The sequence below is a fragment of the Sorex fumeus genome, unplaced genomic scaffold (genome assembly GCF_029834395.1).
Source record: "Sorex fumeus unplaced genomic scaffold, SorFum_2.1 ptg000063l, whole genome shotgun sequence".
In the NCBI taxonomy this organism is placed as follows: Eukaryota; Metazoa; Chordata; class Mammalia; order Eulipotyphla; family Soricidae; genus Sorex; species Sorex fumeus.
Genome location: NW_026606120.1, coordinates 42,731,978 through 42,853,873, shown reverse-complemented (window position 1 = coordinate 42,853,873; position 121,896 = coordinate 42,731,978). Strand labels below are relative to the sequence as shown.

Genomic DNA, 121,896 nt, shown 5'->3' with positions numbered 1-121,896 from the left:
CAGCTGACTGGTCCAATCCCCAGCATCATATATAGGCCTTGACTGTTGCCAGGAGTGATCCCTAAGCACAGGGGATAGGCCAGTTGTTTTACACAGGGGCTGCAGTCAGAGCTGAAGAAAATGCCCTGACATCATCTTTCTGTGCCAGCCCCTGTCCATTTTTTCTGTGATTGGAGCGTGCTATTGATCCTGAAGGGTATCACAATGCTCACAGATGCGAATTTATTTGTTTTGGGTCCACATTTGGTGGTGCTTAGGGCTTAATCCTGGTTCTGCCTTTAGGAATCACACCTGGTGGTGCTCAAGGGACCATATAGAGAGCCAGGGATCGAACCCCAAAGATGCCACTTTGGTATAAAGATTATTTTGAACTAATAGTAATTGATAACATATATATAGAAAAAACACAGTATCCTTCCTTATCTACCTAAATCAGGGTAGACTTTTCATTAGGGAAGATGATCCCCTGTACCAGAGATGAGTCCCATTGAGGTGAGTCTGCAGAAACAGATCTACTAAAAATAACCCACATCTCCCACTAACTCTTCCATACATTCCCTGGTTTATTTCCCACAATCCATCACCCAAGAAATCCAAATCCCCTTTCCTCTGTTCAGTCATATCTCCACCATTAAAATAGCATAATAAGCCCCATAGGTCTAGCTTCTGTTTTGAGTTTTCATCTTTCTGGGCGGGGGGTGTGTGTGTTGAAAATCCCATGTGCATAAAATTATTAACCTCAATAAAAATGAATTGTCTTTTCTTCTGCTAATCTGTCTTTGTCACTTAATTAGTAGTTTCCTTTTTACTGAATCTCAAAGGGCAGAGGATGGACTTTTCCTCCCCTTTGGTCCTAGATGGGGAATTAATCATGACATGGGCAGGAGGCGGCTTAGCAGCATTTGCTGCATCTTCCAGGGGAGCATCTTGCAGCTGGTTTTTCTCTAGAGTGTTACTACCTCATCCACTTCAGCTGCCTCAGCTGCCATGTCTGACAAGCGGCCAAAGACAAGAACCCAACTACATAAAGAGCTCAGGGCATAAAACTTTGCCCGGTCTCATCTTGACTTTCAAGTGGCTTTATGTGCTCTATGAAATGTTAATCCTACAGGGTGAAATCCAAGCTGGTTAATCCTCCAGTGGCGACCAGGGCCAGTGGTGATGGTGAGCAACCAGACACTAAATTTCTTTTCCTCAAATACAAGAGGTCTATTCAACAAATTCACTGTCGCAGCACAAAAAGCTATTCGAGTATCAGATTGACAAAGGGAACTGGTCCAAGTGCACAGACAATTTACAATTTATGTTCGGCTTCCTGTGGAAAAGTGAAACCCAAAGGGAGATCAGTGGTGGGCTGCAGCCAGCACCCCTGAAGGGGCAGCATTTTTCTAACTTCAGTTCTGATTCAGCAGGTATGTAGTTGGGTCCGGAAATCCACAGTTATAGAAGCAGTCTGGGACCTGAGAGATAATACAGGAGTTAAAGCACTTTCCTGGCATGCATCAAATCCTGGTTTGACCCCCAGTACAACATAGGGTCCCTGAGCACAGCCAGGTCTTAACTTACTCCTGAACACAGCTCCCAAGTACAGCTGGGTATGTCCTCCCTGAAAGCAGGGATCCGGGGGTTTCTGATGCAGATTTTGGTGGGGGGTCACCCACATTCTGAGGGATGCCTTAAGGTTCCTGCCAACGTTCAATAGCAGATGCCACAAAAAGCTTCAGGAGCACGAAGCCATGACAAAATGGTGGAAGGAGAATAAATAAGCTTACATTTTCAAGGCTTGTCCCAATTAGACTTTGCTTGGCTCACATAAGTGTTCTTAATGGTCATTTATAGACAATCAAGCATATGTTTAACATCTTGAACTATACTTCTAAATACAACATTAAGAAATAATTGTGAGATATGCAATTAGCAAGACTGCAATTAACATCGAACACAATTAACAATGAATAATTAACACATAATTTTTCTCTACTAATTTAAAAATGTAAATTATAAATAATGCAGTTCAAACTTTGTAGAAAGCCTGATTAATGCCTATATCCATTACTGTGAGTTCAAAAAGTATGGGGGGTGCGACGATGTATTCGGTGACCAAGAGTCAACTTCCCCACTTCCTCAGCAAAGAGACAAAGAGACAGGGACTCATGGATAGATGGTAAAAATGGTCCATTTAATGCAGATCTGCTAGCCTACTTATAGAACATCTGAAGGGGTTCAAGGTATAGGACAGCACGTAGGTGTGACTGATCATTTACAGAGGTAAAGCGTTTTGGCAGAGGCAATTCTTTTAGGGGGATTAACTCAGGGAGACGCTCTGTCTCCCAGGGACATCTGTATTGCTTTTATTGCTTTTGACCCTTGTCATCAGACATCTTTCTGAAGGTATGTACACACTGATAAGCTTTCTAGCTACCTACCTACCTACCTACCTAATGTTTGTTTGGGAAAAGTGCATTCTTAGTTTCCCCTTTGTTCTCGCAGTGTCACAATACTTCGACTATGTGTTTGGGTTTTTTCCTCACCAGCCTTTTCAGTGACTTTATCTGGGCGCCTACAGTTGAACACAAACTGACAGTTTCCCTGGAGGCAGGGCCAGATCTCACAGGCAAATGGCTTGATCCTGCAGGTTGGCCCACACACCACTTTAGATGCCAATTATAAGTAGTGGTTCCCAGGTTATCCTCAACTTCTGCTGACTTGGCAATAGATTGGATGTTCCTATGTTCCATATGTTCTTACGGATATTCCTTGGATTCAGTTACTTGCAAGAATGGCCACAAAACTCAGGAAAGTGCTAAGATTGTTTATGAGTTATTAAGGGATATAATAAGGAATCCAGGTGAAAGCCAGATGAAGAGAGGCACAGGACGAGTCTGAGTTGGTCCCAAGTACTGGACTTTCTGTCCCCATTTTTTGGGGGTGCCTTACCCTCTGGGTATGTTCCCCAATCTGCAAGCTCCTCAGTCCCCATGCTATTTTATGTAGGGGGATACCCCTCAATGTAGGCATCATCCATTACTAATTCCATTTCTAGTCCCTTTCCTTTCTCTAGAGAAATGGGACAACTAGGGTACTCTAGGGGACACAGAGATGGTACAACAGGTAAGGAAATTACCTTGTACATAGCCGACTCAGGTTCAATCCCTGGCACTGCAGATGGTCCCTGAGCATAGAGGCAGAAGCAAGCCCTGTGAACCAACGAGTGTAGCTAAGAATCACCCCCACCCCCCGGCCAAGTACTGGCTTAGCTAAAAATTTCCCAAGAAAATTGGTCTGTCTAGTGACCAAACCAAATCTAGGAACCCATGTAGCACCGTCTCATTAGAACAAAAGGTACGAGTAGTTTTTCAGAATAGACCAGTGTCGTAGAGCTTTGAGTGAGGAATGGGAAAGAGGACCTAACAGTCTTATTAGGTCTTATTACCAATCACAGTTGAAGTTCCCCCCTCCCTTCTTTATTGCACAAGCAATAGCTTATGGGATCAATCTTCCTGCACACCGGTTTTTAGTGCTATTGTTTTTCATTTAGCATCAGCTTCTTCTTCTTCTTCTTCTGCTTCTGCTTCTGCTTCTTCTTCTTCTTCTTCTTCTTCTTCTTCTTCTTCTTCTTCTTCTTCTTCTTCTTCTTCTTCTTCTTCTTCTTCTTCTTCTTCTTCTTCTCCTCCTCCTCCTTCTTCTCCTTCTCCTTCTTCTCCTTCTCCTTCTCTTCCTCCTCCTCCTCTTCTTCTTCTTCTTCTTCTTCTTCTTCTTCTTCTTCTTCTTCTTCTTCTTCTTCTTCTTCTGCTTCTGCTTCCGCTTCCGCTTCCGCTTCCGCTTCTTCTTCTTCTTCTTCTCCTTCTTCTTCTTCTTCTTCTTCTTCTTCTTCTTCTTCTTCTTCTTCTTCTTCTTCTCCTCCTCCTCCTCCTCCTCCTCCTCCTCCTCCTTCTTCTCCTTCTCCTTCTTCTCCTTCTCCTTCTCCTCCTCCTCCTCCTCCTCCTCCTCCTCCTCCTCTTCTTCTTCTTCTTCTTCTTCTTCTTTCCTCCTCCTCCTTCTCCTCCTCATCCTCCTCCTTCTTCTTCTTCATCATCTTCTTCTTCTTCTGTCTTTCTCCTCCTCCTCCTTCTCCTCCTCCTTTTCCTCCACCTCCTCCTCCTCCACCTCCTCCTCCTCCTCCTCATCATCATCCTTCTCCTCCTCATGGAACTCTATTTGTCTGCATGTAAGGCAAGTGCCCTACCCACCGCACTGTCTCCAGCCCCTCATAGTTTATAGTTTTAAAGATAAATAAGCCCCTTTATTTCACAAGCCCCTTGGACGGACATTCATTGTCATGTCTAGTCTTTCAGTGCTATCATAGGTGGTTCTCAAATGAGTGACTGTGCATGCTGGCACAGTTTTAAAGCTATCTCATAGAATGAGTTCTAGCTTACTCTTGCTTATGTTTTTCCTATTTCTGAAATATCTGGTAGACCTCAGAAGAGTTTAACACGTTCAACATTTGCTCTGGTTGCCTAGACAGCAGCCAGAGGCAAGTGTTCAAGTTTGATTCAATACATAGATACTCCCTGAGTGTCTCCAAAGCAAAAAGCTGAAAGACTTGAAACAAAAGTTATTTCAGAAAAATTACTCCAGCTGTCACAAGAGACTGTTTGCAATTCTCCAAGTTAAATTTTCAAAATGCTGCCAAGATTCTATTGTAAGCCAGGAGTGCAGCCTTGTGGAGTTAAGTCAGCTTCTGACCACATTGAGGGCTCTGTGATGCAGCTTCCAGGAGAACCCGTCCGCCACTCCATGTACAGGTTCACTGGGAGTCGGCTGTTCCTTACGGATAGATGTACAGCATGTTGAGGCAGGCATAATGAGACTGTTTTGCTCAGACTCCAGAAGGGCGAATGGAATGGACTTTTTTTTTTATAACTTAGAAAAAATTCTGGAGGGCAAGAACAATGGGTAGGTTTCAGCTGACCAGGGTTTGAACCCAGCACCCCATATGGTTCCCTGTGCCCCACAGGAATGAACCTGAGCACAGAGCCAAGAGTAGGCTCTGAGCTTCTCTGGCTGTGATCCAAAAATCAAAAAAAGGAAAGAAAGAAAGAAAGAAAGAAAGAAAGAAAGAAAGAAAGAAAGAAAGAAAGGAGAAAAAAGAAAAGGTCCCGAAGAGACCTCTGGCATCACTCAGAGAATGATCATTTGGACTACCTTGAAAACAGGTCTGTTGTTTGAGAGCACGTGAGTGAGTGCAGGTAACGGGCACGGGGCTTCAGAGGCCAGGACCCAGGGTGACCTAGGGTCATCCTGGTTCACTTAGCAGCTGTGTGGCAGAGCAAGTGAAGTTCTGTTTCTCTTCTCCTGTACACTGGAGTCAACATTAACAGCAAGCTCAAAGGATTATCGTGCAGAGGAAATGGAGAAATGGCTCCAAAGCACTTAGCAGTGTGCTTGGCACAGCCACGTGCTCCAGGAGGTGCAGCCACTCATTCTTTATGGGGATATGGGAAGGCTCTTACAACCTAGCTCTCTCCTGTTAGCACTGATCCAAGTCAGTCCTGAACAAAGCTGGATGCGGCCCCCAAACAGAACAAACAGAAATGTAGTGCAGGGAATGGGAGGTAGGTTACAGAGTTTGATTTCAGGAACTGTGTCTTTCCCCACATCCTACCCCTAGGGTAACTCTGGTGACCTCCAGCACTTTTTTTTTTTCTTTTTGGGTCACGCCTGGCGATGCACAGGGGTTACTCCTGTCTCTGCACTCAGGAATTACTCCTGGTGGTGCTAAAGGGACCATATGGGATGCTGGGAATCAAACCCAGGTCAGCTGTGTGCAAGGCAAATGCCCTACCCGCTGTGCTATCGCTCCAGCCCTGACCTCCAGCACTTTGAACAAGTGCTGCTGGGCCCCTGAACACAGCTTAGGAGACCCCTTACAGAAATAAGGGAGCAAATAAAAAATAAACAAACAAAATGTTAGAACTGGCAGAAAAATAATACATTTTGTGTTTACTCTTGACTCTATTTCTAGATTCAGGGCTTTGATTTATTTTATACTATGATGTGGGTTGTGGAAGGAGATAGCCCCAGAAATGAGAAAGGATGACCCAAATGTTTCCTGGCTTGGGAACTGTAGCTGAGCAGCCCGGCCGAGTGTCACCTGAAATCCATTTCTCTGGAATTGTCTTTATTCATGGCTTTATTGGCAGTGGAATTTAGGCTTAAGAAAGAGCCGCTCCAGAGAGTTCTGAAGAAACATGGGTAGTATTATCACTTTAAAACATCAGAATTCAAGGCTGAAGTAATAGCACAGTGGGTAGGGGGTTTGCCTTGCACGTGGCCGACCCGGGTTTGATTCCCAGCATCCCATATGGTCCCCTGAGCACCGCCAGGAGTGATTCCTGAGTTCATGAGCCAGGAGTAACCCCTGTGTACTGCTGGGTGTGACCCAAAAAGCAAAAATATAAAAAAATTAAAAATTAAAACATCAGAACTTATCATGAAACGGAGTGACGGAAAAGCCCTTTTCTGAGATTTAAAACAATTAATTAGTTAATTAATTTCTGGGGTTTATACTCAGCCCATAGGGTGCTGGAAATTGAACCCAGGATCTCGCATACGCAAGGTAAAGGCTTTATCACTCGAGCCGCATCCCTGACCCATTTCCTGAGTTTTTTTTTAGAGGAAAGCGAACAAAGCCTTTTTGGTAGGGCTGAGGATCACAATTATGTGCATGCAGATTCGTGGACAAAGTTACTTTTTTTTTGCCAAAAAAAAAAAGGTTGGGGGGTACACCCAGCACAGGGGTTATTCTTGGTTCTGCACTCAGGTCTTACTTCTGGTGGTAATCAGGGGACCATATGGGATGCCGGGATGGATTGAACCCAGCTTGGCTGCATCCAAGGCAAATGCCAGATCTACTGTTTTATCACTCCAGCCCTCACAGGGTGACTGTCTCCCTCTGGTTCTGTGAAGAGGAATGAATGGAAAGAGAAGAACATTTAAATGTCTCTTAAATTCCTGGGCAATTAAAAATAAGCTTTAACAAAATAGATAGAGAGTTAAATAGAAATCATCTGCCTCACAGGCATTGGGAGGGGTGGGAGGGGGGTATACTGGGGTTCTTGGTGGTGAAAAATAAGTACTGGTGAAGGGAGAGGTGTTTGATCATTGTATGGCCAAGACTTAAACCTGAAAGCTTTGTAACTTTTCTCTCAGTGATTCAATAAATAAATATAACCAAAAAATAAGCTTTAATGTTCTTTTTGCTTGTTTGCTTGCTTATTGGGGGGCCACACCCAGCAGTGCTCAGAACTTATTCCTGGCTTTGTGCTTAAGGAACAGTAGTGGTGCTGGGGATTACACCTGGGTCAGCTGCATGCAGGTAAGTGCCCTACTTGTGGCAGTGTTGCTCCAGCCTTTTCAATGTCATTTTGATTACCTGCAATAATCAGATATCAGTATTAAACAAGGAAGTATGAATGTGTGGTGAACTGTGATGTGGGATCTTGCGCCTGTAAATCCTGAGCTCTGGACTGCTTTCCTACTGCCAAGCAGAGCCTGGGAAGTGTGGGGTGGGGTGGGTCTTGGAGGGCTGATCATGGATACACTGGGATTACAGAAAGAATTTTGTTTTGGGTTGTCAAAAATGCTCTCCTCTTGGAAATATTTGGAAGTGGTTCAAAGAAACTTTACTGGTGAGCTATAAAGATTCAACTTAATTTCAAAATTGATTTTCTAGTCTTGCTAGGGCCTCACCCAAGACTGGGCAGCCAGGAAATCAGGGGACAGTTTTACTCTGCTAGTGGAAATAGAAGCGCGGGCTGGAGAGAAGGAATAGGTGTAAGAAATGCCTTGCACACAGCTACCCCCTGTTTGATCCCTGGTACCAGATACAGTCCCCGAGCATCACCAAGAATGGCCCCTGAGCACAGAATCAGGAGTTAGGCCACTACTGGGTGTGACCCCAAAACCAATAAAAGTAGAGAAAGAAACAGAAGAGGAACAACTTGAAGATGTAGGTTAGGACCTTCGGTGGCACTTCCCCTTTTGATCTTCCACTTTTCTGAACTTGTAGGGGCGAGTTGAAGTGATGGTTTTGTGGTTTGTTTGGGCTCAGCAGCCCTCAGGGCTTACTCCTGGCTCTGTGCCCGGGAATCAAACCAGGGTCGGTTGTGGCAAGGCCAGTGTTCACCCTCTGTTCTATATCTCCACCCTGTTCAGTTCTGGGGACAAGTGCGTACTTCCTGGACACACGGGCAACACAACTGAGGTCCCACATGTTGAGTTTTAGGTCGAATGAATATGGTTTTACTTTCTTTTAAAACAAGGACAAAGTCTCCTACTGACTCACCCCGAGTTGTGGGCCTGGCAGTCCAATGACCAGAACCAGTGATGACAGTGCTGAGGGCCACAGGGTTTATGGGCCACACAGTTGCAGTTGCAGACTGAATTCTCATCTGTGCATGCAAGTCACATGCCCCTGAGCTCTCAGCTATCTCCCTGTCCCTGGGGAGGCTTTTAATTTCCTGTTTTAATTTTCTTGCTTGTAATTGGTTTGTCAGGTTTTTTGTTTTTCTCGTGATTTAGTCCAGGGTGGTTGTAAGATTTTTAACAGTTTATCCATTTGCTCTGTATTTTCCAACTTAGTGGCAGAATGCTGTTTGTTACAGACTCTTATGATCATCTGTAATTCTACGGTTCTGTTAGACTTTTCCCCTTTCCTGTTTTATGTTTTATCCACCGTTTTCCTGCTCCTACTCTGTTGCTGTCAATGTCTCTCTCTTATCAGGGTTTTTATCTCTCTGTCTTTGGTGAGCCTTGCTAAAAGAATGTTCATTTTTTTGTTGCTGTTGTTGTTTGTTTGAAGAACCAGTTCTTAGTTTCATTGATCTTTTGGAGTTTTAATTCACTTAATTCTGCGCTAACTTTTGTTAGTGCCGTCCTCCTACTGACTTCAGGTTCCGTTTGTTCTTATTTTCTAGTTCCTTTAGGTGTGACTTCAGAGCTTCTGCTGTTGTTACGTTTTCTCATATAAACATATATGAACTTGACTCTGTGTACTGCTTTTGCTGGCTCACCTGCTCTAATTGTTCCATTGTAAATGTCTCTGCAGGTCTATCAATAGTTGCCTGATTGATATGTGTTGATTATTCTTTGTTTAGTGCTTGCATGTTAATGCGTGTTGTCCTCATACACTGATCTTGTAAAAAATGTATAAAATGTCTGTCCTTGTCTCTTTTAAGTCTGAAGTATGTCTTATCTGATATAGATAAGATTATCTCCAATCTTTTAGATTTACCATTTGCCTAAATGGTTTTACAGCATTTTACTTTCAGCCTGTGTTTATCATTGAAGAGCAAAATGAGTACCCTATACATAGAAGAAGGCTGGATTTTGGCTTTTGTTTCATTCTGCTACACTGCACCTTGAATTGGTAAGTTCAAGCCATTGACCTTTAGTAAAATTATTGTTATAAGAGAATGCATTGTCATTTCTTTTTGGTTTTTAGGGATGGTCATGCCCAATGATGCTCAGGGATTACTATTGCCTCTGCACACTAGGATCACTCCTGGTGGTGCTCAGAAGACCCTATGGTATGCCAGGGATCAAACACAGGCCAGCTATGAGAAAGGTAGGCACCTTATTCGCTGTACTTTCTGGCCCCTGGATTGCCATATTTTATGTGGATTCAGAGTGCTATTGCAATTTATTGTTTTGGATTTCTCTTATTCTCTTCCTTTACTTTATTATCTGTATTTTGTGTAGTAACCAGGTGATACTTGCCTTCTCTAAGTATTTTTTGTTTTGAAGTTAATAGGTTTATATCTAGGGTTCTAAGCTTATAGTCTATTTTAAATTGAAGTCAAATAAATCCTTCCATTTAACTGCTAGTTCAAAATACTCCTGCAAATTATTCCTGCAAGTCTGAGTGATATCCAAATGGGTAGAATATTCTTGGTTGGAGATCTTTTCCATTCAGTACTTTGTATTCCTCTTGCCATTACTTCTTGGCCTGTAGAATTCTTCCAATAGTCTGCTGATGATTTTGTGGAGTTCCTTTATATATGAGTCTTTGCATTTCTCTTGCTTCCTGTGTGATTCTCTTTTTAGCACTGATTTAAACATTTTAATTATAATGTGTCTTGGTGTGAGTCTGTTTGAATTTACATTGTTTGGAATCTTAGAGTTTTCTTTTTTAAAGAATTATTTTTATTCTAATAAAAAAGTTGTTCATGATGATTTGTTACAGTCAATATTCCAGCACCAATCCTGCCACCATTGCACCTTCCCACCATCATTATTTTGAATTTTCCCAACCACCCCTTAAGCCTACCCCCATAACAGTCCCTCAATAATTTTTTATATTGCTTGTTATGAATGGGCTGGAGCAATAGCACAGCGGTAGGGCGTTTGCCTTGCACGCAGCCAACATGGCCAACCTGAGTTCGATTCCTCCGCCCCTCTCGGAGAGCCCGGCAAGCTACCGAGAGTATCTCGCCCACACGACAGAGCCTGGCAAGCTTCCTGTGACGTATTCGATATGCCAAACACAGTAACAACAAAGTCTCCAATGGAGACGTTACTGGGCCCGCTCGAGCAAATCGATGAACAATGGGAGGACAGTGACAGTGACAGCTTGTTATGAATAATTTGCTGAAAGAATGATAAAAAATGTTCCCTTAAAAGAAAGTTAGTGATGATTGCTGCACCTCCCCATGGAGCCATTAAGCCCTTATTTAAGAGATTACTAAAATGTTGTTACAGGTTAAGCCTTCTGTTTTTATATTTTGTTAATCGAGATTGGTTGCCTTTTATATTATATCTCATCCAATCTGGTGTGCTACTCCTGGTTTATCAGTGTTGTTAAGCTTGAGATGTTGCTTCAGAAGTCCAAAATTTTTCACGAGATGATACAGCTGAAGTTAAAATTTTAACTGATGATACAGCTGAGAGGCAGCTTTCGGGCATGTGCGTGACTGCTGGGACTTCTGGAAGTACAGGGAGATAGGAGGAGGTAGCTCATTCCTGACTCCATGAAGGCCTGTAGATTTCAGTCACAAACCCTGCACACCTGAGGTTTCCAACAGATTGGTTTCAGAATGAGGTTTGTCCAGAGCAGTGGAGTCTGGCCAGGAGCATGGCAGCGATTGTGAAGTGTAGAGGTTTTCGGCTGCCAGTGCTCTGTTTAGATGAGTGCTGGCCTCAACCCCCACCCCCCCCAGGGTTCCCTGGACAACTTAGCCTTACACAAGGTCCAGAAGAAGCTCTGTAACTTATTGATCTCTTTTGAGATTTATTTATGAGTCTCTGTATCATGGCCAGTGAATGAAACTTTCTGGATATGTGTGTATAATGTGTATAAATTCATTCTAGTTTGAGGGATGTTCTCAGATTTTTTTTCCTAATCAAGAATTGTTACTCTCTTGTAGGCTTACAAATTTCTGTGCGCTTACAACTGTACCTCATGGTGTTTCACTAATAAAAATTAAAAAAAAAAAGAATTGTTTCTCTCTCTCTCTTTCTCTCTCCACCTTCAACCTTGTGGAACCCCCATGTTGTTCCTCTTAATGCTGCCTTATCAAGTTGATTTATTATCTTTATTTTAATTTTTTGGACTGTGGGAGATTGAACCCAGATCCTCATCCTAGTAAGGTAAGTGCTCTGTCTCTGAATCATATATCTTGCCATATTATCTTTATTGTATTTAATTATTTCTTTTTGTTGATCTTTTTTCATGGTTTCTACTCCTAAACTTTGAGCTCACATACTGATCTTCAACTTACTCTATTCTTCTGTTGAATCTTCCTTTTTTATTTTCCTTAGTTCAATTTCTGTATTCTTCTAAAAGAATTTTTGAAAAAAAATTTTGGCCACACCCAGCTGTGTTCAGAGCTCACTCCTGACTCTGAGCTCAGGGATCTCTCCTGGAGGTGCATGGGAGACTGTAGAGACTGTATGGAATACTGGGGGTCCAACCCAGACCAGTCACCTGTAAGGCAGACACCCTATCTGCTATACTATAGGTCTGGCTCTCTGCATTCTTTTTTTTTCTTTTTGGGTCACACCTGGTGATGCACAGGGGTTACTCCTGGTGGTGCTCAGGGGAACATATGGGGTGCTGGGAATTGAACCTGGGTCTGCTGCATGCAAGGCAAACGCCCTACCCGCTGTGCTATCTCTCCAGCCCTCTCTGCATTCTTTTTAAGAAAAATCATTTCAGCAAGGAATGAGAGAGGAGAGAGAAGGCAGAAACCCCAGAAAGTAAAGAAATTTACACATCTAAAATTTTATTTTTCATTCTTTTTTTTTTTTTTGTGAAGGGCTGGAGCGATAGCACAGCGGTAGGGCGTTTGCCTTGCACGCAGCCAACATGGCCGACCCGAGTTCGATTCCTCCGCCCCTCTCGGAGAGCCCGGCAAGCTACCGAGAGTATCTCGCCCGCACGGCAGGGCCTGGCAAGCTCCCCGTGACGTATTCGATATGCCAGACACAGTAACAACAAAGTCTCCAATGGAGATGTTACTGGGCCCGCTCGAGCAAATCGATGATCAACGGGAGGGCCTTTACTTTACTTTTACTTTTTTTTTGTGAAGGTCACACCCAGCAGAGCTCAGGGGTTACTCCTGACTCTGAACTCAGGTATTACTCCTGACAGTTATTAGGAAACCATATGGGATGCTGGGGGGTGGACCCAGGTCAGCCGCTTGCAAGGCAAGAGCCCTACCTGCTGTACTATCTCTTCAGCCTCTCTTTTTGGGGGGAGAGGTCACACTCGACTGTGCTCAGGGCCAGTTCCCGGTGCTAAACTCAGGGATTACTCATAGTGGGCTCAGGGGACCGTATGGAGTGCTGGAGATCAAACCCAGGTAGGTTGGTTTCAGGGCAAGTGAATATGTTACATTATTACCTGGCTCTGCACTCAGCAATAGTGACTATGTTACACTATTGCTCTGGCCCCTGCACGTCTAAATTTCTCATATGGGTTACTTCAGTTGGATTGTTGCTTCTGTTTTCTTTAATTCTGTGATTTCTCTTTGCACATTTCTCATACTTTATCTTACACATTATTGTTTTTCAAGTCTCTTACATAGATCTCATTTCAGCGAACATCATTAGGACTTTGCTTTCAGATATTCTTCAGATAGCTTTCTCTTTTTCTTTTTTTTACTTTTGAAGCATAACATTTTGTTTGGAAGATTTGAGGAAGGGGTGGAGGAACGGTGGGGGAGAGAAAGAGGGAGAGGGAGGAGGAGAGGGAAAGGGAAAGGGAAAGGGAGGGAGAGAGTAACATGCTCAAGAGAGAACAAGGTCTTATCTAGAGTGGAGAGGGAGCCCCAGTACACACCCCAGCATTAAAGTATGAAGGTACAGAAGTGCACATCTCAAGAGGGGTGATGTGGGTGATGCATGTACTCAGGTAATACATGCACTTTGCAGCAACACATGGGCACAGACAGCACATGGGCTTGGAAAGCAGGTTTGCATGTTTTTTTTTTCTTTTTGGGTCACACCTGGCAATGCACAGGGATTACTCCTGGCTCTGCACTCAGGAATTATTCCCGGCAGTGTTCAGGGTCCATATAGGATGCTGGGAATCGAACCCGGGTCGGCCGCCTGCAAGGCAAATGCCCTACCCGCTGTGCTATCGCTCCAGCCCCTCGGTAGCTTTCTTAACTCTGTTGTTTTAGGTGGGTGTTCTCCTAGGCTTTTTTTAAATATTAATCCACCCATGTAGATGAATTCCTCTATCTTCAATATGTCTGGTGCTCCACAAGGGCTTGATTGATGAATAGGTCTGAGCCAGGGTTTTGCAATGTGAATGCCTGGCACCAACTGTGCCATCCAAGTTGAATGGTTCTGTGTGGCAACTGGGTGGGGGCGGGGGTCCACTCCAAGGCTTGATTGTCTAGTACTGTCTGTGGCGTTGAATTTGAGTGAGCCTGTGTAGCAACTGGGGAATTTGTGGGTTATCTCTGGGAACCCATGCTAGAGTGAGTCTACAAGGTCAATGCTTCATATTCAGCTGTTAATGGAACACACACTCGAGGATTAACAGAGAACTGAGTCTGACTGGCTGTGAACCAGTAATGGGGTATCACAGACAGTGGGGCTCTCTTGAAGGCTAGTTATGTTCTGGGAGTACTGTGTCTTTACTAGATGCCTGAGAAATGCCTTGTTTCCTAGCAGTCAAGTGGGGACTGGTAGTTCTGTATAAGTGTCAGAACTAAACTCTCTCTTGATAATTGTCTCTTTACTCCCAGCCAACCCAGTTATTTTTTAGGGGTGGGTTGAGCTCTTCTCAAGAATTTTCTCTCAGAATTTAATTAGTAAGTAAACTCTGGATTCCAATATGATGTTTGCTAGTGCTGCTATCAGCAAAATTGTGAGAAGCTACCAAGACAGTGCCTGAGAGAAACTCTGAGCCCAGTTTATACCCTATTATAAGTAAGTATAGGATCATAGAATTGTGGTAGCAGATGTTTAGCCAAACCACTCCTTTTTACTCTCCAGGTGAAGGTCTGTATCTTAGAACTATTTTCCATATTTTATCACATTGTCCTATGGTGGTTTCTTTCTTTATGAGAATGCCTCTTGGTCTGCTCTCTTCTCTTGGAAACTCTGTTTGGGTCTCCCATTGGCTTCTGTATAGATGACATCAAATTTTGGTGTAGATTTTTTTGTGATAATGAGTGTAATAAATGTAAGCTTTCCCTATGGCCATCTCAGCCCCACCTAAACTTTAATTTATTACTTTTATTATTCTGCTTTACTGATAAAGAAATTGAGCAGAGGTGGAGAGAGTATCACGGGTAGAGTGACCTGGGTTCAATCCTCGGCATTATGGTCCTCGAACCCTGCCAGGAGTGATCCAGGAGACAGAACTAGGAGTAAGTCCTGAGCACAGGAGGTGTGGCCCCCAAACAAAACAAAACAAAAATGGAAAGAAAGAGATTGAGGTAAAGGGCTGCAACGACAACTCAAAAGAGCTTTGCATGTAGAAAGCCTGGATTTAACCCCTTGCACCACGTGGTCTTGGATACTTCCAGGAATGGTTCCTGGGCTCTGCTGGTTGTGATTCAAAAATTTAAAAAAGAGAGAGTCTCGAGAGCAGTGCATCTTTCCTGGACCTGCTGTGTCTGTCGGCCACTGTGCTTACCCAGAAGAAAAGATGCTGGAACTGCAGGAGAATGACTTGATTGAAGTGCCAGATAATGAACAGATAGAAGATGAGAAGATGAGACTTTTCCTCTTTTCTTCAGCCTCTACAGAGCGTGATGGTGAAGGAGCCAAACCTGATAAAGGTTGGTTGCTGAGAGAGGGATTCCAGCATTAAGACATGAATATGAAAAGGCAAAATTCAGAGGGAAAGGTCTTGAGGGCCCTGATTAAACACATTGAGCACTGGGAACATCAGCTGTTCCCTAACTCCTATTTGAGGATTTTATTGACAGAGTTGAATATCTGGGAAGTAAAAAGGAAGTTTAGACATATTTGAAATGAATTAAACTTGATCTGCCTAATGTACATAAAGATTTCATTAGCAATAATGAGGTAGAAGGAGAAAATGAAAATAATGTCAATGAGGAGTAACTGAACTGCAAGGCAATGCAGGACATCAGCGAGGGACAGGGACAGCAAAGCTGATGACTACTGAATTGGATCCCTGTTTTACAAACTCATCTGAAAGTGAGAAGTTTTCTACAGAGTTAAGTGGAAGTCTAACAGATGAGTAGCAATGAAGAACTGAGAGAAATAAGCAACTGGCTTTGGAACAAAAGCAGGCAATGCTACTGGGTAATAGTCCCTCGGAAATGACTCACTCCCGGCCACACCCTCAGTCCAGTCTGCTGAAGAGACAGGAGAGGGGCAGCAGGAGCTGAAGTCAAGTGGACTTCACAGAAATGGTCTGGACAGTCCCACTGCTGCCAGATAGTGACAACTGCAAATGGTGCAGGGGGGTCACTGTGGGAACAGCACCCCAGGGACAGTGCAGTCCAGACCCTACGGAGATCATGGGCATTCCTTAAGCTTTGCAGGGCTCTGTATTTTGCTTTTTTTTTGGTGAAAATCCTTATGTAGCGGAATTTTTGTTGATTATCATTTAATATATATGCATATAGGGGCCAGAAGAGTAGTATAGCGGGTAGGGCGCTTGCTTTGCACACAGCTGGTCGGGGTTCAGTCTGTGGCAGGAATGATTCTGAGTGCAGAGCACAGTGAGTTTAGCCCATAAACAATAAAATATAGTCTATAAAACAGTTAATTTATTCACTTTAGAGAAGTCTGGTCTATTTATTATTTGTCAATACTTATAAAAATGATTAGTAGTGAGGTTGGCAGCTTCCAGCATGCCATTGATTACCTAATTTGCATTAACTTGGGTAGAGTTTTAAGATGTAATTTATAGAGTATTAAAGTCAATTAAAAAATCTTTTAAAAAATTAAAAAAAGAGGTGGAAAGCGGGTTTGAGCCGGGCTCGGGGGAGCGGCGGGGACCTCATGGGAAGGGGGGCTTTGTGGGCCGTCCCCCACGCCCCACCGAGGTCGCCAGCTGCCCCCCACGAGCGGCTCTCCGGCACGGCCACGACTCCAGGGCACAGAAACCAATCTCTTAACTAGCTAACTTTTAATAGAAATTCTTCCAGGGTCAATAAGTAAAATAGCAGAAATTCAAAACCGCGCGGCCGCTATTGCGGCCGCGCGATATCATTTTATTCTTAAACCAAGTTGTAGAAAGCAAATCATTTCACAACGCTGTTTCAGCATGTCTGATTGGGGGGGGGGGGGTGGGTCGTAAACTCTAAACAATAATTGTGCATCTTCTATCGAAATAATCTATCTAGTCAAAGTAGATAGAGTATTAACTAGAACTCATCTGCCTCACAAAGAATTGGGAGGGGTGGGAGGTGGGGGGTCTATTGGGGTTCGGGGTTAAAAATGAGTATTGGTAAAGGGAAATGTGTTTGGTATCTACATGACTGAGACCTAAACCCGAAAGCTCTGTAACTTTTCCCACAGTGATTCAATAAATAAATAAATTATAAAAAAAAAATTAAAAAAAGAAATTGAGGAACAGTTTAATATTAATGCCTAAGTAATTGCCCAATATGACTGAGCTAATAAGAGGTAGAGCTTAGATTTGTTTGTACTGTAATAACTTTAGTATATATTACTTTAAATAAATAAAAATATAAAAATATTTATTAAATAATGCCAAAATCCTGCAGATAGTGACAAATGGACATCCCACAGCCACCGCCATGTAAACTCATTGGCTCAGTTTCACAGATTCACCACTTAGAAGAGACGCAAGCCAAGCCGCTAAAATTCACGGGTACACGGGTCATCTGAAAACTCTGGGGCACCCTTCGGGGAGGTGGGGGTGGGCCAAATCTCTGCCCTGCCAAAGCGCAAGCAGCCACACCCACACCCCAGACTGCCTCCATGCCAACAGCCCAACAACACTGCTTCACGACTAATCTCTGCAGAGATTCCAAATCGACAAAAATTCAAGGTGCATAGTTTTGGGGGCTGAAAACTCTGGGGTCTTCTCAGATTCAGGGCAGGCAGCCTCCCCTACCCCACTTTCAGAAGCACCAGTAAGCACACTCACATCCCACATTGCTGCCATGCAAACTCATCGGCCCAGTTCTACAGATCCTGGAGTTCCTGCTACACAACACCCCCAAATTCCACAATACTAACAGCTCAGCAGGAGCCCACTAAAGTAGATTAGGAAAGTAGCATAGAAGCCAACTAGGTCCAATAAACAGAAATAGTAGCAGAAGGCTCAATTAGCAGCAGACAGCTTAGTGAGCCCTCAGACAGTGACTTGATGACCCCACTGTGAGATATAGCAGTTTTCACAAACTTTCTTTTACAAAGCAGAGCCACTTAGTGGTAATAAGCAATACGAAACAGATCACTTTGTGCCTGCAGAGAGGCAGGCTTGGGCATGAGTAGGAAATTGGGGACAATGGTGGAGGGAAGGTCATAGCGGTGGTGGGATTCGTGTTGGAACATTGAATGCCCCACACAACTGTATTATGAACAACTTTGTGAACCATGGTATTTAAATAAAGCAATAAAAAGAAACAACTACGTGGGAAAGAATAGTGACAAATGATATTTACTCATTTACAAGACTTGTAAACTCAGTGTATTCTTGAGTCAAAATGAATCCTAAAGCTTATAAGAGAAGTTAGTGAGGACTTTTATTAAAAAATTAATTTTTAAAAATTGGAAGTTGCTCATGATTGGGTTTCAGTCATACAATATTCCAACACTCATCCCTTCAGCAGTGTGCATTTTCCACCACGAATGTAAAGTTTCTCTCCCGCACCCCTCCCCCACCTCTATGGCAGGCACCTCTCTCTCTCTCTCTCTCTCTCTCTCTCTCTCTCTCTCTCTTTCCCACTCCCTCTCCCCCTCTCCTTTTGGGAATTATGGTTTGTAATACATATACTGAAAGGGTATCATATATATCCCTTTGCCTACTTTCAGTACTCATTTCTTGTCCAGAGTGATCATTTCCAACTATTATTGTCATAGTAGAGTAAGAACTTTTTTGTTTGTTTTAAAATAGATGTAAGTACAAGATCTAACAGTAGCTCTCATTCCTTGTCATAATTATAAATGTGATATAACACCCTAAACTTAATAAGCACTAAAGTTGGTGTCAGCATTCTTGTGATCACACTAAGTACTGCTTTATGACAAGAGAATGTTTTCTAGCAGGTGGCCTGAGCTGACATAGCTTTGATGAAAGATGGTATATATGTCCTCACCAGGGCAATTTTATATGAATAGGCTTAAAGTTTTGAAAAGATTTACTAAATAAACTTTCTTAATTAAGGACAATTTTAGATGCTGTTCAAAATACAAAAATAGGATAAAGTTGGTTTTCGTTTGAGTTCTACAAAATGTTGGTTGACTCCAGGAGCTAAATAGGCACATAACATTTATTATGTATGACGGATTTGATTTTCATATTTTAATTTAATTTATTTTTTGTTTGGAGGCTACACCCTGCTGTGCTTTGGGCTTACTCCTGGCTCTGTGCTTTTGGATCATTGCTGTGGGACCCAGAACCATCTGGGGTACTGGAGATCAAACCTAGATCAGCTGCATGCGAGACAAGCTCCCTACCCAATACACGATTTCCTTGATCCCTGATTGTACATATTCTTATTACAGCTTTAAAAATAAAGAGCTTAGGGACCTAAGTGATAGTACAGAGGATAGGGCATTTGCCTAGCATACAGCCATCCTGGGTTAGGTCCCTGGCATAGCATATAATCCCCTGAGCTCCGCCAGGAGTGATTCCTGAGTGCAGAGCCAGAATTAACACCTGAACGTCGCCAGTGTGACCCAAAAAGCTAAAAAAAGCGCTTCAAATTAAAACCAAATATTTATGAAATATTAAAAACTGAAACATCTACGCAGAATCCTTGATTCTGGGATTTTGTGGCATCCTCCTCATTTTAGAATTAGGAAAACAGGTCCAGAGATAAGTCCCTCACTTAAATATAAAAGAGGACTAGAAATCCAACCTCCACCTTCCTAATCCTGTCACTCTCCTAAACTGTTCATTGCTGGCTCTGCAAAGGGTCATGGTTAATCTATTGCACTATAACATTCGTTGTGCTTTAATTCAACGCTTTTGTTCTGGCAATTTTTATGCTAAAAAGTCCTATTATGAAACTCACTCTATTCAAATAACCACTCTTCTGCACTGTAGTGCCACAATTTTGTATTATCTGTAAACTGAAACAAAGTAAGAGGAGTAGGGGAACACTGTCATATGAAGGGTAGAAGGAACTTGAACTTAAGCCTGGAGATGAGAATTATTGGAGGATAAAGCTCAGCTAATTTAAAGTACCTAAAGAAGGTTCATGCAGAGAAAAAGGAAGACTTATTCTATAAGATCCAAGATGTAACTTGTACCTGTCACTGTTCTCTCGTTGTTCATTGATTTAATCTAGCGGGCCCAGTAATGTCTGCATTGTGAGACTTGTTACTGTGTTTGGCATATCAAATATGTCACAGGTAGCTTGCCAGGCTTTGCCATGTAGGCGAGATACTCTCGGTAGCTTGCCCGGCTTTCTGAGGGGGGCGGAGGAATCGAACCCAGGTCGGCCTGGTCGGCTGCGTGCAAGGCAAACGCCCTACCCACTGTGCTATCGCTCCAGCCCAAACTTGTACATATGTATAGAAATTTCAGGAAGATTTCTAGCCCAGCAGCCCCAAGGTGTTTTTGGAAGTGATGAGTTTCCCAACCCTTGGTATGTTCAAACACTGAACAAGCATTTAGCAGGAATGCTCTAGTGGGGATTTCACCATTAGATTAGACCAGAATAATTACATTCAAGTAGACGTTGGGAAAATGCTACAGGATCGTTCATTTGCTCTGACCACATGAAAGATGGTTGAGAGGATCTCTTAGTCCTTATTGGCAGTAGGAACATGGTGTTTCAAAGGAGAAACATATGATTTACATCCTCTTTATCTCCTAAGGGCTTCTTAAAAACACATAACAGTTATTTGGCAGATTAGTAGAAGGTTAAAATCCCAGTGAAAAGCTCTTACGTTATCATGTTTCTTAGCTATTGTTATTTTTAATAGAGCCATACAACAGTGAAATAAGTCCCTGGTACAGACTCAGGACTTTGGGGGGCTGAATAGTCATCTTCACGTAATGATCTTGAGATAGTATAACGAACATAGAGCATAAAGCTTGCTGGTTTCTTGCCAGTGCTGTTTCACAATGAAACCTAAGATTAGAAACAGTTTACATCTTACTAGTACCCCTACATGGAGAAAGCCTCCACCCCTGTACTCTAGGTGTGGTTGGGTAGGGAAGCTGATACAGATCCCGTTCCACTGGCAATGCTGCTGGAACAGTTCAAGGCTCATGGTGGTAATGTATGAAAGTTAAAGATGGAATTAATATTACCTGATGTTGTGAAAATATTTTGGCATTCATAAAACACTTCACGACTTTCATATATTCAATTACATTTTTAAAAAGAAATTTAAAAAAGTTATTGTACATCTCACCATGGCAGAAAATATTCAGTAAAATCCCCTTTCAGTTGTTTGGATCTCTTTTCATAGGCCACCATTATGGCCAGCTTTAAAAACATATCTTCCTAAAGATAATCCATGTGTACACCCTTACATTTTCCCCTATAATAGCAGTGATAAGGTGTAATACTCTTCTGAATCTCATTGGCTTTCATTTAAAAATTCTTGGTGGCTAGTACATATCAAAGATTCATAAGATTCCTGATTCCTAATGATATATATTTCAGTTGAAACATGTCCAACTTTATGAGTACTTCATAATTTATTTTAATACTGCCTGCTTGAATAACATTTAGGTTCACTGTATCACTGTCTGCCCGTTGTTCATCGATTTGCTCGAGCGGGCCCAGTAACATTATGAGACTTGTTACTGTGTTTGGCTTATCGAATACGTCACAGGGAGCTTGCCAGGCTCTGCCGTGCAGGCGCGATACTCTCAGTAGCTGGCCAGGCTCTCCAAGAGGGCGGAGGAATCGAACTCCGGTCGGCCGTGTTGGCTGCATGCAAGGCAAACGCCCTACCTGCTGTTCTATTGCTCCAGCCCTCAACATTTAGGTTATTAGGAATATTGTTTTCTTCAGCTGGGGGGGACGGGGAGGAAAAGGCCGGCTCCACCCCCATCCCATGAGGCCCCACGTGTCTCGTCACTGAGGGCCCAAACCTGACTGTCCAGTGGCCTTGGGAGGATGGTGGCCACTGAGCCACCTAGGGGGAGCAGGCAGAGGGACAGCACCCTTCCCCCCCGGAATGGCCCAGCGACAGTAACCTACTGCGGGTCTGGACGTATTTCTGCTAAAAGCCACTGGGTTTCAAGATTTGTTTCTGAATCTCTTGGATCATGGCTGTTAAGCAGCTTGATCAGGAGCCAGAGAGGCCGTTCATGGGCGATGACTTGGGGTCTCATTGGGGTGGGGGGGAAAGGACCGGCTCCACCCCCATCCTGTGAGGCCCTGTGTGTCTCGTCACTGCGGGTCCAAACCTGACTGTTCAGTGGCCTCTGGAGGATGGTGGCCACCGAGCCACCATGGGGGAGCAGGCAGAGGAACAACACCCTTTCCCCCCTAGGGTGGCCTGGTGACAGTAACCTACTGCGGGGTCCAGACGCTTTTCTGCCAAAAGCCACTGGGTTCTGAGATTTGTTTCTGAGTCTCTTGGATCATGGCCGTTAAGCAGCTTGATCAGGAGCCAGAGAGGCCATTCGTGGACTATGACTTGGGGTCTCGTTGGGGTGGGGAGGAAAGGACTGGCTCCACCCCCATCCTGTGAGGCCCTGTGTGTCTCGTCACTGCGGGTCCCAACCTGACTGTCCAGTGACCTCTGGAGGATGGGAATAGGTCAAGGCACAAAACCTATTCCCCCGGTGTGTGTGTGGGGGGGGGGGGCAGCGACAGTAACCTATCTGTGGGGTCTGGACGCATTTCTGCCAAAAGCCGTTGGGTTTCGAGATTTGTTTCTGAGTCTCTGGGATGATGGCCATTAAGTAATTCAATCAGGAACCAGAGAGGCCATGCCTCCAATTATATAGCTGAACCGGAGGTGTTTTGTAGGTGTATCTCCCACGTACCTATCTTTTGGCCGTTTACTTTCTTGGTAAACTTTGCCTCAAGTTTTGGGGGTCTGGGCAAAGGCACAGCAGCAATTTTGGGTATCTGGAAGTCTGAAGGCGCCATCAGGCTGCTGATGCACTTGCCTCACAGGTACAGACTGACCTGCAGGCGGCACCATACCCACATCGCAGGGGATTCTTTTTTTTTTTTAATTAGTGAAACACCATGAGGTACAGATGTAGATTTACAAATTTTTGTGCTTGGGTTTCGATTATACAATGATCAAATACCCATCCCTCCACCAGTGCCCATTTTCCACCACCATGGATCCCAGTATCCCTCCCACACCCATCTCCCCCATCTCCCCCTGCCTCTGTGGCAGGGCATTCCCTTTTGTTCTCTCTGGCAATCATGTTTGGTCCATAGTCTACTTTCAACATGCATCTCCCATCCTGGGAGGATCCTCCAAACACCCTTTATTTGGTGCTCTCAGGGGATTCTTGACATTGGCACTCATCTCTTTTATTTCATGTATTAATCCATATATTCCACGGAAAAAACATTTTACAATTTAATTTTATTCATAATTGTAATTTTTTGTTACAATTTTTTTTATTTTACAGGATTTCTATTTTCTTTTTGATCAGAAGTGATATGTAAGTGTTAGACAAGGATTACTGTCCTTGACCAAAAAAACTTAAAGATAAGAACAGTTTATCCTTAGCTTATCCTACCCCTCAAAGTCTAACCCTTACTTTGCTTTGATTTGCAGATAAGATGGAATATGTCTCATGGTACCAGTTCACGAGAGGGTTTATTGTTCATTCTGGGGCTCACAGCTCTGTGACTCACCTTTCTTCCGTAGTCTTCTCTTTCTTGTGGCTGTTTATACAAACTGGTTGTTCTGAGGACATGAATTTGCCATGTTCTAACCTGCCAGTGAGTTGCTACTAAATATTTTTCTTGATCCATCATTATGTTTCTGATTTGACTGGCCCTCGAGTGGTGGTGGAGTTAAATCACCAGGAACATACAGTTATGTTTCTGGGTTATGAGTTACATGGTTTTTATAATGCTTCTTAGATATATTTTTCAAGAACTCTATTTACTGCTTTTCAGGTATGCAGTAAATGATATTGATATTATGTTATAACACTGTCACTGTCACTGTCCTCCCATTGTTCATCGATTTGCTCGAGCGGGCCCAGTAACATCTCCATTGTGAAACTTCCTGTTACTGTGTTTGGCATATTGAATACTCTCAGTAGCTTGCCAGGCTCTCCAAGAGGGGCGGAGGAATCGAACCTGGTATAATGAGAATATTTCTCCCTTTCTGGAAGTTCTACTTGGCAAGTACTAAATCTCCTGGATCTGTACTCTGTTCCTTAACTCCTGAATTTTCCATCTCCAAGTGAATGCAGTAACTTGAGAATGAGTTGTTTGCAAGAGGCCTCTTCCCCACAGACAGCTGTGGAAACAAACCTATATAGCACGATAAAAGAAACTCAGGAAGCTAGTTTAACTCAACTTGGTTTCCTAATTAAAAGGGTGAAAGTGTTAGGTGAGACCAGATTAAGGAAGGACTTAGAGATCTAAAGATCTCTGGATTCTCTCTTTTTCCTGGGACAGAAAAGCATTTTATTTACTAATGTGTTGAGATTCCTGGTTTTGAACAAAAACTAAAAAAATAAGGGGTTTAAACTAACAACAAACCAAGTATCTATCTGTTCATTCTTTTGAGAAAAATGATTTCATATGTAATGGTCTAAAAAAAGTTAGGGTTATTATTATATCATTTTTAGGTAAAGGTAAAGGTAAAGGCCCTCCCATTGATCGTCGATTTGCTCGAGCGGGCCCAGTAACGTCTCCATTGGAGACTTTGTTGTTACTGTGTCTGGCATATCGAATACGTCACGGGGAGCTTGCCAGGCTCTGCCGTGCGTGCGAGATACTCTCGGTAGCTTGCCGGGCTCTCCGAGAGGGGCGGAGGAATCGAACTCGGGTCGGCCATGTTGGCCGCTTGTAAGGCAAACGCCCTACCCGCTGTGCTATCGCTCCAGCCCATCATTTTTAGTGAGTATTAAATTTTATTAATTGCTTTATTTATTCTTGCTATTTTTTCTGTCACCACACCTGGCAATATTCAGGGGCTATTCCTGGCCCTGTACTCAGGAGTGATCCCTGGCAACGCTAGGGAAACCAGATGTGGTGCTGGATATTTGAACCACGGTTATGGGAGCTGCAGCCACATGCAAGGCAAGGACCTTACCTCTTACACTGTATCTCTAGCCCTATTTTATTTATTTTTATGGTTACTCTTCAACAGACAATTTATGCTTGTTTCATTTTTAAGTCGTGATATTGTTTCTTTTAAAATCTTACATATAAAATGAACATGTAAAATATTTGAAGAAAAACCAAATAATTTCACCTGGATATGTCAAAATTAAGAAGTCTGGAAACACTAAAGCTTGGGAAGTAGAACTTTATTTTTGTTTTTGTGCCACATGGTTGGTGCCAGGGCTCCTCTTGGCTCTGTGCTGAGGAAATCAGTGTTGGCAGTGGCCAGGATCAAACCTCGCCAGTCATGGAGTGTCTTACCCTCAGTACTATCTCTCTGGCTCAGGAAATAAAACTATTCTAATCCTAAAGAATCTCAAAATCACTAAACTATAAATGTATAATGCTTGGAAATCTCCACTTTGGAGCCTTGATACAAGCTTAACTTAGCAAATTCTAAGTCTTGTGCTGGAGATCTGCTTTTCATTCCACCATTCCTTTATATATATATATATATATATATATATATATATATATATATACACAAACTTCTGCCAGATATCACTCACTGCCCTCCCCTTGTTCATCGATTTTCTCAAGCAGGCCCAGTAACATCTCCATTGTGAGACTTTGTAGTTACTGTGTTTGGCATATCGAATACGTCACAGGTAGCTTGCCGAGCTCTCCGAGAGGGGTGGAGGAATCAAACTTGGGTCGGCGTGTTGGCTGCGCGCAAGGCAAATGCCCTACCCACTGTGCTATCGCTCCAGCCCTCTGCCAGATATAAACTGAGTAACTGTGTGTAATGATCCATGATTCTTCTATTGGCGTCATTCCTTTGCTGGCTTTGTGAGTGACCCAGGCTTTACTTTTGAAAAGATTTTCAAATATTTACAACTACATTTAAAGCTTATCAAAAAATACAGAAACATCCAAGTTTAAGTCTTGTGGATAGCACACCACCAGCAGAAGAGTGGCACTTTGACTCAACCAGCATTACTTGTTCATTGAGAGTTTCTTTTTCTCCCCACTCTGTATTATATTGTCTATACTGATACAAAATGCAATGGTCGATTTATGATCATAATCCATCAGCTCACTTCTTGTACCTTGATCAAGTCTATCATATTTCCGATAATTCCAAAGTAGGAATTTTCGGTAAATTGGGTAGTTGACCCCAGGGTCTGGTCTCTAAAGTAAGGCTTTCCCAGGAAACTGCAGAGTCACTCCTTTGAGCAGAATGCTATCCTCCTATGAAGGTGACTCTACTGACCACCCAGGAGGCGGGTCACCTTGTTCTGGTGTCCGTGTCCTTACGAGGCCCCTTCTCACAGGCTCCACACCTTGCACTACTACCGGAAAGGTGGGGACTCTCCTTAGCTTAAGGCCATGTGGGTGGGTAAACACACTCCTTTGGATCCACCGCTTAGAAGCTGGTCTCACATGCTGGTGGAAAAGGCAGCTGAGATAGAGAAGGGACCAGGAAGCAAAGGATATTTGGAAGGCTCGCTCTGGATGGCAGATGCATGCAGAAAGTAGACTACAGACTGAAAATGATGGCCACTTACTACCTGCATTGCAATGCAAACCATAACACCCAAAAGGAGAGAGAGAGAGTAAACGGGAATGTGCCTTCCACAGAGTGGGGGGTGGGGGTGGGGTGGCCAGAGCAACGCTGGGAACATTGGTGGTGAATGAACACTGCTGGAGGGATGGGTACTCCACTGTATGACTTAGACGTAATCATAAAAGTGTGTACGTCTGTAATTGTCTCTCACGGTATTTCATTTAAAAATTTAAAAAAACCAAAAACACACTCTTTCAAGGATCCACTTCTGAGAGAGATGAATATGCAACAAGGCTCCTCGCACGGTATCGATGTTCATGACCGCGTTGTGGCCCGAGACTCCCAGCATCTCGCGAGAAACTTGAGGCCCGCTTCGGGAAGGGAAGCGACCTGCTCTTGAGGGCTGTTTTCCGAGATGGTTTTATGCGCGATTCATCCGCTTAATACGTGGACGGGAGACCTGAGCATTCTTGTTTTAACTTCCTGCAAACTCAGTCTTTACCTTTCTTCCCCACTGGGTATGATTCTTTTATTTCTCACATGTTAGCGCTGTCCGGGACGACGACCATGAAGAACAGGTCCAAGCGGCGGAGACCTCCCGAGCTCCGACCTTCTGGAGGACAAGGTGCTCCTGGCTCCGGGGTGAGCCACCACCAGGGCCGAAGCGCCCGGGGGGCCGCCCGGGACCGCCCTCCCCTCCCCTCCTGCTCACAGCCACCTCAGGAACCCTCTCCCCTGGCCCCGAGCCCGGCCGCCGCCGCGGCGAGCAGCTCGAAACGCCCCCCATCCGGGGGTCCCCCCAGGGAGAGCATCACTGCCCGAGGTCAGGGCTCGGCCCGCGGCGCTCGCCCGCCCCCCAGCCGGTGAGCTGCGTCCCCGCCTCCGAGGCGCGGGGCGTCCGTCCTTCCGGTTTCTCCAGCGCGCGCGACCGTACGTCGCGCGTGCGCCGCTCAGGGGAGGAGCCGCCCCCTGGCCCGGGCGGGCGAGGCGCGGGTTGCCATGGAGACCGCGTCGTTTACCTCCCGGGGTATCGCGCTCGGGATGTGAGTTAGGAAGCTTCCAGCCCTAGCTTATACTGCGCTTTCTTTGGGCGCCGCGGTGAGTAAACGCCATCGCCAGCCCGCTCGTTCTTTGCTTTCTGACTGAGGCGGAGTTTGCAGCTCTGTCAAGTCACCGTCTTACCCTGGACGTGTGTTACTTAGGCCAGAGCCTCCACCCGCGCGTCTGCACCTTCACCGTGGACCCGCGGCTCCTTCCCCCTCTCGCTCCAGTTACCTCCTCAGTTCCCAGTTCTGTTCATCGTTTCTCAGGGTTTGCAGCATTCTTTTTTTGTTTGTTTTTTTTTTGGTTTTAATTAACTATTTATTAATTTGCCCGTACCCAGCAATGCTTGGGAATATTCCTGGCTTGGTGCTGTGGACCCATGCAGTGTCAGGGAACAGATTGTGAGGCTCCCACAAGTGACATATATACTTCAGTCCTTTGAGGTGTTTCCCCAGTCTGGCAGTCCTTTTTTTTAAATTAATTTACTTTTTTATTTTAATTTTTATTAGTGAGACACCGATATGCCAAACACAGTAACAACAAAAGTCTCCAATGGAGACGTTACTGGGCCCACTCAAGCAAATCGATGATCAACGGGAGGGCCTTTATTAGTGAGACACCATGAGGTACAGTTGTAGACTACAAATTTTTGTGCTTGGGTTTCAATTATACAATGATCAAATACTCATCCCTCCACCAGTGCCCATTTCCCACCACCACGGATCCCAGTATCCCTCCCACCCACCCCCACCCCCATCCCCCCCATCCCACCCTGCCTCTGTGGCAGGGCATTCCCTTTTCTCTCTCTCCTATTGGGTGTTGTGGTTTGCAAAAGAGGCAATGGGTGGCAATGATGTTTTGTCTAGAGTCTACTTTCAGCATGCTTCTCCCATCCTGGGAGGATCCTCCCAACACCCTTTATTTGGTGCTCCCTTCTCTACCTGAGCTGCCTTTATCCCTAGAATGTGCGGCTGGCCTCCAAGCCATGGAGTAAACTTCCTGGTACTTACCTCGGCTATTCTTGGGTGTTAGTCTCCTATTTTGTCACTTTATATTCCCCAGATGAATGCTCTCTTTCTATGTCTGTCCCTCTCTTTCTGACTCATTTCGCTTAACATAATACTTTCCATGTAGTACCACTTGTATATAAATTTCATGACTTCGTCTTTTCTACTAGCTACATAGTACTCCATTGTGTAAATGTACCAAAGTTTCTTTAACCAGTCATCTGTTCTAGGGCACTCAGGTTTTTTTCAGATTCTGGCTATTGTAAAGAGTGCAGGGTTTGCAGCATTCTTAACTGCAGCCCTCAGCCCTAGTCAAAGCCTTGTTTGTGCCTGTTTGGCCCAGCCCTAAACTTAGAGCTAATGCTATGAACTTAGCCCTGAATTTTGATACTTCTAGGGCCTGCTAAAAAATTTTATAGGAAGAACTTGGGTTCAAATTGGAGCCCCATATTCAGAAAAATTTGGGAGACATCATAAGAAGGACAAGACTGAGAAGAAACGGGAACCCCATGTTATTTGAGGGTGCTTGGTAGTTTGGGGTGCTCAGTCTGGTTCCACCCTTATATGTTTGAAGGGCTTCAAAGATAATAGTTCCTTAAAAGCAGAAGTTCAGATTTCGGTAAGATATGTGGGGCCAGGGAGTTCTCAAGGTCAGAGAGACATGTGCAAATGAAGTGGGGGAAGGTTAGTTTTGTGATTGCTATCAGTCTCTTCAGGCTACATTTTCCTTCCTTCTTTCTTTCCTTCCTTTCCTCCTTCCTTCCTTCCCTTTTTTTTTCAGTTTGTGGGAGAGGGCTCCTAAACTCATGAGGCTGGTGGGTGAAGATCTGAACACCAGTGATTCTCAGCCAAGTGGTCTGTGGCCAGCAGTTTAATGCAAGGGTCCAAGGATGTGGCACTGCTCCAGACCCGCAGTGCCAGGGGTTATCCAGGCCAACCCCAAAGTGTGGTGGTTGTGGTGGTGGGGAATCAGCCACCAGTGCTTAGGGACCATGTGCTGGACTTGCGTGAGCTATAACTGCTATGCTATCTTTTGGCCCTCTTGCTGCCTTTTCTTGTGTTTTTTTTATGTTCTCTTTTTGTCTGTGTTCGCATGTCTCTCATACATACAAGGAGATGGTGGTGAGAAGAGAATGACTTTGAATTGACAACTCATATCTTTAGATTAAAAGAGCCACCTGAAATAATTTTTATCGTTGTCGTCCTCCTCCACCTTCTCCTTTTCCTCTTCCTCCTCTTCCTCTTTCTCCTTATTGTTCTCCTCCCCTCCTCCTCCTCCTCCTCCTCCCCCTCCTCCTCCTCCTCTTTCTTTTTATCGTTCTCCTCCTTCCTCTTCTCCATTGGCTGAATGGAAACAACTTCCGATTGTCAGTTTACAGATGTCACATTTGTTCATTTGTTTTATAAAGAAAATATAGGTTCATCTCTTTGGCAGTATTTACTAAAACTAAATACTACTCTATAACATGACAGTTATAATGAGTCATAAAAATAAATGTATGTGTTCACTAAAGGACTGGTATAAGATTACATATAATATTGCCATGATAGCCTTAGACTAGAAACTATCCAAATAGCCACCAAGGGTAGAAGAGATAAATAATCTTTGATATCCTCATGCAGTGGTATACTGCATAGCAATGAGAACAAACTGTGCAACTATATGAAAAATACAGATGACTCTTTTAAGTACAGTGCTAAGCAAAAGAACTCACACAAACAGCACACAGTATGATTCCATTTATATTAAGTTAAAAAATGGCAAGACTATAAGATTGAAAAGTAGGGTTAGTTAATATGCTGAAGGAGAACATAGATGGGGAATAGAATAGAATGATACCTTGAGAAAGGTCAGTAGATGTTGATAATGCTTATTTTTTATTTCTACGCTGCCTATATAGATGTATTCTTTTGGTGTACAGGCTTGGGGCATATGTCACACTTGAATAAAAATTGATATTCAATGAAGGGCAAGTTTCTTTCCTTTAATCTAAAATTGTTTGTATTTGACCAGGATTTTGGAAATTTCAAATGGCCAAACTAGTACAGTCTCCACCGAAGTTTCTACTCTCAGAGTGGATTATTGCTAACAAGGACCAATATCACAGGGCAAATGCCCAAAGGTCCCAGTCTGAACGCCTGGTGTCAGAAAGCCAAAGGCTTGTGGATGAAATAGAAAAATCTACTAAAAGATCTCAAAGTGATGTGAACAAGAAACTAGGTAAGAGAGCACTTGTTATTTTTATGAACATGTTTGGATGAAACTGTTAGGGTTTGCCTAATCTTTCACTTGCATCCCATATTTCAGGGAAGGCACTGCACTAATCTTGAAATCTTAGAGAAAAATATATTTTCAGGGTCTATGTGTAAGTTAGTTTTGTTTTAATTTTTATTAGTGAAACACCATGAGGTACAGTTGTAGACTTAACAAAATTTTGTGCTTGTGTTTCAGTTATACAATGATCCAGTACCCATCCCTCCACCAGTGCCCATTTGAGTTAGTTGTTTTTAAGATAGAGACTAGTAAACCAGTCTAATTTCAAACAATCTCATTATCACTCTTTTATTTATTGATTTGATGCACATTTATTGAACATGTGAACTCTTTTAAGGGTGACTCTTTTTTATTTTTATTTTTGGGTCACACCCAGCGATGCACAGGGATTACTCCTGGTGGTACTCAGGGGACCGTATGGAATGCTGGGAATTGAACCTGGGTCAGCCGTATGCAAGGCAAATGCCCTGCCTGCTGTACTATCGCTCCAGTCCCAGGGAAGACTTATTGACTTTCCTATCAGCCCTGAAGTATGTCTCACTCAAAACTTTAGCTTCAACATTAGCTGACAGGTATTGAAGATTTTGGTTTGGTTGTCTTCCCTTTCATCTGTGAATCATATTTTTTCTGTGTGTACCTGCAAGATAATTTTTATTATGTTTTAGTAAAGATTTTAAAAAAGAAAAATATATGGCCCGTTTTAAATAAGTAGTGTTATACTATATTTCAGAATAAATCTAATAAAATATATAGGAGTTGTATAGTAAAAATTCGAAGTTTTTTCTGTTGATATGGGGCCAACCCTCAGGGCCTCCTGTTTCTCCTGAGTATCCAAGAATCTCCCAACAATGGAAGAAGACAAAGAACTAGACAGAGTGATCTCATTTTTACAAAAAATTGTGTGCAGAAAAATACCTGGATTGAACACCTCAATGGCTGAAGGCAAGAGGAAGATTGCCATGGCAGTGGTCCAGGAGACTGAACAGATAGACACTGTGTGACATTTGTATTGCATATTGCATGAAGGGGACCATCGGTAGTGTCGGTGACCGACACTACCTCCACTACCCAGCAGCTGCCACACTCCAGGATGCTTTTTGGACCCGTGCGGCCACAAAGCGGCCGCGCAACACATCATAAGACACTAAATACCCATCTTCCGGAATTGCTGTACCATATTTGATAGGGTTCAAATATGGTAACACCTATGAGGGCGATTAGAGGTCGTCCCAAAAGCCTCTATCCCTCTCGGAAAGACTGGCAGGCTACCGAGAGTATTCCACCCGCATGGCAGAGCCTGGCAAGCTATCCGTTGTGTATTCGATATGCCAAAACCAGTAATTACAATGGGTCTCATTCACCTGACCCTGAAGGCTTCACCAACATGGCAGCACTGAGAAGGATGAGAAAGGAGAGGCTGATAAAATCTCAAAGCCAAACTAGGCTGCCACAATGAAGGAATACAAAATGATCGTCTGTACTTTTAATGCACAAACGCTAGCATCAGATGCATCCATTGAGGACCTGATGGTACAAGCGCGAAAGATCAAGTATGACATCATTTGTCTGACCCAGATAAGAAGGCACCAATCTCATCATGCCGTTTTTGACACTGGAGAAGAATTGTTCCTCGGAACATGTGATAAAAGAGGCCTCGGTGTCCTTGTCAACACAAACTTGGCCATGAGCATTGATTCATTCGAATGCCTAACAACCCAAATCGGATGTTTACATTTGAATAGATGTGGCTCACTGCCGGTTGTTTCTATATTCGTTTTCTACGCACCAACATCTAATTATGATAAAGGAGAAATTGAGAAGTTCTACATGGAGCTGGAGAAGTTCTATAAAGATGACCACACCTTCTACAAGATCATTGTGGGTGATTTTATTTTATTTTTTTTATTTAATCATTTTTTTTATTAGTGAAACACCATGAAGTACATTTATAGACTTATAAATTTTTGTGCTTAGGTTTCAGTTATACAATGATCAAGTACCCATCCCTCCACCAGTGCCCATCCTCCCCCACCACGGGTCCTAGCATCCCTCCCACCACCCCCCCCCATCCCACCCTGCCGCTGTGGCAGGGCATTCCCCCTTGTTCTCTCTCTCTTCTTTTGGGTACTGTGTTTTGCCAGAGAGGCATTGAGTGGCAATCATGTTTGGTCTATAGACTACTTTTAGCATGTCTCTCCCACCCTGGGAGGGTCTTCACAACACCCTTTATTTGGTGCTCTCTTCTCTATTTGAGCTTCCTCTTCACCTAGCACATGTGGCTGGCCTTCAAGTCATGGAGCAAAATTCCTGGTACTAATCTGAACCATTCCTGGGTGTTAGTCTCCCGTTTTGTTGCTTTATGTTCCCCAGATGAATGCAATCTTTCTGTGTCTATCCCGCTCTTTCTGACTCATTTCGCTTAACATGATACTTTCCATGTAGTACCACTTGTATGTAAATTTCATAACTTCATCTTTTCTAACAGCTACATAGTACTCCATTGTGTAAATGTACCAAAGTTTCTTTAACCAGTCATCTGTTCTCGGGCACTCAGGTTTTTTCCAGATTCTGGCTATTGTAAAGAGTGCTGCAATGAACAAACAATTGCAGATGTCACTTCGACTATACCTTTTTGCACTCTGGGAAAGCTATAGCATTCCCAGGAGTGCTATAGCTGGGTCAAATGGGAGATCAAATTCTAATTTTTTGAGAATTGTCCATACTGTTTTCCAAAAGGGTTGGACCAGCCTGCATTCTGTGGGTGATTTTAATGCCAAGATAGGATCGAGAAGATCAGCTGAAGAACTTCACATCAGGACCCATGGCCTAGAATGGAACAAACAGGGTGTGAGACTGTCTGAGTTCATCATGTTGACCAAGACCATCCATGGTAACTCACAGTTCTAAACGTTGACATGGCTGAATCTAAACGTTGAACATGGGAGTCTCCCGGTGGACGATTCCACAACGAAATAGACCACATCACATTCAATCGACGGTTTTGCCTGACCGATGTCGCTGTTGTCCCAAAATTCCAAACGGGATCGGACCACCGTCTCCTTCGTGCAAAATTCTACTTCACAGAGCGGGGAGAAAGGGCTGCAAAGTTTAAAAAGAGAACTCCCAGAACGACCACCAACTGGGAGCTCTTTGGCACTATTGCAGCAACATGGGAAGATACCATTGTTGACAACATTGACGAGGAATACGATCGACTGGTTCAGCACCTCCATGATTGTGCAAGGAACGCCAAGAGAAAGATAGCCACAAAAAAACCTGTCTTCGAAAACTCTTGAGCTTATTCACCAACGTGGTTTGGCGCATGCCTCAGGCAACCGCAAGCAAACGTCCGAGCTCGCAAAGCAGTGCAGAGATGCGATCAAGGAAGACCTCAAAGAGAGAAGAGCAGAAGTGCTGGTAGATGCGGCAGAAGCCGGGAAAAGTATTCGTAACGCCCACCTGTCCTTCGCCAACTACAAGACCAAGATGACTGCCCTCTGATGTCCTGATGGATCTATCACATCCTTCAGAACAGCAATGGAGAAGATTATTCATGACTTCTACTCAAATCTCTTCGATAGCCATGTCCACTTGCCGACATACCAAATTCCACAGGATGGATATGTCGTTCCCAATGTTCTCCCTTCCGAAATCCGACACGCCATTTCGTGAGTAAAGAAACGAACAGCACCTGACCCAGACAAGGTCAGACCTGAACACCTGAAGAACCTGCCGTCATCAATACACTGGCTTGGCTCTTCACACGCTACCTGTCTGAATGCAAGGTTCCATCCCAATGGAAAACCAGCAGGACCGTACTACTGTTCAAGAAGGGAGACATCCATGACATTGGCAACTATCGCCTGATCTGCCTATTGTCTGTCATCTACAAGTTGTTCACTCGAGTCATCCTAAATAGGATTGGCGGAACACTAGATGAAGGACAACCATGCGAGCAATCCGGGTTCCGCCAAGGATTCAGCACCATCAACCATATCCACACGATAACCAAGCTCATTGAGGTTTCTCGGGAGTTCAAGATGCCGCTCTGTCTAACGTTCATTGATTTAAAGAACGCCTTTGTTTCTGTTGAGACGGAAGTGGTCATTGAAGCCCTAGCCAGTCAGGGCATTCAAGCTCAATACATCAAGATCCTCCGTGAGCTGTATTGTGGATTCACTACCAGGATCTCACCATTCTACAAAGAAGTATCATTGATGTCAAGAGAGGGATTCGGCAGGGTGATACCATTTCACCGAAACTCTTTAGTGCCACCCTTGAGAACATCATGCGATGACTGGAATGGGAAAGAATGGGAGTGAAGATAGATGGTCGGCAACTACACCACCTCCACTTTGCTGATGACATTGTTTTAATAACACCAAACATCAGCCAAGCGGCACAAATGCTGGCCGACTTCGACCGTGAGTGTGGAAAGGTCAGACTACAGCTGAATCTTACGAAGACAATGTTTATGAGAAACGGCCTCGTTCCTGATGCCCCATTTGCTCTCAACAGAACAACCATCTCCGAATGCAACAGCTATGTGTACCTAGGTTGAGAAGTCAACATGACAAATGACCTGGCACCCGAGCTGCGCAGGAGGAAGAGAGTGGCTTGGAATGCCTTCAAGAGCATCGAAGAAATAGCTAAGAGGACAAAGAACCTCCGGCTCCGGGCACATCTCTTTCATTCCACTGTTCTTCCTCCATTAGCATATGCCTCAGAGACCTGGGCCCTATGTAAACAGGATGAGAACACTATTCGGGTCTCCCAAAGAGGAATTGAAAGAGCTATGCTTGGAATATCACGTTTCACTCAAATGAGAGAAAGAATCCGGAGCTCCGACATCCGTCGACGATCAAGAATCAGGGACACTGTCTCATTTGCCAAGGTGTCAAAAATCAGATGGGCTGGTCACGTAATGAGATTTAAAGATGACCGCTGGACTAGAGCTGTTACCGACTGGATTCCACGAGATGTCAAAAGACCGCATGGCCGCCCACCTTCCAGATGGTCAGACTTCTTCATCAAGATCATGAATGATCGGTTTGAGGCTCTTCATGTTCCTAGAGCGAACAGATGCCATTGGGCTACACTAGCACGCGACAGGGACAAATGGAGACATTATTGGCGCCCACTTGAGCAAATCGACGATTAACGGGAAGTCAAGTGATCAAGTGAAGAGGCCCATACCCTAGCAAATTCACTGCATTACATGATCATGAAGAATCTAAAAGTGGAGTTTTGTGGTTGCATGAAATCTTATCCTCCAGAAATCAAAATTTACATATTCAGACTTGAGGGATACTTCCAGCTGTTGAATAAGCTCTTGAATGTCTCCCAGCATGTGTTTGAAAAGTTTGAGGCAACATGGCAAAACTGGACAGCTACATGCAAAAAATGGGCTCAGATCTCTACCTAATACCATGTACAAAAGTAAGATCAAAATGGATTAAAGACCTCAACATCAGACCGGAATCCATAAGGTACATTGAAGACAAGCTTGGCAAAACCCTCCACGACATTGAAGCTGACAGTATCTTCAAAGATGACACACCACTGGCCAAGCAAGTGAAAACAGAGATAGACAAATGGGATTATCTTAAACTAAGAAGCTTCTGCACATCAAAAGAAACAGTGACCAAAATACAAAGACAGTATACAGAATGGGAAAGGATATTCTCCCAATACCCATTCAACAAGGGGTTGAAATCAAGGATATACAAAGCACTGGTTGAACTCCACAAAAAGAAAACACCCCATCATCAAATGGGGTTACAAAATGAACAGAAACTTTCTCAAAGAAGAAATCCGAATGGCAAAAAGGTACATGAGAAAATGCTCTACATCACTAATCATCTTGGAGATGCAGATCAAAACAATAATGAGATATCATCTCACACTACAGAGACTGGCCTGCATCCAAAAGAACAAAAGCAACCAGTGTTGACGCGAATGTGGCGAGAAAGGGACCCTCCTTCACTGCTGGTGGGAATGCCGACTGGTTCAGCCCTTTTGGAAAACAGTATGGACGATTCTCAAAAAAATTAGATAGAAATTGAGCTCCCATTTGACCCAGCAATACCACTCCTGGGAATATATCCCTGAGAGGCAAAAAAGTACAGTCGAAATGACATCTGCACTTCTGTGTTCATTGCTGTTCACAATAGCCAAAATTTGGGAAAAAAACCTGAATGCCCGAAAACAGCGGCCTGTTTAAAGAAACTTTGGTACATTTACACAATGGAATACTATGCAGTTGTTAGAAAAGATGAAGTAATGAAATTTACATACAAGTGATTCTGTATGGAAAATACCATGCTAAGTGAAATGAGCCAGAAAGAGAGGGACAGACATAGAAAGACTGCACTCATTTGGGGAATATAAAGTAATAGAATGGGAGTCGAATACCCAAGAATAATTGAGATAAGTACCAGGAGGTCTGCTGCATGGCTTGGGGGAAAAGGCAGCTTAGATAGAAAAGGGAACACCAAGTTAAAGATGTTTGGAGGACTTGCTCAGGATGCGAGATGTGTGCTGAAAGTAGACTATAGACCGAACATGATGGCACTCAATACCTCTATTACAAACTACAACATCCTAAAGGAAAGAGTGAGCAAAAGAAATGCCCTGCCACAGAGGTGGGGTGAGTGGGGGGAAGGGGGTGGGGGTGGGAGGGCTACTGGTATCATTGGTGGTGAAGAATGGGCACTGGTGGAGGGATGGGTACTTGATCATTGTATAACTGAAACACAAGCATGGAAGTTTGTAAGTCTGTACCTCATGGTGTTTCACTAATAAAAAAAAATAAATATAAAGAAAAATAAAAATCTAGGGGAAAAATGTTTGAGGCCAGCATAAAGGAACATAAGGATCAAAAAGCAAGCAGAAATGAGTCCACATTGAAGTCCTACTGGGAAGATTCTCTGTAGTATGTTCTTCAGGATCTCACAAAATCCAGTAAAAGTTGGTGATTGCATCATTACCCTCAGAGAGAGGTGTGCATCTAGACATTAACCCATTGCAGTTGCTGGAATTCCTGTCTGAACCTCTGCATTCTTCTAGTAAATTCCCTCTTTCATAAAAAAGACTAAAAAACATAATTAAAAGACTGAAAAAGCAACATACAGAGTAGAACGTATTTATTATATATACGCACATCATAAATTATTCATATTCAGAATAAAAATCTTTTAAAAACAAAGCAGCAAAAGGTGGAAAACCCAATAGAAAAAAATGGGTGAAAATCATAACAGACACCTAACGAGAGGAACTCCAGTCATTAAACATATAAAGAGGTATTACAGTTTCAGGGATAAGCATGGGGAAAATAACTAATATAAAATCACAGGTATAGATAGTCATCAGGGATATGCAAATGAAAAATCACTATTGAGATGATATTGCATGCTTATAAGACTTACTAAAATGAAGGAAGAGGAGGCAAACAAAAGAAAAATGACAAAAATATTGGGGAATACATGAAGCATCTGGAACTCTCCTGCTCTGCTTTTGGCAGTGTAAACTGACATACCTATCTAGAAAGTTTTGGAAATGTGTACTAATATGCAACATATGAGCACTTTGACCTAATATTCCACTTTAAGGTACTAAGCAACAAAAATGCATGCAGGTGTTTACTAAAGATGCATGTTGGAATACTCAAAGCAATTCTCTTGGAAATAGCCAGCTTTCAAAATTTTTTTTTGTCTCAGTTCTATCTGTTTATCAGGAGGCTCCTGAAGGATGTGCTTCAGCATGTTTAAAGAGTAAGTCAAGGAAAAGGAAGACATGGGATACAGGAAGTAGAATTCCAACACTGATAAGGGGAGAGGGACCTCCTAGAATTATGGTAAAGAAGAGTCAGGGGATGATAGCCATGCATCAAAGTATTCTACCTAGCTACAAGGAGTGGGACGCTCCAGGGAACAAAGCAGAACCAACAGATGACTCAGTGAGTTTGGGAGGGTATTTATCATTTAGTTAGAAAGTTCTAAGAAAAATAAACTAAAACTGAAGCAAAAAATATATAATTATAAGCTCTCCCCAAATCAGAAAGTTGCCCAAATATCATAGAATATGGCCTGATCAGGTGTGACATTTATATATTTATAATATAAATAGAAATTAATTTATTATTTAATAAAATGGCAGTCCAGCTATATTTGTAAGATGGAAAGGGAAAATTATGTTGTATAAATTATGTAAGCACAAGGGCTTGAGAGATAATATAGTGGGTTTGGTGCTTGCCATGAATGCAACTAACCTGGGTTAAATCCCAGGCACCACATATGATCCCTGTGCCTTGCCAGGAGTAATCCCTGAGTGCAGGGCTAGGAATAAGCTCTGAAAATTGCTGGGTGTGCCCTTAAAACAAAAACAAAAGAGTGAATCCCTAGTCTTCCTCGTAGAAATCCAACATAATATTTATAATATTTATAAGCAAATGCCAGAATAAATACTAAAGTATTTGAGAAGTGATTGCTTTCAGAAAGTATACTTAGAGAATTTATACATTTATAATCCTTTATAATATTTGATTTTTGAAATTATACATGTATATATCTGATAATTTTAACATTATTAAAAGAGGCATTGAAAAATTAGTTAGAAGCATTTGGAATGATCTTTGGATATATTTGAATATAAGAGGTTGAACAGAAGAAATTCCCCAACAATAATCACTTAATCACTTAATCACTTAATCCCCGTTATTCATCGATTTATTCGAGCGGGTGCCAGTAACGTCTCCGTTCATCCCGGTTGCGTGCTAGCGTAGCCCAATGGTATCTGTTCGTTTTAGGAACATGTAGAGCCTCAAACCGATCATTTAGGGTCTTGACGAAGAAGTCTGACCATCTTATAGGTGGGCGTCCACGTGATCTTTTGATGTCTCGTGGAATCCAATCAGTAATGGCTCTAGTCCAGCGGTTGTCTGTAAACCTCATTACGTGTCCAGCCCATCTGATTTTTGATGTCTTGGCAAATGAGACAGCGTCCCTGATTCTTTTTTTTTTTTTTTTTTTTTATAATTTATTTATTGAATCACTGTGGGAAAAGTTACAGAGCTTTCGGGTTTAGGTCTCAGTCATGTAGATACCAAACACATTTCCCTTTACCAATACTCATTTTTAACCCCGAACCCCAATAGACCCCCACCTCCCACCCCTCCCAATTCTTTGTGAGGCAGATGAGTTCTAGTTAATACTCTATCTACTTTGACTAGATAGATTATTTCGATAGAAGATGCACAATTATTGTTTAGAGTTTACGACACACCCCCCCCACCCCCAATCAGACATGCTGAAACAGCGTTGTGAAATGATTTGCTTTCTACAACTTGGTTTAAGAATAAAATGATGTCGCGCGGCCGCAATAGCGTCCGCGCGGTTTTGAATTTCTGCTACTTTACTTATTGACCCTGGAAGAATTTCTATTAAAAGTTAGCTAGTTAAGAGATTGGTTTCTGTGCCCTGGAGTCGTGGCCGTGCCGGAGAGCCGCTCGTGGGGGGCAGCTGGCGACCTCGGTGGGGCGTGGGGGACGGCCCGCGTCCCTGATTCTTGAGCGTTGACGAAGATCAGAACTCCGGATTCTATCTCTCATTTGAGTGAATCGTGATATTCCAAGCATAGTTCTTTCGATTCCTCTTTGAGAGACCCGAATAGTGTTCTCATCCTGTTTTCGTAGGGTCCAGGTCTCTGAGGCATATGTTAATGCAGGAAGAATAGTGGAATCAAAGAGATGTGCTCGTAGCTGGAGGTTCTTTGTCCTTTTAGTTATTTCTTCAATGCTCTTGAAGGCATTCCAAGCCGCTCTCTTCCTCCTGCGCAACTCAGGTGCCAGGTCATTCATCATGTTGATTTCTCGACCTAGGTATATATAACTGTTGCATTCGGAGATGGTGGTTCCGTTGAGAGCGAATGGAGCGTCAGGAACAAGGCTGTTTCTCATAAACATTGTCTTCGCAAGATTCAGCTGTAGTCCGACCTTTCCACATTCACGGTCAAAGTCGTTCAGCATTTGTGCCGCTTGGTTGATGTTTGGTGTTATTAGAACGATGTCATCAGCAAAGCGGAGGTGGTGTAGTTGCCGACCATCTATCTTCACTCCCATGTTTTCCCATTCCAGCCGTCGCATGATGTTCTCGAGGGTGGCACTGAAGAGTTTTGGTGAAATGGTATCACCCTGCCGAACCCCTCTCTTGATATGGATGATTACTTCTTTGTAGAATGGTGAGATCTTGGTAGTGAATCCGCAATAGAGCTCACGAAGGATCCTGATGTATTGAGTTTCTATACCCTGATTGGCTAGGGCTTCTATGACCGCTTCCGTCTCAACAGAATCAAAGGCCTTCTTTAAATCAATGAACGTTAGACAGAGCGGCATCTTGAACTCCCGAGATACCTCAATGAGCTTGGTTATTGTGTGGATATGGTCGATGGTACTGAATCCTTTTCGGAATCCGGCTTGTTCACATGGTTGTCCTTCATCTAGTGTTCTGCTAATCCTATTCAGGATGACTCGAGTGAATAGTTTGTAGATGACAGACAATAGGCAGATTGGGCGATAGTTGCCAATGTCGTGGATGTCTCCTTTCTTGTATAGTAGTACAGTCTTGCTGGTTTTCCATTGGGATGGAACCTTGCAATAAATAAATAACCCCAACAATAAACCTTATCAAAATATAGGAAAATGAGATGAACAGAAATTTCCTCAATGAAATCATATAGATGGTCAGTAGGTATATGAAAAAAATGTCCTGCATTTCTTACATAAAGGAAATGCATATAAGACAATGGGATATCACCTTGCACCAGTGAGACAGGTAAGTGTCATCAAAAAGAAAACAGCTGGGCTGGAGCGATAGCGCAGCAGGTAGGGTGTTTGCCTTGCATGCAGCCCACCTGGGTTCAATTCCCAGCATCCCATATGGTCCCCCGAGCACCGGCAGGGATAATTCCTGAGTGCCGAGCCAGGAGGAACCCCTGTGCATTGCTGGGTATGACCCCCAAAAGAAAAATAAATAAATGAGTTAAAAAAAAGAAAACAGCTAATGTTGGTGAGGCTGTGGGGGAAAAGGAACCCTCATCCACAGCTGATGGGAATGTTGACTGGACTTTTGAAGAATTCAATATGGACACCTCTCAAAAAACTAAAAATGGAACTTATGTATGAATCAGAAATTCCACTTCTAAGCATCTACCCCAAGAGCCCCAAATCTCTATTTAGAAAAGACAGTTGCACTTCTGTTTTTATTGCAGCACTATTCAAAATATCCCAAATCCAGAAACAACCCAAGTGTCCATGAACAGATGGAATACTACTTGTAGGCAGGAAAAGATGAAATCATGCAATTGTTACTACATGGAAGGATCTATAATGTATCATGTTAAGTGAAGTCAAAAGGACAGGTCCAGATACTTAATGATCTCTTTCATAAAAAAAACACATAGTAGAGCCAGAAACATTTGGCGAAAACAAATGCCCCAAATATTTGTTATTCTTCTTTTTTTAGAGTTATGTTTGGGAACTGATCTTACAGAACTGAGTTTACCAGAGTGGTGAATGTGGGATGTTGCTAGATTGCGGTGGTGGTGGTGGGGGGAGCACGTTCTGATGGAGGGTATGGTGTTGGAACATTATATCTATGAACCCTTGGCATTAGTAGTATTGTAAATCACAGTGCCTACGATAAAATTAAACACAAAACGTTTCCTTGTGCCTTTATTCTCCTCCCCTCCCCTCCTTCCTTTGCCCTCCTTTCTCCTCTCCTTCCCTTTCCTTCCTTCTTTGTCCCTTCTTCATCCCTTCCCTTCCCCTTCCTACTTTCTCAGGTAGATTTACAGTGATCTTTGTTTCTGATTCTAACCATGGCTATCCTGGAAATAAATTTAATCTTGATATAATGTCTCTGTTGTGTTTCAGAACAGAGACTTGAGGAACTCAGATTCTGGAAGAAGGAATTAGAGGACAAACTTGAGCAGCTTTCATATGAAACCGAGGATCTACTGTCATATCAGATCAGATTGGAGAAAGCCCTGGAGAGCTTAAAAGAGCCCATGCACATCAATCATAAGTGCATGGAATACAGGTAGGAGGGAAGGTTCCTCAGGGAATTAGTTATCTGTTGTGAGAAATGAAATGTTGAGTAGTAAATGTTTACTTGCCAGATGGTAGGTTTGACTGACACAAATAAGCATGTATTCTTTTTAGAGCATGAAATGGTCTCTGCATGCTCATGGTGCCGGACAGTAGAAGGAAATGGGGACTGATTCATGTCTAATCTCTGTTCTTGACTTACTTGACTCAAACGTAAGTTAGAACTAGACTTGGCTGTGGGTAATCAGAGAACTGAAAAATATCACTGATTTAAAGTAGTTTCCTTCTCTCTCATAAATAAGGAATTTGGAGATAGTCTGGGGTTGGCATGGTATGGTATACTCTAGTGTGGGGTTCCAGGCTTTATCTATCTTGTTGCTCATGGAACATGACTTTTAACCCAAGTCTACTTTATAACTCAAGATATCAGCTGAAACTTCCATTATTGTTGTTATATCTAGCAAGTAGGAATAATCAGAGTGTTGCAAGTCACCTTTTCTACTTGCATCCCATTGGCTAGAACTTAGTCACATGGCCACAGCAATAGAAATTAGGAAATGGCAGTCTTTATTTTGGGCAGGCAGAGCAGAAACTATAGATACTAAAGACACATTTTCCCTGGTACAGAGCCACACAGAAGTGCTCTAGAACCCAGTGATCATAGCAGAAGCATTGTAGTTTTCTTCCTATCAATTCTTTGAGTAGAGTGGTTCTCTCTACTTTGGTATTTTTCAGGTTTCCATCCTTATTCCCTGTCACAGTCCTAGCTAGCAAGCCCTAACAGCTTTCTGCCACATAGCGCCCTTCTGCCCAGCACATCATCCACGCTACTTGTTGAGTAAATTGTTCCAAATGCAGATTTTTACACTCTTCTTACCCAAAATCCTTTTATTATAACCCAGTGTCCCAATAACTTTTGAGATAGACTGTAGCACTGTCCTCCAGTTGTTCATCAATTTGCTCGAGCAGGCAACAGTAACATCTCCATTGTGAGACTTGCTGTTAATATTTTTGGCATATTGAATATGCCACAGGGAGCTTGCCAGGCTTTGCCGTGCAGGCGGGATACTCTTGGTAGTTGCCGGGCTCTCCGAGAGGACGGAGGAGTTGGACCTGGGTTGGCCACGTGCAAGGCAAACACCCTACCCACTGTGCTAGCGCTCCAGCCCAACTTTTGAGATGAAAGTTAAAATTTGTCAACAGCAAAGACTCATGATGTTTGCTTATATATGCATTTGGATCATACCTAGCAGTTCTTAGGGGTTACTCCTGGCTCTACACATAGGAATCACTCCTGGCAGGCTCAGGGGACCAAATAGAATGCTAGGGGTTGAACCCAGATTGGCTGCATGCCCAATCCATTCTGACCCCTAAGCCTGTATTTTATCCCTATAGTGTGCTTTAGTGTGCTAAGTTATTGTATTTTCCCATAGGCATCATACCATGACTCTCGCCACATCCCTAGAAGCCCCTGTTCCTTCAGTGAGCTGAGACAGGACCCTATCGGGCTGCTAGAGAATAGGTGAAGTAAAGGAAAGTGGGGGTCATTAAAGAGGATAATATTCGATTAGCTCAAGTTCACACTGAAGGGAAGAGAATATGTAGATTGCTAAGTTAATGGAGCTATTATGTGCCAGGTACTGTGTCATCTGCTCTCATATCTCATGAGTCCCTTACCACAACCCATGAAGTACTAGTAATTATTCCCATTTCACACCAGGGTACAGATAAGTTATATAACATGATTAAGGCCTGGTTGAGTGCAGAGCTTTCCTCCTAAGCACCACAAGGTGATTTGGAAAAGAACAAAATATAGCAGTGACTAATCACTTTAGGGAGTAACGCCACACAGTGATTGAAAACGTGTGCAATATTTAGTTCTGGAACATTGATTAAATTACTCAATTTCTCTGAAACTCAGTTTTCTCATGGTACTTAAGAGGGTTAAGTAAGAAAATATAAATTCAATTTGCCACTTAGTAAGTGCTACACACTTTCTATATCCTAAGTGGTTCTGGAGCTTTCACAGAGAGACCTGGACCTCCTCTTAATAAGTGAACTGCCTTCTTTTGGTGGGTAGGGATGGAGCTGAAGTTTACTCTGATTATAAATGGGAGGCCAATGAAGCCATTTTCTGCTGCGGGTAACATTAATATTGGTATTATAATTTTAGAAATTATCTCCCTGGATTCAAATCTTTGTTAAAAAATAGAAATGTTTGCAAGAAGGAAACATTCATCTTTAATCATAAAACTGTATTATGTCAAAAAACCATGCTTCCAATAAATAGGTTAAAAAGAAATGACTTCAGAATAGATTGTCAACTTTAGGCGGTAAATTTGCTATTTCTTAGACCAAATGACTAGTTTACAGATCAATTTTTTCTTGACATTGAAAAAATAATTTCAAGCCACCTTGATATTAATGTGCATCTTTCTTTCACATGCCATACCACTGGGTTAGGATCAGACTAGTTATCTTCATGTTCAGATGTTGGTAAATACTGAGTTACCTTCCTTCATATGTACATTGGATGACTTGTAACCTTTGTCTCTGCAGGGAGAAGCGAATTGGCATTGACTTGGTGAATGATGAAGTGGAACAGGAACTTATAAAGGAAGATGAAATCATTAAGGGGGTGAGGGCCCTGCTGACCCGTACCCTGGAAGAGACATCTGAACAGATCAGGTGTGACTATGGGAGCCCTGAAGTTCTCTACTAGAAAAGATCTAGAAAAGATAGTGCCCATGGATGTCAGGCTCCATGGCAAAAAAAGAATGAGCTTCATGGCCCTACCCACTTTACATGCCTTGGGTGGCTCTGGAAGCATTCACAAAGAGACCTGGACCACATCTAATAAGTGAGCTGCCTTCTACTGATGGGTGGGGATGGGGCTGAATTTTACCCTGATTATAAATGGGAGACCATTGAAGCCATTTTCTGGTATGACTTCCCTTTTTCATATGATATACCTCAGTGACAACACAGAAAATGTATCATTTTGTGATCTTGCCACCAGCCATCTAATGGTGTATGTGTGTTTTGTTGTGATGAAAGATGGGGAGGAAGGACTGACATTCTGTTCTAAACCTAGCCTTAGTTTTACTTTCCCCCCTTTCCCAAGAAGATACAAAGATCTAGCCCCCCGAATATTCCAAAGGGGAAACCCATTTACCTTCTCTCTTTAGACTGAACCGATCTGCCAAGTACAGTCTTGAAAGGGATGCAAAGGACAAGTATATGGCCCTGACCATCGATGATATCTGCTTCTCACTCAACAACAACTCGCCAAACATCAGATTTTCTGAGAATGTTTTGAGAATTGAACCAAAGTGAGTGTATCCTTGACTGCCATTCTGGCCATGCTGTCTTCTTCCTTCCTAGAAATATCCAGTGTCTCTCAGTGTGTGAGTAGAACTTAACATGTCATCTTAGTAGCAGACTGGGAGCTGGGATGCAGTTTGGGGTGATGGCTTTTGTAGGCAATGACTTTCCTGAAATAGGGCCTAGTGACTCCTAAGATTTGGTCCATTTTAAGAAAGTCTGCTTCAAAATCTTTAAGCATTTAAAACATTGAATCACCATGAGATACACAGTTACAAAGTTGTTCATGATTGGTGTCTCCATATTTTGACTATTGTACTATATGCTGTGATGAACTTAAGTGTGGATAAGTTCTTTTGAATTGATGTTTCTGTGTTTTAGGAATATCCACTCTTATTTTTTGTTTTTGTTTTATGGACCACATCCAGCAATGCTCAGGACTTATTCAAGATTCAGCACCCAGGGATCATTTTTGACAGTGCTTGGTGTTCTGGGGATGGAACCCATATTGGTCACATGCAAGACAAGCACTCTGTCCACTCTGCTAATAATTCATATTTTAAATGACAATATTAAAACATATAAAGGATGAGTCTATAGTTTTCCCTTATTTACCACTTTCTATCATTATGTTTTTCCAAATAACTAGGGGTTTTTTATATGTCCTATAAGCATGAGTGTACACATACATGAAATAAAGCTTGCTTACAAAAATGGGACTATGTTATGTACCTTTTTGGTAACATTAAAATTATACAAAATCCTCACTTTTTTTGAGCTGAATCATATATATAGAATAGTACATAAATAGCAACAAATACACAATTTAATGAATTACTATTGTATCTTTTGCTTTATAACAGCTTACTCCAAATTTAGCAGTTTCTTTTGTTGTGATTTATTATTATTATTATTATTATTATTATTTTAAATTTTTTGCCATACCCTGCTATGTGCAGGTCTTACCCCCAAGTCTGTGCTCTGAGTTCACTCCTGGTGGTTTTTGGAGGAACATGTGGAGTTCCAGGGGTCAAACCCAGGTCAGCATCATGCAAGGCACCCTACCCCCTATTTTATCTCTCTGGCCCCAAATTTAGCAGTTAATTTTTTTGGGGGGGTCACACCCGGCAATGCACAGGGGTCACTCCTGGCTCTGCGCTCAGGAATTACCCCTGGCGGTGCTCAGGGGACCATATGGGATGCTGGGAATCGAACCCGGGTCGGCAGCATGCAAGGCAAACGCCCTCCCCGCTGTGCTATTGCTCCAGCCCCTTAGCAGTTAATTTTTAATTTATTTTTGAGGAGGGGAGCCTGGGGGCATACCTGGCAATGTTCAGGTGTTACTCCTGGCTCTGCACTCAGGAATTACTCCTGGCACTGCTCAGGGTGTTACATAGACTGTGGGAGATTGAGCCCAAGTTGGCCATGTGCAAGGCGAACACCCTAGTTGCTGTTCTGTTGCTCAGTCCCCAAAGTTAGCAGTTTAAATGATAAACCTTTATTGTCTAACAGTTCCTACAGGCTTCACTACTCAGCTATGTGACTCTTGTCTTTTAAGGTCAAGCTGTCTTCTGGGGCTGAGTCTTATCTGAAGGCCTGTCCAAGACAGGGGTGGGATCTAATTGTAAGCTCCCCTGTATCGCAATGGCAGCCTGCCACATGAGCCTTTCTGTGGGGCTCTCACACGACTGGCAGCTGCCAAAGTGAATGCATGCATGTGTATGTGAGCCTCTGTGTGTGTGCGTGTGTATGTGTATGTGTGTGTGTGAGAGAGAGAGAGAGGGATGGAGCAAGAGAGTGCCAGCCCAAGATATAAGCTACATCATCTTTTAATCTAATCTCAGAAATCTTTTCGTTTCTATATGTAAGAAAGGCTTAATTGAGTTCACCTATAATCTCTCAGGGAGGGGATTACAGAAAGGCCAGAAGGTTGGTCCTGGGGGTCCATTTCAGAAGTGACCTCTGAGCGCACTCTGAGTTTCTAATTACACTCTGAACAATCCCCAGCCAGTAAAAAAAAAATCTCCCCCCAGAGAACTTCCACCTTGTCCTCCCTTCATGAGTTCATTAGAATAACTAGTGTTCTGATGAACTAATAAACCCCATTAGTTCCTTCTCTCCTCTCTGAAGGTAATCATATTCTTAACTATGTATTTGTTTTGTCTGATTTTGTGCTTAAATCACGTACTATTTAATTGGTATGTGTCTTATGTGTCTTAGTTACTGAACCCTAATTAATGTTCTTGTAAGATTCAACAGTTTTATGAACCTAGCAATGTATTCGTTTATATCAGTATGGACTCATGTTTTTTATTTTATTAAGTATGTTATAATATGTTTCAATTGTTATTTGAAAACTGAATTGCCCCTTATGTCTTTGATATTGAATAAGTTATTTTATCTTTCTGAGCCTTGCTTTCCTCATTTGTGAAATGAGGGTTATAAAGTTCACTTACTGGGCTGTGATGAGGGCTACTGAGGAGATGTGTGAAAAGTGCTGGTCCAATCCTAACACATAGTGTGCTGGTTTCCCCCCAAAGTGATGACTCTTGTCACCAGCAGAGCACTGTGCTCTATACCTGCAGAGTGGGGAACATTCTAGTTGCTTCTGACAGTGGAGGAAAACTTAGCTTCCAGTGGATTTTTAAGAACATGTTTTCCTCCCCATACTCCATTCCTGGCCCTTTCTCCCTGCCCCTGTGGTAAGCTATGAATGAATGTATTGATTCTGTTTTAGCTCTGTGAGTCTGGAAGACTGGATGGAGTTCTCCAATGCCAACGTGGAGAAAGCTGACAAGCAAAGGAACAACTCCCTGACACTCAAGTCCCTAGTGGACCGAATCCTGTCCCAGACAGCTGGTGACCTGCGCCACCAATGTGATGTGGTAGACACAGCATTCAAGAATGGGCTGGCGGTGGTCAAGGATGCTAGGGACAAGCTGGCTGATCACCTGGCCAAGGTGAGCCCTCTGGAGGGATGGGGAAGCTCACAATCAGATTGTGTTATCTTGGGAACTTAAAACAGCAGAGAAGTGAGTCAGGGTCCCAGACTTCTCTCCTCTTTGGCACAGGCTTTGGACTTTGGGGGATTCGAGTGAGTCATAGTCTCACTCTAGGTGTCCATTGTCTCCTTCATTACTATAAAGAACAGGGAATCTCCTCACTTTGGGCCTCAATTCCTCCTCATGTGAAATATGGAGGCAGACTATAGGGACTTGACGTTCTATGGGTGGATGCAGGCAAGCTCTTCAAATTTCATTTCCATGCTGGAATTCTGACTTGTTCCTCCCTGTTAGCAAGTGGTATACTAGCGAACTGGCTCTCAGAAAAACAAAACCAAAGCCCCTCCTGGTGATTCTTTTAAGGGGGATTCAGAGCTGCTCGGGTTCTATAGCACAGGGGATCTCTGACCCCGGCAGTGGCTGAGAAAGGTAGAAAGGAGAGTCCACTCTAGAGGAGAGAGTGTTTCCTGTAGAGTCCAGTGAGCAGCCCCGACTTGCTGTAGGAGAAAGTCCCTATGGGAGCTGGAGCTGATTGTCTGAGGGCTGGAGAGTGCCTCTGAGAGCGTCTGGGTTGATGGAAATGATGGACGGAAACAAATGAGGTGAGATGCAACAGGGGCTAAAGAAAAACCTTTCAGGTGCATCTAGAAAAAAACTGTACCAGTATGGAATGGCTTGGTGGCAGTAGTATGGAGAAAGCTTTTAAAGTTGAAAGACAATTCAGAGCAAGCCTTGATAGACTGGGGAAGGTTACCTGCATGTGGTTGGCTGCTCAGGATCCTCTTCTTTGTGGTGATGAGTCTCAACCTGAAGGCGTGTTGGTAATGGCAGCAGTGATAACAAGAATGCAGATTTGGGCCAGGGGGATGACTCGAAGGACTGGAGTGCATGCCTTGATTTGATCTTCAGCATCACCTGGTTTCTTGAACACTGCTGGGAGCAACCCCGAAACATTGCACTGGGAGCACTGCTGAGTGGGGCTTAAAATGATTTTATGTCTTGTGTGCTAGTCACTGTGCTGGGCAGTGTGGTAAATATCTGTTGATATGACTGATATACCCTGGCAATCCTGAAATGGGTGTTTATCACAGTACCCCCTGTTCCGAAGATGAGGAAACTAGGCTGGAGAGAAAGTAAAGGGGTAAGATACTTGCCTTGTACGTAGCTGACCCACCCAGGTTCCATTCCCAGGACCACATATAGTCCTCTGAGCCTTACCCAGAGTAATCTCTGAGCATGGCCAGGAGTGGCCGATGAGCACAGAGCTAGGAGTTAGCCCTGAGTATAGCTGTTGTGATTGATCCTCCACACCCATCCGACCCACCCCTTCAAATATCAGAAAACTGGTGCTGTGGTAGGTTAAAGACATGTTCAATGTCACTGTATCACTGTCATCCTGTTGTTAATCAATTTACTCGAGCGGGCGCCACTAATGTCTCCATTTGTCCCAACCCTGAGATTTTAGCAGCCTGAGGAAATAATCAGAAGTGAAAGAAATGAAAAGTATGGTAGATAAAATTTAAAAAAAAACCCTCAATAGAAGGCCTGTGCAACAGCAGAAGAGGGAAAGATTGGTGAGTTTCAAGATGAGATGCAGGAAACCTCTAGAAAACAACAGAAAATGGAAAGAAAAAATCTTAAAGTTAGTAAACAGTACACCAGAGAACGGAAGAATGAGTTCAAGAGAAACAATGAGTCATCAGAGTCTCTGAGGATCAGGAGGATGAATTCAATGAAGAACCACTATTCAAACAAATCATCGGAAAAATTTCCTAAGCTTGAGGAGTGCAAGCACCCAGATCCAGTAGACTCAAAAGGTCCCTGTGAGAATGGACTCAAAGAGAAAAACTCTAAGCACTTTGTAATCAGAATGATAAAAGTCAAAGACCAAGGCAGAATACTGTAAGCAGCAAGATCAAAGAAGGAACTTTCATACAAAGGAACTCCCATAAGATTCACAGCAGATCTATCAAATGAGACTCTACAGGCCAGAAGAGACTGTAACAGCCAGAAGAGAATGGTCAGACACAATAAAAACAACAAGTAAACAAAGTAAAAACAACTCAAGGAAAGAAACATCCAACAAGTTATATTTACCTTCAGATTTGAAGGAATGATACAAAGCTAAATGGACAAGCAACAGCTTAGGTAATTTATAACTTTGAAACAGTTTTACAGGAAGTATTAAAGGACCTTTTTAAAAGACAAGACAAACTTCTTATCACTTTGTTATCGAGCATAACATTTGTTCATCACACGTATGGTTGTCCTTTACTAGATTTAGAAAGGTCTGCTTATTCCTAGTTTGCTATGGGTTTTATACTTTTAAAATAATAAATTAGGGGACAGAGAGAGAGAATAGCCAGTATAACCCTTGTCTTACATGTGACTGATCTGGGTTTGATCCCCAGCATCCTATATGGTCTTCTGGAACACCACCAGGAGTGATTCCTGAGTACAGAGTCATATATAACCCCTGAGTATCACTAGGTGTGGCCCCCAATAAAAATAATTAAATAATGTTTTATTTATTTTGGATGCTCTATATCTATTCAAGTGATTTTTGCATTTATATAATTATTTTCTTAATATAGATACTTAAACATTATTATATAGTTTAATATATTGTGGGCTGGAGCGATAGCACAGCAGGTAGGGCATTTGCCTTGCACGGCCAACATGGCCTACTGGAGTTCGATTCCTCTGCCCCTCTTGGAGAGCCCAGCAAGCTACCGAGAGTATCTCACCCCCACGGCAAAGCCTGGCAAGCTACCTATGACATATTCAATATGCCAAACACAGTAACAAGTCTCACAATGTTACTGAGCTCGCTCGAGCAAATCGATGAACAATGGGAGGACAGTAACAGTGATAATATGTTGTAAAATAAAACCAACATTACCTTTTAGCATAAAATATTCTTTTATAGACCTACTCAGATTTTTCTTTAAATATTTAAAACTTTTCTCTTCTTGTACTAAATTGTGAATTTGTAAGATTTGTCTATTTTTGACAATGTAAGTTTTAGTATGTATTAGCATTCTGTTCAGTTATATTAATTTTTAAAACATCTGTAAGAAAAGATAAATGTTTTTTGACTTTTCAAATCAACTTATCATTGATTTACAATTTTGTGGAATTTCAAGAGATTAGCTTTATTAATCTGTATATGTGTAGGTGGGCTGGAGCGTTAGCACAGCAGTAGGGCGTTTGCCTTACAAGCGGCCAACATGGCTGACCCGAGTTCGATTCCTCCACCCCTCTTGGAGAGCCCGGCAAGCTACTGAGAGTATCTCGCCCGCACGGCAGAACCTGGCAAACTACCCGTGACGTATTCGATATGCCAAACACGGTAACAAGTCTCATGATGGAGACGTTACTGGGCCCGCTTGAGCAAATTGATGAACAACAGGAGGACCGTGACCATATGTGTAGGTGTCATCACCTCCATAATTAAAAACACCTCTCTTTTATAAGTGCTGAAGTTGAGAACAAAAGAAGTATACAGTTATGTTAAAAGGAAAAGAGTTCTTTTTCATTTTTTTACTTTTTGTGTTACATCCAGCAATGCTCAGTGGTTACTCCTGGTTCTGCACTCAGGAATTACTCCTGGTGGTGCTGGGGGACCATATGGGATGTTGGGGATTGAACCCGGGTCGGCCACGTGCAAGGCAAGGTAAATGACCCTACCTGCTATACTGTTGCTTTGGTCCCAGGAAAAGAGTTCTTATGTCTTAGAAACACATAACTCAAGGGACCAAAGAGATAATACAGCAGGTAAGGTGCTTTCCTTACATGCAGATGACTTGGACTCAATCCTCAGTGCTACGTATGTTGCCCCAAACACTGCTGGGAGTGACCTTGGTGTAGGCAGACAGATAGGGAAGGCCTCTTCCCAAGGTAATGGCAGTAAATCTCCTGGGAAAATATTAGCCCTGAACTCTTAGAGAATTGGTGCCAGTCTGTAACAGACCCTGAGGAGGTTGGACCAACCCCCTCCAACAGAAGCTCCTGCAGAAACAAAAGTCAGGAGAGGAATTTCAAAGACCATCACCACTCCCAACCCCCTTGGTAACCTCCCTAGCAATGGACTTTGACCTAGGTAGAAGCCCCACATGGGGGCAGGTTGGAAGAAACCCTATAAAGGCCACCTTGACCAAAGGAAGGGCGAGCATATGCTGCCCATTTGCTGCTCCTGCCTATGTGGCAGAGCACATGCGGTGGCTGAGCACATGTGTCACCCACATCTCACCTCTTGAGATATGTACTTTCATGATTTCATGTCTAATGCTGGAATGTGTGTAAGGGCTCTCTCCACCCTCGGAGAAGCCCTGGTCTTCTCTTGAGCACGTTACTCTCTACTCTCTCCCACTTTTTCTCCCCCTCCTTCCCTTCAAAACCTCCAAATAAAAACTGTAATTTCACTGCTTGTCTACTCCTGAAATTCCTTTCTGGGAAGCAAGACAAGAACCCAGTGGCAGAGGCAGATCGGGAGAAAGTGACCATTTTTCTCCTCCTCACTTCACATGAGCCACTCTGTGGGGCCCACTGACATCAGTGGGCATAGAGCACAGCGCCAAGACTAAGCCCCAAGTACTGCCAGGTGTGGATCCAAACTCTCCCCTTTCAAAAATAAATATATAATTAAATATTTAAGGCTGAATTGACATAATATTTTGTATTTTCTTCAAATAAGGGTTAAGAGAAGTTATACATGAAACAAGATTGATCAGTCATTGATTATTAAAGTGATTATTTATCTTCTTTTTATTTGGAAATTTCCATGGTGCAGTTGTTGTTTAACTTAGGGAAAAAAACAGATTTTAAAGCTAGTTAATATTGCTAAAAGTTACCCCTGGAAGAGGGGTGGTACTGGTTCGTCCTTCATGCTGTACCGAGGTCACGAGTTGCCTCCCACAAGCGGCTCTCCGGCACAGCCGTGGCTCCAGAGACAAAAGGACTTAATCCAGAACCCAGCAGCTTGGGGCAGAAAAGTGAATGGACCAAGCGTTACCCCCCCCCCCCCGGGGGCAAGGTGGCTTATAGGAAAGCCAGGTATGAGCCAGTGGTGATGGGGCAACTGCAGTCTCATGGGAAGGGAGGCAGTACCGGCTCGTCCTTCACGCCCTACCGAGGTCCTGAATTACCCCCCACGAGCAACTCTCCGGCACAGCCATAACACCAGACACACAGAAAACAATCTCTAAATTATCTGGCTCTTTGCAGAAACCCAAAGTTGCGTGGCCGAAATAGCGGCCATACAACATTATATGATTCTCATAACCAGCTATAGAAAACAAAGTATTTCACAATGCCTTTTCAGCAATTCTGATTGTTGGGGGGGGGGGGGAATTCTAAACAATAATGGTGCATCTTATGTTGAAATGATGAGTGTAATCAATGTAGAGAAGAGTTAAGCAGAAATCATCTGCCTCACAGGCATTGGGTGGGGTGGGAGGGGGGTATATTGGGATTCTTGGTGGTGAAATGTGAGTACTGGTGAAGGGAAAGGTGTTTGATCATTGTATGACCGAGACTTAAACCTGAAAGCTTAGTAACTTTTCCCACAGTGATTCAATAAATAAATATAAGACAAAAAATTTTAAAAAATAAATAAAAGTTACCCCTGGTTCCCAAACAATGTTGGATAGTCCCACTGTGCACCCCAGTCTACTTATATATTAATTTGAAAACCAAAGTATCATCTGCGTGATCTTTTCTGTGCACAAATCTGGTGTTGAAGAGATCAAGGAGACTCAGGTTGAGTGGGTATATAAAGCAGATTCCCACACACGATACAGGGACCCTCTGACCAGGTGAGCAGGCAGACTCCTCCCCTGACTAAGGGCTTGCTCCAGGGAATTAACAGTATTGGGGAAGGAAATGAGGCAACAATGGATGGGTCTGTCCACTCCATTTGTGAGGTTCTAAGAATGGGGCCACGGTCTTGCCCACTAGGAATCAGTGCCTTAGGGAACAGAGATCACACTCATTGTGAGGTCCTGCCTGGGCGGAGCTCCTCAGCAGGAACCTGAGACTCCCATCCTCCTCACTTACATGGTCGTAACAGACTTCCTGAGAGAGTCCTGTTAGGTTTTTGGGGAGCACAGCCTGGTCTCACTGACTCGACTCCCATTTTGTAAGGTCATGGAAGAGATTGCGTCCCAGGAAAAAAACATTGCAACTCTTGAAAAAGCCATTCTTGACCAAGAAGGGCCTGCCAAACTGGCTCATACTCGCCTGGAGAACAGGACACGGCGGCCAAATGTGGAGCTGTGCCGAGATGTTGCTCAATATAGGCTGATAAAGGAGATTAATGATATTACCACCAATGTTGCAAGGTAGGCTGCCTGTTGGGCTGGTGGACTTGGGGTTCCCTAGACCTGGAGGTTGGGAAGGGGGATGGGCAGCTTGTCTAGAGGTTTGAGGAGGACCCTCTTGAGAGGGAAGTTTTCACTCATTCCAGCCAACTGGGAAGTGGACACTGATGTTTAAACTCATTGAAAGAAGCTCAAATTTAGATATGTGGGTAAATCTACACGTTTCAGTTTAGGCAGTCCATGAGGCGATCCGTCTTGTGCATCTGGTCAGTGGCCACCAACCTGAGATCTAAAGGACAGAGGAGGAGGAGGACATATCAGAATGTCCTTCTGTGCTGAGTGTGTGCACGCACTGTCACATGCGTATACCAAAAAGGTGATGTGGATGGAGAATCCCTCCTTCTGTTCCTTCTCTTCCAGATTGAAGGAAACATTGGCCAAAGCTCAGATGGAGCTGAAAGGGCTGAACCGCAGACAGCTGGCCCTGCAGGAGGAGATCCAGGTGAAAGAGAACACCATCTACATCGACGAGGTGTTGTGCACGCACATGCGGAAGTCCATCCCGCTGAGGGACGGGGATGAGCACGGGCTGTGGGCTGGCGGCATTCACCCCGATGCTGTCTGCTAATCCGAGTGAAAGCACAGATTCTCATTAAATCATCTGACTCACTAGCGAGCCGAGCCCTTATTCCAGGGGGCCCACACAGTCTCTCAGCTGGGATTCCCTGCCTGCTTAGGCAGAGACTGCGGCGCAAGGCTGTTATTCTATAGCAAGGTCATTTAGTGTTAACAACCTTCATTAAGGCCGAATTCTCCTTCCCTTTTCGCTCACTTGGTGTTGCCGGGGCCCACTAGCTGCATTCTCTTGCCTTTGGTGCCCGCACACACCAGGTCATAACAAGTGGGAGAACACACAGAGTGATGTGGTGTGGATGGGAGCACAGTGGTAGTGCTGCCAAGATCACATTTGCTGTGTAGACAGCACAAGGGCTGGAACTCTGGCCCATGCCTGCACAGCAGGAGCTCTCACACCCCTGCACCCCAGTAAGGCCTCTCCTGTTTGGGGGCTTTGGGGTTCAGATTCACTTCAGAGTTGGGCTGCATCTCTGTACCCATCTTACTCACGAGAAGGGAAGCAAACATTTCTGTGGGCCCCCTCAAGTCCTTCCCTGAGGAAAGAGGTTGTCAGGTGACTATTGACTTAAGACACTGCCACAAGAGAGCCCAGGATGGGGAGACCCTTTCAGAATCCCCTGACCCTTGTTTCTCTGCACCTTTTCTCCTGGGTGAAATGAAGAGGGCAGGATAATGCCAAGGGGGCCAGCACTTAGACTCTGGTGGGAGGTCTACAGAGCAGGGTGGGCTGGGTTACTCTGTGGGGGCGTGGAGCTAGGCCATGAGAGGGAAGTATCTGGCTCACAGGTTGGAGGGGCTTTCGAGACCACCTGTGGTCGGCCCGGGGCGGGGGGCGGGGGTTGGAGATATCAGTGACACTAGGAAGGGCTGGAGGCAGCAGTACTACAGGGCAGCCCTGTGCAGCGGTCCTCAGGGAGGGAGCTCAGCTGCAGACCTTAGAGAGTCTAAGGGGGCTGCTCCTGAGCTCCCATAGCGCCACCTGGTGGAAGAAATTCTGAGTTTGTTTTCCCTTCCTTCCTTCCTTCCTTCCTTTCTTTCTTTCTTCCTTTCTTCCTTCCTTCCTTCCTTCCTTCCTTTCTTTCTTTCTTTCTTTCTTTCTTTCTTTCTTTCTTTCTTTCTTTCTCTCTCTCTCTCTTTCTTTCTTTCTTTCTCTCTTTCTTTCCTTATTTCTCTTTCTTCTTTCTTTTCTTAATAATGTACAAGTACTGCTGTTTGTTCAGACATTGATTAAGCTGATTGAATTTATTGCATCACCGTGAGAGTTACGAAGCTTTCATGTTTGAGATTCAGCCATACAACGATGGAACACCCATCCCTCCACCAGTGCACATTTTCCACCACCAAAGTCCCAAGTATCGCCCTCCCTCACACACATAAAAACCACAGTCCTCACCCCGCCTCTATGACAGAGTATTTCTCTCTCTCATTTGGGGCATTAATTTTGCTCGAATTTCCCCACCACCATTCAAGCCTACCTGCCAGGGGCAGCTGCTAGATAATACATTTTCCATAGTTCATTTTGAATATCATGAGAGCGCACATGGCCGCGATTGTAAATGTAAATTTCTAGATTGTAAATGGTTGGGTTCCAGAGACATTTCTGTATGGCGCTAATCCATTTTGGGATTCAATTGGGAGTTTCTGGGCCAGGGCTCTTCGTGTGCTAAGATGGCATTCGGAGGCAAATTATGGGTGTGACTGCCAGTCTTCTGGGCGGGTGGTGACCTGGGGAGGGACAGCCTGGGTCTTCTGCTGCCATGCAGTCCAGAGATTTAGTCCTGAACCCACATACCTGGACCTTGCTTGTGAAAGCTCTGACCACACTGGGATTCCATCTGGAGTAGGTGGGGAGACTGCACCTGCTCCAGTTGGGGTGCCCCGGTGATATTGGCTCAGTAGGGGCCCAGAAGAATCTTACTTGATGGTGAGCAACGTGTTTGAAATTTGTTTCCAGACTAATCGTTGGGGGATATTTTAAGCTTTTAATTATTTTTTTGGTCATACATCGAAATACATAGGAGCACCTTTCTATGTGGTACTGGGAATCAAACCTGGGAGTCTGTCTTGTACAGTTTGAGCTCCTGGATTGATTGATTGATAATAGTAGTAGTAGTAGCAGCAGCAGCAGCAGCAAGAGGGATGGAGGAATCGAACCCGGGTCAGCCGCATGCAAGGCAAATGCCCTACCCGCTGTGCTATTGCTCCAGCTCTCTCGGAGAGCAGGGAAAGCTACTGAGAGTCCCGCCCATATGACAGAGCCTGGCAAGTTCCCAGTGGTGTATTCAATATGCCAAAAACAGTAACAACAAGTCTCACGATGGAGATGTCACTGGTGTCCACTCGAGCAAATTGATAAACAACGGGAGGACAGTGCTACAGTGCTACTGTTTTTGCAGTAATATTATTTTTGTTTGGGAGCCATTCCTGACTGTGCTCCTGATCATTCCTGATTCTTGCCCCAGAATCCCTCCTGGTGGCGCTTGGGAACCATGTTGCAGTAGTAGGCATTGGACTGGGGTCATCCACATGCAAGGCAAAGAATTTAACATTTCTCCCATACCTCCCACTTAACACTAAGTGTTAAAATAACTTAGTGTTTAATACACAAGTAGCAACAAAGAAAATTACTCCCATTCCTGCCACATGGTCAAATCAACAGGTGAGAGTAGATTCTGGATTCGGCAAAGCCTGGCAAGCTACCCGTGATGTATTTGATATGCCAAACACAGTAAAAACAAGTCTCACAATGGAGACGTTACTGGACCCGCTTGAGCAAATCAAACAATGGGAGGACAGTGGCAGTAACAGTGACAGATTCTGGATTAGAAATACCTGTGTTTAAATTCTTAAGCAACATCTATATCCTGGGGTTATATTCCTCCTGGGATTGAATGGGATAACCTTTGTCAAGAGCTTCATACAGAGCTTGTCCACGGTAAGTGAGTGTGTGAAAAGTGTATACTATTCTTTTAGTCTCATCCCCCCATCTGCGCAATTTCTTCCTAGTTGTACTTAAGGCAGAGGCTCAATTGTATATCTTTTCTCCCTTTATTGTATATTGCAAGTTTTACATCTGCTATATTATCTTAATAATTTATGATTACATATCCTTAAAAGAAATTTGCACCAGTGTGGCTGTATGATATTCATTTTCCAGAGTATTAGCTAAGTCACAGTGTTGCTGAGGATCTGACTAACTTCAGATTCTTGTAGGTGGTGAATAAGAATAGCATGCAGGCCATCTGAGTCAGAATCATACACAGTCCACCAGCTGTTTAGTGCACATATTCCTATTTATAGCATACATAGGCATTTCTCTGTAGGCTTTTTGATGGAATCAGCAGTAGTAGTAACAGATGATCAGGACTTCAGCAGCAGCAGCAGTCTCTCTCACTTAGACAGCAGCCTCAACAAACATACCTCCTCCCTTATATCCATTACTGTCTCTTAGTTGCCTCTACTCTCTGGTTATACTCTGTGTGAAGGAGGGTTTGTGGCATACCACACTGGATCATATTTATAAAGGGAAGTCTAGAACATCTGGATCTTTCTTTCTCATTTCTTTCATAATAACAACAACTCAACAATTTATCTGGGTGACTTTCAAGGAAGTCCTTTGCTGTGGGAAATAGCTGTCATTCATTCATTCGGGTCATGTGCAGAAGCACCTTCCGGTCTCAGTGCCCTTCCAGGGAGGTGGTTTCACTTTGTATTACCATTTTCTTCTCTCCACAATGCAATTGTCACCTGGTGGTGCTGGGCAGAGCACTGGCAGTTCTGGGAAAGCACTCAACCCACTTTAGTGCTATCTGGAGAGTGAGAAAATCAGCCTAACTAGCCCAGATCCCTTCCAAATTTGCATTTGCTGTTTCCAGTGTGGCATCTTTTTTTTTTTGGTCATACCCAGTGATGCTCAGAGGTTACTCCTGCCTCTGAGCTCAGGAATTACTCCTGGTGATGCTTGGGGGACCATACGGTATGCTGGGGATTGAACTCGGGTCGGCCACGTGTAAGGCAAATGCCCTATCCACTGTACTGTCGCTCTGGCCCCAGTGTGGCGTCTTGAGGCACAGAGGCACAAGGATGGCTGCCTAGGACATGGCTCTGACTACCAGGAGACCCAGAGATTCTTTGCTGCTGGTGAGATGGGTTCCTCATTTGATGGAGAAGCCACCTAAGTTCTAACCTGTCAACTAAATCCTGAGTGATCTGTTCCATGTGACCTACTCTCCACCCCTTACTCATGTGCTATCCTCCCTTTTCCCATTCCCACCCCACTATCTCCTTTTATCCTCCAGTAGGTACTTCTCACCTCTCAGGTCTGAATAAAGCCCATCCCATATCCTGGGTAGGTGGGAACCCTTCTCTGTGCCCTTGGGGGAAGTTTCTTGTGCTCTTTTTCTCTGCCATGGAAGGGTTCAACTAGGTCACCCTAGGCTCAGAACTGGTGCAAGAATAGGAATATGGGGGCTTTCTCAAAGGACATGGTCAGCAAGCAGTACAGACCTTTGGGGAGCCCTTCCTAATGAAGCTGACTCTTGAGAAGTTTGCTCAGTGGGTCATTAAGGTTGTAGGCTCTGCAGTTGAATTTGGTTCAACTGTTTTTCATCTGCTTGTGATCCAGGACAAGTTCTTCAATCTTCCTGCGCTACTTTTGCTTTGTTGGTGCAGTGTAGGCTGAGAAAATCTAGTTCTGTGAAATGAAGAAGGTGATACTCTACTCACAGTGTCTGGCTTGTGATTCCACCATGGACAATATTATATTGATCATGGCTGTGCTTTCTTTTAGTATGTGGATACAAAAGGCATACATATCAAGATTTCAATAAAACAATTTCCTGTTGGGAATTTTACTCAATGAAACTGCAGATCTCACTTGGCAATTGCATGATCCATAAATAATGAGCCCTTAGCCCATGCTTTACAGAGGGCATTTGCCATTAGCTCATGCTTATAAAAAAAACCTTTGTACTTATTAACTTCATTTCTTTGAACCCACACCCAAATCAGTTATTTTTTGAAGAGAAAAATTTATTCTTAGATGACAAAATTATTATTTTAAGATACCATTTAAATAGACACAGAATTTAAATTTGTAGTCAATATAAGACCAACAGAGATAAAAGTACCTTCAGTGGTTTGGCTATCTGTGGGGATTCTCTCCAGAAGCAAATTCTACTCACAGGGATGTCTGTGGTCAGGAAACCTGGTCCTCCCTTTGGAACTCATTTAGATCCTTCTCTGTTCTGGAGGTCTCACTGGTTTCCCCCATATTAGCTGAGAACTCACACCTCCCCCTTTCCCAGATTCAGCCTGTTCTGGGAGCAGAGAGTGTACAGGGTTGTGCTTGCTAAAGTCAGAGGCACCCCCACCCCAGGCACCTGGGTAGTTTGAGATAATCAATTTCTGACTCTCTGCTGACAATAAATACAAGCACCTAAAGTTATACAACCAACAAATTGATCGCAACACTGACAGAATTCTGAACTCCCTGAATATAGAACTAATATCTGGCTATCAGCCAAACAGGGTGATAAGAGGCTTCTTCATAGCCACCTCACCCTGCTGATAACACATCCAGCTCTCATGTAAGAAAGCTGACATGAGATTTCCTTACACAAGGGCAGTGGGGGTGGAGGTCGGTCGAGGAATGGGGTTCTTGGCCTCAGATACTGCTGTTGCAAACATTCCCAGAATCATTGACTCAGAAAAAGAGCAGGACTGGCAGCTGGCTAGTTAACAGTCCTGTGCAGATAATTTATTCTTGTGACACACATAACCAAGACAAGTTTTCCATCCTACTCACAGAAGACAATTCAAAAAAAGGACAACACTGATACCAGTATCCCTCCCACCCCCCTTCCCCCCATCCCACCCTGCCTCTGTGGCATGGCATTCCCTTTTGTTCTCTCTTTCCTGGTGGAGAATGGGCACTGGTGGAGGGATAGGTACTCGAACATTGTATAATTGAAACCCAAGCACAAAAATTTGTAAGTCTACAACTGTACCTCATGGTGGTTCACTAATAAAAATTAAAGAAAAAAAAGGGACAATGTAGAGCTGGAAACATACCTCTGTTTGGCTCTGCTAACCAAAGTTAAAACCAGGTTCAGTCATCCTCTGGAAGACCATTTGCTGGAATTCCATGAAAAAAGGCTGTTCTGCTATTGGAAAGTAGCTGCAGAGGCCACTTGACAAGGAGCTACCCCTTCATGCCGATGGCTGAGAGGAGCTCTGAAGTACTTATGTAGGCTCTCTCTCTCAGTACCACGGGCACTTTCAGCATTTTTCACAACTAACAGGCTTAAAGGTGACCATCTTCGGTCTTGCATAATATACGTCAGGTTTTCCTGTGGCTGCGTTAAGGGGTTCCAGCTTTCCAACCTGAATAGCAAACATTTGCAGCTCTCAAATGGTCTCTAAGAAAGCGAACCTTTCCAAAGCCTGCCAAAATAATACTTCCGAATGCATCAATAAATAAGTGAAAAACATTTAATAGAAGGAATATGATTATGTCATATCCCTTGTGCTAAATAAATAGCATCATCATCATGCAGCCTAACCATAGCACTCTCAGAACATCAATAATGAACTTGATCCATGAGAAATAACCATTGTTCTACTTTCAGGTGCCTGGAGAAGACTAATTCAAGAAAATATTTTATAAAACCTTTTTTTTAGACATCTAGCATTTTTAGGGGCATTCCTGGCTTTGTGCTTAAGAGTGACCTCTACAGTTCTCAGGGGACCACATGTGGCACCCATGGTCTCTGGGATTTGAACAGAGGCCAGTTGTATGCAGGGGAAGAGACTTAATCATCCCTGAACTATCTCTCTGGCCCTACAAACATTTTTTAAATTTGAAGGAAACTTGTCAGCTATTCTTTTTTTTTAAAGTGAAGGGATTTTCTGTTTATTATTAAAATTATTAAAATTATTAAAATTCATTACACCCAGCATTAGAAAGGAAAGCATGAAAGTACACATCTCAAGAGGGGAGATGTGGGCGACTCATGTGCTTGGACACCACATGTACTCGGCCATGTGGGTGCAAGCAGCATATGGGCTTGGGCAGCATATGCCCGTTGTCAGCTACTCTTATGTTAGCAGTGTGATTTTCCCTTTTTTGTTTTGGTAAATCCTAAGGATCACTTGGAATCTTGTGTTTTAGTCACCTACCTCTCATTCCAGCCACTCTGAACTGGCATCCCCTCACCCTAGCAGATGCACATGCAGTACAGGCTGGTCACACCTCCCACTGCCCTCCAGCCCTCCCTCCCTCCCTCGATAGCCTTCCTCCCTCTTTCCAAATGCCAAGGACAGTGGGCAGGTGTCTCACCTCCGCTGGTGTTCCCTCTGGACCACACACACTGTCAGTCAGTTCTCTCGAAGCCCTTTATGGAACATGCCGTTTCAAATCTCTCCTATTGTTTTTGAAGGCTTATGTTATTTTATCTCCTATTTTATCCACTCTCTCAAACTCACTGATTTTCCTTTGTTTTCTCTGTTCATTGCATCTGTATCCTTATATAGCACACAGAGGTGAAATTGTCCAATACTTGTTTCTCCTTCTGATTTATTGCTTCACTTAAATCCCTCAGCACCTCCCATATTATTGCAAATAGCAACATTTCAATATTCCATTGTACAAATGTATATATTTTTTCTATAGGGGCCACATCTGGCAGTGGTTTTGGTGCTCGGGGAAGGCTGTATCCCCGACCAAACCCAGGTCCTTTTACATGCAAGGCATCTTCTGTATCTCTTGAATTGTCTTCCTGGTCCTCTCATATCTTTTTAAACAAAGCATCTATCTGCAAGTACTTAGTCTGGATCTATATCTTTGCAGTTATATATGATGTTGGGGGCTATAACTTTTCATATTAGTATTCACTTACATGAGTACTAATACGCCCTGGAACAGGATCACTGGAGCGCGTCTTTGGCTCTCTTTCGCTTCTTGAAACTCCATGGAATCTTCTAAAGTGTTTGCACCAGCTCATGCTCAGACCAACAGCACGTTTCAGTTCCTTTTTCTTTGTTGTCCTACGAATCCTCATCCCTACTGCTGTTGTTTTTCTTATAGGGGCCACGCCCAGAGGTGCTAGTTGTGGTTGTAACTGGGAGACACTTCTAGTGGTGTGCAGCCCTGATGGTTTGTTGCTGGAGCCCTGTGGGGTCACACCCAGTGAATAGTCCAGGGCTGGTAGCAGGCTGGAGGGGACCAGGTGCTCTGCAAGACCCAAGACCAGATGCAGAGAGACAGGCCGCACTCATGAGGAGGACATGGGTAGAGCTCGGGCAGCTCCAGACGAACCTGAAGTGTGTTCGCGCTTCCCTAGGCTCAAACTTCTTTCTGTTCACCTGCACTGGGTCACAGGCTAAGTTGACAAATCTCCAGTTTGAGCGCGGGTTACACTGCAGCCACATGTGCAGTGCCTGTCTCTCTGCTCCCCCAGCACTCACTGCCTCATGTCCACAGCCCTTACTCTTGAAGGGCAAAGCCTCCAGCTGCGCCAGGGCCTGCAGTTCCTTTGCCCAGGTATTTCTCAGCCTCTGGGCCTTCGGCAGGGCCTTTACTTCACGTCCATTAGTCAGCTGAAAGTGCACAGAGGAGGAGGGTCAGCATTTTTATTTGTCCATCTCCTTGTGGGAATCTTGTTAATTTCGCAACTGGAAATCACCTTTCCCATGGATCCTTCATGTGTATTTATTTTTGACAATGCAGGGGAAGCAATCTTGGGCTTCACGACATGCAGAACAAGCAAGGCTGGACTCTATTTCTGAGCCACATCCTGGGCCCATTGGAACATAATCATTTCATTTAAAGACTGCAGGGCTTCTAGTCCCTGGAAAAGGCCAATATCAAACACTGCATCAAATTCCAACAGAAAAACCTTCTAGGAAACTTTCACTTGAAAGATGAATGTTAGAAAATACTAAAGTTTCATATGCAATTTCTCAACCTTGCCTGGTGATGAGAGGGGCTAGAGGGCGTTTGTGCTAAATGAAGGTCAGATGGTGATTAGACCCCACATTATTGTCTTTTACTTCATCCATCAAAACAAAGGCAAAGTATAAGCAGTCAACTTGTTAGCTTATCAACTTCTACCAATCTTCATGGCTAGTAGATGAGGTCCACAGATTCCTCAGCTGGAACCCAGTCCCAGCCTGAGTACAGAGTCAACCGTGTCTTCCCACATTTGTTCATGTTGCCCAGCACACTCAATGTGTTTGGCTGGGCTGGACACCACAGTGATAATGGGATTTCTCTTGTCTCTGATTGTCACCTGAAAACAGAACTCCTGGTCAAAATCAGAGAAGAACCCAAACGTTCCTTTTTCTTTGTCCTACAAATCCTCATCCCTTGTTCACTTCAGCTGTTTCTCCAGCAGGTGATCAGTCAAAAGCATAAAGCCCAGCTTTGGTTCTGGGGTTCATGTAGAAATGGTTGCTCATTGATTCTATGAAAGAAAGCCCTCGTTCTTTCATGGTTGAACTCTTCAGTGGCTCTCAACTGCTTTAGACTGAGTGGCAGGATGAACAGGCATTTGAGCTAGTATAATGGTGAACAAGAAGGCAGAAGTCACGTGAGATCTGAGGACAACTCATTATTACTGAACAGAGCAAAGATCAAAGAATGTGGTACAAGCTAAACAAGATGAACTCAGGAAGCTGAATCCAGGTTGGCATATAAGGCACTTACAATAGGTCAAATTTAAGCCAGTTTCTGGGGAAAGTTCTGTGATTTGGCAGGGTTGACCTGGGGCAGTATTTTCAGAAGGTAGAAGGGAGAGTTTGGGAGGGACATGGATTGTGTTGGAGACCATTTTATTGGGCACATTGTAACCAAATGTGGTTACAATGTCTGGAGCAGAGCCAATGCTGGTCTCTGTCAGTGTCAGTGAACTTTTCTAACCCTTCTCTGGAGTCTGCTCCCAGCTTCTCAAATTAAATTGGTTGTGGTCTAGCTTCTTGACCCCGTGGAAAGGAAACCCTGGATTTGCAGTGTGCAGTGCGGATGAAGGAAAGGCGATCAGGCCCTGACTCCTTGTCAGAATTGTTTTCTTGGGAGTCTGGTCTTGCCCCCCCCAACAGTGTCCTTGAGGGGCATGGGGAATTGCTGCGAGGAGTGTGATGAGCTTGAGATGTCCAAGGGGGCTGAGGAGGGAGACTTTAGCCATCTGTCTTGGAGGGCCAAATCCAGACTCCTTGCACTTGTATGCAAGCCCAGCAGCTTCGTTTTTTCACTGAGTAGGTCTTGAAGGGTGTTGAGGTCAAGTTATGAAGACTCACCTGAGCCTTTTGGTTCATAGCACCAAAAAATTCCCAGGACTATTTTACCTATCCTATCCTCACGCTGATGAACTCTTCGTATATGGAGAGTTCATCAGCGTGAGGATAGGATAGGTAAAAAGCACCAAATAAAGGTGTTGGGAGGATCCTCCCAGGATGGGAGAAGCATGCTGAAAGTAGACTATAGACAAACATGAATATCACTCAACGCCTCTTTTGCAAACCACAACACCCAAAAGGAGAGAGAGAACAGAGGGGAATGCCCTGCCACAGAGGCAGGGTGGGATGGGGGGATGGGGAGTGGGAGGGATACTGGGACCCGTGGTGGTGGGAAATGGGCACTGATGGAGGGATGGGTGTTTGATCATTGTATAACTGAAACCCAAGCGCAAAAATTTGTAAGTCTATAACTGTACCTCATGGTGTTTCACTAATAAAAATTAAAAAATAAAAAAATTTTAAAGTATATATATTTATATACATAAATATATAATAGATATAATATATATAATCAATGGCTCTATCTACCTACCTATTTGTACTTTAGAACTGTAGTTCTCTATGGCCGTCTCAAAGTCACCTATTATGTACATAAATGACAAGGTCAGACTGTGACTTAAAAGAATCTAAAGGGAAGGGAATCTGAATAAATTCTCCTAGGGGAAACAAAAATTGGTTTGGCTAACAAAATATGGAGGACTTGAGATCAGACATGTTTTTGGTCTGTTTCATTTTCCGTGCTTTTAGTTCCTAACTATACTAGTCTACAGAGGAATGAGAATCACCTTTCCTACTTGCGCCTTATTGTCCTCATCTGTGAGAACAACTGGGAAGGTTCTATGTGGTAAACAATAACTATGTCACTGGTTTGGACTTTCTGCTCAATTCTCGCTACTCTTACGTGTGCAACCTTGGGCAGGTTAGGCTTGCTAACCATTACATTTTCTCATCTCGAGGAGAGGAATAACAGTCTCTACCTCCTAGAGCCATTTAATACCTTCTAGAGTATTAAAGGAGGCTGAGTTAATCCCCAGCATGCAGAACATACTTAACCAATGGTCACTAATGATCTGTCTGGCAGAGGCTGTGTGGGTAGAGAAGGGAACTGGATTCCCTACATTTTGTCATGTAGAGTGTCCTGTGAATCAGGAAAATGTAATGGTTTTGCTGTAGGACTCTAGGCAACTTTTCTTTTTGAGCCTGTTTCCTCACTTATTCAGTAAGATAAAAGCTAGCAACTCTGAATACCCAGGGACTATTTCTCACAGCAGGCTTATGTGGGATGTCCCATTATTTCTCCATGTATGCACAGGGTAGTGACAGTGTTTACTTCCCCAAGGCACACAAATCAGGACTCAAAATTTCGGCAGTCTGACAGAAAGTCCAGGTGCTTGGGAGATGAGAAATGTGACCATCCATATTTAGGTTCATGTATTATTTCCCAGCATATTTGTGTCTCAAGGGTCTTTGCAATAATAGTAAAGCTTTTTTGATTTTACAAATAGTAGAATCTAAGGTCTAAACAATATAAAGAACTTAGTCAGGGTCACACAAATTAGTCGCTAGGACCAAGAATCCAGTGCTCAGGACTCTTCTGGACCAGGGAGTCAAAGGTCCAAGCCCCCAAACTACCCAGTTGTTGTAATGTCCCATGGGAAATCACAGTTCTACTTTCCTTATTCTGGAAATTTAGAGGACTTAGCAGGCATTTTTTTTCACCAGGACTTCGTCAGTTCAGCTTAGAGCTGAGAGGGGGCACCAGGGAGTCAGCTGCACTTTTGCTCATAATTAGAAGACAGGGACAGTGCTGAAATTCTCCTGTGTGTTTCTGTGGCTGCTCTTTGTAGATCAGCCAATGAAACACCTGGAGACTGCTTTCCAGTCTCTGGTTCTGTGCTGGGGAAAAAGTGTGCAGTACTGGTGAAGGAAAACACTTTAACATGTTGATACTAATGTGTACCACCGGTGGCTCACTCTTGAACATAGTTTAATTAGCACAAGTTGTAGTACTGATGTCAACATGGTAATCCTCTTTCAGTTCCTTGGAGAATTTGGGTGTCTGTAATTTCCTGTGTGTACTAGGAATTTCTCTGGGTTCTTGAGAGCCTTTCTCCAAGGGATCCATGAGGTCAAACCATTTTATCAGTAATATGTTGTGGAACATTTTCGGTTTCATCTCTCTGGAGTTTTCGAAAGCTACATGGCACATAATGTCGCAACAGACTGTGTTGATGAGAACCCAGTTGCCTGCAATTTAGCCAGAGGAGAGATTTGCAGAACTGCAAAATGAAATGACTCATTCATGGAAAAACTTTTCATAGAAATATCATTTACGTTCATCTATTTTCTATAACAAGTTCACTACACTTGAATTCCATGTTTGGAGATGAATGAAAGTTCCCCAGAACTGCTCTGAATAGACCTATCAGCTATGAATGACCTTCACCACAAGATCATTCTGTCGAACAGTCAGTCTCCAGGGAGCCACAATGCCCGAGGAAGGAAGCTCTCTTCTTCGAAGCAAGGACTCTTTTCTTGGCCACAGGGTACTTGATGGCTCTTCTCCCATGAGTCCTTTTGGTTTCAACATACTATGACATTTCTAGTGTCTTCTCTTTTAGGCCTGATGCTTCCCAGGTAGGGATCCCTTTTCTCCTTTGATAGTGTCCATATTTCCTGAATGTCAGTGAAATAGGAGCTGCATTTTCCCAACAGTATTACAGGAATATTTAGAGGAGTAGCTAGAAAAACACTGAATATAGGCTGCCCGCCTGCCCTCCCTCCCTCCCTCCCTCCCTACCTCTCTCTCTCCCTCCCTCCCTCCCTCCTTCCTTCCTTCCTTCCTTCCTTCCTTCCTTCCTTCCTTTCTTCCTTCCTCTTTTACCATCTTCTTTTTGCTTTAGCAGGAGGTAAAAAACAGGGCTTCATATGTATGAAGCATGAGTTCTACCACTAAGCCATATCTCTGGATCATCCTCACACCTCTTTCATTTTACTCAAATTTCTTTGATATAGCACTGGGTTACAATACTGTAAAATTTTAGAGAACAGCCTCACAATTCTATGTGTGTATGTATAAGTCTCACTGTACCCTACCACCAAAAGTCCAGTGCCAGCACACTATCAAAATGACCCCCCACCCCCATTCCTCCTTTTCTTTCCCTCTGAGAACCACAAAACTGGAACGTTAAGAAGCCTACAGTATCTAGAAACTTAAGCATGAATGTGGACACAATACAAAAGACAAGACAAAATTTGGAATAAGACACTTTTCAAAAGCATTCTGAGGTTTTATTAATTTATATATATATTTAAAAACCTATTTCAACTCTTTGCAATCATCTCAAAACACTAATGTAATTATGTCACATTCATAGTTAGAATTCATAATTATACCCTATTTAAAATACATAGATTCCCCCATTATAAAAATAACATATACTGGGGCTGGAACAATAGCACAGCAGGTAGGGCATTTGTCTTGCATGCGGCTAACCTGGGTTTGATTCTCAGCATTCCATATGGTCCTCTGAGCACCGCTAGGAGTAATTCCTGAGAGCATAAGCCAGGAGTAACCCTTGTGCATCACTGGGTGTGACCCAAAAAGCAAACAAACAAAAATATACCATTGTAGAAAAATTGAGATCTAGGAAAAACATAAAAAAATAAAAACCATAGTTCCATTATCTAGAAATAACTACCATTGATGTATCTCTTCTATTATTTAAGGAAAAAAGACCTCTTCTGTTTTTTATGTGCTTGTTATCACACAAAATATGAGTTTGTGCTGCTGTTTATCACTATATTGCATTAAGAACAGTTCTCCAGGTATTACAAATTCCTTAAACATGGGAGTTAATGATGCTTCTGGTTAGGCCTCATCATTGAGATTTGAGTATCCACAGCAGGTGGGGTGCCACGCTGTCTGGACTGGAAAATAGAGGAGGTGCAAGAGATCCAAGTCCCTATGCAAATCAGTTAGGGACTAGTTCCTTCTGTAGGAGAGTTCACCTCTGAGCCAGCTCCTTCTAAATGTGCTGGCGGGTTTCTTCATCAGGCCAGGTAAGTGTCAAAAGGCTCTGATCTGAAGGTCAGCAAAGGGAAAAAGCACTTATATACTGAGAACATCAAGTCAGTAGAAAAAGTAGAAAAGTAGAAAAAGTGGCTCTGCTTGATCTGTGGCTAGTCATACTTTCCCGGGAGCATGAGAAACAAACTGCTCTGAGTGGCTTTGTGCTTTGAACTCTGTGACTGAGTAAAAGCACCAAAAATCAAAACCAAGGGGCTGGAGCATGCAGCTGACCTGGGTTCAATTCCTAGCATTCCATATGGTTGCCCAAGCACCGCTAGGAGTAATTCCTGAGTGTAGAGCCAGGAGTAACCCCTGAGCATTGCCAGGTATGACCCAAAAAGCAAAATAAAATAAAATAAAATAAAATAAAAACCAAATGGAAAAAAAGAAAAACCACCCTGGATAGTTGGTATAGATGGCTCTTTTAAATCACCTGGGGCTATCACATCACCAGAAATCCCAGCCTTTTCTGGGTGTTCATACTGGTATGAAACTGGCAAAAAGGAGAAAGGGAAAAAAATGGTCAGGGGTAGAGGATGCCCCAAGAAATCATACAGGAACAGGATTTTTCAAGTTCAAAGTGCTCCTAGAACTTTCTTCCTTTGGAGAGTGCTCATTACATCATGGGGTAAGCGATGACAAAATAATTAAGTTGTGCATCGATCAGCTTTCTGTACTTCCTGTATATTTCCCGCAGCGTCCTGTCTTCTTCATTTGTCTCATATCTGTTTGTATAAATTCTCACCTGTCAGTGAATACACACATGCGTACAGTGATGCCATCATTCAGGCACCAAAACAACCGTAATGCGCGTATATAATTATTGATAGAATGAGGAATTGCTCATATGGGACCACTAAGGATTCCCTCCCATGAAATTGTTAATTTCCAATGGACAGATTTGGGTAGAATGTGTGGCCCCTCCCACCTCACTCCCAAATTTATCTCAGAATAATTCCCGAGCTACAAAACAGTAGCCAGATCCCAGGCTCCAGGGAGGCCTGATCACCCCAGTGTTTTCCCTCGGACCCAGCCCAGGGGACCCTGACCTTCAGTGTCCTAAGGGCACACTGCCTTTCCTCCTGACTTTTCAGGACCCGCTCCACAAATTTCACATCAAGGAAAGCCCAGATTTTGAAGTAAAACAATTTCCTGCAGGATAAGATGAGAAGGTGCAGCTCCTCGTCCAGGGACTCGTGGTTGTTGTTGAACTCAAAAGTCAACTTCTGGAAAAGCACCAAAGGGGAAGAAATCTGTGGGTGGGGGCTGGCCAGATCGTTCCATAACATTTCCATACCTGGGGGCTGGAGAGATCATACAGTGACTCAGGAACTTGCCTTGCAAAGTGGTCAACCTGGGTTCAGTCTTTGGCACCTCATATGGTCCCCTGACCTGCCACAGTGATCCGAACATAAAGCCAGGAATAATCCCTGAGCCAGATGTGGTCCCAAAACCAAAACCAAAACCAAAAAAAAACACACTTATTCCTGTGACCTGGCTTCGGGGTCTCTTGGCAAGGTGGATCCAGTGCTTTTGATAAGGGATGCTAGCCATGTGGGTGGCAGAGGGAGATTGGAGGATTAGATGATCTCATGCAAGTTTGCAAAATTTAAGAATATGGAGGCAATGTTCTTGGTGTTCAGAGACTGGTGCAGGTACATCCCTGTGGGGACTGAGCAGATAAAAGGAACACCCAGACTCGAATTCCTCACAGCACAAATAAAGGACAATAACGATATCTGCAGTCTGCTGCACTCTGGCTGGATTCCAGTGAGCTTTAGGCACTTCATACTTGCCCAGGGTTAGGGGCGGTATTAATTCTAGTCCTTACACACTTCTGTGAGGTTCTTGGAAGAGACAAAAGGATCCTGGCCTGACAGATAGAGAAGCCACCAATTTGGAGAAGAGAACCTCAGTGACAGGTCAAATTTGGCTTTGGTTTGGGCTTGGGTCTCCAGTCCCCAGGCCCTGCAGGAGTCAGACACCCCCATGATAGAGAACCATGGAACCACTCTATCTCCCACATGCTGGTGGGACTGGAAGGAAAGGCGGGAAGAGAATTCCCGTCTGCTCTCACTTGTTGAAGTGCCTGCTTGTTCTGAGCTGGGGACAGAGGGACTGCTTTTCTTGGTTGATAGGCAACCAGAAAATTCCTTTTGTTCTTTATATAGGATGTGAGCAGTGGCCACTGTTACCTACTATGGTTTCAGGGGACCAAGGGAGACTTCGCTGGGGAGCATTTCCCAGAACGTCAGTGGGAGACAGGGTATGTGTGAGCCCAAGAGCAGTGGTGGCAGTGGTTTTCCTTCTGGGAAAGCCTGTCACCTGAGTGGCAGCTGTTTGTCAAATGCCTCTTGACTTGGGTCATCCCTACCTGCAGAGTGTGCCGGAAGGTGGGCAGGAGGTCTGTCAGTGTGGGTCTCATCGACCAGTCTGGGTCACTGAAATAGCAGCTTCTCAGACTGATGCTCCGGACTGGGATCTCCTGCAAGAGGATCCGGGTCAAGCGCTCGTACTTCATGACCCGCTCAAAGAAGAAGTTCACCCTTAGGTTGGTGGCGTGCTTCGCTAGCTTGGCCCAGGACATGCCCCAGATGACCTGCCCATGAGGGTCATGGATGTGGCATTTGATGTTTATGGTCCAAAGGGTCCTGGCATTGTTCTCGCACAAATTCTCAAGGAGCTCGTCGGAGATGCAGTTGTAGTTGATGGTCAGGGAGACCAGGCTGCGGAACATGGCCATGGTCTTGTTGAACTGGGGGCTGCTGTAGACGGCGAGGTGATGGCTGAAAAAATCCTCAATGTTGAGCTCTGAAGCTATGTTCTCATTCCTCATATAGCTCAGGGAGTTAAGAACACTGCAGCCTTGCTCCACAGTCAACCGGGCCCCTTTCAGGTTGAGGTAATCCAGGTGCTTCCCCATTTTCTTTAAGAAGAAGCTCAAGCTCTTGATGAAAGAGCTCCTGATGCTGTTTCTCCAGACCAGGCGGTCCAGCTCCAGGTGCTGGATGGACAGAGACTTCAGACGGTTGTTGCTTTTGCCCAGGCATGAGAGAAGTCCCCGCATAGTGACCTGGAACTTCTTGGTTAACACAGCATTGTAAGGATTCAGAAATTTGATTTCGAGGTGCTCTAGGTAACGACCAAATTTCTTAACATACCAAAGAGCAGACTCAAACTCGGATGCTTGTACCCTGAAAGGTCTCCCACTGAAAGTGATGGTCCTGTAGCGCCAGAGGTCAGCTGAGTACATCATCTGATTCCATTTTCTACACACCAGGGCTGCCCTGGACCTGTCTTTGTCTCCTAACCACCAGAAAACACGACGCAGGCATACATCGGGCAGAGTGGCCCAGCAGCTCTGCTCTTGGGGATTTTCTTCGTCCATCAGGGACCTGGGATATCCAGTGGAACTGTGAGATAGGCAGGGCTTCCAAAAATGAGGAAGGAAGAGTGATCACTTGTTTTCTGTTAAAAGAAAGAGTCATTAACTGTCAAATGGAAATTAAACCCAACTGAGTGACCTTGCACAGTGGCCCCATTAAAGGGGCTGATCAGGTGGTGCAACAATAATTTTGCGCCGTATCATCCACACCTGGAAGAATCCTCATTCCACTGGGGTCTATCCAGGACACAGACAAGTCTTAAGTGCCACGAGGCAGGAGACACGGAGAAGGGTGCAGGCTTTTCCAATTATAGGGTGTTAGGATAACATTTGGTTTGTTGTTTCTCCTGGCTTCGGGGAGCTTAGGTTTATTGGGTTACACATTTACAGTGCTCCGAAGCACTCCCCTTTCCTCAGTATTCATCTTTAACTTCTCTGTGCTCTGTTTCTCTACCTGTTAATCACTCATTTCCTCTGAGCAGCACCTATGACTTGTAAAGTCAAATTCCTCAGAAATCTCTGATTTTGTATTTGTAAGAGAAATATTGCTTTTCTCCTTCCCTTATATCCTTTTGCATAGCTTACTTCAGAGCAATGTTCATTTTGTATAGACACAGGAGGACAATACTATGTTAATACTATGCTTTTGTAACTTGGGAGTTAATTGGCTCTGAATAATATTCACGCCTGGGCATCTGTTTTCTCGACTTAAGTCTCAGTTGCCCTTATTTCCTAGCAGCCCAAAAGCATGGTCCCAACAAGGAACTGGATGGACCCAGGGCAAGCTGTGAGCTACCCTGGTATTGAAATGGGCCAGGCCGAGCACCATATTTAATACTTAACTATAAGTTAAGAGCACAGTTATGGACAAATTCTGTCATGGTCCAAAGAGAAAAAAACTGGATTAGGACCCTGTTAGGGTAGGAAAGACTAATCTGGCCTGAGCACTGTAGTCTGGGATCTATAGGGAGATGTTCCCAGGAGAGCCACCCTACAAACTTAATGTATCTCTTACTGTGTCCATACAAAATGACTAATATTTTTAAGAAGAAGAATTAAAAATGAATGTTTAAATGGTTGTTGGACTAAGGAAAGGAGAAACACACCCCTAGGTGGTATTTTGCCCGTTAATGGATCTCCTGGCTGCAGGAGATCTTTGTCTTATCTTAGAAGAGATTCCCTCCGAAGGAAGGTCTTTCATATGTTGATTGTGCTACCTCACCTACGTGTAGTTGCTACCCCCATGCTTGGAGGTTCTGCTTGAGACAAAGGCTTCGAGACAGAGCACAGAGAGACTAGCATGGGGGTTAGGAGGAGACGGATATGAGGGCAGTGTGAGACTGGAATGGGGCACTTAGTGAGACTAGAACAGGCGCATGGGGAGCATAGAATAAACGGCAACTGGTCATCAACCAGCTTGGCGGCCCTGTTTCCTCCTTCCTGCATCTGTTGGCGGTGGCTGCAGGCCAAGGTGGGGAAGCGGCTCATGGCCACCAAATGCACTTGGCGGGCAAGAGAGACCACACCACCACTGTCGCTCACTTATTTATTTTGTGATTACACAGTAGGGTGGTGCAAACAGTGGGTGGTTAATTCTGTCTGGGTCAGAAGCAAGTCAACAGTTCCTCAGAGGAGGGTGTGCAGAGTTGCATGTTGGCAGAATGGGACCAGTGCAGGACCCACACATTCTGGGCTCCTGAATGATATCCACTTGCTGTGCTCACATTCACAGAACTTGTAAGGAGATGAATTTGTAAGGGGCAGGGAGTGGTAGGTTATGGAGGGGCTTCAGATTAAGGGCAGGGAAGATGGCCCTTGCCTCTAAGACTATGACATTCTGAGAAGGCTACGCCTTCTCTGGATGATAAAACTGCTGTCTGCCTTGAGCTAAAGGTAAAGCAACAGAACAACAAAGAGAAACTCAGCTAAGGTGAAAAACTCACCTTGGGGAGGCCAGCCACACATGCTAGGGGAAAAGGGAGCTCAGATAGAGAAGGGAGCAGCAAATAAAGGGTGTTGGGAGGATCCTCCCAGGATGGGAGAAGCATGCTGAAAGTAGACTATAGACCAAACATGATTGCCACTCAATGCCTCTTCTGCGAACCACAACACCCAAAAGGAGAGAGAACAGAGGGGAATGCCCTGCCACAGAGGCAGGGTGGGATGCGGGGAATGGGGGGTGGGAGGGATACTGGGATCTGTGGTGTGGGAAATGGGCACTGGTGGGGGGATGGGTATTTGATCATTGTATAATTGAAACCCAAGTACAAAATTTGTAAGTCTACAACTGTATCTCATGGTGTCTCACTAATAAAAAAAAGAAAAAAAAGAAAAAAGAAAAACTCACCTTGGGCCTCAAGGGACAGGAAAGTCTACCACCACAGGTGGCAGGCCTAGACTAGGAGGACATATTCACTTTATCTGTCAGCTTCATTTTCTACAGTCAGACCTCTCTTTAGCATTACTTACGCATTTATTCCCTTTTAACTCCATTGTACCCCTATAACTATTTCAGCATATCCAATGTGCATCTTGCTTTGGGTGTGCACGTGTGCATATGCATGTATGTATGTGCATGTATCTGTGCATGTACATACGTGTGTGTGGTGTGTGCTTGCCAAATGTGCGTTTAATGTTTGTGAGCATCATTCAGCTACAGTATACATGCCTCACCCACCATGTCTATTTTCTGAGCAGAAACAGATAGGTAACCCCACCTTTCTCCTAGCCACTTTCCCTGTGATGGATACCCGGGTCTCCTCCAGATTCCCGCAAATCACAGTGGCTGTGAATATCTCACAAGAGTTCCTGTGGTGGTGGTGGTGGTGGGGCTCTACTTAAGATCTTCCCCAGCCCATCATCATCTGGAGAACAATTCAGCATCTGCCTTCAGCTGTCTCACCTCTTCAGAACCACTTGGGATTGGGCACAGACCACTCCCACCCAGCACATGGAGTTCCCCAAGTGACCCCCATATCCAGCCTGTTCTCTTCCACCTTTCCTCTCACCAGAATCTACTGGAGTCAGGAGTATGGCTATTGGAAGTTATGGTATACAGTGGACTAGGTGGGGAAGGACACAGAGAACAATGCCTTTTATGGAAAAATGTTCTTTACTTAGACACTACAAAGCTTAACAATGACCACATTCTGTTATTTCCTTAAATATAAACATTAATGTGCTTCTACAAAGACAATAACTGTTGTACCCTGCCCTTTTGTATACCAACAATACCCTCTACCCTTAACTTCCATCTTTGATCAGGTTTTTTCTTGCAAACTCACACAAAGCTGGGAAGTGTGGTATATCTCTGCCAGTGAAGTTAATGAGTTACAAATGCTGGGAAGCAAAAGGTGAAAACACTGACATGATGAAAATCACACCCACTGTGCCATGATATTTTCCAATTGCCAAGACAAGCCCCAGACTTGACCAAATAATGTTACAATCTGGGTGCATTTTGACTAAGAAATAACCAGTCCAAAAACCTCCCTCTTTTGACATTTTGTATATATTCTATCCCTTGCTAATTTATCCCTTTTCAGGCTGGGGGTCCCCAGCAGGGAGAGAGAGGGAGAGAGGGAGAGAGGGGGAGAGAGAGAGAGAGAGAGAGAGAGAGAGAGAGAGAGAGAGAGAGAGACCGACCCTGTGGAGTTAAGGTGCTTGCCTTGCATACAGCCAACCTCACTTCAATTCCTAGCACCCCAAGTCCCAACAGTACCACAAACTCAGACTCTAGCATTGAACCAGTCTAATTAAAAGGGTGCCTGGGGCTTGCTGAGCACTGTTCAAGAGGCCCCCCACACATACAAGATTACACACCAGAGGGTCAGAGGGAGAGAGCAAGGTGGACGTTCCTTTAGAATATATTCCCCTGAGCACCACCAGAGGTCACTCCTGAGGTCAGAGCCAAGAATAGCCCTGGGCACCCATGGGTGTGGCCTCAAGACCTCCCTCCAATAAAACGTACACAGAGTGCAGCCGTACTAAGATGAGTCTCCTAATGTTTTCCCTGCGACTCCCTTCCAACCCTGTCTCCTCGTGTGGCCCTCCCTACCAGCGGCCAGTAGTCTCTGGCCCCGCCACTCATGAGATGTAACAGCTCCTGCTCCTGCTCCCAGCGGCACCCTCCCGTCACTCCCAACCCTCTCCTCCTTGGGATCCCTTGGGATCCTTAAGGGGCCATATGGCCCCCTGGTTGAGAAAAGCTTCTCTAGATGGGGTAGTATCATTTCTAAAAAAAGTCTGGATTCTGTATTACAGATAGGGACAAACTGGGGAGGGGGGCTTTAACCCCTGAGCCCTCTCTCCTTCGGCAAGTCAGTCCGTTCCTTTGCACGCCGGCCTCTGGGGGCAGAAGGGAAAAGCGCCTCCTGGCTTGGGAAGGGCTCGGTGACCTGGCATCGGAAAGCGCCTGGCTCGCCATCAGCGCCGTGCAAGGGCTTGCTGCTACCAGCAGATCTTTGCCAAGGTGCTCCTGCCGCACCCACAGCTGGGAACACAGGGGAGCTGGAGGCTAAGAAATCCCAGTGAGAGAGAGCAGGGTGGTGAGCGGGCGGCCGGGAGCGAACCCGCAGTCGCGACGCCCAAGTCGCACTTGCGGGCGGGTCACAGAGGCTGCGGAAGGCGACCCCGACGGCGCAGGGCGGCGGCCGCGCAGCTCCCGCAACCGACTCACCTGTGGCGGGCGGCCTGGGGCATCCCCGTCACCCGGTCCGCGCCGCCTGTTCCCGCCCACCGTGCCCCTTCGCTCGGGCTGGGCCCAACTTGGGCAGCGCCCCAAGGGCCGCGCCCGCTCGGGCTGCAGAGACCGCGAGTGCTCCTGCGCCGCCGACTCTGCTCGACGCCAACCGCCGCCTCCAGGGATCGCGCGCCGCTGAGTGCCCAACAGCGGACCCCCTTTGTGACGCGCCGCCCCCTCGGGCCCTGCACGGGCTCACGGGGTGTGTGTGTGTGGGGGGGGGGGGGGCTGGAGGCCCAAACCTGCGCTGGCCGGGGCAAAGGGCGGCGCGTGGAGGGCGAAGCCAACGCCCCGCGCCAAGCGCGAGCACCCGAAGCAGGAGGCTCCCTGCGCCCCGGCTGGGACGGGCCGCTCGCTGCCCAGAATCTGGAGCTCAGTCCGCCCAGTTCGTGTCGTTTCTTGAGCTGGACCGGCCCGGGGTCCCCGTGGAGGCGAGTGCGCTTGCCTTGTGCAGCCGCTGCTGCTCACAGCCTCAGCTTCCACTGTGGCTCCTGTGACACCGCCCGCCCTCCCGCAGGAAACCCAGGAAAACCCGACAAGCCGGGGCATCTTCCCCTTTCCTGGCTTCCAGAGCAGGGAGCCACGGCACACTCCCGCTCTTTGCCCTTTCCACCTCCACAGAGGACCGACCCCCCGCCCCCCAAAACACACACACACACACACACACACACACACACACACACACACACACACACGTCGCGCACAAACGGATTCCCGGTGCATGCTTGCTTCGGGGCTAGGCTGCATTTCAAGGCGTTTCTTACCTGGTCTCTGGGGCACCTTTTTCTGTTTCACCGGCTCCAGACTACTCTCCAACTTTATTTATCCTCTCCAACCTTCCCCCCTTTCTGCTACTGTGTTCCTGTCTACTACATCACTCCGCCTTCCTTGCCCAGGAAACCCAAGAAAAGAGGAGCAGGAGACGCTTCCAGGAAGGGGAGTTTTATTGCTCGCAGAGAAAGCTGCCCCTCCCTGCCCCGCCCAGCCCCCTCCACCCCACCACCCCCACCCCAGAACATCCAGGTCGCCTGGGGCAGAGGCTTGGGAAGGACTTTCAGGCAGAGTTGCTGGAGAGAGGCTTTTTGTTGGTGGTTTATCTGTAATTGTTGAATAAATCAGTGTCTGTGTTCAAAAGAAATTAAAAATGGTTAAAATTCATGGCTTTTCTTTTACAAGGAAAAAAAAAAACCCAACTGATAAAACCGGCTCTTCAGAAATAAGGACCATGGCAGAAAGAGGCCCGCATATGAAATGAAATCTCAATTTGTAGTACCTTTTCTTTGCCAAATATAGCTGGAATTTCTCACTTGCTTTTCTTTTAATGACGCTAACCACCAGCATTTTTCCTAAAGAAATGAATAAAACAAAGTCTTAAAAGGTTTTATAGCAGGAAGTGCCAATTTCTGGGCTGTGTCTAGGAACTCCCCCTTCCAATTCTCTGATCACAACTATTAATTGTATAGTGGGATGGGGAGGGAAGAGTGGGGAGGGGAGGGCCAGCAGAGATAATGGCTGTGAAAAGTGTTTACTTAGAGGCCTAGAGGCTTGGCAGATAAGAGAATACTAGATTGTTCGGTAGCTATTAAAAAGTAGCTTCTAAAGTAGCTATTAAAAAGCTACTAAAAACTAAAAAGACTGCTCAGAGGAATAGTTCAGTGCTTGCAAGTTATATGGCCATGAGTTCAAATTCCTGGTGTCCTACATGTGCCATGGGCAATTCTGGCAGCTCTGCTGTCCGAGGTCCCTAGCTATGGAAAAATCTCTGCACCTACCATAGCCAGTTGTGTGAGCATCACAAAAGTAGCTCCCACTTATGTGAGTACTATGGCCAGGAGCTGCACTCCCAGTGAGCACACGTGTGAGCAATGCAGGGTCCCTGGTAAACACCACAAGCACTGTTCATGTCCTCAACTAGAGAGTGATCCCCTGTGAACACTTCTGCAGGCCCCACAGCTAAGGGGGTGCAAATCCTGGTGAGTATACCACCTGATGTGAGATCCCCAGCAAACACCACCACTAAAAATGTGCCAGCACCACATTCGGGACTGTGCGCAAACCTGACCTTTGAAACAACAACAACAACAACAACAACAACAACAATGACAGGAAAGCGGTTGGGGGAGGGAATTTTTAAAAATACTATGGTCTACAACACCCAAAAGGAGAGAGAGAACACAGGGGATTGCCCTGCCACAGAGACAGGGGGGATGGGGGGATGGGGGTGGGAGGGATATTATCCATGGTGGTGGAAAATGGGCACTGGTGGAGGGATGGGTATCTGATCATTGTATAATTGAAACCAAAGCACAAAAAATTGTAAATCTACAACTGTAAAAAAAAATAAAATAAAATAAAGAGAAAAAAAATACTATGGTCTTTGCGCACAGCACACTGAAGTCAATTTTAGGTATTTTCAGGATCTACATGTGATATATATACATATATATATAGAAGAGCCTGGAAAGCTGCCGAGAGTATCCCGCCCTCACGGCAGAGCCTGGCAACCTGCCCGTGCCATATTTGATATGCCAAAAACAATAACAATAACGTGTCTTATTCCCCTAGCCCTGAAAGAGCCTCCAGTATGGCAGTGTTGGGAAAGACGAGTAAGGACCCGCTGCTAAAATCTCAGTGCTTAAACAAATAGAGACATTACTGGCACCTGCTTGAGTAAACTGATGAACAACGGGTTGACAGTGATACACTGACAATGAAGAAAATATCAGTAAATCAGAGCAGTCAAAAGTTTTCTTGTATTTTTCTCTGGGGAGGGGGTTTAAGCCATACTCAGTGCTCAGTGGTACAAACCCAAATCAGACGTTTGCAAGGCAAAGCACCTTAACCTCTGTACTCTCTGGCTCTAACCAAGTGGAGACACTTGCCTTATACATGATCTTAAAGGGAAAGCTTTCAATTTTTTGTTGGTTAGTATATTGTCTGTTGGTTGTATTTAAAAAAGCCACTGTTTCTATGTAGAGGGATGTCCTTGAGTATTGCTATAATAATAACACTAAGATACAAAGTTGTAAAATTGAACCCCAAACATATAAATACATAAAAGGGTTGACAGATAAAATACAAGGTGTACAGTTAATCTCAGAGAAACAAAACTGTCAAATAAACACTGTCCTCCCATTGTTCATCAATTTGCTCGAGTGGGCCCAGTAATGTCTCCATTTTGAGACTTGTCGTTACTGTGTTTGGCATATTGAATACATCACGGGTAGTTTGACAGGTTTTGCTGTGCAGGCGAGATACTCTCGGTAGCTTGCGGGGCTCTCCGAGAGGGGTGGAGGAACTGAGAGAAACAAAAATATTTTTTAAATATAAGTATGTTCCAAGTAATTTTTTGGCTTATTTTGTCCCATGTATTTCACCTTGTTAAATCTGTCAACCCTATTAAATAAGGAATAAGGACAGTGTAACAGGGAGGGAAGGAAACTCTGGGAGGCCAAGAGAGATGGCAATGATCAACTTGAGGTTTACCTATCTTTTTAAATTAATATTTACATGCGTATGGAGATGCCTAAAGAAATTAGAAAATAACAAGACTTTTGTCTTCCTTTTGTTAAGGAGTGTCCATCATATATTAATTGGAAGAAGGCAAAGGCAGAGTAGATGAGAATCAAAAGATATATGGGGGAAACAAAAACTCCAACCCTTTTCTATACTTGCTCATTTGGTTACAGCAAAGGCAAATCTATGAAAGGACACCACTGCCCCCACCCTAGCTGCTAACACTGGCACAGGAGGTGGGAGAGAGGGTCAGTTTTACTTTTTTTTTTTGTATTTTGTCATTGGTCACAACAAAATCTAAGATCTGTGTTTTGACAAACATCAGTGAAGGATGGAGTGGAGTGGTGAGGGTCCCCAATAGTACTCAGGGGACTTGGGGACTCAGGTCACTTCTTAGTATACTCGGCTCACCAGGCCATATGGTGAATGCTAGAGCTTGAGGATGTGGTTGTGCTCTGGGGCCTCCAGTTCTGGGGGACTGCAGAGTCACCAGGGCCATATCTGCTGGTATTTCATAACCCTGTGGTACTGGAGATCGAACTGGCATCTTGTGTGTGCCTCCCTGTGTTATCTCTCTTGTTTTTCTTTAAAGTGAGGCATCAGGCTGGAGCTTAAAAACATATATTTTAGAATTACTTAGGCATATAAGGACCCCAGAAGAGATTTTGCCACTCTGCAATGATATAACCCAGTGATTACACAAGGAAGTTATTTATCTGTCTAGTTTCCTCATCTGTAAAAACAGGGGCAAAATAGCTCCCTCTGGTTCATAACGAAGATTTACAATTTGAAAAGCATAGCACATTTTAACTGGTACCTAAGGGTTAATGGGTTAACTACCTTTTATGTAACTGCTTATTATTAAAGTAAATAATCTTGGCTATAGAGGACAATGGCTGCAAATCCTAATCTGCTGGGGCCAGTCTCCAGTGGATTTAGGATTGTGACCACAATTCTAATTTTTTGTTTGGTTTGGTTTTGGGCCACACCTGGTGATTCTCAGGGTTTACTCCCACTCTATACGCAAAAATCAAATCTGGCAGTGCTCAGGAGATTACACGGGATACCAGGGATCAAACTCAGGTCATCTGTGTGCAAGGCAAGCACTGACCTGCTGTACTGTCTCTTCGGCACCCCACAATTCTGATTTCTGGACCGCTCAGCTGATTTTTGTATACTGTAAGAGAGTTAGACTTCACACCCTCTGCTTCATTCATTTGCTCAATAATTTTGGAGCATTTTTCTGTATGTCTGTCACTGGGCTAGGAGTTGGAGGAACAGAGATGAAAGATCTGGCTCTCCTTCAAAGGTGGTGCAATCTCCAAAGCCATGCAAGCAGTAGACAGGAAGTGAGAAAGAGTTCATTTAGGCACACAGAAAAGGAATAGGAAGAGAAAGATCTATTTAAGTGAACATCCTGTTGATCTTGGATTTCTTTAGACACAGTCTAGATGCTTCACAACCTGGAAAGAAGAAACCTTAGTACCTGATGTTGATTTAGGGTCGGCAGGGGAAGTAGTATTCCACACTGAGAACAACCCCTCAGAATATCATAGGCTGCTTCATCTTCTACAGGAGAGGTGATCCTGAGTGTGTGCTCAAATTGCAAAGGCAGACCCTTAGTTTTATCTCTGCCTCTTGGAGTTTTCTTTGTTGACTTTTCAGAAAGAGGAGGAAATTTCTTGCTATTTCTGGTCTTTGGACGGACATCTTTCTCTGCCGTGGAAGTGTACCCTTTAGCAGTCTGATTTGGAAGGGATGGAGAGGGAATTCTTGATATTCCAATTGGAAAGGATTTCTTAGACTCTGTGACTGTATGGCATTTGTCCTGCAATTGTGAGGATCAAATTGAAAATGACTTTAGCATTCTAGATAACACAATAGGTGAGACAACCTGAACACATCCCACTACATATACTTAGAAAGTTTGCCTTGCACGCAGCCAACCCGGGTTCGATTCCCAGCATCCCATATGGTCCCCTGAGCACCGCCAGGAGTAATTCCTGAGTGCAGAGCTAGGAGTAACTTCTGTGCATTGCCGGGTGTGACCCAAAAGCAAAAAATAATTCAAATATTCATCTAATTTTAAAGCTGACTTGGCAAGAAAGTTTAAAAGGAAAGGAATAATATTTAGCTTGTGAAGCCTATCAGTTGTGGTCTAGATGGAAAGGGGGGTCAATCTTATTACTAGGGGCTTGAATGAGCGAAAAGTTTCATCCACATAAGGTGAGGAATTGGAAATAAGATTTCCCTTCCCCTACACATAGATAGGAACCTTGGAAGTTAATCTGGGGGCTGAAAGAAAATATTCAACTAATAAGAAAAGTGGCAAGGAAATTTGACTTTTAGTCCAAAGTTTGGTTGTAATGAACACAGAGAGAAGAATTTGTTTCTGAAAACTCAGACCCAGCTCAGTGTTGTATTTGGAATTTAGATGAACATTTACCTATGGTTTGTTCTTCCCCAAGCAAACAAATAACAGAAAATAAGGATTTCTGATGGAAGAAATTATAAAGCCCCTCATAGAAGAGTACGTAATTTCAAACTAGGTCATACAGAATATTCACCGGAAGAATTTCACCAATAGAAATTCATAATCCTGATTTACAAGCACACAGAAAGCAATTTTCTCATTCAGAGCTATAGGTGCAAGCAACAGCAGCGTAAGGCTCCAGGAAATTATAGACTATAGAGACTAAAACGAAAGAGTTAAAGCAAGAGCAAAGAACAAGATCCTATGAAAAAAGAAGAGACAGTCAAAATAAACAAAACGGGAGACTAACACCCAGGAAGGGCTCAGATTAGTACCAGGAATTTTGCTCCATGACTTGAAGGCCAGCCACATGTGTTAGGTGAGAAGGAAGCTCAGATAGAGAAGAGAGCACCAAATAAAGGGTGTTGTGAAGACCCTCCCAGGGTGGGAGAGACATGCTAAAAGTGGTCTATAGACCAAACATGATTGCCACTCAATGCCTCTCTGGCAAAACACAGTACCCAAAAGAAGAGAGAGAGAACAGGGAGGAATGCCCTGCCACAGCGGCAGGGTGGGACGGAGGTGGGGGGGATGGGGGGTGGGAGGGATGCTAGGACCCGTGGTGGGGGATGGGCACTGGTGGAGGGATGGGTACTTGATCATTGTATAACTGAAACCCAAGCACAAAAATTTATAAGTCTATAAGTGTACTTCATGGTGTTTCACTAATAAAAAAAAAAGAAAGAAAGAAATAGAAATTCTATGAGCTAAAATAGCAGATAAGAATCAGTCAAGAAAGAATGAATAAACTTCAAGAGAATATGAGAGATAGAAATAGAAAATAGGAATAAAGTACATGGAAATAGAATTGTAAAGGTTAAGAGACCTGGAGTCAGATGAGAAATTTCAAAATATACCTAACAACTCTGGGACAGGGAAACATGAAGAGGAAGGGAACACCGAGATTCAGAATTAACTCTGAATTAAAGGGAATTTTCAGAACTTATTAAGTACCTAAATCTTTAGATGTAGGAAGGAAAAAATTGGAGGAAGAGAAAAAAAATAAGCACATTTGGGCACTTCTTTTTGAGCAGATGCATTAATAACAAATCCTCTCTCAGACACATTGCCGTGAAACCAATGAATATCAAAAGGAAAGAGAATGTTGAAATTAACCAAAGAAAGATTAACTACAAAGTAAGGACAATTAATCTAAAAGCCGACTTACCAGCAGCAATCATAAAAGTGGGAAGATGCTAAAAGAAAATGAGTGTTGACCTAAAATTTGATGCCCTTGTTAGACTGGGGAGTGTCTGTTCCACATACTTCCCTCGTAGTCTTCCTCACTGCAGAAGCCAAGGACAAAGGGGTCTCCTGGAGTGGAACTAAGGGGTACCCTAGCCCTCCCACCCTTTACTGGTGATATTGGCTACTGTGGGATTTGAGCAAAAGACTTAAATCTCCAGGCGTTTTAAAGCACAAAATAGAAAAGCTGGGAAAGTAAACCAAATTCTGCACTGTTATCCCTTCCTCTGCAGCTCCTGAGGGGGACCTGCAGTCTCCCCCCAACTCCCGAAAGCTCCCTCACTGCCTGGCTTTATGTTCAGGAGCACAGTTGCTTCCTCTCTGGCCAGAGAGGGCTTGTCTGCCCTAACTGACCAAGTATTTCACCTCTGTTATCTGTTATCTGAGTGCCATTCCAGTCTCTTAAATCGCAGTTACATGGAAACTGTTTTGTAATGCAAGATCTTCATTGTGGGATTGCACAGCATTTAATAAAATCTATGTTTGTATTTTGAAAAAAAATGATGCCCAGCTAAACTAACATTTAAGAACAAAGGGGATGATCCCAGAGACTCAGGAGCAAATCTCAGAACCCAGCAGGTTTTGGCAGAAATCCCTCCAGATTTAAAGTAAAGTAAAGTAAAGCAAAGTAAAGGCCCTCCCGTTGATCATCGATTTGCTCGAGTGGGCCCAGTAACGTCTCCATTGGAGTCTTTGTTGTTACTGTGTCTGGCATATCGAACACTCTCGGTAGCTTGCTGGGCTCTCCGAGAGGGGCGGAGGAATCGAACTCCGGTCGGCCATGGTGGCTGCGTGCAAGGCAGACGCCCTACCCGCTGAGCTATCGCTCCCAGATTTAAGTGTTAAAATTTTGGAATTTCAAAATCGCGCGGCCACTACTGCAGCCCTGCGACATCATATGTTATTCATAACCAGCAATAGAAACAAATTGTCTACTGTTGCCTTTTCAGCAGATCTGAGTGTTGGGGTAAAATCTCAAATAATAATGGTGGGTCTGGTGTCAAAATATCGAATGTGATCAAAGTAGAGAGAGAGTAATGTGGAAATCATCTGCCCCACAGGTGGGGGGAGGGTGTGGGATGGGGGTATACTGGGGTTGTTGGGGGTGGAGAATGAGCACTTGTGAAGGTACGGGTGTTTCATTGTATGACCAAGACTTAGACCCGAAAGCTTTGTAACTGCTCTCACGATGATTCAATAAATAATATTATAAAAAATGGGAAAAAAAAAGAACAAAGGGGTAGGGTTACATTTTCAGCCAAAAGATTTTCAACTCACAGGTTCTTGCAGAAGTGTTTCAGGAAGAGAAAAATCTTAATCTGAAAGAAAACCTGGAAATTCAAGAAATGATGACAACAAAGAAAAGGGTAAAAAGGTAAATGTATACAAGTAGGCATAGAACAATAGCAATGACCAAAGAGAAGTATTGTGACAGTAAAATAGAACTAAATTCTGGAAGCATTCACTTATAAGGTGTGTAATCACTGCATGGCTAGGAAGCCCCTAGCGGCTCTCTCTCTCACTGCCTGCATTCGGGGCCACTCACCCACCTGGGACGGCCGATGCCATGGGCGGACAAATGAGGAAACAAGAGCCAGGCTGGTTGGTGATCAGTTGCCATTTATTCCATCCTCCTCTGTGCCTGTTCCAGTCTCACTGAGCACCTCATTCTAGTCTCACACTGCTCCTCATTCCCATCTCCTTCTGTCTCTTCTGCTCATCTCTCCATGCTCTATCTCGCAGCCTGGGCTCTCTCTAGTCTCTCCCCAACTCCCCACACTGGGGGTAGCCACCATACTCCACAATTAACATATGAAAGCCCTTTTTCCTCTCAGGGCAAAATACCACTTAGGGGTGTTCCTCCTCTCCTTAGTCCAATAACTTAATTAATATCTTAATTCTACTTCTTAATATTAGTTATTTTGTATGGACACAGTAAGAGATAAATTAAGCTTGTAGGGTGGCTCTCCTGTGGACATCTCATTATAGATCTCAGACTACAGTGCTCAGGACAGATTAATCTTTCCTAACCTTAGTAGGGTCCTAATCTAGGTGTTACTTTTGGGATCATGACAGAATTTTCCCATGACCATGCTCTTAACTTATAGTTAAGTATTATGGCACTTTGGCCTGGCCCATTTTGATGCCAGGGTAGCTCACAGCTTGCCCTGGGTCCAGCCAGCTCATCATTGGGACTCTGCTTTTGGGGTGGTAGGAAGTAAAGGCAACTGAGGCTTAAGTCAAGAGAACAGATGCCCAGGAGTGAATATCATTCAGAGTCAATTATCTCCCAAGTTACAAAAGCACAGCATTGACTGTCTTCCTGTGTCTATACAAAAAGGACATTGTTCTGAATTAACTATGCAAAGGACTTAAGGAGAAGAGAAAAGCAATATTTACAAGTTAACAGAGTCTGATTAGGAGATAAAGGTGATTGACCAGTTGGGGAAGCAGAGCACAAAGAAAGAGCTTACAAATAAACACAGATGAATGGGAGCACTATGATGGGAGTAACCCAATTAACCTAAGCTCCCTGTGGCAATGCAGAAAGGACAAACCAATGTTATCCTACAATAAGGTGATAACAGAGGGTCAAATTTAACATTCATAAATCCACATATGGTTTGTAAGGAGGGGAGAGAATGACTGTTTTAAAACTTTATTCATATGAAAATGTTGAGCAACTGCTAAAAGAATAGAAAGAATTTAGAATCACCAAATTATGAGAAATGGAAAAAGAAAATAAACAAAACTTGTTGAAAGCTACAAAACCCACATATAAAATGTGTTGCTTTTCTTTGAATAGGAGTGGGGTTGGTCATACCCAGTGTTGGTGCCCAGGGTCACTCCAAGGGGTGCTTGGGTAGACTATGCAGTGCTGGGTCTCAACTTAGGAACAACTGCACACAAGGCAAACAACCTGTATGATCTCTCTGTCCCCTAAGATCTGTTGGATTTCAGGCTAGAGAGATATTACAGCGGGTAGAGCATTTGCCTTGCATGTAGCCAATCTTAGTTTGATCCCTGGCAGTTTATATGGTTTCCCAAGCCCACTGGGAGTGATCCCTGAGCACAGAGCCAGAAGTTTACTCAGTGTGACTCCAAAGCCAAAAAATAAAGTAAAATAAAATAAAATCTGCTGGATTTCTATAATTAAATAATGAATCAGAAGAGAGAAAAAATAAAATGATCCCGTTTACAGGGCCAGAGAGATAGTAGAGTGGAGTAAGACGCTTGCCTTGCATATTTGCATATGACCTATCCAGGTTCGCTCCCTGGTATAATTAGATGGTCCCGTAAGCACTGCCAGGAGTGATTCCTGAGCAAAAAGCCAGGAGAAACCCCTGAGCAACATCAGGTGTAGCCCAAAAACCAAAATCAAACAACAAAAAAACTATCTTATTTTTAATCTTATCAAAAAAAGAAGGGCTGGGGTGACAACTGAAACAAATGTGAAAACCTTTAAATTATTTATGTATCTGGGTGATTAATAATGCATAGATATTTATTATATAGATCTACTTTTTCTCTTTAGAGCAGCTTCTTTGAGTTTCATAATATCAACACAAATAATCATAGTGAGTAGATTACATAGGCATCTAATCTATCCAAAGCCTATAGTTTTAGCCTTTTAGGCAAAAGAGTTAACCAGAAAACAGACTGTGGGAATAGAACCAGAGAGAATGGAAGAAAATCCAGAAGTACTCATCTGGCCTGAGGAACAATATAGGCCCTAAATGGAGTGAATGGAATAGCCAATGTATTTGATTGGTATTTGAGGGGAAGTTTTAAGGTTTGGCAGACAGAATTAGGTACAACTCAAGGATAGGCACCTAGAAAATGAGCAAACAGAAAATAGAAACAATTATTAACTCCAGGGAAAACAAAAAGCTATAGAAGCAAATGTAATTATAGTTTGTGCATCATAGCCATTTATATTTATATTGTCACACAACATAATAGTGAATATTGATTTAATCAGAATGGGTGAATTTAATAAATTTGGAGAGTGGAAGGAAAGTACCTGGAGGTGTGTGTAGGGTAGGTGGTGTTAAGCAAAATCCACATTCTGTAGTCCTATGAGTTAGTAACTCTTTATCTAAATATGACAAAAAACTGTCATCCAAAAGTTACTATTGAAATAGAAGCTAAATACTAGGGGGGAAAACCAGCCTAAATCACTAGAAAGTAGAGCATTTGTGTCTGAGAAGCAATTAACCCAAAAAAAGAGTACTGGGGACCGCATTTTACCTATAGTAGTAGGAGATGATTAGCAAAAGCCATAAAAATAATTAGCTATGGAGACCAAAGAGACAGTATATAGCAGGTAAGGCACTTGTTTTGTATGGTTGACCTGGATTCAGTCCCCAGCACCCCATACAGTCCCCTGAGCCCACCAGGAATGATCCTTGAGCATAGAGCCAGGAGTAAGCCCTGAGAATATCTGGGTGTGACCCAAAAACCAAACCAACCAACCAAACAAAAACACCACCAAACTATGTTAGAATTAATATATATTGTGAGAATAAAATAGCAATTAAGGGGAGAAAAGACTTTGGGTATGAGGTTATAATTTTCAATAGTAGTTTAAAAATATTAAGGAGTGAAACCGAGAGATGGTATGGTGTGGGTAAGGTGCTTGCCTTGTATAAGGCCTGCCCCAATTTGATTCCCAGTACCACATGTGGTCTGCTAAGCACTACCAGGAGTGACCCTTGAGCACAGAGCCAGGCATAAACCCTGAGCACTGTCAGGTATGAGCCTCCCCTTAGGAAAGGACTGAAGATGCTGATCATGCAGTGAAATAGAAAACTGGAGATTAAAATAAAAGTTGAAAACAAGATATAAATTTTGGAGAGTCTGCCTATATAAACCACCAAAAACTAAAAGCAAACCAACCAGACAAAACCAAAGCCCTAACACTGGGTTTTGGCAGAAGTACAGCTAGGCTAATATAGAGGCTGATCTTTAGTGGTCCCTTCCAATTAAGAAACTGAGGGGCAAGAGGAGGAAAAATTAATAAGGTGATGGAAAACCAAGAGAGTATGATATTACAGAAGGTAAGAAAGTGAATTGAAGAAAAGGGAGTGGTCGAACCATAGCAAATATTCCTCCTAAATTGAAGACAAAGAACATACTATTGAATTTAGCAAGAGGAAGGTCATTGGTGATTTTAATGAGAGTAGTTTGTTTTGGGTCAGTCCAAAAGTTAGGATGGGTGAAAAACTGGGTGAAGAGCTATGGAGGAAAGAAACTGAGTGTTTCTAGGAAAAAAAATAGTCACATCCTATCACTGTACTTCTATTGCATTCTTGTTTCAGAGCCAGCCGTGGTATCACTTTCCACTGTGGGAAGACGGAGCACGTCATTCAAAGCGTATGGTCTAATAGAAAAGGCTGCCAGAGGGGACAGAAAGTAATAAGGCAAGTTCCATGCAATGTTCAGGCCCTGATTGTGGGAGATGATCAGAGAGGATCAGTTATAGTTGGAGTGGGGAAGGGGTGGGGTGGGTTGAGCTCCATGAAAGACTGGCACAAATGGAGACCAATGATGATAGATCAGCTTCCAACAATTCACTAATATCCCTTTTTGAATAGACAAAAAATAATTTGGAAGGCTTTAATAGCTGCATGATATAAATTGAGTCCAGAATTTGCCTTTCATTTCTCACTTTTTTTTTTGGCTTTTTGGGTCACGCCCGGCAATGCTTGGGGTTACTCCTGGCTCTGCAATCAGGAATCACTCCTGGAAGTGCTCGAGAGACAATATGGGATACTGGGAATCGAACCCAGGTTGGCTGCGTGCAAAGCAAATGCCCTATCTGCTGTGCTATTGCTCCAGCCCCTTCTCACTTTTTTGGATATGGACTATATGGGCATCATTAGAAAATGATCAATTCCAACTCACCATATGGCGAGAATACTCATTCCCTGGGATCATTTGATTGCAATGATGACAGTGAATTTTCTTCTCAGAAGCTGAAATTCTCTTCCCTAAAGAAGCACAGAAATCACAGCACAAATAATTGCTCTTGACAATCACTTGCCCAACTTTCCCACAACAGTTGTGCATGTCCTGCAGTGTGACACAGTCCTGGGCCTGCCTAATTGTGACCATTCTGCCTGGGCAATTCTCATTCCAGTCACCCATATTCTCTTCTTCAGGGTCACTGAAGCATCCTTTGATTCTGATGAAGAGACATGGCCTGGAGTAAGACTGGTTTCTAAGGCAATGAAAGGAATTATAGGCGGATGCTATCCAATTAATTTCATTTCATGAATTTCCCTGCTCAGTGATCCACAAGGGGGGATAGTCCACATCATTGTTAAATATGTGGAAGTTGTGCTGTGTTGCCTTGTCTTGTTGAAATTATATTGTGCTGATGTGGTGTGGGGTGTGTTGAAGATAGGCTATGCTGGATTTGAAGGAAATGTACATGACCTTGGCTGGCTTGGATCTTAGGTAGATTACTTATCAAGAGATATTTACTGTTCAAAGGGTTTTAGGCTTTCTCCACATGTAACCACATTATTAAAACAACCCACGAAGTTAACAGATCTGCCACGCAGATGGTCCATGTCTTCTGTAAATGCCCCCTCATTAAGAGGTAACCAGGTCGTGAGACCATGAAAGGGCACCAGGGAACCAACATACATGTAAAAAGTTCAGTGTCCATAGGATGGTGAACAAGGCTCCTGATTTGGTGTCAATAACTCGAGTCTTATTTCTACTTCCATTAAGTCCTTGTTTTACCTCTATGAAACGATGATGCAGTTGTGTCTCTGCCAGGCTGAGCCTATGCTGGCAGAGATTAAAGCAGCCTTCCATGGAGGTTGTTCTGTGCATGCACATGTGTTTGTGTGGGGGGAAAAGGGATTTTGCCCCTACCCGTGGCCCCATAGTATCCCTAGACCAGTTTTGTGAGGAGAGAGGGGTCATACCCAGCGGTGCTCAGTGCTTACTCCTGGCTCTATGCTCAGGGATCACTCCTGGTGGGGCCCGAGACAAGTACCCTACCCGCCGTACTATTGCTCTGTCCATCTACAGTTTTCAAGGAGCACAGCAGACACACCAGAGGCATCATGATAATGGCTAGAAACAGAATAAGGAGACTGATGACTCTGAGCCCCCAGGATCCTTTCTTGCACTGCATCCCACAGAGTACACTCTCCCAAAGCTTCTCCTTTATTTCCCTGCTGGGGCTGCTCACCTTTCCCGGGTGGAACCCATTCACTCTGACACACTTGGAGGTGCTGGACCAGGCCACGGAGTGGGATGTTCCAGCCGCATCCCAGGCACTGCTCCATCTGGTTGCCACAGTGGCGCTCATGGGTCTCCAGTTTGTTCAGGCTCAGAGCTAGCTCACAGAACTGACATACAACATGCTCCTGGCATTCAGCGAGCTGAGGGGAAGCAGGTGAGATGGGATGGTCACCAACCAAAAGGGTCACTGTGAAGGGACTATCTTGGGAGATACCACCACAGCAGTTCTTCTGACCAGCAACTGAGGACAAGAGGAGCCGTGACCTCAGGTGGGCTAGATTGCTGTTCCCCATGCCTCTTTTGGAGAAGAGAGAGGCCAGGCTTTTAGTAAGGTGAGTTCCCCCACGTTCACCTCCCTCTCCACCCAGCTTGGCTGCAAAACAGTAGGGGGAGCCGGTGACTCTCCCCTGCGGGGGCCACGACTTCTGCCTCCACCTGAGCACAGAACCATGCCTCCCACCTCACCTGCCATCTTGGGCTCATGATTGCCATAGAAGCTCTTGAAGGGGAGAGCTTAGGATGGTGACCTCCTTGGACATGGCCCCAGCCAACTCAGTAAGCGGAAAAGTGTTCGTGGGACCCACTGAGTTGAAATGAGCCTGAGGATCTCCAGGCAGGATGGACGCAAAGGCAAAGGCAGGAAGAAGAGTCAGCCTTGACTCATATTGACTTTGCTTTGTGGCACTCTCCCTCTCTCAGCCCCTTCATCGCAAATCTTAGAAGCATTTCCAGCCTTTCAGATATAGGAAACCCTCCCTGCCCCCTCTCCCCGCAGTCTCGCCTTGCTGGAATCCCTGTGCTTTCCCCCTTGGAAAAGGGGGAAGCTGGTCATTGTGAGGAACAAAACTCAATTTCCAGTTCACAGATGGTGGAGGCAGCGGTGGTAAAGGGGTCCCCACAGCAGCCCAGTGAGTTGCATTGTGGGTCAGACTCAGGGCTGCAGGGGACCGCTCCATCCCTCTCCTGTGGCACCTCACCTGCCGGTGCTTGCTCTCAATGTGTGCTTCCATCTTCTCCTGGGGCTGGGGTTCCTTGCACTCTGGACAGAGGACCAGGAACCGCAAACAGTGGGCCTCGTGGAGGGCCAGGTTGGCAGAGGCCACACGTCTTTTGCTGTAGGATTGGGGGAAGGAAAATTGACTTATTTTCTGGTGCAAAACATGGGTCATGTTCACACATGGGGCAGCTGAATTAAATATTTTGAGGCCTCAAGCTCTAGAAATAAGATATCCCTGGCCAGAGAGGTAGGACAAGGGTTAATGTGCTTGCTTTGTATGTGGTCAACTCAGCCTTGATCCTCAGTGCCACATGGTCCCTTGAGTATGTGAGGCCCCAAAGCAGCTTCCTCAGCAGCCATGACAAGCTGTAGCTAACATTAAGTCTCAACTAAGTCTCGGCTAACATTAGGCCTCAGTTTCTGTTTCCCCAGAGCAGGACGGCAGTTTCTGGTAAACTCCAAGTTGAGTGATTCACCTAGATAAGAGAGTGGGCAGTTGGATCTGGCCCATCATGAGGGGTTGCCGTACCCTTCTTGGGAAGAACCCCAAACTGTTACTGGTACCTGCTGTCTAATTGCTGACCACTGTTGCAATAGGGCAATACTGAAAATAGACCAGTATATAAACTGCTTCTTAACTGAACCCCATATAAACTGCTTGTGATTTGGAGTCGGGGACCTTGTTAACACTCCACTGTATTGGATGAGACTTGGACCTTAGGTCGAGCTAGCAATAAAGTTCCTTTGCTTTTGCATTATCGTGTGTGGAACTGGGTCTCTCCACAATTGGGGATCTGAAACTTGGGTACAACAAGCATCGCTGGGGAAAGCTGTGGGCTCTGAGTACTACTAGGGTGTTTCGGGCAACCCCTGGCACTGCAGGGCTTGAGCTGCAACGATTGCATTGAACTGCCAGCCCTGTTGGCCAAGAATCCCTGGAAGGGGCTCCCTAAACACCAATTGGGAACCTTCACCCCAATTGGGATATGGGCCAGGGGCCAGGGAGATAACCCAAGTAGTAGAGCTCATGCCTAGACTTCGCATCAGTCAGTGGCACCCTGTGGGTACCTGAGCACTTTCACCTGGGAACTCTAGAAACCCTCACCAGGACCAGTTCAGCAAGGAGGCACTGGAGCTGGAGGGCCCACGAGCCTGACTGCTGCTGATTTCACAATAGACATGTATCAGACATGTCTACAGCATGTTTCTCAAACTTGCCACAAATGCATTAACATTCTCTGTGACATGGTAAACTGTCTTGCTATTTTTTAAGCTTAGGGTAACAAATACCAAATTCTTCCAAATATTTTCTTCATTCTTTTCAAGTGAGTCACTTCTTGGCTCACAGCCAGAGGGGAGGCCAGCCTGACCATGCACGGATTCCTAAGGGCAGTGCCCGGCATTGAGGCGTCCATACATTCCCGCTCCCCCCCACACCTGGCAGCACACAGAGGCCCTTCCTAGAGAGCCCAGAGACATCTAAGGGTTGGTCAGGCTGCGTTTTAACCCTCCTGACCACCAGAAAATGAGGACCTTCCCAGGAACCAGCTGTGCCAGTCCAGGCCACTGGGAACAAGGGCTGTTGCCCTAGGATGGGGCCTGGTACATGTCCCAGGGCAGTGCCCAGGCCTCATTCTCTGGCCTTGAACACGTGCTCAGCTTAGGCACAGGGCAACTGTGTGGCACCGAAGCAGCTGCTTCTTCCGTTTATTCTTCCCCCTGTGGCTTCTACCCCTCAAGCTCTTCCCGAGACAGCCGAGAGCCGAAAAGGTCCAGCAGGAGCTCAGCTCTCTGACCAGGATCCTCCCAGCTCCCCACCTAGGGAACACATTGCAGAGCCCCTGGATAGCCCCCCAGTAAGAGCCAACGCCTGCCCCACACTACGCTGTCGTCCTCAGCTACTCCCACCGTCCCTCATCCCCATGGTCCCATAGGCAGGAGTGGGAATGGCATGAGACAGTCTGGCAGGAGTGTGACGACATCGGATTCACACCCGGGGTCTGATAAGGATGATATCAAGGGTGATAAGGATGATAACTGACCTAGTGATTTACCAGGAAGTCTAAGCTGTCTCGGGACAGGGACAGTTAGACAGGTAGTCAGTGTCCTTTCACCCAGAACTCTCTCCCCCCGCCCACCCCCCAGACAAGCACCTGCACCCTCCTTCCTCATCTCAGACGCAGCACTGGCCTGTCTGAGCCCTTCAAGCAGCCCAGGGAGCCCCCCTCCGCCCCCCGCCCCCAGGAAAGCGAAGCGTCACCTTACCAGTTCCTGCACTCTTGCCAGTCTCCCTCCATGGCCAGCTCCCCGGAGTCTTCTGCTGTGTTTCCTTCTAGAGAAACAAAACCGAAAGTGATCCTGCCACCCCTTCCCCCGCGCCTGGGAGGACGGTGCTCCTAGCCAGGCGGGCGGGCTGCCGGGTCGCTGCGCAGCCGGTCGGGCAGGCGCCTCCAGTGCCCTGGCCTCCCCTCCTGGGTCGTCTGTGACTGGGCGTGTGCAGTCACAGTGTGCTGGTCCGAGGTAGCCCTGCACGGCCAGGGCCGGACTTCCTGAACTTCCTGCTCTGACCCCGTTGAGGAAACGCTTAGGAAACGGTGCAGAGAGCAACTGTCGGTGAGGACGTGCGCTCCAGGCCTGCAGGCTCAGGAGCCATGCCCCCTGGCACGTGCCAACCTAGGACCACTGCCCCTGCGCCCTGGGTGTCTCTTCCCCTCCCCCCACCCCCACCCCGCAATAGGCAAGCACTACAGGCTGCGAACACACTGTGACCCACCCCTTTTCAGACCACCGAATGAGGCCCCAAGGGTATGGTGACACGCACAAGACTTTTGGGCTCAAATGCGGAGCTGACAGGAGGTGGAAGGGGGTTTAGGGAATCCAGAAAATTCGCACTAAATTACTTTTGTGTAAGAATGTGCCTTTCTCTGAGGAAGAACCAACGTTTTCGGTGGATTTGCAAGAGATCCCATGACCCAGAAAATTTCAAGAAAGAATCTCAACAAACTGATCCAACTTGTCATTATTTTTTTAGAAATCAAGTTCTGTTAAAAATTCAAAATCACACATTCAAAACTATACATGAATAATTGGACTGAATGCATACGGAGTGTTTGGGTTATTTTCTTTTTGTTTTTTTTAACCTTTTAGTTCTAGTTTAGGTAATGTACAGTGTTAACATATATTGCTTCGATAAACAGTTATAGTATCAGTACCACCACTGAAGTGGTAGGTTCTGGATTAAAGAGATAGCACAGTGGATAAGGGATTGCCTTGCACATGGCTAACCAGAGTTTGATCCCAGGCATCCCCCCCAACCAAAAGAAAGAAAGAAAGAGAGAGAGAAAGAAAGAAAGAAAGAAAGGAAGGAAGAAAGAAAGAAGGAGGTGGGGTCTTCTCATAGAAAGAAGCAGGGTTCAATCTGCTGTATATATAAAAATGAGAAAACAGGGGCTGTAATGATAGTACAGTGGGTAGAGTGTTGCACATAGCTGATCCCTGCTACTCTACATGGTCCTCCAATCCCTGTCAAGAGTGATCCCTCGTGTAGACCCAGGAGTAAGCCCTGAGCACCACTAGGTGTGGCTCCCCCAAAAAAATCAACAACGAAAAAAGAGGAAATGGTAGGATTATTTTAAATTACAAATAATTGCAATTCCTCTAAAAAATTTGGATATTCTATGCTAGTTGTGAAAAATTAGGCCAATCTTGGGACTGGGAGATGATTCAAAGGACTGGCATGAGTGCTCTGCATTCAGGAGGACCAGTTTAGATTGTCGGTGTTCAACGTCACAGGAATAGCACCTGAGCCCTAAGCTGAAAGTAGTCCCAACCCTCCCAGGACATGGGAGGGGCTGGGAGAGTGGTGCGCGTGAGAGGTCTGGAAGCTCTTTCTCCACGCCTCACCCTCTGCTTTTCCTGAGTCCTCGAAGAATTAGCCTATGAAAAACTGAGTCTCTGGTGAGTAAAGGAGGGAAAGCTGAGGAGGGGAGTTTGGGAGTTTTTGCTCTCTGGCCAGTTGATTGCACTTCCTCCCTTGCCCAGCTCTAAGCTAGGAGTGGCCCACAGCAAAAAGTCCCGTCTTCAGTTACCTTCCATACTCACCTTTATCATTAACAAACACACTTAAGATAGTAGATGGGGAATTTCAATTGTGTTTTCCCATTTTTGTTGGAGCACTTTATTTCAACTTCAGTGAGCATACTATTCACGTACATTTATAATATCTGGTAAATCTCAGCAACTCCTCGCGAATGCTCGAAGAAATTCCTCCTGGTGTTCAGAGTGTCAGAAATGAAAAGGGGAACCCTGAGATGAGTTATCTAATAACAGCTTAAAGTTCTTGACCTGAGGCCTGGCCATGTGGCGCTGGGCTGGAAGGCCTGTAACTTTCAACAGAATCCACATCTGAAATGGCTGGGGAACTTTAGGAGATCTGCCGCTTACCTAACACCATGGAGTTTGATGATTTTGGCAAGAGGCTGGATCTTTGACTCAGTATGGGATTCTAGCTAATTCCAACCTAAAGTTCTCAACCAATTCTCTAGAAGTTGGAGTCACAAGTCAAAAATGATGCTGGTTCCCACCCTGTGCTGTGAGTCAAACCTTTGGCCCGTGGTTTTTCCATATGAAAAGTCAGGGGATGGGTGTAAGTGAGACTTTCCAAAGATTCCACGAGTGAGATCTTCAGGGAGCAACAGATGCTTGGCACTCAGGCTGCACTGCTGCTGAGAGGAGAGCTTGCAGAAGTGGGCACATATCCCAAGAGTCCTGAGCCCCCCATCATGACCCTGCCCTGATGAATCAATCAGAGAAGGAATGAGTCTGGGACAGTCTGTAGTGTGGAGAGCAGAGGACATCACCCGCACCAAGGTACAGGCAAGGGCTTCATGCTGCCAGCCCGGCTGTCAAATGGGGAGAGAGGCACAGTGGGCCCACCTGCTGGGTGCCTCAGAGAGGAGAAAACAAAATGTGGAGGTTGCTTGCATCCCTTGAACCCTACTTAGTAGACATTTAGGGGTGGATCTTCCTGGGTCTTTCAGGCTTGCCTAGACCCCAGCAACAAGCAAGGCATATTAGAAGAACTCCACACTTCCATACTGAGTGACAACACAGCAGCTGAGAAAATCCTCTGAACTTTTCTCATGTTCCTGACTCGAAGCTCCCCAAGCCCTGGGTATTCCCTAAGTGCAGAGAGTAACAAAAACATCGGCTATATGTTGGGAAGCCTCTAAGAATGGGTATTTGTTTCTTGGAGGATCAGTGATGTGAGTGGAGGGTTGAAATGTCCAAGACACAGGGCTGGAGTGATAGGACAGCAGGCAGGGCGTTTGCCTTGCACACGGCCTACCCGGGTTCAATCCCCAGCATCCCATATGGTCCTCCAAACACCGCCAGGAATAATTCCTGAGTGCAGAGCCAGGAGTAACCCCTGTGCATCACTGGGTGTGGCCCAAAAAGCAAATAAATAAATAAATAATAAAAAAGAAATGTCCAAGACACTCAGAATTCTGGGAAGAGGGGAAGGACCTGCTGATTAAATTCACTTGTCAAAGGGCAGTGGCTTAATCAGTCCTGCAAAGGAATAAAAAGGTCTTTATAAAACCCCAAAAGCAGAGACGTGGGAGGTGTTGGGAAAGTGGGGCTCGTAAGGGATCTGGAAGCCCTTTCTCCATGCCTCACCCTCTGCTTTCCCTCCACCTGACTTTTCCTGATCCTTGAAGAATCAGCCTACGAAACCCTGAGTCGCTGGTGGGCAAAGGAGGCGAAACCCGAGGAGGGACGTTTGGGAGCTTCTGCTCTCCAGCCAGTTGATCAAAAGCCTGGGGAGCCATCTGGGCTAGGACTGCCGCCTGCAGGCTGAGGAGAGGAGGGGTTGTGGGGACCTTCGAACCGGGTAGAAGCACAGTGACAGCCGGCGGACTGGACCCTCTCCGCACTGTCTTGGGAGGAATGGAACTCAATCGGATTGGGTTCCTGGATGCCCTGTGGGTACCTGAGAATTTCTTATCAGTGTGGGGGGAGCTCCACATACATGGGAATAGGGAGTCTGAGACTAGGAATCTAGGGGTGCTGGGGGCAGATTTTCTGATAAGGTGAACAGGATAAAGGAAAAAGCACAGATACAGGCTTTGTCTTGCTGCTAGATTCCGAGATTTGGGCAGTTAGTGAGAATGTGCAGCAAGGCTAATGATTCAAATCGATCAGAGCTGACCATGAATGAAAGTCTCCTGTTCTGTGTTCTGGGCCGTTTACAGGCATTGCTTTCTTTCAATTTGCCCAACAACACCCTGCCAGACTCTTCAGCTTCATTGTGCTGCTACTGAGGCCAAGTGGTTTGCTGAAGGCCACTCAGTGTCAGGGCTGAGAAAAAAATGGTTGATTTGAGGGGCTGGAATGATAGTACAGTGGGATGGATATTTGCTCGCACATGGCCAACCAGGATTGGTTCCTGGCATCCCATATGGTCCCTTGAGCACTGAATCAGGAGAGATTACTGAGTACAGAGCCAGAAGTAACCTGAGAATTGCCAGGTGTGACCCCCAAAATAAACTGAAAGAAAAATCAGTTGAGTTGACTCAGGGGTCTCTGTAAGTTATCAAGGCACTATCCATCATGCTTGACAGCTTAGTGTAGGGGTGCCCTAGGCCAGGAGTCAAACATGAGCTGATTCCCTTCCTCAGCAGCTGGACAAATTTATTAATTCCTGGGACTTTGGCTCCCCACTCCTCTGGAACCTTGTGCATATCAGCAACAAAAATCAACAGCCTTCCCATGCAATCTGCAGAGTGGGAAAACTGGAAAAGAAAGAGGGGTGCATAGTTGAGACATTCCAGAGGATAGGAATCAGAGTCAGGAACAGGAGGACAATTAGAAACAAGCTTGGGTTTCTTTCACCTGAACCCTAGTTTCCTTTTAAGACACTTTCTCTTTCTGGGGCCAGAGAGATAGTGCAGGGCTTGTATTTGGCTAACTTTGGTTTGATCCCCAGAGTCCCATATGGTCCCCAGAGCATGACAGGAATGATTCTTGGATGCAGTCAGGAGTAACCCCTGAGCATCACCAAGTGTGCTTGCCTGCCATCCACCCCTCAACCCAATTTATTTTCTCTTTCTGCTTTTCCCCTTCCTTGCAAAGGACACAGCTGATTTTACCCAGCTTGCCTGACTTGCCTGACTTTTACTGACTTGCCTGCTGCCTCTGTTGACTTTTCTCAACACATCCACAGAAGCAGGCGATTCACTCACACCTGAGAGGGCTTGGGGAACCATTTGCAGTGCTGGATATTGAACCCAGGTCAGCTGCATGCAAGGCATTGTGCTGACCATGGTGTTATCTCTCCAGCCCCGATCAAGGTTCTGCTCCATCACGTTATTCTGGAGGGACCTGTGTGCATGGTGCCTGTGAAGGGTCCTCAGAGGAGTGGGAGGCCAGCTCCACTGCATTTGGTGTTCTGGGAGGGGAGGCTTCCATGCTTGAATCCAGAGAGCAGAATCTGGTCTTGCCCTGAGCTCTCTCAGAGACCTTCTAGGCAGTTTTGAGCAAGACTGTGGAAAAGACTATATTCCTCTGGAAAAATTACGTTATTACTGATAAAGTAAAGTTTCTTTGTGATCAGGCTCACCTCTGAGCCATCAGAATTTTTAACTGCAGTTTGTATTCTAATAAGCACAAAGCCTGTCTCAGTTCCCACCCGCCATGAAATCAGGTCTTGACTGCATGATTTCATCATTCATGCCACCTATCTTTGACTAGCCACCAAATCCTCCCCAACCCTAATCCCATCAAAAGAGATGAGAAATGCTCTGTTGTGAGCTTAGCATTCTCCCAACACTGTGGCGGTCCGCTTGGCAGCTGCCGGAATTTTCTGGCAGAGTCTTTGTGGCAGGGCTGTGTGTTGGGAGGCGGGGGTTAAGGGCTGACACAGAGATCTGGCCACCTGCCCAATGCTATCTTTTTCTGGTGGAGCAAGGGAAGAGGGCTCTTGGGCTGGACCCAGAAGCAGGAGTACAAACACACACCTTGATGCAGTGGGTTGTGGACAGAAGGAGAATTGAGGAGCGAAAGATTGCAGAGGACAGGAGGGAACATGAAAAGATTTCTCTCAGTGGTTGGTTTGAGAAGAAATCTTCATTAGGCTTTATTTCTCAAGGGATCACTATGTTCAGAAAAATGAGGTCACCCCAGGGAGGCTTCACATTCCAGACAGAAATTACATAGTGGGCTGTGCATGCTTGCATGGGTCGTGCCTTGGAAAAGATCCTGTGGTCAGAGTGGGTCTGAATCCTGGGAGATAGGCTCACCGAGATTGCAGTCTCCCCAAAGAACAGTGTTTGAGTGGAAGTTTATTTTTCAGACCACATGCAATTGCATCAAATGACTGGTCTCTGGAAGGAAGTCAACCTAGGGTATCTGTGATTTGTGGGTGGAGCAGATTCCAGGTCTGATGGGCAGCACAGGGGTGCCCGCTGATTCCTGCTTAGCTGGCACACAGAGGGATGAAAGTTGTCATTAGTCTCCTGGGCGAGAAAGAGCAGCCCCAGGGCTTCTGTGCGTTTGTGGTCCTGGGTACTTTCCCCTTCCCAGACTTGGCAACACTCTTCTGCCACCCTTCTCCACTCTTTCTTCTGGATAAAGCACCTGCTTACTCACTTACCTCCTCGCAGCAGTCAACTCAACTTCCTTCCTGTTTAAATGGTATTGGACTGTCAGTGTGTTGGGTCTTCAAGTTTGAATCATGGTATAACCCCCTTTGTCATCACTACATTTCATGGAACGCAGATGTTGGGCATGAACATCAGACCTTATGTTGTCACTTTTGGTGGGGAGTAAGATGGGGGAGGTGTGATAAAGAGTTTGTACCTTGAGCATCTTTTCATTATTAGACTGAGGGGTTCACTTACTGGGCTTTGTAAACCCATCTTAACCTATGAGATTAGTTTTAAAATTAGCATGTTTAAGCAAACCATGGTGGTAAGCAGTTACTCAGACCACCTTTAAGAAAATATTTAGAATTTTTAATTTCCCTACTGGAAACTTGGGCTGGAGCGATAGCACAGCGGGTAGGGCGTTTGCCGTGCACACAGCCAACATGGCCAACCCGAGTTTGATTCCTCCGCCCCTCTCGGAGAGCCCGGGAAGCTACCAAGAGTATCTCGCCCTCACGGCAGAACCTGAGGCAAGCTACCCATGACATATCTGATATGCCAAACACAGTAACAACAAGTCTCAAGATGGAGACATTACTGGGCCCGCTCGAGCAAATCGATGAACAATGGGAGGACAGTGACAGTGACAGTGACTGGAAACTTATATTCATACCTTGAATGAAAACATTGTTCTTGTGTCTATGAATTTTTCTTTCTCCCTATACTTGGTGTCTTTTTTAGGATTGTGTGTTAGAACTTTCTTATACAATAGCTTGCATTGACTAGGGTATTATTATGTCCATCTCATCCCAAATTCCAAGTCACAGGGTTTGTGGTTGAAATCACTAAAAGTGGGACCATTTACACCACAGGAAGGAGCAAATGCTATACATTAGGGAAGTCCCTCCAGTGGGCTGGTTATGAAACTTTTAGCAGCTCAGCGCTGCCTTTCTGTCCAGTATCATGGTACATGCTCTATGCAGGCCAGGGTCAGGGCAAAGTAGAGCTTTAAAACAATTTAGGCAAAATTAGAGTTGAAGAATGTTTCTTAGTATTTATCTCAAAATTACATATAAATTTATCATGGAGAAATTTTAGGAATCAACTTTTGCATTGATATGTGAATTTATTTCCTTTAAAAAGGGAGTCAGGAAGTGGAGATATGACTCAAGTGGCAGCACATGTCTTAAATGAGTGAGGCCTTGAGTTTGATCCATGACAGTACACGATAACGCCTCACACGCCTCACACACGTGCACATACACTGCAGGGTATGGCCCTGGAATCCTCTAAAGACACTGTTGCTGGGGACAAGTGGCACTGGAGAGTGAACTCAGGACCTCAAAAATATCAGGCATGTGCTCTACTCCATGAGGCATTTCCCAGGCCCACTGCGTTATTTTTGGGTTGTTACTATAGAGATTATTGCAGCTGGCTGACATCTGGTCTTGACCCCTGGAATCTGTATGTTGCCTTTGTTGGAAAAATGTACTTTGCAGACATGATCATATTAAGCATGTTGAAATAGGAAGATCATCCTGAAACCTGGTGAGCCCTTCATGTCATCACAAGTGGACCTAGAAGAGTGAGGCTTAGGCTTTCACTGAGTCAGAAGAGAAGATAATATGATACCACAGAACAGAGAGGGATGGGAGGATGCTATGCTGGGGATTGAATGAAGGACGACAGAGCTAAGCATGGTAGCTCTATCCAGAGGAAGAAAGAAAATGGATTCTCCCTGCCTTCTGGACCTTCCTTTTGGTCCAGTGAGCCCAATTTGGGATCCCCAGGGTTATAAGAGAATACATGTTTTATGTTTTTTTTTATTTTTATAATTTATTTATTTATTTATTGAATCACTGTGGGAAAAGTTACAAAGCTTTCAGGTTTAGGTCTCAGTCATGCAAATATCAAACACCTTTCCCTTTATCATTACTTATTTTTTACCAGGAAGAACCCCAATAAAACCCCACTCCCACCCCTCCCAGTGCCTGCGAGGCAGATGAATTCTAGTTGACACTCTATCTGCTTTGATTAGATTCATTGTTGAAATAAAAGATGCACCACTATTATTTAGAGTTTACCCCCTTCCCCCAAATCAGACATGCTGAGAAAGCATTGTAAAGTGATTCGCTTTCTACAGCTGGGTTCAAGAGTTAAATGTTGGTTTTGGATTTCCGCTATTTTGCTAATTAACCCTGGAAGTATTTCTACTGAGAGTCAGATAATTAAGAGATTGGTTTCTGTGCTCTGGAGTCGTGGTCGGCCGGAGAAACGCTCGTGGGGGGCAACTGGTGGCCTCGGTAGGGCGTGAAGGACGGACCAGAACGCCCCCCTTCCCATGAGGTTTTAGTCGCCCCCACACCCCCGGCTCACACCTGCTCTCCACAAGGCACCCATGCGGCCGCCATCTTCTTTCCAGAGAAGGGGCAACACCCTTTCCCCTCCAGAATGGGGCAACACCCTTTCCCCTCCGGGCAGACATGATGGCCTGGATTAGCACATAGTCCGTTCACTTTTCTGCTCCAAGCTGCTGGGTTCTGCATTAAGTCCTTGTGCTTCTGGTGCTGTGGCCGTGCTGGAGAGCCGCTCGTGGGGGGCAACTGGTGACCTCGGTAGGGCGTGAAGGACAGGCCAGAACGCCCCCCTTCCCATGAGGTTTTTGTCGCCCCCGCACCCCCGGCTCATACCTGCTGTCCACAAGTCTCCCATGCGGCCGCCATCTTTCTTTCCAGAGGGAGGAGGACGGAAGGGAGCGACACCCTTTCCCCTCTGGGCAGATATGATGGCCTGGATTAACGCATAGTCCATTCACTTTTCTGCTCCAAGCTGCTGGGTTCTGAATTAAGTCCTTGTGCTTCTGGGGCTGTGGCCATGCTCCAAACTTAACTCTGATTTTCAGGGAGAAACGTTGGGTGATTTACTTCCCATTGATCACTTTGTATATACAGAGATGTCACGCGGCCACTTACGCGGTTTGGAGGAAAAGTCCTAGTTCCCGCATACTCGAGCTATGCTTGTGGAGGCTTCTGGTCACTGGGGTTCCATCTGGGGGAGGTGGGATGCGGTACCTACCCCATTTGGGACTTCCTGGTGATCTCAGCTCTTTTTGGAAGCTGGTGCCTTCTCCAGGAGCTGTGGAGCCAGCCCTCCATGTGGCCCTTCTCTGCGGCTGTATATACATGTTTTATGTTTTAAACCATGAATTCTGGAATAATTTGTTATAGTCATCACTGGAAATTGATGTAATTATAATGTACTCCCTTAATTTTCTTGGCCCAATTGGGGTCAACATTGCATCATTTCCTATAAAAATGTAGAAATTGTAGTTCTATAGGATCACTTCTTGTTCCCAGATATTGCATCCTTTGAACTAGAGTTAGTACAGTCCATATTATAGCTTTTGCCTATCTCAATTTCATAGCATAAAAAATCTAGATATGCCTTCACATTTTCCAGATTTTGCTAAAAATAAAAATCAGGGGGAAAAATCCTAATGATATCTGTGAGCCTTGGTTTCTTTTGTTGTTGTTTTGGAAAGGGTGAGAAAGAGGTGAAGTCTAAAAGATATCAGCAGTGATTATTTATGGGTCAGGGGGGGACTCCCTCGAAATAAAATACTATGCCACAGCCATAGTAAGTACAGCAGATAGGACATTTGCCTTGCATTTGACCTACCTGGGTTGAATCCCTGCTACCCCATATGATCCCCCAAGCCCACTGGGAGGGATCCTTGAATGCAGAGCCAGGCGTAAGCCCTGAGCACCACAAAGTGTGGCCCTAGAAACAAGCAAAAAAAAAAAAACTTCCATATACCACAGATCCAAGGATATATTTCAAAGGGTTGGAGAACAGCCAGGCACTTCATGGTACTCTGGGAGTAGACCTGGAGTACCAGCAGGTATGGCCCCAACTCCCCACAAAACAAAACAAAAAGCTTACAGTGGATTTAAATTGGTAAAGCCACTATTCTTTTAGGAGGAATGAGGAAGATGACATGCCAACACCCTAGGTTACAAAGCAGGACATGAAACAACTGTCCTTTCTCTTACTCAAGGTGGCCAGTCTGGCAGGTTCACATGGGTTCGTGTAAAGCTCCTAATACATTCTGATCACTGAAGCCAGCCACATGGCTAAGAGCCCCCATGCAAAGAGTTTCCAGAGTGAGATACATCTCAAGAATATCACAATTAACTTGGATTTTACTAAAATAGACCCTGTTGCCTCCAAAATTGACAACTACCTCTCAGGAATTTCATGGAAAAGAGATTTTTATGACAATTTATTGTCAGAGGGAAGGAAAAGGCTACTTTTTTTAGTCATTTGTACAATGTGCCTGGTTAATTACCTTGTTAATCGGTATTTATAAATAAGAAAATTACTTGTGTATTCTATAAACTACATACTGAGTAGAGTATTTTTGTTATATCTGTAACAGATAAATTTTTTTGCAGTTCTATAAAATGTGTATGTGTCAAAATTTTTAAAAAAATTTTAAGTGTTATGTGTTCAGCCTATGGTAAGTTCCTCCCGGGCTGGGGAGTTTCTTTACCTTTCCCTTCTGCCTTCCAATAAGCCTTTCTATTTCAAGCTCTGAAAATAAAGTGCATGTATTGACAAGCTTTGACATGATTTTTTTAAATTAAAAATATTAAACGAGAAGAGATTTTTTTTAAATGTAGGAGTACTGCTATTTATTCAGCCACTGATTAGCTGATTGAATTGTACATGAATTCCACCTAAACGAGAGGAGATTTTAATTTTTTTTAATTTTTCAATATTTTTGAAATATAGGAAAACTTTATCTAAGAGTATTATTTGGTAAAGATAAATAATACCTTTTATTTTGTTTTGTTTTTATCGAATCACTGTGAGATACAGTTACAAAGCTTTCATGACCAAATTTCAATATTCCAACACCCATCCCTCTACCAGTTTCCCACCACCAATATCCCCTGTATTCCTACTCCCCCACCCCCACCAGACTGCCTCTGTAGAAAGCACTTTTCTTATCTGTCTCTGTCTCTGTCTCTGTCTCTGTCTCTGTCTCTCTCTCTCTCAGTCTCTCTCTCTCCCTCCCGCTTCTTTTGGACATAATAGTTACCGAGATGCCATCAAGTTTGGTCCTTTGCCCACTTTCAGCACACATCTCCCATCCAGAGCAATCCCTTCCAACCATCATTATCATAATGGTCCCTTCTCTATCCCAACTGCCCTCTTCCTCAGACCTTGAGGTAGGCTTCCAACTGTGGACCATTCATCCTGACCCTTGTTTCTACTGTTCTTGTGTGTTAGTCTCATGTTTTTTTTTCTTTTTGGGTCACACCCGGCTATGCTTAGGGGCTACTCCTGGCTCTGCACTCAGGAATTACTTCTGGTGGTGTTCAGAGAATCATATGGTATATCAGAAATCGAACCCAGATCGTCTGTGTGCACATGATCAAAAAAAGAACTTATGTACAAAGAAAAGCCCATAAGATGTACAACAGACATATCAAATAAGACTCTATGAGTCAGAAGTGTATGAAAGGACACAGTACAAAAATTCAATGAAATGAACACCTCACCAAGAATATTCTTTCCAGCTAGATTATTTGAAGAAACTATAAGAGATTCATGGACAGGCAACAGCTTAGGGAATTCATAGCCTTGAAACCTGTTTCTTACAAAGTGTTAAAAGAGTTCCTTTAAAGCACAAGAGAAACTTCCCATCATGTGGCATTGAATATGACACTCACTAACGTTATGCATGGTTGTTCTCTACTAGATTAAGAAAGGTTAAAAACATAACAATTCATCATCACACATTGACTTCTGTTCATTTATATTTTTGATAATTCTATTTACCATTCCTTTAAGCTTTATTGGACAAAATAACATGAAATAAATTTCTTACATGCCAGCAGAGGGTAGAGACTGGGGGGTGGGAAGGAACCCGGGGATATTGGTGTAGGGAAGTGGATATTGGTGGTGAGGTTGGTAATGGAAAATTGTATGCCTGACATAATTCTGTTGTGAACAACTTTGTAAATCACGATGTCTCAATAAACATTCCTGGGGAAAAAAAGAAAGTGATTTCTGAGCACAAATACAGGAGTAAGACCTGAGCACCACTGGTATGACCCTAAAAAACAAAAATAAATGTTTAATATTAGCATTTTCATATTTCCCAATTAGTTCCCAAGGTCCTATTTTTCTTCTATTCTTCAGATTAGATAATTGCTATTGATCTACCATTATGTTCACTAACTCATCTGTAGTATTGCAGCTGCTATTTTAAATTCTTGATACTGTGTTTTTCAACTTCAGAATTTCTACTAAATTTCGTGTGTGTGTGTGTGTGTGTGTGTGTGTTTGAGGGCTACATCCAGCAGTGCTCATGCCTTACTCCAGCTCTATGCTTAGGGATCACACTTAGTAGAATTTGGGCACCATATGCTGTGCCAGGAATCAAACCTGGGTCAGCCACATGCAAGGCAAAGACCTTACCCACTTTAGTCTTGCTTTGGCCCTTTAATTTTTACTTTTATTTGATCTTCTCATTTTCTTCCTTCTTGTTCATTACAAGCATACTTTTCTTTGTGTTATTAAGCAAGTTTACAATAGCTGTTTTAAAAGCATTGTTTACTAGTTATAACATATGGACAGTGTTGGAGTTGTGTTTCATTGACTATTGTGTTATTTTGAGAATGGGTCTCATTTGCTTATTTGCTTGCTGAGCAATTATATGCTTGCTGAGCAATTTGGGATTGACTATTAAAAATGAAACAAAACAGACTCTAAATCTCATTTTAGCTCATATTTTTCTCTGTAGCTAGATTGCTTAAAATATTCTTATGTATGTATGATTGTAGTCATTCAAGGATTTGGGTATTTTATATGTAATTTAAGATACCCTTAATCTTCTCTCTAAGATTATTCCATCACTTCCTACCTGCTGTGGTTGATATCTCCAGTATGTTGAAGTAGATTTTTTAAAATTAAAATCAGTTAATGCTTTGTTGAGCTTGGATAGCATTATATACAGAGAAGTTTGTGCTACAGGAGATTACTTGGCTGCACAGGAAGTGTAGATTTCCATGCTTTCACCTTGAGGTCTCTACAAGCGTTGTCTTTCTCTCTCATTCCTGTCTCACCCTGAGGTTCACTTCATAGTGGCAGATCTCCTTGTTAGTTAGGAAGCTAATCATGCATATTTACTCTACTGGAGGAATTCTCTCTGTCTCGAAATCTCTTATCTCAGGCTTTGCATGGGCAGTTTCTTTACTTCCTTTGGGTCTTTTTACAAATGTCATTTCTCAGTAAGAACATTCCAGGTCACCCCAGCCACATTTCTTCTCCATTCTATGACATTTTCACATCCCTACTCTCATGCTTTGTTCTCCACTCCTTATCATATTATATATTTATGGTTAATTTGGGTTGGAGCTATAACACAGCAGTAGGGCGTTCGCCTTACAAGCAGCCAACATGGCCGACCCGAGTTCGATTCCTCCGCCCCTCTCGGAGAGCCCGGCAAGCTACCGGGAGTATTCGATATGCCAGACACAGTAACAACAAAGTCTCCAATGGAGACGTTACTGGGCCCGCTCGAGCAAATCGATGATCAACGGGAGGGCCTTTACTTTACTTTATTTTATGGTTAATTTAAAAGCTTTTATCTTTTCTCAACTATACTGCAGATCTATAAGGGAAATTTTTTTGTTTTGTTTTATTCACTACTATATCCCTAGTGACTAAAATATTGTTTAGAATTTAATTTATATTTATTAAATGAGGAGTCAATGGAAGTGTACTTTTATAAGTATCCCACCAGAAATTGTTTTTGTTTCTACATTTCTCTTACTTCCAAGTCACTGAATCCTTTTCTATCACTCAAACTGCTTTGTCATCTCTTCTCTCCTATTTGTGTTTCATGTAACCATCGTGCCTTATTTCTATCATTTTATTTTTTTATTTTTATTTGTTTTTTATATTTTTGCTTTTTGGGTCACACCCGGCGATGCACAGGGGCTACGCCTGGCTCTGCACTCAGGAATTACTCCTGGCAGTGCTCAGGGGTCCATATGGGATGCTGGCAATCGAACCCGGGTCGGCTGCGTGCAAGGCAAACGCCCTACTCGCTGTGCTATCGCTCCAGCCCCTATTTCTATCATTTTAGTAGGATTTGGAGAAGTTTCAAAATTGAATATCTCTGTTCAGTTCATCATATTTAACCAGAAATTCTATTTTCATCTTTTTTGAAGTATTTTTTTCTCAGCTTGTTTGCAAACATTCCATTGTTTTAGTAATTTAAATGGTGATTTAACAGTTGATATTTGTTGCTATAATATTGATATACTACACTGAGAAGAAATGGAAAAGAAAAGGATGAATATTGAGGCAATATGGTATGACTGGTATAAGTGAACTAAATATTCTTTTAAAAAATTTAGTTTTGGGTTTTGAGTTCACACCCAATAGTGCTCAGGGCTTATTCCTACCTCTATGCTCAAGGATCGTTCCTGATGTGGCTTTAGGGACCATATGTGATACCAGGAATCAAACTCTGAACAGTTATGAGCAAGCAGAGTCTTATTCCCTGTACTATCGCTCCACCCCCCCCTAAATACTCATTATTTTAATGGTAGGCTGCAAATAAATTCTAAAATTGGTAAATAACAGGTTAATTGTTTTATTTGAATATGAAGATAAACATTGAAAGGAAGTGCTGTTGAAATGTCTGCCTCTGGGAATGAGAAGAGGTGGGGTGGGACAGGGTCATTATTTCACTCCTGTTGAAGTACAGGTGACCTTTGAACAACACAGGTTTGAATTACTCAGGAACACACATGGATTTTCTCATGAACTCTTCTTAATAATAATAGTAACAACTCTTCTTAATAATAAGGAGGTTTAAGAGATAGTACAGGTAGCAAGGCACTCACCTTGCATGTGACTGATCCTGATTTGACCCCAGCACCATGTGCTGCATATGGCTCCCCAAGTGCCACCTGTCCATGGATTGGCAGTTATAACCAGGTGCAGAATATAACCAGAGTGGGAACCCCATGCCCGCCCTCCCTCCCTCCCTCCCTCCCTCCCTCCCTCCCTCCCTTCCTCCCTCCTTCCCTCCCTCCTTCCTTCCTTCCTTCCTTCCTTCCTTCCTTCCTTCCTTCCTTCCTTCCTTCCTGTTTCCTCAGCACTATTTGTTGAAAAGACTTTCTTTGCGATATTTTCTGCACTTACCCCCCCTTTTCTTTATAGATTAACTGTTCATACATTTGAGTGTTTACCTCTGAGTTTTCAATTCTATTCCACAAACAAACCACACAGTGAAGGAAAGTAACAAAGACTACATTCTAGACATTTAGTGAATTTAGCAGCCTTCCCTGTATTTTCTAATCATCTTTCTGCTGAGTTTCAGAAAACAACACCCTAGCTCACCAAGATGTATAATTTCCCATTTTTAATTAAAAATAATAGTTTAAAACACTTGAAGGAAATTATAGTCAATTGCCTGACTCATTTCCACGTCATGTACAACTTACGAAGATTAGGAAGATTATTGACCACACACATGATTTTGGGGTTTATCTTTCTTCCAAATAATGTGAAATAAGCTGAATTCCAAGCAGGAAGGGACACAGACAGCTTTCCTTTGAGAATTACACAGCTCAATACAGGTGCCCAAGTTGTCCTTTATATAGTGACAGGGCTTTAGTCAAATTGACACAGTTGCCCCGTATAACCTATTTCCCATCTTGTTTTCACACTTTCATGGAGAGACCAAGAATCATTATGAGAAATTTCCATGTGGAATTTTCTGGAGCTATAGTGATTGGAATAGCTGACAGATCATTGTTTACATAGCCAAACTCCTTCCTTTCTTTGCTACCTCTTCGGTGCTAGTACACAGTCCTCTGTGAGAACCTGAGAGAAACCATCTTTATATTGCCTAAGGCATTTGCACATGTTTTTCATATGGATTTCATATATCTGTCAATTACCTTTTGGTCATTCTCTACCACATAATATGCCTCTATCTCTGACTTCCAGAATAAGGGCAACTTTGCCAGGGTAATCTTTGCCATTCCAATGCCTCTGATGACTCAGGTATATGCCAAGTCACTCTCCCCCAAGTTAACATGCCCACTAAAGGTTCTTTAAGGCTACTCCTAGTTTGGTTCCAGCCTTCTACATGCAAAAGTTATGTTCAAAAGATGGCCCTTTGAGCCATCTCCCTGACCCTCAGATATTACTTTTGAATGCCCCCACCCCATGTTCTCTCTTCACATATCGAAGGAAGGCTAAGTAAACAAAAAACAGAGAAATGGTAGCCAACTACAAACCAGAAAAAAAAAATGTTCTCACTGGATGGGTCAGAGAGACAGTACACTGGGCAATGCACTTAATTTGCAGGTGGCCTATCTGATTTCGATCCCTGGAGCTATACATGTTTCCTAAGCCCTGCCAGGAGTGATCTCTGGCACAGAGACAGGAATAAGTTGTTGCCCACGACCCCCCGTGACAAAAAATAGTTTTCACCGAAGGAAAATTTGGTGTTCCCTCTGTCACAACAAAGTTGAAATGGCCTTCCAATTGTTTCTTCATTCACAATGCTGATGATTGCCATGATGATACAACAGCATAAAGGTCAATATTTTGTAACATACTTGATCATAGAGCTGATTGAAGATCTCTGTGCCATAGGACCCTACCTCTAATTTTCTTAATTTGTTCAACCTTTAACAATTGAGAGAATGGACAAATGAGGGAGTGTAGAAAATAAATGTACAAAAATAAAATGACCAGACTGTTTATGAAAACAGAACTCTGACTCACAACCTCTATAGAAAATACCCTGGAAGATGAGCCACTACCCCTACAGTAATGAAACAAAAGTGCCAGGGGTTGGCCAGAAACTTCCAGTTTTTCTAATATTTGCCTCTCTTTCCAAAACCAAACAGAGAAAGCAAATACACTCTCCAAGCATAGAATTCTCTATTTCTTTTTCACCATGCCTACCCCATCTCCCAATTCTAACAAGCTTCAATCAAAAATAGAATGGAGTTTATTCTTCACTATAAAATTTTCAAACTTTTACAGGGGGGTGCAGCTCAGTGGTAGAGCACTTTCCGTGAACATGTGATGCTCTGGGTTAAGTCTCCGTTACCACAAACATTTTTTCCCCCAAACTCATTTATAAGTTTGACAAATACAAATATCAACTAACTTCCTCATTGTAATAAAAACTGCATAAATAGACTTGGCTTTGCCTCAAAAAATAAAACAAACAAACAAAACCTCATGCTATCACTTTCCAGGTCTCTTTCTTTCTTTCTTTCTTTCTTTCTTTCTTTCTTTCTACAGAGAAAAACATTCTTCTTTATTAAGAATTATCATGTGGTTTTAGTTAAAAAATAGTTTAAGAAATCAACCAAATAGTCACATCTTTGTAAGTAGAGCCATAGTCAGTTAAATTTAAAACTCCACAAAGATCATCCTAAATTATATTGTTGAAAAGTTGGTGAAAACACTAGTGGAATTTTTTTTGTCTCCTTGAATTTCTATTAAAAACATTAAAAGAAGTAGACAGTAAAACCCAAAACTATGTGATAAGTTTTCTCCAGACCGTAAACATTTCAAACAATGAGTGAGGAACATCCACCATAGCTGTGTTTTATTGACATTTGTATGGGAGAATGAAAAGGAGAGTAAGGGCATTGGGGGCGGGGGGGACCTGTAAGAACCTAAAAGTTTTCAAGAAAAAGTGTTCTGGTTTAAGTTAAGAATAACTATTGAGGGGCTGGAGAGATAGCACAGCGGGCAGGGCATTTGTCTTGCACGCGACCGTCCAGGTCTCTTTCTTTATTGTGTGATCTTATAGGCCATGAAATGTTGGGGTTTACTTACTACTAAGTCATATGTAGCTTGTCCCAAAATGCAACTGCATGAAAGTTGTTTTCTTACTATATTTTTAGAATTTTTGTACTTTATATATTTGACTTTAATGTTGCTTTTTGAACTAAGGTTGATGACATACATGACTTCTTCAAGGATATACTTTTCTCCTACTGTCTTGATTTATGTTCTCCCCTTGTCTTGGTTTTTGGGCCATACCTGGTGGTGTTCAGGGCCTAATCCTGGATCCAGGCTCAGGAATCACTCTTGGCAGTGCTTGGAAGATTGGATATAATGCTGGTGATCAATCCCAGGTCATCTCCATGCAAGATAACGCCCTACCTGCTGTACTATGTCTCTGGCCCCTATTTGTCTTGTTTTATACTTTTCATTGAATTCTATTTCAACTGATAGTATTTTATCACTTATGCTTTTAATTTGTATTTGCCCTGTATATCATTTTTAACACGGCAGAGCCTGGCAAGTTACCCGTGTTGTATTCGATAAGCCAAACATAGTAACAACAAAGTCTCCAATGGAGACGTTACTCGGCCCGCTCGAGCAAAATCGATGAACAACGGGAGGACAGTGACCATTTTTAAATTTTTCTTATGTTGACTTTCTGTAGTTTCATTGTCTTCTGTCTTGATTATTTTTAATTTCTTGGTCACACCTGTTGGTTCTCAGGGTTTACTTCTGGCTACAGTGTCTGGGGACCATCTGTGGAAACTGGGCTGGTTGTGTGCTAGGCAAGTGTTCTATCTCATTATACTATTACTCTAGCCCCGTCTTGATTGTTTTTTTTTAGAGAAGTCAGCAATATTTCTTGTTATTCACGCTAGTATGTAATGATGCCTAACTGTTTCTGTGCCTATTTTCAAATATATTACACATACACATACACATATACAACTTATTATTTTTAGAGCAGGTTCACACAAAATTAAGGGAAAGGCACAGAGGTTTCTTATGTGTTCCCTCATGTAGCCTCCCCCATCATCAACATGAACCTACATTAATACATAAATCACCCAGAGTATCAGTTGATTTCTCATTCATTTTCAATTTTTGTTAACAACAAAGATGTAGAAATCACTTGACTTGGCAAAGTACTTGCTATTTAGTATTTAGAGTTATTATCTTGAACAAAAAATTTTATTAAGATTTTCAAATTAGAGTTAAATATATCTTTCACGTAGAGGCATCTTTTAAGACTCAACGGATAGAATAGAGAGATAATACAGTGGGCAAAGTACTTACTTTGACACAGCTGAACTGTCCTCAATCTTTGGCTCAGCATATGGACCCCTGAGCACAACCAGGAGCAATATCTGAGCACAGAGCCAGGAGTAAGCTCTAAGCACAGCCAGGTGTGACCCCTAAACACAAAACAATCACTTAACACTTAATCACTTAACTTCCTGTTAGTCCTCGATTTGTTCGAGCGGGCGCCAGTAACGTCTCCATTCGTCCCTGTCGCGTGCCAGTGTAGCCCAATGGCATCTGTTTGCTCTGGGAACATGAAGAGCCTCAAACTGATTGTTCATGATCTTGATGAAGAAGTCTGACCATCTGGTAGGTGGGCAGCCACGCGGTCTTTTGACATCCCGTGGAATCCAGTCGGTAACAACTCTAGTCCAGCGGTCGTCTTTAAATCTCATTACGTGACCAGCCCATCTGATTTTTGACACCTTGGCAAACGAGACATGTCCCTGATTCTTGATTGTCGACGGATGTCGGAACTCCGGATTCTTTCTCTCATTTGAGTGAAACGTAATATTCCAAGCATACCTCTTTCAATTCCTCTTTAGGAGACCCAAATAGCGTTCTCATCCTGTTTACCTAGGGCCCAGGGCTCTGAGGCATTTGTTAATGCAGGAAGAACAGTGGAATCAAAGAGATGTGGCCAGAGCTGGAGGTTCTTTGTCCTCTTAGCTATTTCTTCGATGCTCTTGAAGGCGGTCCAAGCCGCTCTCTTCCTCCTGCGCAGCTCGGGTGCTAGGTCATTTGTCATGTTGACTTCTCAACCTAGGTACACATAGCTGTTGCATTCGGAGATGGTCGTTCCGTTGAGAGTGAATGGGGTGTCAGGAATGAGGCTGTTTCTCATAAAAATTGTCTTCGTAAGATTCAGCTGTAGTCCTACCTTTCCACACTCATGGTCAAAGTTGGCCAGCATTTGTGCCGCTTGGCTGATGTTTGGTGTTATTAAAACAATGTCATCAGCAAAGTGGAGGTGGTGTAGTTGCTGACCATCTATCTTCACTCCTATTCCTTCCCATTCCAGTCGTCGCATGATGTTCTCAAGGGTAGCACTGAAGAGTTTTGGTGAAATGGTATCACCCTGCCGAACCCCTCTCCTGACATCAATGATCACCTCCTTGTAGAATGGTGAGATCCTGGTAGTGAATCCGCAATACAGCTCATAGAGGATTCTGATGTATTGGGCTTGAACGCCCTGATTGGCTAGGGCTTCAATGACCGCTTCCGTCTCAACAGAATCAAAGGCCTTCTTTAAATCAATGAACGTTAGACAGAGCGGCATCTTGAACTCCTGAGAAACCTCAATGAGCTTGGTTATCGTGTGGATATGGTCGATGGTGCTGAATCCTTTGCGGAACCCGGCTTGCTCGCATGGTTGTCCTTCATCTAGTGTTCTGCCAATCCTATTCAGGATGACTCGAGTGAACAACTTGTAGATGACAGACAATAGGCAGATCAGGGGACAGTTGCCAATGTCATGGATGTCTCCCTTCTTGAACAGTAGTACGGTCCTGCTGTTTTTCCATTGGGACGGAACCTTGCATTCAGACAGGTAGCATGTGAAGAGCCGAGCCAGCGTATTGATGAGTACTGATGGCAGGTTCTTCAGGTGTCCAGGTCTGACCTTGTCTGGGCCGGGTGCTGTTCATTTCTTTACTGACAAAATGTCGTGTTGGATTTCGGAAGGGGGAACATTGGGAATGACATATCCATCCTGTGGAATTTGGTATGTTGGCAGGTGGACATGGTTATCGAAGAGATTTGAGTAGAAGTCATGGATAATCTTTTCCATTGCCCTTCTGGAAGATGTGATAGATCCATCAGGACGTCGGAGGGCAGTCATCTTGGTCTTATAGTTGGCGATGGACAGGCGGGCGTTACGAATACTTTTCCTGGCTTCTGCTGCATCTACCAGCACTTCTGCTCTTCTCTCTTTGAGGTCTTCCTTGATCACATCTCGGCACTGCTTTGTGAGCTCGGATGTTTGCTTGAGGTTGCCTGAGGCATGCGCCAAACCACGTTGGTGAATAAGCTCAAGAGTTTTCGAAGACAGGCGTTTTTTTGTGGCTATCTCTCTCTTGGCGTTCCTCGCGCAATCATGGAGGTGCTGAACCAGTTGATCGTATTCCTCGTCAATGTTGTTAACAATGGCATCTTCCCATGTTGCCGCAATAGTGCCAAAGAGCTCCCAGTTGGTGGTCGTTCTGGGAGTTCTCTTTTTAAACTTTGCAGCCCTTTCTCCCTGCTCTGTGAAGTAGAATTTTGCACGAAGGAGACGGTGGTCCGATCCCGTTTGGAATTTTGGGACAACAGCGACATTGGTCAGGCAAAACCGTCGATTGAATATGATGTGGTCTATTTCGTTGTGGAATCATCCACCGGGAGACTCCCATGTCCAACGTTTAGATTCTGCCTTCTGGAACTGTGAGTTACCATGGATGGTCTTGATCGATATGATGAACTCAGACAGTCTCTCACCCTGTTTGTTCCATTCTAGGCCATGGGTCCCGATGTGAAGTTCTTCAGCTGATCTTCTTGGTCCTATCTTGGCATTAAAATCACCCACAATGGTCTTATAGAAGGTGTGGTCTTCTTTATAGAACTTCTCCAGCTCCATGTAGAACTTCTCAATTTCTCCTTCATCATAATTGGATGTTGGTGCATAGACAATAAGATAGAAACGGCTGGCAGTGAGCCACATCTATTCAAATGTAAACGTCCGATTCGGGTTGTTAGGCATTTGAATGAATCAATCCTCATGGCCAAGTTTGTATTGACAAGGACACCGACACCTCCGACACCTCTTTTATCGCATGTTCCGAAGAACAATTCTTCTCCAGTGTCGAAAACAGCATGATGAGATTGGTGCCTTCTTGTTTCGGTCAGACCAATGATGTTGTACTTGATCTTTCGCGCTTGTATCATCAGGTCCTCAATGGATGCATCTAATGCTAGCGTATGTGCATTGGAAGTACAGACGATCATTTTTGTCTTCCTTCATTGGGGCAGACTAGTTAGGCCTTGAGATTTTATTGGCCTCTCCTTTCTCATCCTTCTCAATGCTGCCATATCTGTGACGCCTTCAGGGTCAGGGGAATGAGACCAATTGTAATTACTGGTTTTGGCATATTGAATACACAACGGATAGCTTGCGATGCTCTGCCATGCGGGCGGAATACTCTCAGTAGCTTGCCAGGCTTTCTGAGAGGGATAGAGGCTTTTGGGGAGACCTCTAATCGCCCTTGTAGGTGTTACCATATTTGAACCCTATCAAATGTTGACTTGGCTCCCTGTAATAACCATCTCACTTCTGAATTACATAAATCTTTTAATTCATATAAATGGGATCCTGTTTCCCAGACATTACTTTTTAAAGGATGTAAATGAATGTTCTGGGAAATACTATTTATTGTATGGAGCAGATCATATTGCTTGTTTGCAATTATTAATTTCCTCCCTGTTGCTGCTGTCTGTCCTGGTAGGTGATGTATTTCCCCACCCCATTCACCTTGGACTTGGACATAGGACTTAATTTGTCCCTAAGAAGATGAGAGGAATGAGATCTGAAGTATGTTGTTCCTAAGCAGAAACCAATCATATGTGGCAAGTTCTGCCAATCCTCTTGCTGTTCTCCTTGTCATGAGATCAACATACTCTAAGTCATGTCTTTGTTCTCAGTCTGGGTCTTGGAATGAGAGAAAATGTGAAACCAACCAATAATTTGAATGGGCAGCATACAAAGATACCCACAGTTTACAGACAGGTGAGAGAACAGTTGCTAAACCACTGACTCCCTGATGACTTAGACACTGATTTATTGTTCCAAGTCCAACATACAGGAAAATGACCATTATTCTCTTCTAATGGCAATACTCTGAGAATACCATCCCCTGGACTTTTTTTTTGGCTGTTGGGTTACAGCTGGCAATGATCAAGGGGTTACTCCTGACTCTGCATTCAGGAATGATTACTAGAGGTGCCCAGGGGACCATATGGGGTCCTGGAGATAGAACCCGGGATGGCTGCGTACAAAGCAAATGCCCTCTGTACTATCACTCTGGCCCCTCCCCTAGATTTTTCAGCAATAAAATAAACTGTGTTCCCCTTTCCTCAATATAATCAATGCCATCTTCCTCAAGCCCATAGCAAGCATTATTCTCAATGGGGAAAAACTAAAAGCCTTCCTTCCCTCTAAGATCAGGGACAAGACAAGGATGCCCACTCTCACCACTTCTATTCAATATAGTACTGAAAGCACTTGCCATAGCTGTTAGGGAAGAAAAAGATATTAAGGGCATTCCGATAGGAAAGGAAGAAATCAAGCTCTCACTGTTTGCAGATGACATGATGCTATACTTAGAGAGCCCAAAGCAACTACCAAGAAGCTCCTAGAAACAATAGATTTGTATAGTAGAGTTGCAGTCTACAAAATCAATACCCCAAAGTCCACAGCTTTCCTTTATGCAAATAATGAGAGAGAAGAAAGTGATATGAAAAAAAATCTTGTTCACAATCATGCCTCAGAAAATAAAGTACCTCTGAAAAAGTTTAACTAAGGAGGTAAAGGGACTGTACAAAGAAAACTACAAAACTCTACTTCAAGAAATAAAAGAGGACACAATGAAATGGAAAAACATTTCTGCTCATGAATTGGGAGAATTAACATTGTCAATGTGGCAATACTCCCTAAAGCATCATACAGATTCAGTGTGATCCCTATAAGGATACCCATGACATTTTTCAAAGAAATTGAACAAATATTCCTGAAATTCATATGTAACAATAAGTGCCTACAAATAGCTAAAGCAATTATTGGGCGGGGGGAGAAGATGGCAAGCATCACTTTCCCCAACTTCAAACTGTACTACAAAGCGGTAGTAATTAAAACAGCATGGTATTGAAATAAAGACAGATCCGTGGATCAATAGAATAGGGTTGAATATCCTTACACACACCCTCAAATATATGATCATTTAATCTTTGATAAAGGATCAAAAAATATGAAGTAGAGCAAGGAATGCCTCTTTAACAAGTGGTGCTGGCAAAACTGGACAGCTACGTGCAAAAAATATGGGCTCAGACTTCTACCTAACACCATGCACAAAAGTCAGATCAAAACGGATTAAAGACCTCAACATCAGAGCAGAATCCATAAGGTACATAGAAGAAAAGGTTGGCAAAACCCTCCACAATACTGAAGCTAAGGGTATATTCAAAGATGAAATGCCACTAAGAAATAAAGTCATAAAATTTGCCTTTAAATGGAGACATGGAGAGTATCATGTTGAATGAAATGAATCAGAAGGAGAGGGACAGATATACAATGACTGCATTCATTTGTGAATATATATATATATACATATAAGGTAAAGGTAAAGGTAAAGGCCCTCCTGTTGATCGTCGATTTGCTCGAGCGGGCCCAGTAACGTCTCCATTGGAGACTTTGTTGTTACTGTGTTTGGCATATCGAATACTCTCGGTAGCGTGCCGGGCTCTCCGAGAGGGGCAGAGGAATCGAACTCGGGTTGGCCATGTTGGCCGCTTGTAAGGCGAACACCCTACCACTGTGCTATCGCTCCAGCTATATATATATATATATATATATATATATATATATGTATGTATGTATATATATATAACGACTAATATCCATGGCCAGGGAAAACAGGTTAGGAGGATTGGTCAATAGCTTTATCTAACCACAGTGTGTGTGGGGCTAAGGGTAGTAAGATAGAGAAGGAACCAGTATGACAATAATAGTGGGAATGATCACACTAGACAAGAACTGAGTATTAAAAGTAGGTAAAGGGATATTCATTATAATCTTTCAGTATCAATGTTGCAAACGACAATGCCCAAGAAGCAGGGTGGAGAGAGAGAGAGAGA

At 44.0% G+C, this 121,896-nt stretch overlaps 3 protein-coding genes and 1 pseudogene across 5 annotated transcripts; 2 read left to right on the top strand and 2 right to left on the bottom strand.

The window, feature by feature from the left end:
- Positions 1-15,148: 15,148 nt before the first annotated feature.
- LOC130035004 (TIMELESS-interacting protein-like) lies at positions 15,149-15,913 on the top strand (annotated as a pseudogene).
- Positions 15,914-27,505: 11,592 nt separating this feature from the next.
- On the top strand, positions 27,506-69,674 carry TEKT1 (tektin 1). Of its 3 annotated transcripts, XM_056127878.1 has the most exons (9): positions 27,506-27,558; positions 30,526-30,732; positions 42,716-42,881; positions 45,449-45,577; positions 46,078-46,221; positions 48,951-49,173; positions 55,360-55,556; positions 55,956-56,037; positions 69,374-69,674. In XM_056127878.1, the coding sequence occupies exons 2-9, from the start codon at positions 30,543-30,545 to the stop codon at positions 69,401-69,403; spliced, it is 1,161 nt and encodes a 386-aa protein (XP_055983853.1). In that variant the 5' UTR covers positions 27,506-27,558; positions 30,526-30,542; the 3' UTR covers positions 69,404-69,674. The 3 variants fall into 3 exon arrangements, with proteins under 3 accessions (XP_055983853.1, XP_055983852.1, XP_055983854.1); XM_056127877.1 differs by lacking the exon at positions 69,374-69,674 and having other exon boundaries at positions 55,956-56,163; XM_056127879.1 differs by lacking the exons at positions 46,078-46,221; positions 69,374-69,674 and having other exon boundaries at positions 55,956-56,163.
- A 1,481-nt stretch (positions 69,675-71,155) lies between these two features.
- Positions 71,156-73,927, bottom strand: FBXO39 (F-box protein 39). The gene is made up of 3 exons (XM_056128164.1): positions 72,914-73,927; positions 71,589-71,765; positions 71,156-71,284 (listed from the first exon to the last, which is right to left on the bottom strand). The coding sequence occupies exons 1-3, from the start codon at positions 73,925-73,927 to the stop codon at positions 71,156-71,158; spliced, it is 1,320 nt and encodes a 439-aa protein (XP_055984139.1).
- A 5,755-nt stretch (positions 73,928-79,682) lies between these two features.
- XAF1 (XIAP associated factor 1) lies at positions 79,683-96,594 on the bottom strand. The gene is made up of 7 exons (XM_056127614.1): positions 96,485-96,594; positions 94,200-94,335; positions 93,170-93,362; positions 91,867-91,952; positions 83,668-84,009; positions 79,939-80,011; positions 79,683-79,787 (listed from the first exon to the last, which is right to left on the bottom strand). The coding sequence occupies exons 1-7, from the start codon at positions 96,514-96,516 to the stop codon at positions 79,759-79,761; spliced, it is 891 nt and encodes a 296-aa protein (XP_055983589.1). The 5' UTR covers positions 96,517-96,594; the 3' UTR covers positions 79,683-79,758.
- Positions 96,595-121,896: the final 25,302 nt, after the last annotated feature.

What these genes read in the sequence shown, in the direction of transcription:
- TEKT1 (XM_056127877.1), top strand. Translation starts at nt 30,543, where the DNA reads ATGGCCAAACTAGTACAGTCTCCACCGAAGTTTCTACTCTCAGAGTGG. An exon ending in GAGACATCTGAACAGATCAG is followed by an intron (nt 45,578 to 46,077) that starts GTGTGACTATGG and finishes TTCTCTCTTTAG; the next exon opens with ACTGAACCGATCTGCCAAGT. An exon ending in GTTTTGAGAATTGAACCAAA is followed by an intron (nt 46,222 to 48,950) that starts GTGAGTGTATCC and finishes ATTCTGTTTTAG; the next exon opens with CTCTGTGAGTCTGGAAGACT.
- FBXO39 (XM_056128164.1), bottom strand. Translation starts at nt 73,927, where the DNA reads ATGGACGAAGAAAATCCCCAAGAGCAGAGCTGCTGGGCCACTCTGCCC. An exon ending in CCTTCCGGCACACTCTGCAG is followed by an intron (nt 71,766 to 72,913) that starts GTAGGGATGACC and finishes GTGCTTTTCCAG; the next exon opens with AAGTTGACTTTTGAGTTCAA. An exon ending in GTGCCCTTAGGACACTGAAG is followed by an intron (nt 71,285 to 71,588) that starts GTCAGGGTCCCC and finishes ATTCACTGACAG; the next exon opens with GTGAGAATTTATACAAACAG.
- XAF1 (XM_056127614.1), bottom strand. Translation starts at nt 96,516, where the DNA reads ATGGAGGGAGACTGGCAAGAGTGCAGGAACTG. An exon ending in ATGGGTTCCACCCGGGAAAG is followed by an intron (nt 91,953 to 93,169) that starts GTGAGCAGCCCC and finishes GTGCTTCTTTAG; the next exon opens with GGAAGAGAATTTCAGCTTCT. An exon ending in CTATATTTGGCAAAGAAAAG is followed by an intron (nt 79,788 to 79,938) that starts GTACTACAAATT and finishes TTTTGAACACAG; the next exon opens with ACACTGATTTATTCAACAAT.